The sequence below is a fragment of the Sceloporus occidentalis genome, unplaced genomic scaffold, assembly GCF_023333645.1.
Source record: "Sceloporus occidentalis isolate IW3139 unplaced genomic scaffold, rSceOcc1.0.p SCAF_8, whole genome shotgun sequence".
Lineage (NCBI taxonomy): Eukaryota > Metazoa > Chordata > Lepidosauria > Squamata > Phrynosomatidae > Sceloporus > Sceloporus occidentalis.
The window spans coordinates 42,759,576-42,879,171 of record NW_028316988.1 but is presented as its reverse complement, the minus strand read 5'-3'; the positions used below and the strand labels follow the sequence as shown (position 1 = coordinate 42,879,171).

The 119,596-nt window shown below is 44.2% G+C and overlaps 1 protein-coding gene across 2 annotated transcripts; it reads left to right on the top strand.

Moving 5' to 3' along the window:
* Positions 1-14,415: 14,415 nt before the first annotated feature.
* On the top strand, positions 14,416-108,292 carry LOC149308773 (vascular endothelial growth factor receptor kdr-like). Of its 2 annotated transcripts, none has more exons than XM_089536437.1 (30): positions 14,416-14,974; positions 36,766-36,862; positions 37,624-37,844; positions 43,746-43,873; positions 46,937-47,099; positions 48,111-48,247; positions 48,992-49,157; positions 49,473-49,590; positions 50,632-50,804; positions 60,132-60,282; positions 64,903-65,023; positions 69,587-69,695; positions 71,614-71,907; positions 74,942-75,088; positions 77,198-77,323; positions 78,244-78,350; positions 81,068-81,203; positions 82,634-82,738; positions 85,092-85,205; positions 85,362-85,450; positions 86,109-86,274; positions 87,075-87,172; positions 87,997-88,119; positions 88,779-88,890; positions 92,705-92,804; positions 93,844-93,949; positions 96,169-96,293; positions 97,205-97,283; positions 100,091-100,191; positions 103,475-108,292. In XM_089536437.1, exons 1-30 carry the CDS (start codon positions 14,908-14,910, stop codon positions 103,674-103,676), a joined length of 3,981 nt encoding a protein of 1,326 aa, XP_089392563.1. In that variant the 5' UTR covers positions 14,416-14,907; the 3' UTR covers positions 103,677-108,292. The 2 variants fall into 2 exon arrangements, with proteins under 2 accessions (XP_089392563.1, XP_089392562.1); XM_089536436.1 differs by having other exon boundaries at positions 85,089-85,205.
* The last annotated feature ends 11,304 nt before the right edge of the window (positions 108,293-119,596 follow it).

The following is a 119,596-nucleotide window of genomic DNA, read 5'->3' as shown; positions in this document are numbered from 1 at the left end:
AGCGGTCCCCCAAAGTCCCATCTGTTGTTGTTGTTGTTTTGTGCCTTCAAGTCATTTCTGACTTATGGCAACCCTAAGGCCATAATATCAATGATGATGCTGATGCTGGAAACCCCAAGCATAGGATTGTTGTTGTTGTTGTTATGTGCCTTCAAGCTTTTTCCAGCTTATGGCAACCCTAAGGCGAACCCATCATACGGTTTTCTTGGAAAATTTATTTGGAGGGGTCTTTGCCATTGCCATCCTCTGAGGCTGAGAGAGTGTGACTTATGGCCCAAGGCCACACAGTGGCGTTTCCATGGCCGAGCCGGGATTCGAATCCTGGTTTCTAGAGTCCAATGCTCAAACCACTACGCAAGATTGCCAACTAGATGGCAGGTAAGAACAACAAAGCTGTGCAGTTTGCTTTATTTTTACATCACACCTCCCATGATGTGGCTGGGAAATCCCATTCCGAATTTCCAAGAAGACCCATCCCTTCCTTTTTGCTCTCTCTCTCTCTCTCTCTCTCTCTCTCTCTCTCTCTCTCTCTCTCTCTCTCCTATGCTCATCTATCATTCATAATTATACGCCGGGGCTGAGTCTTCTTCCATCCTTTTTATCCTTTTGTGTTGCGGGATGAACGATGAGTAATTCAAGCCTGCAAGTTAAGGGAAATACAGGTTTCAATCCCTGCCTTAGGGCTTGGTTTTTCCGTTCTCTTTCTTACCTGCGCTGCATGCGTTGCCAACTTCCTTGTCAAAGGACTGCTGCGTTTTGAGAAATGGGCAAAGTTCTAGCAAGCCATTGTCATCCAATTTGATGGAAACAGAAGGCGGGGGGGGGGGGGAATAACAAAGGATGAGATAAACAATGGAGAGCCAGAGATATATAGATTTGATGTTCTGATATCTTTTGTTCCCCCCCGTCTTCACTGTGCTTCCAAACTTTGATTCCCATAATCCCTTTTAAATGCCCCGAAGGCACCAGATCCTGGTTAGTACTTGGATGGGGGACCACCAACGAAGGCCAGGTGCTCTAGAAGTATTTTAAAGAAAGGATCCTGCAAAACCACCTCTGAGGATACCATTATTATTATTATTATTATTATTATTATTATTATTATTATTATTATCATCATGCTCCCAGTGTCACCCACGAAATGACAATGCCACTCAACAACCTTGATTCCCGGTTGATGTCCTTTAGTCGCATCTCTGTGGAAGGCACCTAACAATGCCAAGGCAATCTCTGAACTCCATGTATTTCCAACCAAGTTCCTCAGTGGAGATAACAACAAATAAAAATAGATGCCAATGTAAATACCTGCCCTTCCTGCCAAGAGGGACACAAGAGTCGCTTATTTCTTTGAATGCGAGGAGCACCGGTCAATGACGTTTCCTGGCCTTAACCCTCTCCAAAGGCAAGTCGCCCTTCCGGCTAGAGCTTTTCCATGGGATGAAAAGGCCTTTATCTTCTCCTTGAAGCAACTTTCTGGGAAGCATTTCAGATTCTACAGAGAGAGAGAGAGAGAGAGAGAGAGAGTGAGAGACACATAGGACCTTATCATATGAGGCACTTACTGCTGCCCAAATGTTGCCTAAACATTGCAAAAGCACAAAGATGTGATTGTCTGTCGCGCTTCTGAAACGTCACTGAAGTGGACAAATCGTTCACGGAGAAGCCATTTTTGTAATAATGGGATATTCTGTTATTCAAAAAATGGCTTCCCTTGGCTTCCCCACGAACACTTCATCGGCGGAAGGAAAGTGGGAAGGCTCTATTACGTTTCAGAAGTGCGACGGACGATTACACCTCCGTGCTTCTGCAACATTTGGGCAACGTTTGGGCCACGCTAAGTGCCTCGTGTGATAATCCCTATATACATATGACACACACACAGAGAGAATGACACTTCTCTCAAGTTTGTCCTGGATCCCAGAAAGATGCAGTTAATCACAATATATATGTGAGAGGCATCATGGTTTGACCATTGGACGTCATCCCTGGAGACCAGGATTTTGAATCTGTGCTTGGATATGGAAACTCAACTCGGGTTTCACCTAACAAGTGAATCATTTCTTGTGGGTGGCAAAGGATGCCATCCAGGCTGAGTTCTGCAGAAGCAAACCAACATACAAAAGGGTGAGATGCTGGAATATTACCAGTAAACATGTCTTTCTTTGGCCTCCACCTACTAGGAGCAAACTAGTCCTTATTAGTCTCCGACCAGTTCCTCCCTCGGTTATTTTGGATTCATACTTTGCACAATTAATCCTTCCTTTGAAAAAGGTTTGCTGCCAACAAGGAAGGATTACATTCAGAGGCAAAATAATAATATAATAACCCCATGTTGCTTTGCAATAGCATTGCTTTAGGATATGTCTTTTGCACGGTTTTTTGGAGATCTGATGCTCGGATCAGGAGAAGCCTTCAGAAGCCCGGAGTAACGTGTTACAACAGGTTGAGCCTATTTTTACACCTTGCCCTGGGCATAAGGCATAATGTAACACTATTTTTCATTAATGTTAACACAATTAATGATATTGCTCTCTGTGTCAAAGGACTATTTCCCAGCAAAATAATAGCCATAGAGAGGATGAACTGGGAAGACTGGGGGAGAGAAGAGGCTTTACCGCTTTCCATGCCAGGTATCTTTTGCAATAGGAACCATTAAAATGCTACCGTTCATCAATCTTGAGTGTTTACAGCACAAAAATAAATCAGACAGGTCTCCCTTCTTTGAGGAAAAGGAAAACACAAACATCCCTGGCATAGATTAAACTTCCTATGCGTATTTTCTGTTTATTTAGCTCTCTAACAGGATGCTCCATCCTCCAGGATGCGCCGTCTTGTCTCCCATGGCGCATACCAACAGAGGATGGCTGGATGAGCTCAAAAAGTCAAGGTTCGAGTTGTCTTGCAACCTGGAGAGTTGACTCATCGCTGCAAGAGAGGTGAATAAACCGTGCATTGTTGATAACCGTGCATGAAGACAATGGCCCTGCCCTGTTCCCATTAATAAATCACGGCAACCTGCGAGGATTTTGCAACAAGGCCCTAAAAACTCAGACAAGGCTGATGAGGAGGAATTTTGCATTCCTGCTGAAACTACTAAAGACTCCTTTGAGCAAAAGCTAGCATTGCAAAAGAGATTTCTGCTTGAAAGTCTCCTGCACTTTTTGAAGTGCAGAAGCCCTTGGTTACCATTTCAATGTGCATGAAATACATGCACAGTTTGCATAGGAAACAAAGAAACTGTGTTTCCTCTCCACTTAACAACGGGACCACCAACAAAAATAATATAATAGCTAGCATGTAGAGGTTTGATGTTGGAGGATGACTCCAAATCCCTGCTCAGCTATGGAAACCCGCTGGGTGACTTCGGGCAAGTCACACTCTCTCAGCTTCAGAGGAAGGCAATAGCAACCCCTCTTTAAAGAAATCCTGCTAAGACAACCCCACAACAGATTCAGCTCAGGGTGACCATAAGCCAGAAACGTCTTGAAGGCACCAAACAATAATGGATTGTAATAGTCCTATTCAAAGTAGTCATATTGGTTTCCATGGGTCTGCGCTAAGTACAAAGGAGTCCTTGACCATTAGCTGCAGGTCTTGGTAAGTTTCTAGGAAAGCAAGCAAACACTGGAGTCAATGAACACAATGTGGCACCAGTCCCTGTCACTCTGGATTTCATTCTAAGCGGGATGGCTGCTTTCTCAATGATGTAACCCAAAATGGCTTTCAGTGCTGGTTAGCCCCTTCCCATTTAAAATGACTTGCATGTCAGTATGTGCATCATGTGCAGGTGCAAGTCCAGTTCCTCACTTGCCATGCATGCCATCCAAAAAAACCCCGTACTTGTCAAGTTCCAAGATCCATATTTGGTGCGGAAAGAAAGAAGAATGGAGGTGATTCAGACCATGAAGATCAAGCTGTCCTGGGCTTCTGGGGGCAGAAAATGGCTCTCCATTTGGGAGTACATGCCAACTTCTTTCTCCCATGTTTGAACCGAGACCAGCCACTTCTCCATGGTCTGCATGGCCTTCCCATTTGGGGCATCAGAGCCTCCAGGTGGTAGGAGGATGTGGGATTGTATGCACAGGATTATGCGCCAATATAGTTTCTTAGTCAGCATCCCTCACAGATTTTAAAGCAACACAGTCACACATGTGCAAAAATCTCCCACCGACTCGCATTGCAGGGAGGGGAAAAAAATGTAGGAACTTTGTCATCTCTGTGCGCCAGAGTGAAAGCAGCAAAGATTTCCATCTTTGGGCAGCACATGCTTTCGCATTGAGATGCCCGTCACGTCGCACGGTGCCAAATGTTCAGGAGAACATTTGCACATCAATACAATGCCACATGATTATAATCATCCTGCAGCCTTATGCCAGGTTTCTTCAGGACTGCTTCCCTGCTGTACCTCAGTGATGCAGCGGGAAGAAGAGGGCAAATGAACCCGGGGAACTGGGAAGGGGGAAATGCACCATGCTGTGTTTGCGTCGGCCACAGAATTAATTTGAGAAACGCTCCCCATTATAACCAAGCGGGATTCAGTCATCCAGTTGACGTTTTCCAGTCTGCATGGTGCAGATTCAACACAGAGGTAACATAGTGAGCAGTTTTAACAGAGAGAAGAATAGGGAATGGGAGCATGCTATTGTTACAAAATCATTGAATTAGAGTCGGGGAAGGTACACCAAGGAGAGCTAGTTCAACCCTTGGCCAGCATCGGAAGCCACAGCAAAAGCATCCCTGAGATGTGGCCCATCTAACCTCTGCCAAAGGATATTCCACCAGATCTATTCCACACCTCTTACCACCAAGAAGTTCTTCCTAATGTTTAACCAGCATCTACTTGGTTGTAATTTGGATCCATTGGTTGGGAGCCTATCCTCTGGATCAGCAGAAAATAAATGCACTCATATGTAGGAAATGGCAATGGCAAACCCCCTCTGAAGACATTTTGCCAAAAAAACCCAACACCCCATTATATGTTCGCCTTAGGGTCACTGTAAGTCTTGAAAGTGCACAATAACAGCAACAACCAAAGCTATTTAAAACAGGCCTGTTTAAAAAGCTTAACCCCGTTTAAAGCACAACAATGCAAAGAGAAGTCCCAGCAACCTGCTATAAAAGACTCTTCTGAATCTGAAACAACCAGTCGAACTGTGATTTTAATAAAAAGGATTTTGTTTGCTGGTGAGAGTTATTATATATTATTATATATTTTATTATTATATTTATTTCAAAGATTTACATCCCACCTTTCTGCCACAATGAGTTGCGGAATTAGTCCATACAGCTTGGCTCTGCATGTTTCCCCACTTCTGTAGCATCTCCAAGGCAGAGCATACCTGCATCCAAATACCTCTCTGCAGTTAAATCAGGTTCTCGGCATTATTTAAACCTCATTGCAACCCATTTCTTGTCTCCCTGGAGAATCTTCCAGCCCCGGCTGAGTTCAATGCGCCTCCTGTTAGGAGAAATGATGGATCTGTCACTCAGAGACAGCCTGCTTTGGAAGAAACTAATCAGCCACATGCCACTTAATTCCTCCATCGTGGGTCATCCATGCACAGCAGCGTTGGGCGAGGTTAATCGGATGCTTTGTTTAACAGGCGCTAACCGGGGTGTCCAAGGTGAAGCCAAAGACAAGTGCGGTGTCCCACATGAATCAAGCAAAAATACATCGGGTTTGCACAGAGGAGCAAGGGCCTGCGAGGAACTGCTCACCCAAAGCCTTGCAAAAATGGTGGAGGAAAGGCGGAAAGCCCAAATCAGAATCGAAGGGTGCAATCTGATATCGCATAAAAGAGGGAAAACCTCCACCAAGTTGTTGTTGTGTTGTTAACTGCTCTCAAGTTGACCCCAACCCATGGCGACCCTGTGGATGAGACATTCCCAAGACTCCCTGTCCTCCATTGATTTTTTTTTTTTTTTTTAGGTCTTGCAAACTCATATTGTGATCTCCTTTATAGAGTCCATTCATCTAGCATGCAGCCTTCCTTCCTTTCTGCTTCCTTCCACCTTTCTAACATTATTGCTTTCCCCAGTGATTCATTCCTTCTCGTGATGTGTCCAAAGTACAGCAGCCTCAGTTTCATAATCTTGGCTTCCAGGGAGATCTCTGGCTTGATCTGCTCTGGGACCCACTTCTTTGTCTTTTTGGCTGTCCATGGCATCCTCAGCACTCTTCTCCAGCAACACATTTGTCTGGATTCTCCATGGTCATTATTTTTGTTTGCTTTATGTTCAACAGCAGGCCACCAAGTCTACATCTCTCCATATATGCACAGTGCACTGGGTATCTGTCAGATAATACCCATGGACCCATGGGGCATTTAGTCAGTGTTTCTGCATCTGGATACTCTCCTGATGCTCCTGAAGTCTGTCGATTTATTTTTGCTTTGTCTCAATTGCTTACCCAGAAGTGAAGACCTCATGCACATACCTCTATGGTGACCAAGGTTGCATCTACACTGCAGAATTAATGGAGTTTGACACCACTTTACCTGCCATAGTTCAGTAGGCTATGGATGCCTGGGATTTGTCGTTTCATGAGCTATATTCAGCCTTCTCTAGAGGAACATTCTGGTGCCACAGTAAACTACAAATGCCAGGATTCCATAGGATAGAGTCATAATGGTTAAAGAGGTGTCAAATTACATTAATTCTGCAATTTAGGAATCCAAAAGACATTTTGTATGACTTTGGTTCAATTTCAGCTTTCCAGACTAGGACATTGATGGTAAAAACAGATCTCAGATCGAGTCGTTTTCATTTTGGAATGGGATCCAAATGTCGAAATGTGAGATTCTGTTCTTTTGCATTTATCCGGTTGCAAGAACGAACTCATATCCTAAACTTCTTTTATCCTACAACTAGCCTGCTGTCAAATGCTATGAACTCATCTTGACTGCTACCTGCACCTCGGCTGTCAGATGATTTCAGATGTTGATCTCTGTATTCTGATAGCTGCCAAACGTTGATATCTGCTTCATGGCAGCTGTCAGATCCAATCAGTTGCTCCTGCAGATATATCTTTGCATGTCAAATGCCAATCCGCGATGCTGACCACCAGGAAGGAGAAAATAGGCTGCTGATAACTGGCACCGCAAAGCCAGGAAAGGTTTTGGAGAGGTCTTTTTAAAATTGTATATTTTAACATTATTGTATTGGTCTTCATTTGTACACCACTAGCCTTACCTGGAGAACCATAAGGCAACTAGGGCCGCATCTGCACTGCAGAAACAATGCAGTTTGTCACTGCTTTGACCGCCATGGCTCAATGCTATAAAATTCTGGGATTTGTAGTTTCATGAGGTGTTCAGCCATCTCTGTCGGAGAGCTCAGGTGCCACAGCAAACTACGGTTCCCAGGATTTCATAGGATGGAGCCATGGCAGTTAAAGCGGTGCCAAACTGCATTATTTCTGCAGTGCGGATGCAGACGTAAGAGCCAGCATGGTGCAATGGTAATTCATAAATTGGCTGTTGAGCATTTGGGGTGTGAACTAGATGATTTAATGTTCATTTAATGTGCATTTTTGTAAGTACTTCTCAGGGAGCAAGCTTCACTGAACTTACTTCCAACTAGACAAGCATAGGATTACATTACAATTATAATTCAAATTACAGAAGGTGCAACAGATTTGTTGGGGATTGAAGTGTATTTATAAAACATTCATGTATTGGTTTGTGATATGATGACATTTTCGAAAAAGGTCAGCTTTTGGTATGGTATGATGATGATGGTGAAGATGATGATGGTGATGATGATGATATTTAGATCCTGTCCCCCCCCCCCCCCCAAAATGGGACACAAAGTGGCTTACAGATTTAAAAAAATACAATTAAATCTGTCATGAGTGAGACGCCTATTTTTACACACACACACACACACACACACACACACACTCTTCTGTCCCTCCGCTTCCTTTTCCCTTGTTTCCTTTCTCCCAGAGGACCGAAACTCATCAACATCCAGGTGCATCTGCATTGTAGAAATAATGCAGTTTGACGCCACTTTAAGTGCCATGGCTCCATCCTACAGAATGATGGGATTTGCAGTTTGGTGAGGGACCGGCACGTTTTGGCAGAGAAAGCCAAAGACCTTATAAAACGGCTTCCCCAGATTGGCATAGCATTGAGCCATGGCAGTTGTAGCGGTGTCAAACTAGATTAATATCCAATAACCAGATTTTTCACCACCTGCCAGCCGAATTGTCCTAATACTGAAACCTCTGCGTGGGCGAAGTTTCGAGAGCACTGGGGGAATCTGGAAGCAAGAGATGAATCACTCTTTCCATCGACTCAAGGCGACACCAGTGTCTTTTCGCCTAAGGCCCTGCGTTGTTGTGGGTTGTGTTTTCCCCCTATAGTACCCTTCCAATGGTCAATGATGAGCATCTCAAGTTGCCTTCCTCCTTCCTTCCCATACCTGTGTTCTTCACTTTCCAGAAACAAGTGGGATATGGGAAACATTTTTGCAGGGAACGCTCCATCCATCCCCTTTTTATCTCCCTTCAAACCACAGAAGACCATATGGATGCACTGGAGGTAAAATATGTGCAGCTTTGGCTTCCTGCCCTCCTTTTATTTCCAGCTGTTTAAAAGGAACTAAAATTCTGCTAAATTATTCCCTGGCGGAGTATCTCTCATTAAGCAATTATTGGTGCTTCCTTACAAACCTGGTTTGGCCAGAGATTGGAAAGTTACTTTGGAAAAGCTCTTTGTCAAAGCCGCCAAGGCAATGCATCGGTGAAGCCGTTCCGTCTGCCAAGGCGCCAAACCGGTTTTCTTGGGTCAGATTGCAGCACCTCAGACAACGCCTTTAAAGTTTGGATCAAAATCCAAAGCGGATTAGCTTTCTTGGGCTGCATCCACACTGCAGAAATAATGCAGCTTTAACCGCCGTGGCTCAGTGCTATGGAATCTTGGGATTTGTAGTCTGTGGTGGCATTGGAGCTCTCCGACAACAGGAGGCTAAATGTCTCACCAAACTACAAATCTCCAGAATCCCATTGCATTGAGCCATGGCAGTTGAAGTGGGGTCAAACTGGATTGTTTCTGCCGTGCGGAAGCAGCCGTGGTCTCAATGATAAAGACTAAGATTTCAGTTGCAATACACTAGGATTTTTGGACGTACCCTTGTACCTCTGGATTTATTCATGCAGATCCTGGGATTTGCATTTGGCATTAAATTTCTCTGCCTCTGATTTTCACACATGAATTACTTTGCGGTGATGCTTAAATCCTCCATCTCCTTGAATTAGATTTTGCTTCTTCACATGAGGATAGTCGATCCAGGAGTCAAGTTTTAGGGTACCTCTAGAAAGACTGCTAGAAAGACCAATAAATGGAACCTAGAGAAAACCAAAGCTGAAGCCTTCCTGGAAGCCAAGGTGACTTGAGGCCTGTCATGAGAAGACATGAATCACTACAAGAGACAGTAATGATTAGCGAAGTAGAAGGCTTTGGAAAAAGAAGACCCCATTCCAGATGGATAGACTAAATCGAAGCCATGGGCCTGAGTTTGCAAGACCTGAGCATGACAATGTGACCCAGAGGTCTCTCATTCCTTGGGTTGCCATAAGTCAAAGTCAACTGGATGGGCGTCAACAACAAACAACAAAGTCCAAGAGGTAAACAACGCATTTTCTACAATATTGTACAATATTGGCTGTCTCGCATTCATCTCCTCTCCTTCAGAGTCAGGATGTCCTTCGGCCTCGAGTATTTAGCTTACAAGCCTATCATGTGCGTACCGAGTGCTCACTGTTTATGCACCGCGTCCTTAGTAATTGTCAACAGGAATACGGAAAGGCATTTCCCCCCAAATACGTCGACATTCGGTGGGCGTGCTTCCCAGTAAAATGTCACTGGAACAATATTGATGAAACTATGAATAGCATGGAACGTTAAAATCAGCCTTATAGTAAGCCAGTAAGTCTAAGTCGGAAAGGGCTTTCCTACCTGGAGAAGTGGGGAATTGAAACTTATATATGAGGTTGAGTTATAGTTGAGTATCTATGGTGAGCAGAGAAGTGGAGGACTGGGATGAGTCTTGGAGATGTCTCCTCCATAGGGTCACCATGAGTTGAGGCCCACTCAAAGGCACCTAACACCAACAAATCCATAGGTCTGGGGTTTCGTTCCTGAAAATTCAATCTTTGACATAGTCCTGAATTGACATCCGTAGCCTTCTATCCTGTAGCCAAATGCCTCAAAAAAGAAAAAGACTGTAAGCTTTCAATGAAATATTTTGCTTGTAAAAACATCCTGGGGCTATGGATTGCTGATTTCCAAAACAAGGTTTATTAGATTGAATTATGCATGTGCGCGCATGCAAACAACCCAACGTTGTTCTCTTGGCTGGAAACGGTATTAAAATGGTTTCTGCCCCCCATTTTAATTCGGGTGTCTACTAAATCATGGTTTTTGGAAAGAAAGAAAAAACGCTGTGATCTTGGCTGCTGCAGTTTCAGCAACGCAGAGGCTCTGTTTGTTTTGTTGACTTTGAGAAACATGATGGTAAATTTGGGATTTGTCCTGCTGAGACGTGAAACGCGGACATGCGAAATTTAGCAGAAAGATGGGACATTTCTGAGAGCGATATGAGCCAAAGATATGATTTTTTTTAGCCTCTTCCATGGTTAATACAAATGACTTGAAATACTACTATACAAATGTAGTAACAAATACACAACTACGTAGTGTCTCCCGACCCAACTCCCCAAACCTAACTCAACAGACAGAAATGTATTTGTTCAACCTATACGCAAAAAGCATCAGATCCAAAACCGGTTGGATTGGATGGCCTTTGGGGGTCTCTTCCAACTCCATGATTCTATGGAATCCCAGCAGCCTTCGCCAGTATAGTCAAACCAGTGGATGCTGGGATTTGTAATCCAATAGCATCTAGTGTGCTGCAGTTGCCCACTCTTACTGTCTGCAAAACATGTTATGCGATTAAATCCAAGAGAAATCAATTGCATGACACAAATGCAGCTTTGGATGGCATTCACAATTGCTGTTATGAATGAGTGCCTTCCTGCATGGCAGAATGGGGTTGGATTACTGGATATACTCATGTACAAGTCTAGAAATTTTAGTCAAAAATTGGCCCAAAACACCTGGGTCGACTTATCCACGGCTCAATGTAAATACTGTACTTTAACTCATATATGGAACCATCCCTTTTCTCTGAACAGAGTGACAAAATAGAGCTTAATCCATCCTGGGAGCACCAAAAAGATGCATGGATCCCTCTACTCTCTCATCCATCCAGCCTTTAGGATGGGCACAAACAATTATGCAGCCAGAATATTCTACGTTCTTTGGCATCACTTTCCTTGGAATCATCCTTTACATCCTTTGTTACGTGTCCCTAGGTTTTACCTTCGACTTATCCATGGGTCATATCAAAATCCATAACTTTGGCCACAAAACCTGCCCTCAACTTATACATGGGATCGACTTCGGTCTGCTCCGCTTGATTCAGTCGCTTTGGGATACTCTCCATTTCCGGTGACGTGCCAAAGCATTACTCCTGGCACTGAACTGTCCTTTTCAGGCTTCCTGGAGTCATGACTAAAGGCTAGAGTTCCCACAAAGAGAGTCCCAAGGGAAGAAAATGAAAACCCCACCCGGGTTTCTCTAACTTGAGAAGCAGTTGCATGCACTGAAATCCACAACGACGCCGAAAAGAAAAACCAAAACCACACCACCTTTCTGTGTCTGTTCCATATCCATTCGTTTACCTGTCTCCATCTGGAAACTTCCTTTAGCATGGTTTTGTGTGCATGCATGCATTTATAAGTTTCATTGCACTTATTATTATTAATTCATTTATAACCCGCCTTCCTCCCCGAAGTGACCCAAGGCGGCTTACAGATAAAATCAGTAAAATTATTACAAAATATAACAACAATTAAAACGACTCTATATAAAATCACATTAAAAAGTCATATTGTTGCTCTGGGGCACAATTTGGGCTGCGCCCACGGCTTCAATGGGAGCCATGCAGGAAATCCACCCTCGAAATAAGAGAATGCTAGGAAGCGAAGGCACTATTAAGAGCTGGGCTTGCAAAAAGAAAAAAAGATTTACAAAACTGATTTGGAAGGAAACGCAAGAGACTGTGACCATGGTTTCCAGTAAGCCAAGTCGCATGTTACGATAGACAAGTTTTAAAGCGCAGACACCCACGCGCCCGATACAGAAGTGGCTGGATCTAGCAATCTGGTTTTTCCACTAGAAACGCCACCCAGATACCGGTGTGGTTTAACCTCAGAATTGCAATGCCTGGAAGAAGCTGGTCTGGCGGAGTCATGCTTCCCAGATTCTCCTGGATTTGGATAATCTGGCGTTTCAACTTTTCTTGCCATGTCCCCAAATCAGGTGCCTCACTAGGAGGGTGCTGGGGGTTCATACACACCAAAGCAGGGTGGCACCACTGCTCTGCAAACATGTGCCCTTTGGCATTCCCCTGCGTCCCTTTAAAACACTAAAGAGATGGTGTGACTTGTTGTTATCCAAAAGTCAGTGTATCAGTGCAACGGTGAATCCATTCTGGGTTTTAGTCCAAACTGTAAAGGAGGCACCCAAGGTGCTTCCTGGATGTCTGACCTCAGCAAGTCAGTGGATAGTAATGGATGGATGTGGAACATGAGGCTCCTTGGGTAGCTGGTAGGCTTCACCAACCCACCGCATCCCACATCATGATGAGATGTGTGTTTGCCAGTTGTCAGTTCATAATGCGGACAGCCCAGCCTACCTCAAAGGGTTGTGGGGAGGATTAAATGGGAAGGGAGAAAACAAGGAATGCCAGGCTAGGGATTTGTAAAGAGATAGGACTACTAACCAAACCGATTAGCAAGTATAAGCAAAACTGGCATCGCCTTGGTTAATTTCAAATCCTTTGCATGTGAACAATGTCTTCCAACAGGAAGAGCAGTTATGTTCTGAAAACGCCCTGAGAACTCAGCCTGCCATTAAAACCATATATCCTCCCTGGTTGTTTCTTGTTTGGTTAAATACACCCGCACCCAAACACAAACACACATAGGCACTTCAGTGCTCCAGATTCTGAACTGGAGAATCGATGGCTTATACAATGGGCCCTTGGTATTTTCTGGGGTTTGGCTCCAGGAACCCTTGCAGATACCAAAAATTATGGATTCTAAAGCCTGATGACATACAGTGGCATCGTAAAATGGGGTCCCTTATATAAAATGGGAAAATCAAGGTTTGCTTTTTGGAAAATATATATATATATATATATATATATATATATGAATGAATGTTTTCAAGCCGTGGGTAAAGCATCTGTGGATACAGAGTGCTGACTGTACCTAAAAATATCTTATTCTCTCTGTATAGCAAGCACAGAAACAGTGAAAGCTGCCTTGTCCCATGCAAGACCTTCAGTCCATCTATCAGAGCTTATCAAAGTTTGGAGGGAGAGTTGGCTTGCAACTCCCAGAATCCTTCAGCCAGTGGCCATACTAATGGGAAAAGTCACAGGGTTGCAGGTCAGTCAAATAACTTTGCCAAGCTCAGTACAACCTGAACCAGCTTTCTCCAATTGTGTTAGACTACAACTCCCATTGGACATCCTGCCACCTGGGGATGATGGGGGTTGCAATCCAACCCTTCTGGAAAATGCCAGCTCAGGGGAAGGCTGGCAAAGGGTGATCTCCAGGGTTCCCAGCTAAGAACATTCTTGGAAAGGTTGGTTCAGAGGAGGTTTGCCCTTGCTTTTGCCTGAGGCTGAGAGCGCTTGACTTGACCAAAGTCACCCACTGGGATTTCACAGCCGAACTGGGGTCTGAACCTTGGTGTCCTAGTTTAATGCTCAACCATTGCACCATGCTGGCTCTGCATCATCATCATCATCATCACCACCACCACCACCATCAAATTTTCCAGTCTTTGGCCCCAGTTCTCAAATGTCCCCAGCTCTGACCACTACCCCATACTCCCCCTGCTCTTTGCCCCCCCCCATTAGTCCCATTTCTCTGACCAACCAACTTCCATTCCCAGAATTTCACTGCACGTGGTATTTAAAGCGGTGACAAACCAGATTATTTCTGCAGTGTGGATGCAGCCACACTTTCTCTCTTTCTGCTGAAGTCTCTCCTTCCTCCCTTTCCTTTGCATATAAAGAATTCCAAACTTGCATCCAACATCCCAGCAAAAAAGAGAGAGAAGCAACTCCGCCTAAGAAGGGAGGAGAAAAGGAGAGACAGGGAGGGGAGAGAAAATAGGCTTTCCTGGACCATTTGACAAGTTTGCAAAGTCTCAGCAGAGCTGGATGGGAACCTCTTGTGCTGGTGGCTATCCCATCATCCTGAGAGAGCCTCCCAGGGAAGGTGGATCCAAGGCATTTCTTCTATCCTCTCCACAACTTTGGCCCAATTGAGAAGTGTGGTCCCTGACATCCCTGGAGCTCCTTTCCCAGCATCAGGAGAAGCAGCTGCTTCAAAAGAAGAAGGAGTGGGCTGCCAAAGGGACAGCCAACTTTTCTTTTTGTTAAAATATTCCTTTGGCAAATTATTCTCTCTCCTTTTTTCTCTTGCATATCCTTGCCCTTGGCTTGGATCTGCCTCCCCAAACGTTCCCCTGCCAGAGAGAAGATTTTATAGGACTCCCAAAGAGGACAACATTTGCATCAAACAAGGAAACCAGAGCAAGGGGGAAAAGGTTCTTTTGCAACCTCAGAAGAAGAAGAAGAAGGGAGAGAAAGGAGAAGGGAGGAAAAAACTTTGGACTTCTTCTCTCTTTCTTTCTGTCTCTCCAGCAGCCTGGCCAGTTGGCAAGGGGCAAGCCAGGGCATCCTTTGGGAGGACTTTTCTTCTTCCTCCTTCTCCTCCTTTTCCTTGGAAGGCTGCTCTGGGATCTACCTGGGCTGCAGGTGAACATGATCCCCAAACTCAGGACACCTCTGGCTGGGTTCCTCCTGTTGCAAGGATTGCTGGGGTTGCAAGGTAAGCACAGATGATGATGATGATGATGATGATGATGATGATGATGATGATGATGATGATATTTCTTCCTCTCTGAGTTGAAGAGCCAGACGCCTGTTTTTACCTCTTCCTCTTCGTTCTCTTTTTTCTTCCTCCTCTGCTTCTTTCACACACTGAGATTGCTTCAAATGGAAAATGCCACAAACGATGAGACACAATTGTTGTTGGTTTGTAAGAACAGGTTTGAAGAGGATATTTTCATTGAACATTTAAACATTAATGCTTATCCAAAAACAAAAGTAACAACTCACATCAGACAAGCCAAAGCAAATCCACAGGCGTACCTCTACATATCCATATTTACAGACCGGTATGGATAGCCCAGCACATCCTCATCCCAAATATCCATTGGCATACTTTCACCTCCATCCAATTTTGTTTTATAAGCCCCATTCTCAAAACTCCCTATCAATCTCCTTATCCATCCAACCATCAGTCATCTTCCATACGAGGAAACATCCCTTCTTTTTCTTGACTATCCTTTCCTACATCTTCTAATCCTTCTGTTGCTTATTCTAACGTTCTTCGAAACCTGCTTAAACCTGTCCATAAAACACACACGTTCTCCATGCCGCTTCCCCATCGGTACCGACTTGGTTCTTGTTATGTTGCGACTTTCTTTTAAGACCCTAAATATTGATGCTCAGTCTTCGTTTTAGAACAAGTTTCTTTTTGCTCAAATGTCTTATATGTTTGTAAGGACAGTTTGGAGAGGACTGGAAGCTTCCCAGAGGTAAATGGTTGACCCAAGTGTGAAACAGGATAATGGACTTGTGTGGATCCAACAGGACTTGATACACACACACACACACACACACACACATATAAAACAATCCTATGCTCACTTTATTTATATGAAAAAGCAACCTTGGTTCTTTACCTGCCAGTAACTGATGGTAAATCTGTCCCACATCTGCATATTTCATGCACAACAAACCATGATCAAAAAGTCCCAGGCCACTATTATAGTACATCCACTACATAGTCCAGTGTACTGTTGGCCCTACATATCCACAGATTCTTTATCCATAGATTCAACCATCCACAGCTTGAAAATGTTTTTAAAAATATCAGTTCCAAAATGCAAACCTTGGTTTTGCGGACAGGACACCATTTTACTCTGTCATTGTATTTAATCTTCGTTCGCGAAGTAAAGCCAGAGAGTATTTAATGGGACTTGAGCATCCATGGATTTTGGTACCCGCAGGGAGTCCTGGAACCAAACCCCAATGGATACTAAGTGTCCACCATAGTTGAATACTAAAGCTAAGATTGTCCATTTGTGTGTGTGTGTGTGTGTGTGTGTGTATGAAAGCTGGACGGTGATGAGAGCATATAAGAAGAAAAGCCACTCAGTGGAAATATGGGGCTGGAGAAGAGTTATAGGGATGCCTGTTAGACAAACAAATAAATGGCAGGGTCAAGCCAGGACATCAGAGAGATGTTGTTGTTGTGCGCCTTTAAGTAGTTTCCAACTCATGGTGGCCCTAAGGCAAACCTATCATGGGGATTTGCGGCAAGATGTGTTTGGAGCAGGATGAGCAGGAATTCGAACCCTGGTCTCCAGAGTCCTAGCCCAGTGTGCAAACCGCTATACCACACTGTCTCCAGAGTTATAGCACAGGTGTCCAAATGTCTCCGTCTATTTTTGTTTTAATACCTGATGGCCAATATTCTATACCATCTCCTAAGAATACTAAGTAGCTGATAGAAAATACTGGCTGTAATGTATAAAAAAGAAGATGGAGCCATTTGGGCATCTATAATATCAATACTTACTTACTTTACTATCCATTGTACTTAACGGGACTTGAATACCCATGAATTTTGGTATCTGCGGGGGGTCCTGGACCCAAACCCCAGTGGATACTAAGGGCCCACTATATGTATGTGTGTGTATATATATATCCCAATATCCTCTAACTGGTGGGGCATTCCAGAGTCTCAGCTCCACCAGTTAGAAGATACTGGGACAAATGGGCAAATCTATCTGAAACTGGTTTGACCATTTGCTTGTTGTTGTGTGCTTTCAAGTCAGCTTTGACTCGAACCATCTCATGCAGCTTTCTTGGCAAGCTTTCTTTGGAGGAGGTTTGCCATCGCCTTCCTCTAAAGTGGAGAGAATAGGATTTTCACTAATGGATTTCCATGGCTGAGCTGAGATGACGGATTGGAGGACCTCTGCAGTGTCCATTTATTTCTTATCATAGGAGGAGGAACGCCGTAGTAAGAGGGTATTCTCTGGGTTGGACCAAAAATGGACATTTTCTGAACTTGTCTGAAGTGAAGACAGGGGTGGATCGGGGAGGGAAACGGCAAGATAATTCATCCTAACGTTGAAACATTGCCGAGTTCACTTTGGTTTTCTTTATAGACACAACTATTTCAGCAATGCTGTCAGCTTAATGGGCCGGGATGTCCTTAGATATGGTTCCAATTACGAGGCTCAATCTGCCACACTTTGAAGCCAACTAGAATCGAAGGGAGGAACAGACATGTCCATCTCGCTAGATGGCGGTACGTTCCAAAAACGGCCTCTCTATTTTCCCCCTGCAAAACATAGGAAGATGCTCAGACCCAGCCAAACTAGGGCTGCATTGGCACACCTAATGCTAAAGTTGAAGTTGCTGCAATGCTAGAAATTTGGGGACTGATGGAAAGTTTCATTGGGGGCCAGAATTTATACAGGGAGACGATGCTCCAACGCCAACAACACCCCATAGCTACATAGTCACTGCTGTTGCGTAGATTTGCAAGTGTGCGTCTTTTTTATTCATCAGATCTTGGAGAGATCCAACCTTTTGCAGAGATCCAAAGGTTGGATAGGTTGCAATTTCCATCTTAACCTCCTTTCTTATCCTCTGTGGCTGGATGGAGCAGCAAAAGCAGTCCATCGCTGTTTCTCTCCCTGCAGAATACCAATGTTGTGCCCCCGATCGAACCCAGTGATAAAGAATAACTGGAGGAAATAGCTGAGGTCTGTGATATAGGCGAGACAGAAGTAAATGGAGAAGCCTCAGGGTGAGAAAACAGACTGTCGCTGCAGTCCTAGGCCTGTATTATTCAGCCGCAAGTCCCACACAGATGGTTCGGTCAGACTTGGCACCACAGCCAAAATCTATTAAATGGTGCAAGGAGTTCAATGGAAAGATTTTCCCCAACTGCATGGCCCTAGTCTCTATACACTTGAAAGTTGGGCAGTGTAGAAAATGGTTAGGAAGAAAACCAGCTCATTCAAAATATGGTGCTGGAGGAGAGTGCTGAGGATGCTGCGGACAACCCAAAAGACCACTAAATGGCTATTGGACCAAAACAAGCCTGAACTCTCCCTGGAAGCCAAGATGACTAAACTGAGGCTGTTGTACTTTGGTCATATCATGAGAAGGCATGACCCACTAGCTCAGTGCGATGGGATTCTGGGATTTGTAGTTCTGCAAGGTATTTAGTCTTCTCCGTCAAAGAGCTCTGGGGCCACAGCAAACTACAAATCCCAGAGTCCCATAGCATTGAGCCATGGTGGTTAATGTAATGTTAATGTCATATTTTAGCAACCTTGCATTTTAATCATTCAAAAACTGCCCAAACTACTTCTGCCTTGTATTTTTAATAATTGCTTTAATAACTGATTAATAATTTAATTGTATTTTATTGTGGATGTGAGGGTTAGGGAAAGCTTGAACCACTAAACCAAGCTGGCTTTCCTTCATTGTGATTGAAGCCAGCTTTAGTGGCTTCTGTAACCAAGTTTCGGGACTCTGTGCTATCTTGGAAATTGATTTTCCAAAGCAACAAAACATAAGGGTTTCCTTCGCTTTTCACCTTACAATGAGCATCCAGAGAGTTGCTCCTATCTTAAAGCCATAAACACGCAGCACTTGCTTGCTGTAACCTGCTATCCATTAGCACAAATCTCAAATATTCTTCGTTTTGCATCATCTCAAAGCTCAGGAAAGAAGAGGCAATTGGTTTTGCAGCCAGAAGAAGATAATTGACCACAGAATGTTAAGCTGTCCCTTTGAGCCCTTTTCCTAACTTCTTTGGCTCTGGGCAAAGAAACTTGGCAAAGTCCGGATCCTCTTCCCAAGTTGGCATCATGTTGGCATACGAAGGCCGTCTTCTCCTACAGCTAAATACTCCTTGTTCACTGGCTGGAGAGATCATTTTGCCCCGGCTTGATTTATTTTCCTGCCAAGCAAACAGGAAAGAAAGTGTGAGGTCTGCCAAAACCAGCCAGTCCAGATTGCTATCTGGAGATGCCACTTCAAATAATCACATTTTAAGCAAGGGAGCAGTTCTTGCTGCTGGCTCCAGCTAGCAAGGCATAAGGCAATATCTGGGTGAGAACCATATGGAGACTTACTTATTTGTTCCAGGTGGAAATGTTAAAAGCTCATCCCAGGCCTGTATCTACCGCAGGGACAAGGTGGCCGAAAGAACTGCATTCAGGGTCCAGCCACTTTAATTGATTTCTTCTTTATTTAAAGCATGTTTTGGTTCACTCTCCATAGAACCCTAGAATATGGAAGCCTCTGGGTGACTTTGGGCAAGTCACACTCTCTCAGCCTCAGGGGAAGGCCATGGCAAATCTCCTCTGAGCAAATCTTGCCAAGAAAACCCCAGGATAAGTTTGCCTTTGGGTCACCATAAGTCAGAAACGACTCGAAGGCACACAACAACCACAAAAGCACAATAGAGGATCATGACTCCAAAATTCCTCAATAATGTTAGGATGCGGAAAGGCAATGTGGCATTTTAGTTTTGCAAAACCACCTCCTATGTTCTTCTGCCAAGGGCCATGCATCATGCATTGAACTTGACAAGGCATGGATTTCTGGAAGTCCCCAAATGCAAAGGGATTCACAGTTGTCTGCTAGGTGGGCACAGAGAAGGTGCCAAAAGGTTTTTGCTGGGCGTCTGACGCAGCAAAGCTTTTAGCACCACAAAGGAGTTTTGAAAGCCTCGACCGAGGGAGAAAGAAAACAGGGATGTCTAAGTGCTCAGCCGATAACAGAACCGGCCCAGTTGCGTTTCCTTTGGAGACGTATAGAGAATGGGGAAAGCATATGGCCCCAGAGATTTTGCACAAACACTGACTCCAGCAGCAGCATGTAAAGGAAATGTAGGGGCTCCCGTTCTATTTTCGGAGCCTGCGCCTTTTGTCTTGTGGGCCTCCACAGCGCTTTCCTCAGATCTTCCGGTGTTTTTCTTAAGTGTGGGAACAATCTTGCGGAGGAAGCGGAGAGAGGGGTTTGCAAGAGGGCCGGGATTGTTCTGGGTTTGAAGGTCAAGGAAATCTGACCCGCCATTACCTGTTCCCTGGGTTTGTTTGGCCTCAAAGACCTGCTGCACCTCTTCCACCTTCAACCCACAGTTATGGCGAAAATATCGTTGTTCCTTGGAGTTTTGGGGAAAGGACCTCAGCATTGTTTGTGCATGAACCATGCAGCTTGGGAAAGTTACTTTGGAGGGCTGCGACTTTGGGGGTTTATTTTGAGTAGCGGTTTGAGCATTGGACTTTGACTCTGGAGACCAAGGTTTGATTCCTGCTCAGCCATGAAACCCAGTTGGGTGATCTTGAGCAAAACCCATGCTCTCAGCCTCAGGGGAAGGCAATGGCAAACCTCCTCTGAACAAATCTTGCTAAGAAAAGCCCATGATAGGTTTGCCTTAGGGTTGCCATAAATCTTGGCCGAGTCACACTCTCTCAGCCTCAGGGGAAGGCAATGCAAACCTCCTCTGAACAAATCATGCCAAGAACACTCCATGATAAGTTTGCCTTAAGGTCACTGTAAATCAGAAACAACATGAAGGCACACAACGCAACACACATTTTTGTACACTGAGACATATTTATCATCCATTGCATTTATGATCCAGAGGGGAATAAATGGAGTTCTCACTCCATCTCTTCCCATTAGGGCCCAGAGATCTGCTTTAGCTTCAGCAATGCAACTACATCAAAATCTCTCAGGCAGCTCTCAAATAACTGAACAGACCTCCTTGTTTTAGCGGAGAGGAATTTGCTAAACCTACTTCTTCTGACTGGGATCCTCCAGGGCAATATTGCCACAAACACCAAAAATAAACTAGCAAAATGGAAGGGAACAGAAGACACTTCCAACAGAATTCAGGCCATAAAAACATCTTCAGGGGGCCACATGCAGCCACAGGTTGCACTTTGGGGGACTCAGCTCCAGGGAAAAGTAATGGGCTGCATGCAAACCTGAACTAGGAGAGAATCAGTTTGCAACAATTTGAAAGGACTAATTGATTTGCAAAGACTCACCACCACAAACATTTGAGGTGCCAGGACTCACCTTCCAATCTCCATCGCCTGCCTAGAAGCAAGTAGGCTGGATGAACCACTCCTTATCCTTATCCTCCCTAAAGTAAGTCAGAAGAAATAATTCCCCTCATTTCACTTTAATCTGTTAACGGCGCCTTTAGCTCAAGATTCCTGCCTTAATATGCAGGAGGGAAAATATGTTCTCTGTGTGCATTTGTTTGAATGACAGGTTGTGAGCAATCATGGTTGGTATTTAATGCATCACACTTAAGGATATCACCTAGATCTCAGGATTTGGGATGATCCTAAACTGGCAACCCTAGTTGCAATCTGCGAATTGGCCCCAAATCCTATTAATATGGAGCCAGAGAGTTAAAGCCTTAAGATAGTTTCTTTGGACCACACCAATCCTATATATCTCTCTCCCTGATATTTTTTTTTGGGGGGGGATTTCTGGGGTGGACTTTAGTGGGTTTATCTGGGCATGACATTAGTTGGGAAAAAAGAGGTTTTGGCTGGGATAAAGAAATGTTCTGCAATTACGAGCAGAAGGCATTTGAGCGAACATAAACAGTGATGTCACTTCGCAATCCATTTCAATCGCATTTTTTGAGCCAGTTCATGAAAAGAATCCAAGGGACTCGTCTCACCTTTTAGCCTTTGGAATAGTTTTCCTTTCTAAGCAGATGGGTCTATTTTGAGTGCAGTATTTTGGTACACTGAGACATATTTGTGTGTTGCATCCATGGCCCACCCTTCTTCCAGTTTGCTCCAGAGTAAAAAACATGGGATTCTTATAGTCCGTTTTTTCCCAGAGATTCGCTCAGCTTTGGCAATGCAACTATGAGTGCATCCACATTGCAGAATTAAAACAGTTTGACTCCACTTTGGTCTCATTCCCACTTACAGCCGTCCGAAGGGCAAATTTGAATCGATTCCGATCCACTTGTGGTTCACACTTGTGCAGAATCGATTTGGTGAAAAAGACGTGGAAAAACCAGCATCAAAAAGACGTGGATTAAATGGGTCTGGCGCATGGCCTCCCTCACCGTATCACTTTAGCAAATCGATTTAAGTGGGAACCAGGGTCATTTGAACTGGTTCAAACCGAATTGTGATCCGGTTTAAAAGGTAATGGGAATGAGGCCTTTAACTCCTGTGACTCTATCCTAAACAATCCTGAGATTTGTAATTTGGAGACGCACCAGGGCTCTCTGAAAGAACAGATGGAAACCCTCCCCAAACTACAAATCCCAGGATACTTGGTGTTAGCATCCTCAGAATGGGAAGTCTACCTAGCAACCTGACTTGGCTTCACAGCAGGCAAATGCCTTTTTTAAAATGTTCATATGCTTTTCAAAATTGCGTACTTTTTCAAAGGAATGCATCTCCTGCTTTGTTTGGATTCCTTTCTCTTATTCCATAATTGCTTTTGCATCTTCTTTTATCAGCTGTCCTGGGAATATGGCTATTAATAGATGGATAAACTTCATCAGCAGGCTGGGGATCTGGAGGAGAAAAAGAAAAATACAACAGCAATCCAGCCATGCCGCTATTAGAAATAGCTGCCATGGAGTTTAGCGGCTCCTACTTCCAGGAAAAGCTAAGCGTAGAAATGCAGATTTATACGATATGTTTTGTTTTTTTCTGGGAATAGGCCTATTAGCTGAAGTGAATACAATCCGAAGGGAAGGTTGGAAAAAACCATAACCTCAGGAGTTATGATCTTCTGGACCGAACACACTTTCACCGCCCCCAAAAAGTCCTGGTTTCAGAAAACCACCTTCTTTGCATCTCAGGAAGACAGATTGCTATCAGGAGTCTCTACTGGAAACCCTCCTCATTCTGTCCTTTGAGCCAAATTGGGATGGGTTGGCCTTTTTCTTTCTTTGGTTAGCCTTATAGTCCTTTTCTTTTTCCTATAAGCTTTGGAGGGGAAAGGTGGAAAAGAAACAAAGCTGGAGAGGAGGGTAATAATAAAAAAGAATAACAAGAAAGAATAATAAGAAAGAATAAAAACATAAGAAAGGCATCCCAGCCCTTTTATAATTATGCCCCAGATAACTTTCTGTGCAGCAAATGCCCTTCCAAATTACTCCATTCTTTGCTTTCCTGGATGTCTGCAAAACACAGATTAATTGTGGTGCCATTTGTTCTCCTTGTGTCTGTCCTTGAATACAATCCTCCATGGTCTTTGCTCACAAACGCAATGCTGTGTCCTAATTTCCTTGCTGGACAATGAATATTGTGCATGGAACAGCAAATGCAAGCAAAGCAGAAGGGCAGCGGAACAATCCCTTCAGATCCAGACTTCGTGCCAAAAGCCTCTGAAATTACAGTTAACAAAGTGGGCATCTTCCTGGACATCACTGGGACTCAAGATAGAAATAACGGAAAGAATAAGGAGCTTAATTCCATTTTAAGTGTCACATCTGTACACTTAATTACCGTAAGTACTGTACACACTGTACCTTAAGCCGCTTTGGGTCCCAATTTTGGGAGAAAAGCGGGATACAGATTAATGCAATAATTAATTGTTTCCTGCACCACAAAACAGAAGAACAGCTCAATAGGCTCCAGCAAACTTTGCATTCGCACAGCTAAAAGTGCTCTTGTGTGAAATGTCACAACTAGGGGTGCCTCTGCACTGTAGAGACAACGCAATGCGACTCCACTTTAACTGCCTTCCCTTGAGGCTGAGAGTGTGCAATTTGCCCTAAGTCACCCAGTGGGTTTCCATGGCTGTGCCAGGATTCGAACCCTGGTCTCCAGAGTCCTAGTCCGACACTCAAACCATTACAGCATGCCAGCTCTCCACAAATTGCATTGTGTTAAAATAATATTTTAATAATAGTGAGTAATAACCCTCAATCTTTCTTTGTTTCTTTCCCCAAAAAAAAGTGCATTCGATTAGACAAAAGGGAAAAAATAAAGCCCTTCTCGAACTCATGGCCATCGGATTTATCACAGAGGAATAATTATCTGGCTGATGCATTTCCCTTATAAAGATAAGAGGTCAAATTTACTATGAAGGGCCAAGACCCGTGATTCATTTTTCCTCCTTCTTGATTGTTACCGTTTTCACCTTGAACGCCCAAAGACCCAAAAGGGGGGAAGGAGTGGGTGGGCGAATGGGGATTGTTCTTCAATCCTGCCCAGGCAAAGCTATTAAATAATAATAGTAGTAGTAATAGTAATAATGCGTCTTTATTTGTGAGTGCTGCCGTCTCAACCAAAGGGGGAAAGGGGGCCTTTGTGTATCCTTAGGAGACGGGAAAAGGCCTGCGAGCCAACAGTAGTCACAGATAGAGGAATTCCGGCTATTATTCCCTGCGATTGGGGACTTCCTTCGCCAAGCAGTAAATAGACTCCAGGCTGTTATGCAAAAGATGGCGGAGGGGGAAACTGGAAGATGGAGCCTAACCCCTGTTGAAAGACAAGCCAAAGAAGGGGAGGAAAGAAAGAACGTCCTCAAACCTCTTCTTCATCCCAGCTAGAGTAGGGCCGTTGGATCAACTGGATTTACCCATTCCCCATGCAGCAGTTTTTCCAATGGGTCTGCTTGAGTTGGCAGTAACCGACAGGATTCCAACCAATGGTTAAGGACATATGCATTTATAAGCCATGCTATGCATATGGAGTAGAAAGTCACCGTTGCGCAATGGATGGAGGACAGCAGGATGTATGCACAGACCGCATGTTCCTCAATGCCTTGCCTTTGCACTTTGAAATGGCGCGCCGCATGGGCAAGTCACATACTCTCAGACCCAGAAAACCTCATGACAGATTTGCCTTAGGGTCACCATAAGATGAAAACAACTTGAAGACACAGAACCAGAACTAGAACTACAACGCTGCAGTCGCTCATTGTGCATTGCAATGGTGCATTGTATACTGTGCACTGCGGTTGCACATCCTATATTGTTCCATTGTGGTTGTGGTAATTACGCGATTTTACCGGCATATGCATGGGAGAAACGCCCAATCTCCTTTGTGTGATAACTTCCTATCTAGTGGTAGGGCCGGCCCTCAGCTGTTGAGTTTGGAGCTGAGTTGTTGTTGTTGTTTGAAAGCCTAGTCCAGATGGATATCTGGCCAAATTTGAATGTTTGTTCCAGCCGGAAATCCCAATGAAAACAGCCAATGAAGACACAGAGTACAGACAAATGATTATCTTGAGTCACAATCTGGCCAATGGGTTGCAACCTTTCAATAGGCAGCTCATACAAAGGGGATTTGCATGTGTTTGTTTGTGTGTGTGACACCCATAAGGCTTCCTCTAGTGCATTTGTGAATGATGCCCTTTCCCCCTTTATCTGAGCCAAGATGCTTTTTGCTTGCTTCAGGCACTTTGTGTTCTAATCACCTTGCTTTTTGAACAACAGCAATGACAAAGTACACTAGGAAAGACCTTAAGCTCATCTGCATTAGAAAAGTGATCAAGAGAAAGAACTGGAGCTTTAACATAAAGAAATGAAAACAAATGCCAAAGCAGTGCCATGGCCATTATATATATAGGCAAGGACCAATGGAGACTGGTGGCTCCAGTGGCATTAATGGTGATATATCTGTTTAAGGAACTAAGAAGCCTATCTCCATCAGCATCATGGAAGGGTCCTTCATTGAAGTGGCCATTCTTCTCTGCCTGAGACCTGGCTTTTTGGGGATCCCCAAGGTGGTCCACAGTATGCTTGCCATTTGCAAAGCATTGAATTATTGCTTTTTGTGGGGGTTTTCAGGCTGTGTGGCCATGTTCTAGAAGAGTTTATTCCTGACATTTCGCCAGCATTTGTAGCTGGCATCTTCAGAGATGAGGCATTCCCTGAAGATGCCAGCCACAGCTGCTGGCGAAACATCAGGAATAAACTCTTCTAGAACATGGCCACACAGCCCAGAAAAACCACAAACAACTATGGATGTTGGCCATGAAAGCCTTCAACTTCCCATTGACGTCTTAGTCCATGTGGAGAGGACACCCAGATAGGCCATGGGGTGCACCCCATGTGTAGCTCCTGAATCCCCACACTCTTTGAAAACCTAGCACAGAAGGCACATCATCACCAACTTGGCAGCTTTTGTGCCTCTTAAAGCTGCCCACCCCTCTGTGAAGACTTGGGAAACACTTGTTGTGTGCCTTCAAGTCGACTCCGACTTATGGCAACCTTAATCTTGGCAAGATTTGTCCAGAGGAGGTGTGCCATTGCCTTCCCTGAGGCTGAGAGAGTGTGGCTTGCCCAGGGTCACCTAGTGAGTTTCATGGCTGAGCTGGGAATCGAACCCAGGTCTCCAGAGTCCTAGTCCAACATTCAAACCACTACATCGCAGTGGATTCAACAGTCAGGGGAAAAATAATAACAGTATTTAGGCCACTGTTTCCTAGGTTTGATACAACCAACAAAGAGGTGTTTGTTTTTCCCCCTCCTCAAGACAACAATGGAACCTGCCTTTCATTCTGACCAAACAGAGGCGTTTCAGGTTTGCAAGGGCAGCCTATAACATGTTTCCACTGAACCTGGCCTTTGAATTTGACACTTCATTCCAATCGACAAACTCCGCTCTTCCCTGCCTTTCCTGAACCACTTGATCTCCAGTTACCTCTGCCCTGACCTTAGACTGACAGCTCCATTCACACCCAACTCGCCTTTGACACTTGAGTTGGACCTGCAGTGTTTGCCTTTGATTATCAAAAAATCAGCATCGTGTTTGCTTTTCTCTTGGCTCAGATCGCAAAAGCATTGTGTGCCAGGCTTTTTAAAACACCCTTGTATTAGGGATATGTGTTGGCTAAGGAGAAATGGGACTTTTACTAGAATCACAACCCATGGTAATACCCCATGGCTTGCCAAGCAGTTTGTTCTTTGCAGAGCTGGCCTCAAATCTGGCATTTGTTATCAGGACTGGGACTTCAAAATAACATTTCCAAGCTCTCCAAGAGGGAATGTACTGTATAAGGATGGATGGAGGTGGCATGGATGCCGGATAAAGGATGAGCAACCATCCTCAAGTCAAAGTGCCATGGCCCATAATGTCAGCAGCTAGTGCCTGTCTAAGGGAGACTGCTCTAACCCAACTGAAGTTGGAGAAGTTGCTTCTTTCAGTACTTGGAAAAGTTACTTTTTTTCACTCACAACTCTCAGAATCCTCCCTACTAGCTGGCTTGCAAATTTGGGGAGTTCTAGTCTCAAAAACGGTAACGTCTCCATACTTTGCAGGACATTTCGGGGGAGTCTGTGGTTAAAACCAACACATCTGCAGCCGCTTCTCGTCTGACTCGGTTCTTTTGCAGGCAAAGAAAAATCACCTAAAAATCCCAAAATTAAGAGAAGCTTTAGGGTCACCAGAAAGGTTTCGGGGATGAAAAAGTGGGGCCCATGGACCACACTTTGCCCAACCTTGGCTTCAAGTGTAGGGTTTAAAGAGAACATAATGTTTTGCACTCATAAACAGAGAGAGGCTTCCATCACAGACATGGGCATGCAGGGGGGAAAGCAAATGTTTTTGGCCAGGGGACTTGCTGGTGCAAAATGGATCCAGGACTGTGCATGCCTCCATTTCGTCCCATTCAAGAAAGTGAAATACCTGCAGAAGCTTGGAACAAATAACCCAGGGCCATGCATTCCTTTCCCTATTGACCTCCTGCAGACTATCAGATAGGGATATCATTCTTTGCTAAGTCTCTTCTCAAAGGTAGCAGTGAGTCATTTCAGCCATTTTCAGTGCAGAAAATTTAGGTTTTCGTGTCAAAAACCACATGTATGTTTCTGCGGAACAATTCTTCCAGAACACTTTGGGGATGTGAATATGGAGAGGGGGAATATTCCAGAAGAATAATCTTTTTTCTACCAGAGCAGAGAGAAAATGGCAGTCAATATTCACCCCTGCATGCAAGGATGAAATAATTGCCGAATTTGATCCCTATTAGGCAACTGGTTGACAGCAGCAATGAGGAAACACAAAGGAGGAAAGGGATGGTTTGCTGCACATGGATTATTTATCGCTTGATAAATCACTTCGGCGCACAGCTAATGCAAAGCAAATTTCCTCTCCTCGCATTGCCACAAGCAGAATTCCTCCCGAGCCTGTCATTGAAAACATTATGTCACAGCGACGGAGGAGCCGAACAAACAGGGGAGCATTTTTGGGGTCATATAAGGAGACGGCAAAGGGGTCGGCTTGGTTGGAGGAAGGAATTTGCCACTGAATCCTATTTCCAACAAGTATTTGCTGTGTGTTTTTGTACAGTGGGTGCATCTGAGTGCAGTTTTGCTGAAGTCTCCTGGGAGGAATTCCAGGAAACAAGAATCACAGAGAAAGCGACTGCATTTTGAAAGAAGCCGAACCAAAGCCCCAAATGTTTGCTTTTCTTTGCCATGATAGGTTTACCTTAGGGTCACCATAAGTTGGAAACAACTTGAAGGCACATAACACCAACAACCAAAGAAGGGCTTAGGTTCAAAATTATTTAATTCTAAATTCATGTGCAGATTATTTGATGTAATTTGGGGTTCCTAGTAGAAAGAGAAACAAAGCAGATCCTACAAGCCTGTTGCAAGAGGCCACTATTTTGGACTGCAGTCCTTACCATTTTGGTCCTGCTGGCTGGGGCTGATGGGACATCTAGTTCCAACCATCTGTACAGTTTCATGTCAGGGGAGGTTAGTAATTTGTCAGTTTGCTTTCATCAGAAAACACTTGTTAGTTTGGAATGCGTTTGAACCCATACCATTCTAGGAAAGGCGCCTAAATTCAGCGAAGGAAGTTAATTGTGCTGAGCTCCGAACCAGTTGGTTTATTAACTTCTCTTTCTTTTTTGCTAACAACTCCAAGGAGTATCATTACAACCAAGTTCCAAAGCTAATTGTGGGCACATCTGGGCCATAACAGAGTTCAGGAATGTAATTTGATTTCCAGCTTCCTCCGGCTTTTGGTCGCGGCAGTGTAGGTTTTCCAAGCCAAAGCCCGTCATTGGAAAGCGAACCCAGGGACGAAGCCCAAGGAGATGGTCTTGGCTTCAGCCAATCTGTTGAATCAAAGAGCGGCAGCCAACCCTGCGGGCGGATCCATTCTCTCTCCTAAAGGCCACATGCAGAGAAACTCAAAACCCTTCTCTCTGTTTCAATCTGGGGTCAATGAAGAATGAAGCTAGGACATCTGTGATGCAGGGGCCCTGTGGAGGTGTCTGTGAACTCTGTGATTCTATGTGTCAGAAGCTACTAGGAATATATACTAATGTCAGGTCTAATTCAAAGATATAGCTGTGTCAGTCTGTAGAATCAGTTTAGAGAGAGATCTTGTAGCAGCATGAGCTTTCCTTGAGTCTGCTTCCTCATCTCCAAAAGCATCTGAGAAAGTAGACTTAAGTCAACAAAAGCTCATGTTGCCAACTTGTTTCTTTCATTTAGTTTCAAAGGTGCTACAAGCTCTCTCTACATATTGATTTTACAGACTAACATGGCTATATCTTTGATATTATTATTATTATTATTATTATTATTATTATTATTGTCTAGGAAAGCTCATGCTGCCAACTTCTCTCTTTCACTGAGTCTCAAAGGTGCTACAAGATCTCTCTACATACTAATGTCTCTATGTATATATGTCCGGACTAGAAATGGATAGAATATTGGATTAGTGATAGCACAAGTAGTAATCATAATCATTTACTCTTGTTGAAACAGACAGTCGGATTTAGCACCATGGTCACAATCGGCCACTTAGCTGTAGACTAGCCTTTCCTAAAGCAGTGCTTCCTCCAGATAGTTTGGACTATAAATCCCATCGTTCTTGACCATCCATGTTGCTAGATGGAAATGATGGAGGATTTAGATGCCTAAAATATGTGCAAGGTGCCACGTCAGAGCCAATGTAGCGCAGTGGTTTGGGCATGAGACTTTGACTCTGGAGACAGGATTCGAATCCTGGCCTGGACACGAAAACCCACTGGGTGACCTTAGGCAAGTCACATACACTCGGCCTCAGAGAGAGGCAATAGCAAACCTCCCTCTGAAGAAACTTGCCAAGGAACCCCCATGAGAGCTTTGCCTTAGCATCGCCATAAGTGGGAAATGTCTAGAGAATTCAAACCATTAAAGATTGTGAACAGAGAGAATAACTGCAAAAAAAGGCAGGATTATTATGGGATAATTATTATGCGCTCCTCTGGCTGCCGCCGCCACCTTTTTCTGTAGAAGTACTTCTTACCTGTCAGCTTGAAGCCCAGGGCTGCATTTTGGGTGAAAAGGCCATTTTAAAGAAACAATGATGATGATAATAATAAGGGAACCGACGGGTAAGAAATGGCGTTGCTGGCAGTTGAGGAGGTGTTGCTCCTCTTGGCTGGAAGAGAGGCCTCCGCTTGGCACATCATGATGGACTGGGATAATAAGAAGCGGTTCTTTCCATAAGTGCTAACAGGTCAGAGAAAGATCCTTGGACCAGAGTCAGGGCAAGGATTGCTTTCGTTCATCTGCAGCTGTGCAAAACAAATAGGGTTGGAACGAGAAGCAGAGGAAGGGATGCCAAGTTTAATCCACCTGAAGTGGAAGCATACATAGGGTTTTACGTCCCCCAGTTTCTCCAGCTGAGTATATTTTCCTCCTACTAGATTTACAACTCCATCTTTTGATAAACCAGGGAGTGTAAAGGTTTTGTGAGACAGCCATCATAGTGGTTTGAGTGTTGGACTAGAACTCCGGAGACAGGGTTCGATTCTCCGCTTGACCATGGAAACCCATTGGGTGACTTTGAGTGAGTCACATGCTCTCAGCCCCAATAAATCCCCCCCAAAACCTGAGGCTGCACCTGCACTGCCGATATCATGCACTTTGACCGTGGCTCACTGCTGTGGAATTCTGGGATTTGTACCTTGTGGCCCCAGAGCTCTCCAAGAGAGAAGGCTAAACACCTTGCAAAGCTACAAATCCTAGAATTCCATTGCACTGAGCCTGGCAGTAAAAGCAGTGTCAAACTGGATTATTTCTGCAGTGCAGAGGCAGGCTTAGGAACACCATAAGTCAGAAAATACTTGAAGGCACACCACCACCACCACCACCACCACCACAACAACAACGTGTTTGTGATAAGATGATAGCTCAACCCAGGCTTCCCAGGGTTAGACAATCCCCATAATCTCATCCAGTAAACTGGTGGGGATAATGGGGCTTGTATTCCACCCTGTTTGGAGGGTGTCATGTTGTGAAAATGCAGATTGGTTTAATCTGGGGGGGCTTTTTTTTCCTTTTTAAAAGATAGAGCAAGAGACCCTCCCTTTCCAATAGCTTTGTCCAGAACAAAGATGCACCAAATCCAAAAATGATCTCTTGCAGAGGAGTCCTTATTAGATTATAACAGGAGACGAACAAAGAAGGAGCCGCTGGCCAACCCCAAAGCCTCTGCATATGGTTCGGATTTGACAGTTGTCTGCACCCGTATAATAAGAGCGTCAAGATGATCAACCTTGGAACCGTTGTTTCCGTGAACAAATGTACCGTATATACGCGACTATATGTCAATCTCATGTATAAGTTGAGGACATGTTTTGAGGCCAAAATTATAGATTTGGATACGACCCATGGATAAATTAAGGGTAAAATGTAGGGGCATGCAATGAAGGATGTAAAGGGTGAAGCAAAGGGACAAAATGCCAAAGAACTTACACATTGTTTTTGTAATGATTATATCAGAGGGACCGAGGGAGAAAGATTAAGAATGGCTGCATCTGCACTGCAGAAATAATCCATTTTGACACCGCGTTAACTGCCAGGGCTGGATGCTGTGGGATTCTGGGAACTGTAGTTGGGTGAGACATTCAGCCTTCCCTGCCAGAGAGCTCAGTGCCACAGCAAACTACAAATCCCAGGATTTCGTAGCATTGAAATTGGGTTATTTCTGCAGCCGATGAGAAGAGAAAGACACTGAGCTTGAAAAATGCTGATTTAAAAAATGGTCTTTTAAAAAATCATTTGAAAATAACATGAAACGATCATTTATGATGCCAATATATTAACTTAACTCTTACTCTTGTAAGTGTTAAACCCAATTGCTTTCCATGGCTAAGCAGGGAACCGAACCCTGATCTCAAGTCATAGTCCAATGCTCAAACAGCTACCATCATAGAGAGTTAATACTAGAGGGAAATCCTTGACCCCAGATAGTCCATAAATCTGCCACGGATCGGGTGAAACCATGAGAGCGGCCCCGAACCAGGAAAGCCATTGGCGTCGCTAGTCTGGGGACCATCTCTTGGACTTAGGTCGGCATGTTAAAAAAGCAAGCCAGCTGGTAGCCTTTTTGTCTTTGGAAAGCGTTGAAGGAGCCCCTGCAATTAAGAAAGTGTTTCCGAAAAAGCAAGCAAAAGCGATGGAGTGACCCCATAAAAAAGACAACGAAACAACTGCTGCTGATTGTAGGAGGAAGCCAACATGACCCTTTGGTGGTCCAACAGGAAAAGCCTATTCTTTTAAGGGGAAGGGTTCGGAGCAGGAATTCAAGATACAGCCCTGCTTCCTTTGGGATCTGAGCCCCTTATCATGAATCTCAGGCCCTTTCGAACTTTGTTGGCGTTGTGATGGGATTGGTGGCCTGGGATGAAGGGGATTTGATATCCATCACGATCTTCGGGGTGTTCATGCCCAAGCTCACAGATGCGCCAAGATCCTGCTCTTGTTTCTTCTCATTTCCAACAGAATTATTAGTTATCTTTTTACGGCCGAGTCTTGAGAGCCAACGGTAGCAATTCTGGCCAGACCTCGCATCGGAAACTGTCATTGCATTTCCCATAACGGCACCTTCGTAAGCAGTTTAGGGGAACAAAAACTGGCATCTATTCCACCTTGCGCCTTTAAAAGTCCTCACCTCAATTAAATCAGGGCAATTGGGTAGGTTGGAATTGTTATCACTTTGCAAAGTGGGATGGAAATCCCCCGCCATGAAGCAATTATTGGGAAAGGAAATGTTTAAAGAACAGGCGTTTTGCAGCTTTAACTACAGGCAGCTCCGCTTGACAAGCCTGATGGACGATTGTAGATCTGACCTGCAAGATATTAGCATCGCTGTGTGGATACGCTGCATGGGCGTCTGCGCATTTTTATGCCAGAGTCCCTTGCATATTTCCTGGGAAGCCAATCCCATTGAGTTCAGTTCAAAATAAAGCTGCTTTGAGTCACTTTGGAGGTATGTTGTTTAAATGATGCATGCATCCTAAGAGGCCAGAAGCTGCACCAAAGCTGCATTCCAGTTCTTAGGACTGGAGCATGGCTTTGGCGCGGCTTCTGGCCTCTTAGGACGCAGGCATCATCCAAAGAGCATACCTCCAATGTGACCCGAAGCAGCTTTATTTTGGCCTGTCTGTATGGGCCCATATATTACAGAGGGAATCCTATTGGTGTAAGGTCTATTTCACAAGTGGTTATACTTTTTTGGCTATGTGCAATGGACATGTTCAGGTCATAGTAGCATTAGTCATGTTCCAGACTATTCACAGGGACCTCAGTCATTTTCTTGGTCCCAACATTAGGAGAGAGACTGAATCATTGGGTTTAGCTACCTTTTAACTTATTATTGACTTCAATGGGTCTTCTTCAGCTTGTATATTGTTAGATGATGAATATTTACTCACCAATGCCTACCATGCACAATGAAATTATAACCAGGGAAAGTGGCAAATCATATCAATGGTGACATCCATCAGAAAAGAGGTGTATCATGATGGCCATGTAGTTCTATGGCTGTAGATGTATAGTTCACAAAGATGCCAGCTTTTATATTTATGTACTTATTTTAACTCTTTCTGTGCTGTCCTGTTGCCAAAAACTGAATGCACAGGTATAGGACAGGTGATACCTGGCTTGACCGTAGTGCATGCAAAAGGGATCTAGAGATCTTAATGGACCACAAGCTGAACATGAGCCTACAGTGCAACATGGCAGCTAGAAAAAGAAGTGCTCTCCTAGGCTGCATCATTAGGAGTATAGTAGATCATGGGAAGCATTCTGCTATTCTGCTTGAATACTGTGACCAGTTTTGGGTGTTGCAGTGAGGAATGTCTTAGGGATCTGGGGATGTTTAGCCTGGAAGAAAGAAGGTTAAGAGGTGATATGATAGTCCTGTTTAAATATTTGAAGGGATGTCATATTGAGGAGGGAGCCAGCTTGTTTTCTGTTGCTCCAGAGAATAGAAGACAATGGAGCATTGGATGCAAGCTCCACGAAAAGAGATTCCAGCTCAACATTAGGAAAAACGTCTTGATGGTAAGCGCTGTTTGACAGTGAAAGACACTTGGAGGGCGGTGAAGTCTCCTTCTTTGGAGATTTCTAAACAGAGGCTGGATAGCCATATGTCACGGGGATGCTCTGATGTTGTCTTCTTGAATGGCAGAAGGGGGTTGGACTGCATGCTCCTTGGGATCCCTTCCAACTCTGTGGTTCTATGAGTCTATGCAAAAGGCTCTATGGCCCATTTTTTGGTCACTTTGGCAGTCTGTTGGTATCCATAGGATTTTCCTTCAATTGATTCTCTTTTAGTCAACTTTGTTCCTTGTCTAGCTTTCACAATCATACATAGAAATTGGAAATGCAATGGCATGGCAATCCTGACTCTGGGGTGCATGCGTGTGCCTTCAAGTCACCTGTCGATCTATGCCAATCCCATGACGTTCATAGGGTTTTCTTAGGCAAGGAACAGTCTGAGGTAGTTTGCCATCGCCTTTCTCTGAAACGTAGCCTGCAGCACCTGAGACCCAGCCACGTATTATCAGACCTAACCATTTTTAGCATTCAAGATCCGATGGGATCTGGTGCCTTCAGGGTATTTAGGCCAGGGGTTCAATAAGGTATCATTACACTTGAGAGATCGTATCTAACTCTTTCACCTTTCACTCTTTCCAAATCCTAATCTTCATCTGATTTATTTTTTTTACTGCAAACTCTATTTTATTTTATGACAGAGCCAAGGAATGGAAAGTCTTGGACTATTTCAATGTCTGCATCATCCACTTTAAAGTTACGGAAATCCTCTGTGGCCATTATTTTAGCTTAATGTTCAACAGTAAGGGTCTTTTGCCACTCATTGTCTATTGTTTAGAGATGTGTGGATCTGAGGTTCTTTTTGCAGGTTAAAAATGGTCTGGATGTCGCACAGGGCGAAACTCAAGATGGCTCTTTGGCAAGGGGAGGTTTCATGCAAAAGGGATGATTCAAATCTCTCCCGTTCTTCAGCACTACAGCTCAGTTTATCCAGAAGCAGATCTTTGAAGCCTGACATTTGCTCAACCTTTGCTCAGAGGACATGCCTCTGCTTGGACAAAGCACTTGAAAAGTTTCCAGGAGAGCGACACGTTTGGAGGGTGCCGTGCCACATTCCTTCGGGGAAGATGGCCTCCTCCTTGGCATCTCCTTCTTACTGTCATTAAACACTTCAACTTGGCCTCCCCTTCTGTGTCACGCTTTGATTTTCTTTTCCGCTTGCTCTGCTGCGTCAATCGGACGCGGGGATCCTTGACTCAGATGTCACAGTGACATTTTCTGGCACAACGTAGAAGAGATGCATACCTTTGACCGACACAGCAATGTGCGTGAATTGTGTGTTCCCTTTCCATCCAGTTCGTTCCGCTTGTAAAGCGCAATCCTGTGGTGTGCTGCATATTTGGAAATTATCAAGGTTTGGGGCGGGGAGGGGGGAATAATAATCCAGATTTCAAAGATGGCCTCCTACCTGCCTTCCAAATTACCTTCTTGTTGAAAGTGGAATTGAACTCGCCTCCACGTCTTTCTCCTTGCTCTTCTGTGCCCAGTTTGTTCTCTTTTCACCGCATAAGCCTGCTGAGTTTTCAGTATGGCCAAGGAATGTTAAGAAGGTAAAAAACCCTTTTAACATGCTTGCTAGGATGCTAAAATGCAGCCTCCCAGTATCCATGTTCCTTGGAAACATCTTACAGCCTTGGTGCTGGGTGTTTGGTGGCGGTTATTTAAACAAAGGAGCCATAGAAGCGGAAGGAGATCGGGGGGGACCTGGACCCCTCAATCTTTATGTCCCTTGGTTTTCTAGATGATGCAGCCCATGATGCAGACTAGATAGATCGATAGATAGACTGGCCATGGGTGTATCAACATTGCAAAAATTAAGCAGCTTGACACCACTTTAACTGCCATGACTCTATCCTACAGAATCCTGGGATTTGTAGTTTAGTGAGGCATTGGAGCTCTCTGACAGAACAGGCAGAATACCTCACCAAACTACAAATCTCAGAACGGATGCAGTCAAAATGGTGTCCGACTGTTTTATTCCTGCAGCATGGAAGAGCAGCTAGACCAACAGATCTGTCGTCTGTGTCTTTCAGATGCAAACTGTTGGGCTTTGGAAGCTAATAATAATAATAATAATAATAATAATAATAATAATAATAATTTAATTTAATGAGTTTTCACCTACTATATTATGTTTCTTTTCTTTGGGGTTTTGTTTGGTTCAGGACTTGCCAAGGAAGATGGGCCATTGAAACCAGAACTGGGCTTTGACGGAGACACGATGGTAGTCAATGCCGGGGATACCTTCACCATCACTTGCAGGTGAGATCCAGGGAATCTAGAGTTCGAAGGTATTGTATTATATACTCGACTATAAGTCGAAACATTTATGCCCCAAAAGATACTCTAATATCCTGGGTCGACTTGTATACGGGTCAATACAGTAATAATTTGATTCCTTTTTAATGTACATTTTTTAAAAATGTTTTTAATTGTACTGTTTTTAATGCTATCAAGTCCCTCTGCGTCCCAGTCCTGGGAAAAGAGCGGGATACAAATACATATAATAATAATAATAATAATAATAATAATAATAATAATGCTTTAGAAAGGTCCTCAAAGAAGCGTGCCTTCAACAATAGAGAAAAAAATTAAAGTCCTGGGGTTGTATATTGTTTTAAAGTATATAATATTTTAAGTGATTTTTATCTTTTTAAAATTGTATGCTATTTTTATACAAATGCTCTTCTTAATAGTGTAATAATTTAGTACCATTTTAAATGTCAATTTTGTAGGTTTTTACTTGCACTGCGTTTTTTAGACTGTTAGCTGCTTTGGGTCCCAGTCTCTAGAAATATATATAAGATGATGACAACAATGATGATGATGATGATGCCCAAAATGTGGGCCCTAGACATATGTAGGATTCCCACAAATACAACTGTGCCAATGAGAAAATCATCTTTTCCAAGCTCCATAGCTATGTGGGGTGAACGACTTTTTGTCCTGATCCTAGCATCCTTTGTAGCTACACAAGGATCAGGTAGGATCTCACCTCATATTTCCCCATTTTCTGTTTGCAGGGGGGCGCAGGGTTTGATGTGGTTCTGGAGAAATGACCACTTCACTGACGGCAAGCGGTGGCACGTGAACGTCCACAAGTGTCCAAACAGACCATCACAGACCTGCAGCAGGCTTGTGGTCAACCAAGCCGTTGCCAACGACACCGGCTACTTCACCTGCTTTTACAGCCACCTCCCTTCCAACGAAGAACTCAAGACCAAGTTATATGTCTTCGTCAAAGGTAAACATTTGGACCGGTTTGTCTCCCTTCCCCTTGAATGACCCACGATTCTGTGTAAAAGACAGGAATGGGTGGGAAACTTTGCAATCTGCATCAGGGAAAAGAACAGGAAAATGCATATGAGAAACTTGGGCACTTCCTGAGCTTGAATGCTGCATAGTAGTTGTAGCAGCAGTGGTAGTAGTATTTATATTTCACCCTCTCCCCAAAACTAGGACCCAGAGCATCTTACAAGATTTAAAAGACAGTGCAATTAAAAGCAACATTATGTATGGCTGGTAACTGGAACGACTGGACCTTCAAAACAACTAAGCAGGGGATAAAATGCTTTATGTGGCTGGTAACCAGAACCTCCATTTAAGGAACCTGACCTCAAAGAAATGACTGCAAAGGAGAAAGCTAGAAGGGATGGTAGCAGAACTTGCTTTGCTTATAATTTTTGCTGGCCATGGCTGATGGTTTCCAAGTCAGTGGGATGATGGACCTACTCCAGGTTTCAGCACAGACTGATAGCTCTTCCGCACTGCCGAAATGAAGTGTTTTGACACCCCTTTAACTGTCATGGCTTCATCATGGGATTTATAGTCCGGTGGGGTGTTTAACCTGGTCTATCAGAGAGCTTCGATGCACTTCCGATACACATTAGACATTGGGTGCACTTACTAACCAGTGTCCAGATGCACACTGAGAGATGCTCCAAGGCATATTGGTGTTGATTGCGCATCCGGCCATGGTGCTTCAATTACTCTGCCATTCCACAATGGATGTGGTAGCATCGTGGCAGCCCCTATGGAAATAGGCCATTGCAAAATGATTCAAAGTAATTTTACACAATGTAAGGCCATTTACAAAGACCCAAGTAGAATGCCAGCCTGGATCGCCATCGCCATCCTTACCCTTAAAAGGCCACCCATCCACTTTAAGGTAATAGCCCTAACCTTCCTTGGCAGTCCCAGGCTTTATATCTGTCAGTAAACAGCCTACAGGAGCATACATTAAATGGCTTGTTTTCTTTGTCCTCCTATACAATCGCGGACGTCTTCCTCTTTCCAACACAATACCCTTGGTGTCCTTATCAGTCCAGTTCCAGTCCTGAGCCGTTTCCTTTTCCCATTACGGCCTTCTCTTCTGATTGCCGGTATCTTGCCCTCCTGACCCACCTCTGCATCTGCGCCGCAAGACGAAACGGGGGGCTAAAAATCCAATTCCCTGATTGAACGCAATGCCCTTGGTGAAGCAGAGGCCAGCGTGACCTGGAGTCCTTTGGTTTCGCTCAACGTGAGCTTTCAAAAAACTCACCTGGGGCTACCTGAGAGTTTCGCCTTTTTATAATACGCAGTTTGGCGTTCTGAAAATCCTCCCTGCTGCGGTCAGAGATGGAACCCTGATTGAATCAAGAAAATGCCTCCCGTGGTCATCTGTCTCTCCAGCTGAGAAATCAACCTTGCATTTCAAGGAACATGAGAAATATACAGTGAAAAAGCTGTTTTCTGTGCACAACAACCACATGCAAAGTTTGCACAGAATTAGTCCCAAATCGCGAATGGACTTCAAAGACGGCATGGTTTTTGAAGACTCTCTCTCTCTCTTTCTTGCAGTGGGAAGGAAATGGCTGATATTTCCCATGTTCATAAATCTACTTGGAATAAATATTACCAAGGAAATGAGCCAGTGCAACATAGACGTTTAAAGCCATGATAAATTAGCCCTCGTATGAAAAGGTGCTGGATTAGGATTCCAGGAGACCAGGGCCGGCCATGGAGGCCCACTTGGTAACATTAGACAAGTCACACACTCTCAGCCTCAGGGAAGAAGGCAATGGCAAATCTTGGAAGAAATCTTGCCTAAGGAAAGGTCTCTATAAGACTCAACTTGAAGGCACACAACAAGGGATGGTGTCTGAGTGTTGGTCTAGGACTCTGAGAGACCAGGGTTCAAATCTCCGCTTGGCCATGTAAACCCACCGAGTGTCAATGGGCAAGTGGCTCTGTCTCAGCCTCAGCAATGGCAAATCTCGCCTGAAGAAACCATGCCAAGAAAACCTTCACAAATCAGACTCAACCTGAAGGCGCATAACAACAAGAAATGTTGTTAGCAGGGAGCTGTGCATCCAAGCGCTGTATGTGGGTCAAGGTTTGGAAGGAGGAGGTTGAACAAGCAGTGCCATTATTTATGGGTCACAGGCAGGTGGGGTGAGAAAAAACAACACAGAGATAGGAAGAAATAGTGCTTCCTTTGAGAGCACCGGAGGGTGAGAAGAAGAATAGTATTTTTCTCTCCTCGCTGCTGGCTTGGAGCTGCAATCCCTCGGTGGCATCCAAACGGAAGCCTTGCTCCTCTGCTACCGTTTCCTGGCCTTGCTTTTGTTTTGACAGCCTCCCTTTACAGAGTTTTGAAGGGATGCAAGAACCTCGGCCTGGAGGAGATACCCTTGGCAGTTGGATAAAAATCTCACTTTTATATATATCTCTGTTAGATTGCCCAGGCTCACAAATAATCCTGAGATGAAAAACAGGACGCTCTGTTCTGTCTAAGAGGTCTCAGATCGCGGGTGATTATTTCTGTGGCTTGACCTTTTAAAGTCTTGGATCTCTGGCTGAAAAAGACTGCATTTACAGAGATATAGAAGAAAGAAATAATGCACCTGTTTGGATACAGAGAGCCAGCGTAGTAGTTTGAGCATTGGTCTATGACTCCAGAGACCAGGATTTGATTCCCGCTTGGCCATGAAAACCGAGTGGATGATCTTGGGCAAGTCACACGCTCTCAGCCTCAGACGACGGCAACGGCAAACCTCCCCTGAACAAATCTTGCCAAGAAAACCCCATGATAGGTTCACCTTAGTTGGAAAGAACATGAAGACACACAACACATACTCATGCCCACGTTTTGCCCTTCCTTTTAGCTATGCTGAATACCCCCATTTGCTTTCTGCCTAATTGATGAATGCGACTTCCTTTCTCCAGCTGATCTTGTTCTCTGCAGACCCCTCATTTCTTGCTTCTTTCTCTGGGGCGGACAGGATCCTTGACCTGCGTTGGGTTCCCAATGCGAAAGCCCCACCCGGCCAGCTTTCCTGCAAACTCCTGGTGACCTGCGGAGTCAGACAGCCTGTCTGCAGGAGCTACAGAAAAAAGGGCTATTTCCACCTCCTTGGACTTCCCTGACAGCTGATAAGACCACTAACACTCTGCAGCCTCTGGCCTGAGACGTGCATAGCGGCGCATGGCCATTTTCTTTCATTTTTCTTCCTTGTTAGCTTGGAGGGGAAAGAGAGAGGTTTGGATGGGAGGGAAAGGAGCTGCCTTTTGCAGCACTTACATTCATTCCTGCCGTGGCAATCATTGCTTGCAGATACTGGGGTGCTGGAATTGCTTCACAAAGGAATCAAATGAGAAGTCGAGGGCTTTCACGGCTGGCATCCATCTTTTTAGTGGGTTTTTCGGACTATGTGTCCATGTTCTACAAGAGTTTATTCCTGATGTTTTGCCAGCATCTGTGGCTGGCATCTTCAGATATGGTGAAACATCAGGAATAAACTCTTCTAGAACATGGCCACATAGCCTGAAAAACCCACAAAAAAACCTATGAATCAAGTGAATTTTGCTGAAATGCTGTTTATTTACTCATTCATTTAAACCAGTGCTTCCCAAACTTTGATCCTCCAGTTGCTTTGGAGTTCAGCTCCCAGAATTCCTGGTTGTTGGCCAAGCTGGCTAGGGCTTCTGGGAGTCAAAGTCCAAAACATCTGGAGGACCAAAATTGGGGGACCACTGATTTAAACCATTAAGGAGACATAGCTTTGGACCGATGAAAATCCCTCTGTGAAGTCGGGTCTGAATCCTATTCCTGGTTCTAGCTAGAGTAGACTCATTCAATCAAGAGGGTTTATGGAAAGGTTGACTTACCAAGTTAGTGTTGATTCGCTAGGAGTGCCTCTACACAGGAGAGAGATGGGTCTTTTCTTGTCTTCCTGACCATGCCCAAGGGCAACTGGAGAAAACGTTCACGTCTCCCAGCAACTCATTAAGGCCTAGCATTCTCATCTGCCAAGGGCACTTGCTGGCTAGACAAAGGCAGTTATGGGTTTCCAAGCCATCATTTTGCAGGGAAGGCTTATGAGATTCGAACTCGAGAGCTGATTTCATCCTGGCCCCTGGCTAGACAGTTGCCTACAATTTGCATTCAGGTGAAACTCCCTTTTGTTAAAAGGAACAGTTAGATGTCGGCTCACAATTAATCACGGGGACCAGTTTGGAGTCATTCAGTAGTTTGTGGTTTTGTCTGTTTCTGCAATATATATACATATTTATAGATAGATAGATAGCTATAGTATTAAAACCAAGGCTGAGGTGTCTGTGAGCAAATGAAAAGAAGCTTCACAGTGAAATCAGAGTGACTTCATTTAAAAAGAAAGTCAACCAAGGTAAGACAAGTGGCCAAACATTTCATGGAGTCTGAAACTCCAAGAATGGCCTCCAGCGCCTGCAATAAACAGTTATACCAGTTTGATACCAACTTAAAGGTCTGGGTTGCAGGAACTGCAATCTCTCCTTTCCTCTCCCTTTCCCCAGCTCTCATGCTAAGAGAATCACAAACTCTGGACAGGGCTGAGCAAAGAAGGGCAACATTTGGCTATGATAAATTCGCCCTATCTGCCCTCATGTGGTGGCAATTGGCATTTCGTTTACTATGATGGATCAGACTCCAAGACTGCCTTCTCTTCAACCTCTTTTGTAAGCAAAGCTCAGATAATGTAACAAGGTACGGCAAAGCCAAAGCATGCCACTCACAGAGGGGTTTCATACCATGCGTCTAGAATCTGAGACATAAGGAAAAACGCATAATGGCCCAGAGTTATTGGATCGCCCGGCGACCAGGCGCAAGATTTGTGCCTCGCTGCCATTCTGCTTAAAGCCAGAGAGATCATTCTCTGCAACAGACAGAACACAAGGCAGCTGTGTTTGGAGTTTTGTATCGGGGAACTGTCCAGCAAAATGGCTCCTGAAACTATTATGGAGCAGCTTCAAGTCAGAATGGTGCAAAGCAGATAGCAAGGGATCAAAAATCAAAGCTAGGAGGCCATGGATAGCTCTGCAAAGTGCATTCCTTGGCATTGCTGGCAGTTACTCCAGTGTAACCAATGTGCTGAAATAACACTCTAACCACTGCGAAGTCGAAGGCTTTCATGGCCGGCATCCATAGTTTTTTGTGGGTTTTTCAGGCGATGAGGGTATGTTCTAGAAGAGTTTATTCCTGACGTTTCGCCAGCATCTGTGGCTGGCATCTTCATGGGTTCTATGAAGATGTTAGCCACAGATGGTGGCGAAATGTCAGGAATAAACTCTTCTAGAACATGGCAGCCCAAAAAAACCTCTAGCCACTGTTTCATGTTCCCAGACAACTGATATATAAAGGTGGGTGACCAACTTTATATATCAGTTGATGCTGGAAGGGATGAATAAACCAGAGAGCTTTGCTGTAAGTGGTTGTATTTGTGAATTTCCCAGCATGGGATGCATCTATGCTGTTTTCAATGACTTTAAGTGAGAATAAAATTACTAAAATTATCCCATTGCTTCCATCAAATATGAAATTAGCAAAGAATTACATCTTTGGATAATCTTAAATCTGAGCACTCTCAAAGTTGTGCCAGAATTATTCTCCCCAAAATCAGTGCTGTCCAGATGTTTTGGATGCCAACCCTCAGGATGTCCACTATCTCTCATCCTAACCTACTTTACAGGATTGTGACGGAACATAGTTAGGTTATGTGCATGGTTTTATGTTTTACAAGAATGAATAAGGCACTGTGGAAGTAAATACCTTCAGAGCAAGCTGAATGAACTTCTGACAGTGAAACAACCCTGCCTAGTCACATTCTCTTTCTGTGTTTTGCAGATCCCACAAGGCTGTTTGTGGAGCCGCACTTATATTACCCTGATGTGATCTATATAACTAACCCGACGGATGTGATCACTGTGCCTTGCCGCGTCACCTCACCAGACATCAAGCCGACTTTGCGGCTGGTAAGTGCATTTTGGCCAAGGGTGCATCCATGTGCCGCTTTAACTCGCCACAAGTCAGTACAATGGAATTCTGGTTCCTGCAGTTTTGAGAGCTATTTGGCCTTCCTAGTGAGAGAGCTCTGGTGCCCCACCAAACTACAAATCCCGGAATTCCTTTGCATTGAGCCATGGAGGTTAAAGTGGGATCAAATGCAAGTCTTATCCAAGAGAAGTAGCCTTAAACTGAATCTGATCCAAGAGGCCACTGCTCAAAGCAGTGGAACAAGGCTGTTAACTAGTGAGATGAGATCTCTTTTCAAACTACAAGAAAAGAGGTTCCACCTCAGCGTTAGGAAGGTCTTCCTGAAAGTAAGAGCTGTTTGACAATGGAATACATTGTGAAGTCCAAGGCTTTCATGGCTGGCATCCGTAGTTTTTTGTGGGTTTTTCAGGCTATGTGGGCATGTTCTGGAAGAGTTTGTTTCTGAAGTTTCAGCAGCATCTGTGGCTGGCATCTTCAGAGAACGCTGTCATGGAAGTGAGTGAGGAATACATAGTTTTGGAGAGTGATGAAGTCTCCTTCTTGGAAGGTTTTTAAACAGAGACTGGCTAGCCATCTGTTGGGAGTGCTTTGATTGAGAGTTCCTGCATGGCAGAATGGGGTTGGACTAGATGGTCCTGGAGGTCTCTTCCAACTCAATGATTCTGTGGAAAATGCATGTAATTCCCAATATACGGATGTGCACAGGTTGCAATCCCATTAGTGGCACATACAAGGGTTAAGTCTGCCTTATATTGGCATACGTACATATATGTGTGTGTGTTTGTGTGTGTGTGTCTCTTTGTAGAGGTTGGCATTCCCTTCCACCATCTGCAGTGACCAAATCTTTCCCCAAATCTTTCTCCAAAGTCCTGTTCCAACACCACTACACCGCACTGTCTGGCTGTTGGAACAAGTCTTTGGGATAAAGATTTGGGGAAAGATTTGGTTTAAAAGGTTTAAAATTGATCTACGCCAGTCTTCCAAAGCTTATTGCTCTTCAGAGATGTTGGACTTAAAAGCCTCATCATCCCCAGCCTCTAGGTACCTGTAGCATCCCATGCCTGCCTTTGAACCGTGAACTTTGTTTTTAGCAGCTTATTTTTAGAGCGGTGACTTTTTCCCTCCTACCTGACATTTGTGCCAAACTGTGCGCCGGTCATTTCTCGGTAGTGAAGGCTCTTTTAGTAGGCCTTGGGGCGGACGAACGGATGTTTCCATTTTGGGCGGCTAAGAAATCTGGGCCAAAGAGTCCTCTTTTGGAAAGGAGACAGATGGGGTGGGGTTCGAGTTCCTATCCGAAAAAGGAAGGTGCTTCTTGGAGAGCCAAGGAGAGACGTCTCCAAGAAAGAGGACGGATCTCTTTGCGAAGGTGCGTGTTTACCTTGGGTTTGCCATTTAAGGCACGGACGTCGCTTGTTTTACCCTCGATGGGAAATATTACGCGGAGACATGCTGGCTGCTTCCTGTCCTCCGAGGAAGTTGGAAAGGAAGGGAAGGAAGGAGTCAAAGGATCAGACAAATTTAGAACATCCTCCTCCAAAGTTAATAAATTCAGGACAAAGGAAAAAATAACTTTAAAAATTTCAACTGGTTGGAAAGATTATTCTCCCTTCTCTCCTGCTCTTGATTAACTTTTAATACGTTCAACACACGCATGCATGTCCACGCACATGGGCGCGCATGTAATATTTATTCCGTCCCGCTTTCCCAACCGTCGGGGGATACTCCGCCGTAGAGTCCTCCTCTCCAACTTCATGCCGTTTTATTATTCCTATAGCAATGTACTTTCCCCCCCCCCCCTCATAAATTACACTTCTTATGTTTCCATTATACTTTGAGATGACTGCACTCCATTGGCTTTAAATATTTATCGGAAAGCGCATGGGCCGCTAATACTAAAAAAGATTGTAACTCAACGTGTCTGTTGAAATCGGATTACGGTTCCGAGGGCTGGGCTTGAAATTCAAGCCTGCGACAAATGTTCCCTCGAATGTAACATTAATATTGGGTGGATCATAAGTCTCCATAAAGGCAGAGTTATTTCCCCAAAAAAGAAAATGGTATGAGGGTAACCAAGAGGTCAAAAGATTATTTGCCCTGACCATATAGCAGCATTGCGTTCTGCTAAAATAATTCATGGTTAATACAGAAGAGTAAAGGATGAGTTGGGCTGCATCTACACTGCAGAATTAATAATAATAATAATAATAATAATAATAATAATAATTTAATAATTTGTTTTATTTATATACCGCTATTCCAAAGATCATAGCGGTGAACAGCAAGTAAGCTAATTAGTAATGCTTTAACTGTCATGGAAGCCTGGGATTTGCAGTTTGTTGGGGCACCAGAACTCTCTGCAAAGATAGTTAACTCTCTCACAAAGCTACAAAGCCCAGAACATGTCAAACTGCATTAATTCTAAAGATGCAGCCTCAGACGATGAGCATGTACTTTGTTTATCCTTGGCATAAAGGAGTGGTGGAACAGTCCTTGTTTCCCCCTGATGCCAATGGAAAGAGGTAGAATCATAGCATCATAGAGTTGGAAGGGACCTCAAGGACCATCTAGTTCAAGTCTCTGCCATGCAAAAGTACCCAACTCAAGCACACCTGAGAGATAGCCATCCAACATCTGCTTAAAGACCTCCAAAGAAGAAGGGTCCAACACTTGCCAAGGCAATCTGTTCCACTGTCACAGAGGAAACGGGAAATATTCCTGCAGTGTGTTTTGGACCTAAGAGACACAATTCTGCTGTGCCATTGTATATAATGGGACTTGAGCATCCATGGATTCTGGCATCCATGGGGGGGGGGGGTGTCTTGGAACTAAACCCCAGCAGATATCCACTGTAAACTGTGAAACATGGTGCAGATTCTTTTAAGAGGGAGGAAAAATGGTTAAATCATTTGTTCTTCTGCATGAGAGTGAAATTTATGAAGGTTCATGTTCCTAACAAACACGGTTGCCTGTACTTGGGTTATGTCTTGACTTAAAGGAGGGAACATCATAATCTCTCTCCCTCTCTCTTCTGCTTTCAGCACTCTTTCCCCAAGACATTCACCTATGAGAAGATGGAGTGGGATCCCAAGAGAGGATTCCTCGTCACTTCACCTTCCTTCGAGTTCTTCAGCACCATGCTCCAGTGTGTGGCAACGCTCAATGGCAACACGCACATCTCCTACTACATCCCCCAGAAAGTGGGTGAGTGGCTTTCTCCATCCATGGTACATGGAACAAAAACTCTGTACTAGAATTGTTCTCTCCCAAATAAAATGTTCCTCTCCAGTTGCAAAGATTTCTAGCATGGAGACACTGAATATTGTCTCTTCTGTTTGCTCTTTCTGCATTTCCTCCATCCCTTTGCCTTCCCCTTTTCTTTGGAAACTATATTTCTAAAAGCTCAACTTAAATTTTAAGTGCTGTTTTTGACCTTTAAAGACCTACATGGCTTGAGTCCAGAGTATCTGAAAGACTCCGGCTGCTGCGGCACGGCAGGATTAATGCAGTTTGGCACCACTGACGCTTTGCTGGTTATTGGCCAGACATTTGGTGTCTTCCTTTCTGTATCTTATTTTGCTGTTTGGAACAAGAATGAAACTTCAAGTAGCTTCCTGCATTTTGCAGTTTCATTTCTTTCATTAAGAACTCAGTTGAGCCTCTCAATAGCCATTCTATTGAAAGCCAGCATGGTGCAGTGGTTTGAGCATTGGACTAAGACACTGGGAGACCAGGGTTCAAATCCTGGCTCAGGCATGTAAACCCAATAGGTAACCCTGGGCAAGTCACTCTCTCTCAGCCTCAGACGAAGGCAATGGCAAACCCCCTCTGAACAAATCTTGCCAAGAAAACCCCATGACAGGTTCCCCTTAAAGTTGCCATAAGTTGGAAATGACTTGAAGATACACAACAACTACTATTGAATACTGCAGGGTTGGGTACAGAATTTATGGATCCATAAACTGGAATTATACATCCATAACCAACTTTTATTCACATGCTCTATGTAGTCACGATAGTGGCACCATTGTAACTGTCTCCCAACCTTCCCTATTTCATGCATCTGAGGAAGTAGACCAAGGCTACAGATATATATTTATATTGCATAGTTAATCTCAAGATCCCTTTGTATATTGATACTCCAGACTAACATGGCTACGTCTCTGAATTCTTGTCCAATCTTGACAGTCAACACCTGGTTTCTATGTCTTTCAGAGAAAAATGTCTGGAACCTGACTCTAACCGCAGCTCCTGAAAAGCTAATGATAGGAGAGACCCTCCACTTGGAATGCAAAGGGAAGACGACATACAACGGCCGGGTTCCTGTTGTGTGGAAAGGCCCTGGAAGGACTGTGAGTAACTCAGTCGCTCTTTAGTCCCTTGTCTACCACTTAAAGCAATAGATAGATAGATAGATAGATAGATAGATAGATAGATAGATAGATAGATAGTGGCCCTACTTCTTCAAGCATCCTCTGAGTCAGGTTCATGCTGTGATGGCCACAATTTTTGGAGCTATCTTTCAGATGTTCAGGTTGGACCTAAGAGTTTTAAATATCACTACATGTCAGCTGTTATGGGTCCCATGGGTGCCTTGTGGACTGAGCATGATAGCGCTTCATGGCCAACACCCCAGTTTGACCAACTTCCAGCTCGAAGTGAGACTGGAAGTAACTTTCAGCTTCCATTTTCAACTAAGTTTTGGCCGATCTTTTTAAGGTGGTGGCTTTAGGGAGCTGGGGGCTTTCTAAGGTTTTGGACAAACCTGGAGCATGTCCAGGGGAGGATGCCCAAAATGGTGAAAGGTCTGGAAACCACCAAGCCCTATGAGGAGCGATGTAGGGATCTGGGTATGTTTAGCCTGGAGAAGAGAAGATTAAGAGGTTATATGAAAGCCCTGTTTAAATGTTTGAAGGGGTGCCATTGTGAGGATGGTGCAAGCTTGTTTTCTGCTGCTCCAGAGAATAGGACTTGGAACAATGGATTCAAGCTATAGGAAAATGAGATTCCACCTCAACATTGGAAGAACTTCCTGATGGTAAGAGCTGTTCAACAGCGGAAGATTGCTTCTTGTCTCTGCCTTCTCCCCCTTTTAGAACTACAGTGCTTCCAAATATCTGGACCGGAGTCAGAGCGTGTACATCAGCTCGAGCAACATAACCATCAGGAACGTAACCATGGAGAACAAGGGGCTGTACATCTGCAAAGTGTTCAACACAACCCAAGGGGAACTGAAGGCCAGCGTCACCGTGACAGTCTACAGTAAGGCTGGCTTCTCGACGGAGTGACTAGATTTTCTAATATGAACCGTATATAAAATAGCAAAGCGTCGCAAAGATGGGGTGCAAATCTTTGCACACATGGGAGAATGAATCATTTGCAAAAGCGCTCTTCCTGCTGGGAATATGAGAGGGTTTTCCTGCCTTTTTCATGCAAACCCCTGCCATTATATTATATTCTGTCCTTCTCTTATGCTAGTTTTGGGACTAAGAGGATTTTTATCATCTGTACCTTTGTTACTGTTTTGCAAAACAAACTTGAGGTTAACTCTTGGCGTTCTATTTCTCTCTATTTAAGAGAAAGCTTTCCTCCGGGTTTCGTATAAGAAGAAGCAGTATTACGAGGTTGTGGAAGGGCATAAGATGCTGAAACTGGCTTGGAAGGTGGATGCCTTTCCATACCCCAGTGTGACCTGGTAAGGATCAAGGAGTTACTTTGGACTGACAATGAAAATGGAAACTCTGGGATAAGGGAGAGATGTTACAACTGAGCAGCAATTCGGCACATGTCTACATGGAAGACCATCCTATTGCATTCATTGAGACCTTGCCTGCAGTGAAAATCATGTAACCTTCTAGATGCTGTTGGACTTCAACTCCCAGCATTCTTCACCCTTATCTATACTGGCTAGGAATGCTGGAGATTGCAGTCCAACAATATCAAATGGGCTCCATAATCCCCATCCCTGGTCTAGTCTACAAAATCTGTACCTCAATAAGAAAGTTAGGATTATAGTTGCTACTTTATGTTCTCTGCTGCAGACTAATTCCAGTGGCTAATCCCAACTAGCATAGGTCTGTGCAAAATCAGTCACACAAAACCGCCATTAAAGTGGTCACAAAGAAGCATTAACGTGCATCTTTTTGCTTTCGGGGTTTCAGCGGCAATGCGTTTCCGACATCACTGTTTGCACAATTGCGCAAATGTGATCATTCGCACATTTACTTGCCATTTTCGCTTTATTTGCAGGATGCTTTAAATGTGCTTTAATGTCTCTTTAATGCCAAAATTAGCCCCAGTGTGATAAACTCCTAAAACAGCTACTCTTGAATTAGCCATGAGCACATTGGTGCAGGTCAGTGCGTTTCTTGGGTCCAATCCCAAAGGTATTGACAGAGTTACAGGTTGCTGACATGGAGAAGGGTAAACTCTTGTGTGTGTGTGTTGCGATGCTCATCTCAGTGACTTTTATACAATTCCTGGATGAATTTGGAGACCACATGGGCTTCATTTCCTTCATAAAACGATTGCCCCCCAGACATGTAGGACTACATCTAGTTTGTGCTAGATGTTGGAGCAAACAAGTGGTAAATGCATGGTACATTTAGATCAGCTTCATTATAATTTATCGCAACTCAACTTTAATGACTGTGAGCAATCCAACTAATCCAAAAAGTTTCCCTCTGTTTCCTCTCTCAACCATCTTTAATTCCCTTTTTCTCATGGGTCCAAACAGGTACAAGGATGGCAAGCCACTTCCCGCAAACACCTGCTATGAACCCGATTCGGTGAAGTACAAGCTGGTCATCAGGGATGTGAGAGGAAAGCACACTGGGAACTATACCTTAATTCTGAACAACATGAAGTACGGCCTCGCTAAAAACCTCACCATCGAGCTGTTTGTGTTAGGTAAGCATTGGAGACATCTTATTTCTCTGCTTCCAAGATCATGCAAGAATGACAGCCCAAGATGCACTAGATACTCAAGGGCCTCATAGAACACTCAAGATAACATCTTCATAGATAGCCAAGGATGCAATACGCTACGATGTAGTAGAGGCTTCAAGATGTAGTAGATACTCAAGGAAATGATAGATATCCAAGGATGGATACTCAAGGATGTTCATATACAGGCATACAATGGATACTCAAGAATCCTACTGCTGTTACTTCTACTCCAGAAAGGTGTGTGTTGGTGAATCTGGATGTCAGTGTGCAAGATAAGGGAGGAAATGTTGAAATTCAGAGCTTGGGGATGTTATGCAGCTCCCAGAATTTTAGGTCAGAGATATTGGTTTGGGGCTCCTGGGAGATGCTCAGAGTTGCCATCTAAAACAAGAACTCAGTTCTGCTGAAATGTCATCAAATGGGGCAGGGTTAAGTCCAATACTAACTCCTGAAGAGGCTAGAGGTATCTACCGAGATGGAGGCATTATTGTAATGGTTGGTGAATCCTATATATTCAATGGGCCTACTCTAGTTGGGACTAACAATAGGATTCAGGCTGTTGTTTCCTTCCCTTACTTCCTTTTGGGGTGTGCAATATTCACTAATATGGCACTGCTCTAGACTTTACCTCCAGGTTTCCTAGATCTATGGAGATGGGATTTTGCAATCAACATGCATGCATCATCATTCTTTCAGCCTTTATCATAGAAACATGAGCCTAATTTCTATTGCTAGACCCAACCAGATTAGACCCATTAATGGAAGCTACAGAAGTATTGACACATCATTCAATAACTGCCTTGATGGGTCTACTCTAGTTGGGTGCAACCAACAGGATTCAGGCCATGAGAAGCTGCCTTATACAAGGTGAGACCTTGGGTCCATCTCATCCAATGCTGCTAACTCTGATCCAAAGCAAGTGACTCTCTCCTGGGTTTCAGGTGAAGTTCTTTCTTAGCCTGGCCTAATGCTCCTTGGTGGTCCCTCACCAAGAATGAACCGGGTCCAAAAGCTGAGCTTCCAAAATGAGATGTGTTCAAGGAGGAATGGTGGTCTACCATGACTTTCTTGGCTAGGTGATGAATCTTCTCCCGCATCACACCCCTCAGATTCAGAGAAGAGTGTGTTCCTCTTCGTGAATTACTCCACTGCAGGCTTATTGTTGCGTTTTTGTTTTTTAAAGGGAAAGACAGATAGAGATCTAAATTGCACTGAATAATCCCTGCCTCTCAGACGGTGCAAAGAAAGGCCTCGTTGTGTCCCTGCGGATGCTCCGTCTCCCTCGCTGCGTCTCTAATCCGTTTATTTAGCCGGTGAAGAGAGAGAATGGATCAATCCAATTTTAAGTTCCAAATTTCCACCAGCGTTTTATAAAGAAATGCTGCTTTCTCCTATGATTTGTTCTGCAAGTAAAAAACAAAAAAACCCGGGGAGAAAGTTGCTCTTCTGTGCCATTTTCCCCCTTGCCATTGTGCATTTCAGCTTTACTTGGGTGTAAAGGGGAATAACTAGAAAAGCAACTCATTCCTGGATGATATCCCATTGGTATCTTATGTATGTATAAGTTGCTTTGCATAAGGAGGTGAGCATTTTTGGCCAATGCATAAGTCACTTTTATTTGATGGTTCTGAAAGCAGAGTTACACAAGTGGTGCCACTTTGCATCATCCTGCATTGTGCATTGATGGTGTGATTGTGAATAGGCATGCATTGCACATAAGTCTCTCTCAGGTCCCCCATTTGGACCACATCCACCCAACATAGCAAACTCAAATACCTCCATGTCCCTTTGCAGTCCCTCTCAAAATGGCAACAGGAGGGGCCATTTTGAGAAGGACTGCAGAGGGAAATAGGAATTTGGGGGTATAATACAGAGTACTTGGGGTGGTATTTATGTGTGCTTTCACACATTTGAAGGGGCTTTCTGCTGTCCCCATCCCTATTGCAGAATCATCTCTGTTGGGTCAGTTTAGGTGTTTTGCATATAACCCTTGTTCATTTTCTTTTCATTGTGAAAGGTGAACAGTTTTTCAGGGCAAGGTTCATGGGCGAGGAATTGCATTTGACTTTGACATACCCTCAGTTTTTCACAGGGCATTGTTAGTGTCGGTTGGTTGGATGGCACACGGCTAATGGGTTTCCTCGTATGCCCACGAATGTCCTTGTGCGGATGAAGGAATGCATGAAAAGGATAGTCTGTCCCTACTGTAAACAAAAAAGCCAGTTGGCACAAAACTGGAGGGCAGCTAACAAATGGAGTTGTTGCGCTCTGGATTCAAGCCATCCCCACTAATGGGTACTATTTTATTCTTATTTTTTGCAAGCTTTTCATCCCCGTAGTTGTGTACAATTTCACGCCCAAGCGCTCTCCGTCGGTCTTTTGTCGCGGATCAGCGTGGCGGCGTGAATTAATCGGGAGCCATTACTGCAATTACTGCAAATACATGGCTGATTGCAAGAATGCCAACTCAAGGAAAGAGGACCACTTGTTTACACAGTATAGAAGTGTTGCTCCATAGACAGAGCAGGAAAGACGATAAAGCAAGGAATGTTTCATCTTTGGAAACAGACTACTTTCCAATCCCACCCCCGAAAAATACTATGCCAAGATCTTGCAGGGAGAGGGGCATCCCTTCACCCTAGAGCTGACTGACCTCACTAAAGTTAAGGACCTGACTGCTGTTGTTAATCCTAAGTAGAGTAGACCCATTCAGTTAATAGGATTGACCTGTGTATTGCCTCACCATTCAGCAATTGCTCCAAATGGGACTTCTCCTTCTCCTTCTAATCTTTATTTGGGACTCAAGATTTTTCGAGTCCTCTTGGAAGATCCAGAGCAAAATGTGACATTTTAAAAGATATTTTAAGGTGGGTATATGGCAGATTCAGTGCTGAACCGTCCAGAGATCATCCAGACAGTTCTCACCAGGACCAGGGATTGGGTCTTGGGTTGTTTGGACTCATTGCCATGACATTGTATTTGACCCATGCAAACAGAGCCCATGATAAAAATGAAGTTTCCAGTCTTGCAATGAATCTGAATAATATAACCCTGCCCACAACTGAACCAGCTTTGCCAGGGTACTCTAATGATGTTGCTGAACACACACGTCTCCCTATAAACCCATCTTCTCCAATCTGGGAGTAGCTAGGAGTGATGGGAATTGTAATCCAAAGCATTAGACACTCAGCCTTTTCAGTCCAGGCCACCCATATGGCTGCCACACGCTGGGCAAAGCTGTTCAGCCAAACTCAGTGTCTGCTAATGGCTTCCAGGTTGGGATAAAGAAAATCTAGCATAGCCTGTTTGCTTCTAAGTGGAAGGTGGATGCAGAGAAAATGGAGAGTGAACCTTGTTGCAAGTACAACCGAGAGGAAAGGAGGAAGTTAAGTAAATGCATTGACTCTCTTGGAATGCCTTTGCAAGTTGCAACTGCAATTGAGAGGAAAGGAATAAGTTATGTCAATGCATTGACTCCCTTGAAAAGTCTTTGCAAGTTGCAGAAACAAATTGTACCAAGCTACTGAGCTTCTAGCTGAGCTTTGCCCCCAGCCCTTTCCTCTTGCCAGGAACTAAGCACACCAAAATTGGAGAATTTGCATCCTTGTCTCCCATCTGGAGATGTCCAGGAAAACTGAAGACTAAAGGTTAGGCCCTGAGATCTGGCAACTCGAAGTGTGGGCCACCCATGCTCCCAATCCACCCCATAGAGAGATGGAACTTATTCTGACAAGAGGAACACAACTTGTTGCTGGCTTTGCATGTAGGACTCTGGCGTCTCCAGGAGGTGGCTGAGCGCTTTCTAAAAACGCCGTTCCCCCTTGACATATTTGTACATCAAGGGCTGTCCAAGAAGCCGGTGGGTTGCTGTGTTTTTTTGTTGTTGCCGGATTATGTTTTTGTCTTGAGCCAAAGTTTTGAGAAGCAAAACGTCTTGAAGTATTTGAGCTGGGTGGGGAAAGAGCAAAGGGCGATCTTAGCAAACAGCTGGCGACTACACATCCTGGCGAGCCAAGAATGGGAAACGTGGGAGAAAATAGTTATTGCAGGCTGGAGTACAAAGCCAGGAGCTGAGGGAGGGCAGGGAGGATTAAAAACTACTTACAGTCAAGTAACGGGTATTTTTCATTCTCACCCTAGAACAAATAAACTGAATTCGTGAGGCCTTTGCGGAGGCTTTTGATGCAAGGGCAAGTTTTCCATTGAAGGTGGCTGGAGAATGAAATTGAACTGTTCTATGAAATGGAACAGGACAGCCACAACCGTTTCCTAGTATTGTCCCTTGAGCCAAACTGGGCTCCAAAAATATTGTAAAGCCAGGATTTATCATTATGTGATAGCTGTCACAAAGTAGCAGTATCACTAGGTTTGGTGTCAACCAATGTCTCTGGATGTTCTGGGATGGGGAGGGAGGTCTCAACCCAGGTAACCCAGCATCCTGTTCACACCATCACCCCAAGTCATGGCAGCAAATATAGGATGCTCCCCTGAGCAAGAACAGTGTTATACAGTGCGCCATTTGGTAACTTTTGGACTAGCTTCGTGCACAAGTTAAGAAAAATTGCTTTGAACAGATGCAAAAATGAAAACAGAGCCCACCTCGCAATTCTAGATTTATACAGTGGGTCCCTCCCTTAAATGGGGGATCCATTCTGGATCACCCGCGTAAGTGGATTTCTGCATATGCTCGTGCCCCATTGGAAACAATGAGGGTACGTGCTCATGGTACAGGGTTGCATATGTGCCACAGGCACACACACCATTTGCCCAATTGCCACACAGCTTCAGCATAAGCTTGAAGCCGTGTATGATGCAGGCGCACTGTATAAATGAATAAATACTTTTCTAAACAGTCATGGCTGAAATCCTAAATCAGCCATTTAGTTAAGCTAGCTTAGTTAGTTAGCATCTCCTAGCCTGACTCCCCCAATTTTGCCCTACTGGGCAGCAGCTGGTGTGAGCAATGGAGGTCTTTTCTCCCATCTATAGGGCACAGCATATTGATGCTTCCACCTCTCCAGTGATCTCCAGTGTGACAATCAGAAGCAGGATCTCTGTTGCGATTGGCAAGTTGTTGTTGTGTGTCTTCATGTCATATCTGACTTATGGTGACCCTTCAGGAGGAGAGTGGAAAGATCAGTCAGCTGTGCCCGGATCTAGATAACAAACAGATCAAGATAATCCATTTCATCCAAGAATCCCGGAGGATGTTTGGGGGGCGACATTTGTCTTGCTCCGATCACTTTGCAAAGGTATAGCACTCGGGGGGAACTCCCTTGACTGCACTCTGCAGCCCAGCAGTGAAGAAAGGCTTTTAATATTCAGGTCAGGTCTCACACCAGCAATTGCATTTGTCAGAGCCCAGTCTGAGGTCCTTTCATAGTTTACCAAGAGTGGAGGGAATGACTCGCCCTTGCATTTTTAAGTATGTTTGGACAGTGTGCATTGGAAAGGTGATTCAGATGGACAAGCTCAGGTTGGCTTTCCCTCTGACTGTAGCAAGCAGCTCAGAAGGGAAGGATTTCTAGGGAGCAGAGGCAACAGGACTGCTAACTGACTATAGGAGAGAAAACTATGGGAGTCTGTGCTTGTGTCTTTAGGGACTTTTCTAGCCAACTTCTTTTGCCTATCCCCTCTTCTACCCCAAGATGGATTCCCTGAAACAAGAAACACAGGTTTTCTTTTTTCACCTTACAAGAGAATCAAGGAATTACTCCTGTTTCTATCACAAGCTCATACCTGCTGCATTCTGCTTAATATAGATAGCAAATGTTCCTGAGCATCTTACTCCTTATGCTATAGACATACTATGAGGACTGTAGAAAGGAAACTCCAGGTTTCGCACAGCCCTAGATTTGGAAAAAATAAACAGGTTATTGGGTGGCAATGTGTTATTTGCCAGGGGAAAGTTGCATGCCTGTTCATTTCACATCAGTTCTTTGCAAGTGTATCGCTTTCATGAGCTCTGAATTCACACCAGTTGGCAGTGTGTGTGTGTGTGTGTGTGTGTGTGTGTGTGTGTGTGTTAGGAACTTCCTTCTTGTAGAAACAGCTTTGCTTCACAGTCCTTGTCTCATTAAATTTGTGTTTGAGATGCATGATTTAAAGCGTGACTCGGGCTATATTTAGAGCCTGGCATTTGTTAAAAACGGGCCCTTGCTACACATTTCAGTCCTGTCACATGTACATGAACACGGAGCTGTTCAGAGATTCATTTGCTTCTGTACACAAAACGGATGAAGGAAAGAAAAGACATAACCGATGGCACAATCCTAGGCATGTACAGTACATGCGGAAGTAAGGCGCACTGTTTTCAAGGAGGCTTCCTCTTAGGGAAATATATATCCAGTTGCAGCCTTAATTGCAGGAAAAGGATGAAATCTTTGCATCCTTCTTATAACGGACGTGTGTTTGACGGTAGTGCCAACTTTTACATGAGTCGTTGCCCAGCAGATTTTTACGTTACGGAAAGCTATTGCATAAATTGTCCTGATTTGGATTGGGGCCATGACATATTGGCGTTGAGGAGTCCAACCCTGAGGGTGCAGCTACACTGCAGAAATAATGCAGTTTGGCACCATGTTAACTGCCCTGGGCTCCATCCTACAAAACCCTGAGATTTGTCTTCTTTTGATCTCAGGGGAAGGCAATAGCAAGCCTCTTCGGAACAAATCTTGCCAAGAAAACCCTGCAATAGGACTGCCATAGGGTCCCTATAAGTCAGAAACTACTTGACGGCACACAACAGCATCAACAACAGCAGCATCCAGAGGACTGTGTAACTCTTATTCTTGGCGTACAGGCTTAGTTCTTCCACCTGTATGCCCCCATAACCTTACAGGGCATTTGAGGGTATTGGAGCATAAAAACTTTATTTCTTTTTGCAGAAAGGTGTTTTTTTTTATGCTTGGGAGACCTTGGGGGCAACATGAACAGCCTCCAGGGCCAACATATGGCCCACAAGCTTCCCTCTCTCCATCTCTAGAAGAAGAGTTCTGGCCTTGGCCCATAGCATGGCAACAAGCATTTGCGTTCACATTCTTCCCACCAACCCCTGCTTTCTGTAACAGTAAGAGAAGTTAAATGGAGATCTCATCTAGCTGGGCCATCTTCCATAGCTTCCAAAGGTTCAGCAAGGTGAAGCAAAACCTTAGAGTACCGCAGGTGGATCCTTTACTCCAAGAAAGTGTGATGAAGTTCTCCACTTTGGCCCTTTCAGTTCCTCTGGACCAAACTTGACTCGTCCCTTTCACATGCTCCATCCCTTTCCCTCAAAGGAGGTCGCCTTAAAGGGACAGTCTTGCAACTCCAGATTGAGGTAGGATGTGTTAAGTCAGATCCAGGACTAGGCTTAAGTTCTGATTTGGAAACAGTGGGCTTCTGGACCATTAGTTTTGGAAAGAGAAAGCTCTTGCATAAGACTCTCCAGCTTTGATGGTTCCAAGACTTCACATTCTCTAGTGGCACTTGGACCTGCAACGCACAGCAGAACTTGACACTCCTGGTTCTTTACGGTTGGCCCCATGGGTTGACAGCCTCCTTTCCCAGGATTTCAACCTTCTGTCCAGGAGGGATTCCAAAATGTCCTCCATTCTGAGTACAACTGAGAAGCATGGATTTACATTTATGAGTGGTGTTAGCTTTTATTTGGCAATGCCCTCCATTTTTCTTGGCTATCCTACTCTTTGGAGTGTCTTGTCCTCCTTTGTGATTAGGACATCTGGTCACCCTGGTCGACAGCCTTTGGGACCTCTGGACCTCTGGAACTGAGGCAGCACCTCCTATCCTTCCAAGAGCTCTGGAAATCCCAAAGTGGGTCACCAACGCCAACCAAAAGCTCCCTGGGAGATGGAGGTGTACTAAATTTTGAATTGTGGGCCCATTCCTTTAAGGCTATCTCCTTTGATGGAAGGGGCAGAGTGCGGAAGGAACCAGTTTTGTCCCAGAGGTACTGTATTAAAAGGCCCCGGTGGAGAGATTTTGGGGCTGTATTGATGTGTCCTTCTCCACCTCGAGGAGCAGAACATCTGGAGTCCATCCTGGAGGAAAGTTTTGCAGAAGACCCTGTGGATTTAGAAAGCTTTGGATGCCGCAAGAGTAACATGAATGTTCTGGAATGTTCTAGATCCTAGAAAGTGCTAGATGCTTGGAATTACAGGGTCTGAAGAGACATGAGGCCACCACTTCCTGATGCAGCCACGTTTCTTGCATAGGATTTTGCTCTATGGGGATGGGAAATCAAGTTGTTATGGTAACCTCTTAGGATTTTTTTTTATTCCCTTCTGTAGAGCCGGCAACAAAACAGAATTAGATATTAATCAGCTCAGGAGAACAACCTTTAATTATTGGTCCTCGCAAGGTTATCAGTCGCATGCACCAGCAAATTGCAATTGTTATATGTCTTGGTATGCGTGCACGTCTTTCCAAAAAACGTTACACGGTTTGCAAAGGATCGGTCTTTCAATTTCAAGTAAATGATTGCTCTGTTGTTCCTTTTGGCAATTACTGCTTTGTTCAGTGACTCATTCTGGGTTTCAAATAATATTTAATAATGCCATGCGGTTTAAAAAGTTATTGTGGTGTTAGATGCACATTGGTCTCTCCTGGAAGGCATCACTGTAATCAAACGCAAGGCGGAAAAGCACTTATTAAAATAAGATAATTCAGATATGATGGTGTTTAGTCCCCTGATGGAAGATTATCTTCATTTGCGTGGATATTGTTTACTTGCTTCAGTCAAAGCAATCGAGACCTAAAACATCTCCAAAACAGATTGGACAATTACCTTTTTAAAAACAAAACAAAAAGCAATGTAACTTGTTGCAGGTCTCCAAAAGTTAGTTCATGGACATTGCATTCCTTCTTCCTTTTGCATTATTTTCTAGTTGTTGTTTTGGAACAAAAATCCAGCTGTGAAGTAGAAAAATAGCCTAAAATTGTGGGGTGGAGATTGTCTTGAAATGCTGACTGTCAATTTATGGTGGGACCCCATGAATTTCGTAGGGTTTTCTTAGGGCAAGAATTCTCAAAGGTGGTTTTGCCAGTTCCTTCCTCTGATTCAAGAGCAAGTAACCACAAATACAAGGTGGATCTTTAAGATATTATTGAGTTCTCATGTTGTTTTGTTACTCCTTGATGCTCTTCGGCATCTCGCTTCATTGAAAAGCATGGACAGATCATGGTTCTTGAAGAGCTGCTCCAGTCCTAAGTTTTGCCCCCTACACCTTTCGAGAAAGAGCAATTATTTGCCATCTGGGTTCTGATCTTTGTTACCTCTTTCCTTTCCAGAGAGACCCAAAATTTATGAAAAGGAGACAGATTTTTACAAGACGGACTTGGTCACCAAAGGAGGAGAGCATAGCCTCCAGTGCACCGCAAGTGGGACACCGCTTCCCAGCATCCACTGGGAATGGGAACCCTGCAGCCATGCGGACAACCAGTAAGTGTCTTCTTTGCAGCATGCGCTCCTGAGTATATCACAGTTTGTTGATGTTCCACATTATTAGAAGCACATGGCTCTGAAGATGGTGAAAGACTGCAGTATAAGAAGCATAGTTTGCTAAAATCCTGGGAAAGGAGATGGAAGTTGCTTGAGGTAAACCAGGTGCAGGTTGCCAAGCAAAAGCATATAGAATGTTATTTGACTACAGAGTACCTTCAAACCTTGAGTGGTGGGAAAAGATGCTCAAGACAAAGTTTGGGTAAGAAGCCAAAGAACGGGAGGAACTCTGCTGGATTGCACCCAAGGTCCATCTCATCTGCCAGCCAGCTTCCAAGCATGACCTGCTGGGTATTTCTAGGTAGAGATGAAGAAAGAGTATAGATTTGTAGACCTGGAAGGGGCCTCGTAGGTCATTCAGTCCAAGCCCTTACTCTATGCAGGATTTCCAGCTAGAGATTCCAAAACCTTGACCTTCCAGGTGTTTTGGACTTCAGATCCCAGAATTCCCAGACCATTGGTTAACATGGTTGAGGCTTCTGGGAGCTGTAGTCCAAAACACCTGGAAGGCCAGAGTTTGGGTATCACTGATACAGCATTGCTAGCAGGGAGCTGCCCAACCTCTTTTCTGAAGACCTCCAGAGAAGAAGACCCCAGGAATTAGTCCCATTGCTGACCTGCTCTTGCTATCAAGAAGTCTCTTCTCATGTGGAATTTTATGCAAACCTGTCCCAACATAAGGAAAATCCTGCTGCAGTTGCCCATGTTTCTCAATATATTGCAGAGGACAAGAAAAAGCATACGAGTATTTTTTGCATCTATCTAGACCAGTGGTTCTCAACCTCCCTTTAATACAGTTCCTCATGTTGTGGTGACCCCCCAAGCGGTGCCTCAGTTCCTAAGACCATCAGACATAAGTGTTTCCAATGGTCTTAGGTGACCCCTGTGAAAGGGTCATTCGACCCCCCCCCCCCAAAAAAAAAGGTCGTGATCCACAGGTTGAGAATCGCTGATCTAGACCTTGACCAGTGTCTTTGTGAGGGCACTGGATTGTGTTGCTCTTTTAAAGAGAAATCATCAGCCTTGGTGATTTTAGAATTTTAGAAGGTACAAACATCTCTTTTTAAAGAGGGAACTGGGGTATTTTGAGGGTGGAGAAGACAGCAAGGAGTACTCTGGCATGTTTCATCATTGCAACTTGCAGGATTCCACCTACATGCCATTTTGCGGTTGCATGGCAACCTGTGCCAATAGCCCAGAGCGTATTTTTAGAGACAGAAGTGTACGGCGTGTGTGAGATGATGCGCCCGCAGAAACTCCTCTGAGTCGTCCCTTGCATGCACAGCTTTGCTTAATGTAACCATGGCTGGTCTGACCTTTTGCTGCCTGAGATCAAAATCAAGAGGTGCCATCATTTAATGCCACATTTGACTACTGCGCTACTACTAGCCACCACCACCTCCCCTTCTTTTCTTCTTCTTCTTCCATCCTTCTCCTCCTTCTTCCCTCCACCTCTTTATCATTTTCCTCTTATTTCTTCTCCTTCTTCTTTTATTCTCCTTCTTTTTCTCCTCTCCTCCTCTTCATTTTTTCCTCCTCCTCCTCTTCTTCCAACCTTCTCCTCTCTTCCTCTTCTTCATCATTTCCCTCTTCTTCTTTCTTCTCCCTCCTCCTCCTCCTCTTTCTTCTTCCTCCCATCCTTCTACTTCGTCTCCCTTCTTCTTTCTCATCATTTTCCTTTTCTTCTTTCTTCTCCCTCCTTCTCCTCTTTCTTCTTCCTCCCATCCTTCTACTCCTTCTTCTCCCCTCCTCATCTTCATTATTTTCCTCTCTTTCTTTCTTCTTCTCCCTCCTCCTCCTCTTTCTTCTTCCTCCCATCCTTCTACTCCTTCTTCTCCCCTCCTCATCTTCATTATTTTCCTTTCTTCTTCCTCCTCCTCTTCTTCTTGCAAGGTTCAATATCAGGTGATGGAAAGTTCTGCCTTCATCTGGTGTACCACCAGACTCCACACCTTGAACCTCTGGGTCTAGCATCTCCAACCTTTTGAGACCAGAAAGCCAAAGGCTGCATGCCGACTCCAGATGTCCTTTTGAAGCTGGCTTGCCATTTGCCAGTTGGACTCCAAAGGGTTAAAAGACTTCCTCAGAATCAACAGCTACCAAAAAACATCTGCACCCCACTGGGATGTTTTGAAGTTTTCAAACCTTCCAACTGAAACAGCTGCTCAGAAGCAAATAAACAGCCCCTTGAAGAATGTATATCGCAGCGCATTTGGGCCGGAACAGAGACCGAGCCGGCTTTGTTGGTTCTGACTCTCCAAGAGGAGAAGTCAAGGGAAAAGTGACAAACATCCCAAACAGCAGAAGTCAAGAGGGCATTTTGAGCACTCATTTGAACCGAGGCAATGAATGGGTCTTAACAAGCATATAAAAAGGGGACTGGAAGGAGAAAAGGAGGACAACAGCCATGATGACGATGACGATGACAAGGAGAAATTAATTCGTTAGATAATTGGGGGGATGTTTTTCTCTCTACCAAATAAGCCTGTGTGAATTTTGCATTGAATAACTCCTGAACTGCAAAAAATGTTCATCAGTCAGGATTCTACTTCTTCGACATTGAAGAAACACATTTTTTGCACATATATTTTAGCATCCCTAGTACCTCAAAATACAAACAGGGATATACAAGTGTAAGAAATCCTTGGCTTTTGGGGTTTGGAAGAGGAAAAGGGTTCTGAAAGCCCAGATTAACCAAACAGGATTCAAGCAACGTTGACTATAGGGTGCTGTTTCGCACAGTGTCTTTAGACAAACAGACACTTTCCTTTGTTCCTGTTGAAATGTTGGCGGAGGGACCTCTGGGGAGAGGGCTTGGCGGAGACCCGAACACAGAGCACTTCCCTCGGTGAGGACCAGCAGGGAAGTCGAGGAGCCAAAGCCAACAACGGCTCCTCCTGCACTTTCACCCATCTCTCTGCAGCAAGGAAGCTGGAGTCAGGTTTTCCACCCGTAAAAAGGGACAGATGTGGGAACACCGAGAGCCAAAGGGGCTGCTTTGCTTCCCTCTCTGTTGTTTCCTAAATATTTTTGTTCTCCAGTGTGGACCTACTGCGTTTGGAAGGACATTTGTAGAATATGTTTGAACCGGTGAAGGCAGCTTTATTTCTTCTCCAAGGTCATGGAAGTTGCAGGGAGGTCAGTTTTTGGATGAGCATCCAGGAAGATCTTCGCCTTCAAAGCCTCCAAAAGATGGAGGAATCTGTTCCAGAGAGGGAATATTTTCACCCTGAATGTGTGCTTAGGTATCCTGGAAAAGAAGGCTGAGACGAAAAAGTGGGGAGCATTTTTCATGAAGGAGGGAAGGAAGGAAGGAAGGAAGGAAGGAAGGAAGGAAGGACAGAAGGTTAAATGCACTGTAGCCCCAGCAATGAGAATTTGGTTTGGAGAAATACACATCACGATTGCTCACCAACATCTCAATCCTCACTTATGGTTTTCAGAACCCTGTTTTCTAAACCAGTATGTGGCTATTAGAAAGTAAATGGATATGTTGTTTAATTATGTTTTTTTAAATTATACTAATAGTTTTTAGCTGTACTTTGTTTTTTAACTTGTCCTGGGCCACCTTGAATCGGGTGCTCATGGAAAGGCAAGATAATGAATTATTTCATTAATTAAAGGCCGAGATTTCCGCCTGCGAAATGCTGGAAGGCTGTGGACAGCTTTCTTTGGAAAAGGTACTTTCCTGGACAACAGCTCTCAGTCTCCCCTACATACCCTGGGAATAGTAGTCTCCCACAAGAGCCTCCCCAAGCTCTGTCTGTGCTTCCATCTCCATGCGGCTGGCTTAGTCAGTGTGCCTCTCTTCCCTTTCCGCCATGTAGGTGTTGGTTCGATTTCTGCACCTGCAGAGAGACACTCGCAGGCAACAGCCCTCTCTGTTGTTCTGCCAAAGCCCTGCGGAGGGCAAAGAAAGCTTTGGGAGGTGATCTCTAAAGGTTTTGCTGGCTGCCTAGCCTGGCTTTTTCTGGCCTTTCCTCGCACATCGTTCCCTCTTCCTACACCAGGGCCTTAGATTCATTGCAGAAGAAAAATCCTTTCTTATACCACTCCTTCCAGTGAAGGGGCCAAGTTAAGTCTTCTGCAACCAAAAAAGGGGAAATGTTTTTGCTGTATCCAAAGTTTCTTAGAGGCTATGTGCCCTCCTAGTCTCTGGCCAGCATGGTGTAGTAGTTTGATCGTTGGACTATGGATCTGGAGAACAGGGTTCAAATCCCAGCTCCGCCATGAAACCCACTGGTGATTTGGGGCAAGCCACACTCTCTCAGCCTCAGGGGAAGGCAATGGCAAACCCTCTCTGAAGAAACTTCTCCCCAAAAAGCTGGGATAGGTTCACCTTCGGGTCACCATAAGTCAGAAACTACTCGAAGGACACAACAGCTACTACAAAGTCTCTGGCCGTTGCCTGGCACTGCTCCACAAGTACCAAAACATTGAGGAGAGAGTCCTAAGGCTTGTATAATTCTCTTCCACACATTTCTCAAGTTCCCAGCCATTTCTCAGGTTGCATACTCAACGTTGTGAGATCTGGGCATCTCAATGTCTGTTTCTTTGCAGATGCAAGCAGCGCGGAAAGAAAACCAAGGTGGAAGAAACCATCAGCTGCGAAGCCACATACCCAGCCAACAAAATCAAGAGCATTGAGACGCGGACCATAACGCACGACAATAAGTTAAAGGTAAAAGCGCCACGGCTCTTGATCTCCCGCCATTTCCCCAGCTTCCCTCCCAATGTGCTTCTCTCTCTTTTCTCAGGCACTGGTTTCCTTTCGGCACCTAATCGTCTTCGACATACTTAGGATTTTTTCACCCTGGGATCCCTTTGCAATCTCCTCTGTTTATCTGAAGGCTTGACTCCGGTAATAATGATGTCACCCCAGTGCCTTTTATTTTTGAAAGAAAACAAACTAAAAGGAAACAGCTCTCCAAAAAGGCATGACTCTGGGGGGCGTTTTTTACATGCATTTTTAGTCTCAAGCCTGAGAAAGTGCAAGGAGCGACTGTGAGCCATGAGAATTCTCGCAAAGGGCATTTGGCTAATGAGTCGCTTATCTCATCCGAATGCTCAGCTGTCTTCGTCCCTTCACTCGCACTGTCCATCCCTCCCACACTTGCTATTCCTGGAGTGGCTCAGTCCCCAAATGGTGCAGAGATCCAGGCTCTGTACAAAAGACATTTATTCACACACAACCTACAAAAACGTCCCCAGTTTGGAGCAATTTGGTGCTAGTGTGAAATGCAAAGAACGCCCTGATTTTTCAGGGTCTGGTGGTGTGATCTATCAGGAAAGAGTAGCTGAGTCAGTATCATCACAAGTGTTTCCAAGGCTCCAAGGTTGACTCAGCCTTCCATCCTTTCATAAGTCAATAAAATGAGTACCCAGTTTGTTGGAGGCAATTGGCAAACACATTGTAAACCGCATAGAGAGTATATAAATATGTAAAGTGCTATTGCTATCCAAGGGCTCTGTTTGAATAGGGACTTTTTGTCTGGGAGACCAGTCATGCAGAGGAAGTATATTATGTTAACTCTCTTTGGCTTCAAAGATTGTGCTGGAATGATAGCTATCAGGTCATCCTCATTCATTTCTAGTAGAGCATCAATAGAGCTTTCATCCAGACATCTCCCAGCAAAATAATAATAAATAAAATTTCATTTCTATCCCACCTCTTCAATACAATCGAGGCGGCTTAGAACAGTAAAAACATGTAACATAATAAAATATATCCCATTATCCCCTCCCTCCTTACTTACTTACTCCTTACATGAGGGGATTTAGTGGCTAATAAATGAACCAGTGGGCCAGCCAAGTCTTTGATAGGGCACAGCATGTTCTTAAGACCATCCAATCTAGAAGCAGTGTCTTTCTGGTTTGCATTAATGGTTAAGTCACTTAGGCCGGTAAGCCACTTCTACAATGTTTGAAGTTTTGGCTGGCCTAGAACACAGCATGGTCTTGCTAGAAGTTTCTTTGGAAATTAGCAAACAGGTGTTCCTTTCTACTAAGCTTAGTGCTCCCAAAGTCATAACCCAACACTAAAACCATTCCATCACACTGGATCTCCAGCTAGAATAGGCCCATTGAATTAAAGGGTAGTGCATGGCTTGAGTGTTGGAATATGACTCTGGAGATCAGGGTTCAAATCTTCATTCAGCCATGGAAAGCCACCGTTGGCAAGTCACACTCTCTCTGCCTCCGAGGAAGGCAATGGCAAATCTCCTTTGAACAAACCTTGCCAAGGAAACCACGTGATAGGGTTGCCTTAGGGTTGCCATAAGTCGGAAAGAACTTGGAGGCACACAACAACAACAGTGCAAATGTTGTTTTACCAAGTTAATATTGATTCAGTGAGTCAACTCCATCTGGGAGGGCAATAGGATTTAGGTCAGTGGCACAAATTGCGTGGCCCTCCTGTCCTTTCCCCTTAACTCTTCCCGAAGGTGCCTAGTCCTTGCAGGCTGAGTCTTCTTTCAATAAAGCGCTGTTGAAAATTTGTATGCAGATTGTCCCATTTACAACTTCAGCTTTCATCTCATTCCTAACCCTGCCGGCTTTAAAGGCTCCTTTTGGATAACTAGTATCTCTCAATTAAGATTAATAAAGCTCTCCTTGCTGAGTCCCATTTGGGGTAGGATGGACATTTCTACCGCAAACGCTCTAATGAAGTCCGTGGGTGTCTTCATTAAGCAAAGCTTTTAGATAATCGGGTATAATTTTATAAACATCACGCAGATAAAAATCTCATAGCCTCCGGTGCTCATTCCAGCCAGAAATAGAAGCTTCGGGAAACAAATCTGTCCATTTCCCACCAAAGCTGGGCAAGTCTCTTTATTGGCATTTGGCTAGTTGGGTAAAACAATAAAAGAAGGAAAGTCAGAGGCTCAGGCCGGCTGGCTTTAATTGTCTGCATTAAGTCCCTGGCGTTGGCTCAGACGGGATTATCTTTCCTGGATGCCTTGAGATTCCTTGTGCCTTAGCAGATCCTGAAGTTCTGCAGGATTGCTAGTTCTTTCATCATTGCATTCTAAAAAGGGGCCATTTGTTCGGTTGCTTTCCCTTCCTCTTCATCTAAAAAGTCTCTACTGCAAATTGCTGCCAGGAGAATCCAACCACGGTGCCAGATCTCAAGCTTTCCATGTGAGCCTGCAATTCTGGATGCTTGCCCTGGCCATCGCGAGCACTTCTCCCTTTCTCTGATCGATCGTTTCTTTATTGATCCTCATTATCCTGTGGGTCAATTGCAAGACGTGTGAAAAATCCAGACAGCTTGCATTTGATTTAAACCGCTCTTTGCCGTCCAAAGCACCTCGGGGTATTGATGTATAGATGGATCCCTTCCTCTAGCCAATGATGATTTCATTCAGCTAAGGAAGGCACACTTCTCAGTTCAATTTGCAGATGATTTCCTAACAACAGTCTGATGCCTTCCCAACACGTTAGACACCAACTCCCATCATCCCTGACCGGTATGTTCCCCAGCATGATGGGAGCTGTAGTCCAACCAGTTGGAGGGGTACAAGATTGTGGAGGCCACTATAGAGAATCAAATCCTTTTTATTTAGATGAGGACAATCAGCTGCCAATGGATAGTTTTAACAGACAGGATTCGGGTGCACCCCTCCAGCTGTCATGGAAATGCATTTCCCAGCATTACTCACTATGATGGTTAGGGCTGATGGGAATTGCAGTCAGTGATGCTTGGTGCTTCCCATGTCAGTGGGCTGGTTAAATCGGTTCCAGATTTTTATCTTGAAGCAATTCAAAGTGCTGGATGTAATAAGAGGGGAACTGCTTGAAAATGGCATGCCAGGCTGGTTCTCAGTAAGGATACAGCAATAGATAAATTGAATTTGCTCCTCTGGTGCAAAGAAAGAGAAAGTGAGGAGAGGGAAGCCTGCATGTTTCCTGTTGCAAAGACAAAAAGTGTTGCACAAGATGTGAACTTTTGAAGCCTGGTTCCCTTTCAGGCTGGGAAGGCAGAAGCTCAGCTGGTTGCAGGTAGACCTCCAGACAAGCGCAGCTGAGCTTGTACTACAAATGGGTTTGCTGTGAATGTTTTATGAAAAGGGAAAAGGGATGCCTCCTGTGCATTTAAGGGAGGATATTAAAGACAATATCCCGGAAGATGCTTTCTGACGCATCAAAGCATGTCTGGAAGAGTAGGGCTGGCTGGAGGAGGGAGGCTCTAAAAGTCTAAGTCGTCACATTCAAATTCCCATGAGCAAAAAAAAGGGGGATATTTGTTGCAGAGATGGGTGTCTGGAGAACCACAGGCAAAAGAGAGCCCAGAATTGATCAAGCAAAGATTGACGGTTTTGAGAAAGAAGATTTCCCCTGTTTTCAGCAATCATATTTTGCTAACAGTGTCCTCTAAAGCAAAGGTGAGCAACTGCAGTCAATTTGCACATTCTGGGAGCATGAACCAAAAGTGACCAGAAGCTCACTTTGGATCATTGCAAATGATTCCATTTTAAATGCCATGGACAACCACCTATGAAATCCTGGAGGTTGTAGTTTGGTGAGACACTGGTCATTTTTATTAAAGGCCTTCTCCCCGCAACCAATTTAAAGGATGAATTTTCACTCTCAAAGACTTACAGGAAAGGCAGTTTGCTCCTTTTATAGGAAGGATAATGTAAGGAAAGTCTGGAACTCTGGAGGAACACACAAAAAGTGTGTTTGGAGATTGATTTGTAGTTACAGCTTCCTTCACTAATGGATCGACCCAATTGTTGGTGCGATAAAGGTGCAAAACCAAAGTGCCAAGAGACCTGGAGGGACATGTGTAAGGAGGCAGGACTGGCAAGCAACGATCCCAAATCTCAGGCCTTAAAGAAAAGAAAAGAAAAGAAGTTCCTCTTACAAGTAGGAAACGTCTGGAAATGTTCCCCTTTGCCATTTCCTTAACCCAAGGCATATCAATGTTCGACCGACTTGTAGCTGTCCTGTATAGAGAACATCTGGAGATCTTCAAAGGCTTTATTTGAAGAGGAGATTTGCTTTCTGTGGTCCAAACTCTCCTTTGCTTCCTCTCCTTAATCTGCTTGCTCTGTGTTCCCCAAAAAGTGATGCATTTGCCCCCCAAAGCCCTCTCCTTCTCTTGGAAATGTAGCAGTTTCTTGCAGGACACAGAGAATATCTTCATACTTTCTTTCTTTTTTACATTAAGAGTCATGTAATTATAAGGAAAGCTAAAGCAACTGAGTTCTTATTCTCTTTCATATTCTTATTCACTGGGCAGATTGTAAGCATCCTGACAACCACGTCTAGCAACGTCTCGGGGATCTATTTCTGTGTGGCTTCCAACAAGGCTGGCACAGAAGAAAGAAGCACTGAATTTTACGTCTCAGGTAAGACATCTCCATGGGCCTCGGGCCTCTTCCCTATTTTTACATTCAGCATGTCACTACAACAGCATCATCGCCTGTCTATTCTCCCATGTGCTCATGTACAAACCATGCTCATTATAACTAGTGTTGTGTCGATAGGAGTCCTCCGGTTGACTCCAACTTATGGCAACCCTATCATGGGACTTTTCCATGCAATATTCAGAGGAGGTGGGACATTGCCTTACTCTAAGACTGAGAGAGAATGCTTTGTCTAAGGTCACTTGGTGGCTGAGCCAGAAGTCCTAATCCAACATTCAAACCACTGCACCATGCTGGCTCATGAAATCAGTTGAATCAATGGAATTCAACTATGCATTGACTCAACAAGGACAGTTCAGTGGATCTGCACTAGTTAAGACGAACCCATAAGATCTGGCCAGAAAGTCCTCACCTCTGCTTGAATTGGTTGCAACTATTAATATTTGTTCATACATAACAATGAAATAAATCCAGATATTATCTGAAGGAGCGTAATCTCCCATTATAAGTGTTCCTGGATTTTGAGATCTTCAGGGCAGGCCCATCTCTCAGTCCTGCTGCCCTTAAAGGCACATCCTCTGAGAACATCGGAGAGAGGCTTCTCGGTGGTTGAACACAAACTAGATTAGACCCCTTCATGGTGTCCTTCTGGTGAAGCTTTTTCATTTCAACAGGCCTCTGAGAGCTGCTTAAAGCAGTGATCCCCAAAATATGTCCTCAAGAGGTTTTGGACTTTAGCTCCCAGAAGCTTTAGCCATCTTGGTGAACGGTCTGGGATTCTGGAAACCGAAGTCCAAAACATCAGGACAAACCTGGAAAGGCCAGAGTTTGGGAATCATTGGCTTCAGTAGTGTTGCATCTCTTACTTTTCAGTTAAAGTGCTTTGAACTTGATTTATTGTTTGATGGTATTTTAGTGGTTGTATGTCTTTACTGATGTGAGCATTTATCTTTATCAGCTTCATTCCCCATACTTCTAGGTCTGGGGAAAAGGCAGGATATAGCTAAATACAATCATCATCATTATCACCATCATAATCATCAATCTCCTCTACCTTTTGGAAGACCTTCCTTAGGAATGATCCAGTAGGGAAATTTCTTAAGCAACCCTTATGGGAATGAAAATATTAGGACTGATTCATTTTAGTAGAACTTGCACAGATGACTGTATGTTTGGAAGTACTTGAAAGCCCTACTCAATTGAGATAAGACTGGTGGCTGGATTCTCAGATTTGGACGGCTAACAAGAGTTGCCCCAGGGCAGTTTGTCAATTCCAGACATATTTATGGGAGACGTAAGAAGGCTTTCATTCTTTCAGACTGTCTCTCTCTGGTTCGACTGTGAGCAATCCAGTCGCTCTTTGCAAAGACAGGCGTGGAACTCACAAGAGTGCAGGCGGTTTAAATTATGCAGGTTATTGTGCAAAGGCCAGGAAATTGAAAGCCTGTTAATTCCTTGTCAATACAGATGGAACCAGACTTTTCATTGCAATGGATGCTCACACTTTACCGCTCCTCAGCATCTCATTTAGCCGCTGGTGCTCAGAAATCCCAGACGCATTACAGTGATTAAATTGTAATTACTACTTGGTAGGGTTGGTAGTAATGGCAACAAGCCGGTTGCTCAATATCACCACCAAAATGGAAAACAGGTGCCTTATGGTTTCTGCAGCAGCAGCTCAGTAGGATGAATCCAATCTGAATTGTACTATGAACTTTACAAAAAAGCTGTTCAAGGTACTAAAGCTATTCAGCATCTTGAATTTCCCCCAAAATAGAGGGCATACTAAATTATATTCATTCATGGCTGGTAACATGCCTTGCCATGTTGGTGATTATGGTGATGATGATGAATGATGATACAATATTGCACATTCCTTTTGTTGTCGTTGTTGCTGCAGATGTACCATCAACTCTACAGACCGACCCCCAAATCACGGCCATAGTGGCCAGCAACGTCCAGCTGACCTGCAAGTCCTCCAAATACATCTACAGCCATCTCTCATGGTATGACCCCACCTTGCAGAAAATCCCCGACGACTTGACCCAGAAGAAAGTAGACAACTATTCCATCTCCTTGACGCTGGGCATCCAGAACGTCTCACAGGACCAGGCTGGGCTGTACATGTGCCGGGCTCGGTCTCACGCCAACAGCACCGAGGGGCTGGAGAAGAGTACCATGCTCAACATTAAAGGTGAGTCTGGGAGCATCTTAGACTTATCATGGAAGTCTGTGGAGCAGTTCCATATCTGGACTGGACTATGCAACTTGGAGCTACAATTCATGGCTAGAATCATGTTGGTTGCCAAGTTGTTGCTGTTGTGTGCCTTCAAGTCATTTCCAACCCATAAGCAAACCTGTCATGGGGTTTCTTGGCAATATTTGTCCAGAGCAGGTTTGCCCTTGCTTTTGTCTTAGGCTGAGAGAGTAGAACATGCCCAAAATTCACCCACTGGGTTTCCATAACTGAGCAAGGATTGAAACCCTGATCCCCCAGAGTCCTAGTCCGACACTCAGACCACTATACCATGCTGTCTTTCTTCTTCAGCAAAAGCAAATGGGAAATCCAAGTCCAGCTTTTTCATCCAATATTGAGCAGCTGGCTTGTCCTCATTGTCAGAATATTATTATCCGTAGAAAGGTTCGAAAATGGAAATTATGTTGGTGGTTCTTCATTTCCTGGCTGAGAAAAGGGCTTTCCTAGCACTCCAAAAAGCCTGTCAGGAAAAAAATAACACCAGACATCATGGCAGTTCTCTCCTGGGATTTTGCACATGTCGAAGTGTTCCAGAAAATTATTCTGCACGGTTATACATGTGGGAGTTTTTTCCGCCTCTGAGCCATGTTTTCTGTGCCAAGGAAAGGGCTTTGCACATGCAAACCACCAGGATTTCTGCGCAGAAGACTTTTCCAGATTGGGGTGTGTGAATCCGGAGAGAACGCTGCCTGAAAATGTCTTGTTTCTCTCCTGCGGCAGGTAGAAAACAATGGAAATAATTCATCCTTGCTCTGCAGATGAAATACATGAATGTTTATGGATGAGAAGTGGAAATGTCTTCACTCCAGAAAGATGGCCATATATATTTACAAGCACATCTATATGAGTACGACAAGAGAAACAGGCAACAAAGGATTGTCGATCTATTTATCTATCTGGGTGCAAATGTGGTGTAGTGGTTTCATTGTTGGACCAGGGCTCTGAGAAGCCAACATTTAAATCCCCATTCAGTCATGGAAACCCATTGGGTCACTTTGTCCAAGCCACACTCTCCCCTGAATATATCCTGCAAGGAAAACCCTATGATAGGGACACGTTGGACATGACTGGAAGCATGGTTTCAAGTTGATGTCAAGTTGAAGGCACACAAAAGCATCAGGGAAGAGAAGAGCAGAACAAAGCCAATGTGATGTAGTGATTTCAATGTAGGACTTTTATTCCAGGAGACCAGGGTTCAAATCCCTGCTCAGCCATAGACACCCACTGGGCAATTCACATTATTATTATTATTATTATTATTATTATTATTATTATTATATCCCGCCTTTCTCCCAACATATGGACTCATTCTTTCAGCAGCCTCAGGGAAGGCACTGGTAAACCTCTTATTTCCTTATTTGAGCCATTGTGGCATAGTGGCTTGAGCGCTGGACTCCAGGAGGCCAGGGTTCGAGTCCTCAAACAGCCAATGAAACCCATTGGGCGGTCTTGGTCCAGTCACATACTCTCAGCTTTAGCGGAAGGCCATGGCAGACCTCTCCTCAATAAATCATGCCATGAACACACTTTGAGCCAACATAGTGTCAAAGTTTCAGGGTTGGAAAAATTCTTGGAGACCAGAGTTCAAGTTCAGCCATGCAAACTCACTGTGTGACTTTAGATAAGTCAGGAAAACAATGCAAACTTGCCCTGGAAATAAAAAATCTGGCATAGAAAACCCTGTAATAAATTGGAATTAAAGGCAGCTAACAACTCTCTCTGTGTCTTTCTCTCTGGATAGAAGGCCTCACAGTCTGCCTGGTACGAAATTAAATGATTTTAGCACTACAGAGAGGTATAGTATCAGCAGAAATAATGCTATGTCCTTGGCCCACTGTCTGGCGTGGAAAGGAAAAAGAAAAGAACAGAGAAGCACAGGGAAAACTTTGAAGTGCCCACTGCTTTCTTCAGGAGAGAATACAATGGTCAAAGAAATCAGACGGAAAAAAGTCTAGACGGTGCCAGGTTCTGTGGATTTATTAGAATTTCAGAAGACAAAGGGAACAAAAGAGATTTCTTTGAGGAGGAAGTCAACGGAGAAAAGGCTCCTAGCTACTGGAAACTCATGCCGGTTCTCCACGCACAAATGCAAGGAAAGCCTGTTAGCAAATTGGACAGATGTGCATTCTGACACTGGCAAAAGTATGCTCCATGGGGTATTCCTCTTGCACATAGGGTGCTCCTGTTGTGCGCCAGTATTTCCTAGCCCATGTCCTTATATAGCTCAGGGAGTGTCTCAGTGTACATTAGGGAGTGTGCATGGGACATGCTCATTGAGCATTGGTGCATCAGTCACTCCACTGGCTCCCACTATGCAACAGGTGCCCTTACATTGTAATGCCACAGCAGCCTCTACATGACTCAGGATGTTGAAAAACTACTCAATTGAATTTTGGACACATCTAAGGCCATTTACAAAGCTATATCCCCTTACATCTAAAGACAGCAGATCCCACCTGATCTTGGAAGCTAAGCAGGGTAAGTGGCTTACGCAGAGCTGAGTAGGATATACATCTGTGTAACTTGCTAACTACAGAGCCAATGTGATAGAGCGGATTGAATATTGGCATAGGACTCTGCAGGCCAGGGTTCGGATGCCCACTTGGACACAGAAGCTCACTGGGTGACTTGGGCAAGGCACACTCTCTCAGCCTCAGATGGAAGCAAGACCAAACCCCCTCTGAAGAAATCATGCCAAGAAAACCCTCTGATAGGTTCACCTTAGGAACGCTGTGAGTCAGAAATGACTTAAGACAAAAAACATTTGGCTACCAGGATGCCATTTACTTATGTTATCAATAAATGTAGTTTAGTTTAACGGCAACTCGGGTTATTTCAGCTCAGCAACCCATAAAGCCTCCGTAACTGCCTGGAATGCAAGGAAGTTTATATGCATGGAGGTCAACATTCAGGGATAAAGGTGGATTCATGATCTTCAAAGGGTTTTCTTTTCTTTCCCATTTGTTTGCAGTTAAGACGGTGCCGCACATCATGGAGAACTTCACAGACCTGGAGGTGAACATCAGCGGGAAGATAGTCCTGGAGTGCAAAGCCAATGGGACGCCCCAACCTGTGATCGCCTGGCTGAAAAATGGCTACCCAATTGCCCCGGCTTCAGGTGAGCCAGTGGTGCCCAAACATTTGACGTTGTGGTACTCTTGTTCTTATTTTGTCATGGCTAGACTAGTGGTTTGAGTATTGGACTAGGACTCTGGAGATCAGGGTACGATTCCCTCCCTCGATCCATAGGAGAAGCAGGATATTGGGTGACTTTGGACAAGTCACACACTCTCAGCCCCAGAGGATGGCAGTGGCAAACCCCACCTGAAGAAACATGCCAAGAAAACCCTATGTCAGCTTTGCTTTAGGGTCACCATAAGTCAAATATGACTTGGAGGCACACAACAACAACAGAAGGAATGACATACCTGGGCAAGACCTGAACTCAGAGCTCAGGGCTCACCAATAGGATTCCAACCCATACATTTGTTGCATGTTTTTCCCTCCCAATCTATCTCTTGGCCTTCATCGTAAAATCCCAGGTTGGCCTAAGAAGCGGCGTGAAAGTAGACTTAAAAGTCACAACACTAGCATCCATCGCAATTGATAAAACGCAATGAAAACAACAACAAAAGCTAATAAAACACTCTTGCTCTGGAAGCCTTTAAAAGCAAATATGCTTTTAGCGGATGCCTGTCAAGCGTCTCTGTAAAGAAGGCATATGTTTCTCCATCCTTTGTGTTAGCAAAACAATATGTTTTGGCGCAACTCTGGGAGATGTGTGTATATGTGTCATGTAAATAATAGCAGCCCAATAGGCATTCATTGCAGCTGTAATGGAGTCAGAGAGAAAGAGAGGTGGGGAAAAACAGCATATTCCCAAGATCATGCGCTCACCCCAGGACTGGAAAAAGCACATGTGTGGTTTTAAAAGCAGCGAATACATAATAAAACAGCCTCCGCTGATCTTAAAATGCCACACTGTCGTCATCCATCAAAGATGTTTGCCACCCCTGGATCAGAGTAATCTGAGTAATGACATGTTTAAAAGATGCACATCTTCCGTTTTCTCTCCTCCAAAAGCAATTTCCTTGCAGCCCTCTGAAAGGGCCGTCCCTGTCCCTGTATCTTTCATTTTCCCTCTTTGAGTTCGGCAGAGAGAGGATCCATCTATAATTCAGATCAGGCTGTTCTAGGGAAGAAACTCTTTGCAACGCCTGAAGTTTCATAAATAATTCCAGAGGGACAAGCGTGTAACCCAAGCAGCCAATGGAAGCATAAATAAAATATCTGGAGGGAAAGCAAAAAGAAACACCTCGGGGTAAATTTTGCAGCGCTCGGCACGGGAAACTTGCACACGGGGCTTATGTTAACAACAGCGGTGTTATTCGCAGGCAAGACACGTTGCAAAAAATAATAATACTTACATCTATCCCTCTTCAAATGCCTTTCCTAGTGGGTCCTACCTTCTCTGTGATGACAACTACTTAGCAAAACAGCTTAGAAAATGTCTCCTAAGGATGGAAGGGAAGAGTGAGTCAGATTGCAAAGGGGTCTCTCTGTGCAGGCAGAATAGACTTTTTGTAATGTGCTTCGGCTGCATCTGCATTGCAGAATTAATGCAGTTTGACACTGCTTTAAGTGCCATGGCTCCATGCTATGGAATTCTGGGATGTGTAGTTTTGTTTAACCTTCTATGTCAGAGAACGCTGATACCACAACTAGCGTACAAATCCCAGCATTCCACACAGTTCGTCTCAAAAGTGCAACAAGATCCCTTTGCGTGCATCTTTGGTGACCTCTCTGACCACACTGAAATAGCCATGTTTTGGGGGATACCTCACTTGAAAGATGGGTTTTTGGGGAGAGCTTTGCAAGACAAGGCTATGGAGATGCAGCTACGTGCCATATGTATGTCTCCAGATTCAGGATTACAGCCCTCCCTTTTTGAACATGACATTTTTGGATTGTATGCAGACAATTCCTAGTTCATGCCCCCAAATCTCAAGTTAAATGGGTCCCAGAGAGCTGCATGAGAACCGAAAGGTAACTCTTTCCATGCCAAGGATCCAGTCCCAGAGAAAGCATGCCCCAAATAGGCTCATATTCTCTTCTGCTTTCGCTCTGTGATGTTGCCCGTGATTCTCAGGTGCCAATTCCATTTTGCAAAGGCTTCCTAGAAAGCCACGTAGCATACGTTGCAAGAACTTTTTGGTTCTTCTCACAGGGATCTCCATGGAAAACAACACGCTGGTGATCGAGCGAGTGAAAAAGGATGACGAGGGTCACTACGAGTGCAAAGCGGTCAACGAAATGGGCCAAGACAGCACCCAGGCCTTTATTAAAATAGAAGGTGAGGTTGCAAGATGAAAAAGACGGGGGACCTGCGCTATCCAATATCTCAGCAAATTATAGCAGCTGCGGGGAACTTGGAATCCTCCAGATGTTGTTGGGTTACAGCAGTGGTCCCCAAACTGTACCCTTTAAGAGATTTTGGACAACAGCTCCCAGAAGCCTCAGCCATGTTGGCCAATAGTCTGGGATTTGGGGAGCTGAAGTCCAAAATTCCTTAAAGAGCACAGTTTGGAGACAGCAGTGGGTTTCCATCATTTGGTCCTCTAGATGTTTTGGACTTCAGTTCCCATAATTTCTGACTGTTGGCCAATTGGGCTGGGGCTTCTGGGATCTGAAGTCCAAAACAAATGGAGGACCAAAGGTTGGGAACCACTGAGCTATAACTATCACCAACCCTAGCCAGGATAAACATTGTTGAAGGATGATGGAACTTGGAGTCCTAAGAAAGGTTCAGACTGGGAAACACTTGGCTTTGGTTACTTGCCCCCTGAAAAAGTCAATCTCACAATTGAAATACAACTGTAACATACAACAGCTCCATCTAGGCTCAGCCACCAAAGTCAATGATGAGATTTTGAGTCTAAAACATCTAGAAAACATCAGGATAGAGTAGAAGAAACCATGCTTTATAATTTTCGGTGCAGAAAATACTGTTTCTTATGTTAAAAAATGCTGTTTTCTATGCAAAGCGACCACATGCAAATTTTGTGCAAAAATGGGTCCCCAATTGCAAATAGGCTTTGAAACTGTGTGATGATTTTCAAATCCCCATGATTCTTGCAGTGCAAATTTGTTGGATCCTTCCCAATGAAGCGTTGACAACTGACTCCTGGTTGCCTGTGTGATTTATATGAAATGTGGTGCATAATATAATGGGGAGCACTGTGCTGAAATGTGTGTCATATGCTTCCCTTTCAGGTTCGGATGAAAAGTCCAACATTGAAGTTATCATTTTGGTTTGCACAGGCTTGGCAGCAACACTTTTCTGGCTTCTTCTGACCCTCTTCATACGGAAACTCAGAAAAGTAAGATAATGCCCAGCCTTTTAAGGGGTTAGGAATGGCTCTCCTTTGGAGCTCACTAAGTTCCTTTAGGATTGCCATCTTCTTTAACATCAGGGAGGTAGTCTATTTGACAAATAATGGTCTGGGCATTTTGCAATGATGGTTTGTGCCTTAATAGTTTATCTTTCTAATGCTCCAGGCTTAGAAATGGGCTCGCAATTTAAGCCATACGTTGGAAAGTTGTGCCCCATGCGGCACATTTGACCCATTTGACCCACTGAATCTACTGCTATGACTCTTGAAGCCCCTCTCAGTGCACCAGAGACTCAACCCCTCATGTTTGTGTGTGTGTTTGTCTGCATCTGTGCATGTGATTACAATATTGGGGCATTTATTTGCCTGAAAAATATGCAAAGAGCCCCCCAAATGCTCCACGCATGATGTTCCCAGAGTTTCCAGCACCAACAAATACCTCTATTTCCACCAGTCCTTCTCAAAATGGTGGCACCAAGTGATACAAGTGTCTCTTCTGGTTGCCATTTTGGAAAGGAGCAAAATGAAGCTAGAGGGAATAGAGCCAATGGAGCATGGCAACATGGGGGAAAATGGCCCCTGGATCCCATGCAGTTGCCCAAATCAATACCATCTAGCAGCCCAAGCCTCAAACTTAGAAAGTAGGTCTCCTTAAACATAGTATTGCCCACAAATAAATATTTGCAGATGATATGTAATGTCCAAGCAAGGTTGATAACATGAATGCGTGCAAACATGAACATATTCCAGGTAGGGCTTCCTAGATAATTGTTCCAAATAATTTGGGTAGGGCTTCTAAATAAAATTGTTTGGGGCATATGCTGAGTCCAGAGCCACATGAGACCACATGTGTTGTGTGTGTTGGGGCATTTTAAAACTACCATGGTGTCAAACTGCATTATTTCTGCAGTGCAGATGCAGCCTGGGACATTCTTTTAAAGCGATGGGAGTAAATTGTCAATGAGTTTCGGCATATCTGAGCTCAGGAGGGGCTTTGTAGTACTAAACAGATGAACATAAATCTAGGTAATCCTGGCCAGGATCCTGCCCGACTTACTTGGGAGTGAGCTCAATGGATCTATGGTGGAACTTTGGGCTCTCATGTGTAGAAGGTTCCAGGTTCAACACTCACTATCTTACAGGTAGAGCCAAAGAGAGGCATTGCAGACCAACGCAGACAAGGCTAGGGATAAGGCAGCTTCTGCATTTATCTCTGGATAGATGCAGTTTTGCTCCATCAGCTGATCACATCTGCAGAGCAGCTGAGAAAATGTTTCAGGTGATCTCCAGGTCCAACTGATTGTCTTTTTGCCATTGGGAAAGATGGGTTACTTATATGAGTTACTTGTCTGCACATGATAAAGAAGAAAATGCATTGCATTGGGGAAAGATTGAAAGGTTCAGTGCCTGGGAAAAGTCCTCTTCAATCTCTTTTGAGCGATCCATTTGCTGACATTCCAAGAAAAGCCTGGCTTGTCCCACATTCTTGAAGCCTCTGTCGATATTCTTGCAATCCTGGCTGAGGCTGCAAAGTTCGTCTCGTTTCCACGACTCCTTTGCATCTTGGCTCCTCTGCAAAGATCCCAAAGGCTCCTCGAATTCCTTGGAAAAATCTAAAAACGATGACAGGAGAAAGGAGCATTTTTGTTCTGGACCCAACCCAAAATGCAGTTCCATCAATGGCCCTTAATTATTCACACAGTTCTTCCCATGTTTGAAAGTGCCAAAAGGAAAGCTTAGACCAGAGTATGCCTTATTTGTCCCTAAGAGATTGGAAACCACTATTAATCTAGGACATTTATTATTATGATGATATGAATGTCCATGCAAGACTTGGGGCCAGAAGTCTTTCACTCGGACTTGTTCCAGCTCACACTCCGAGAGGCACTTTTTATGATAACAGGTTGCAAAGAGCAACCTGTTATTTCAGCTTCTATTGTCTTTCACTGACTGGACCCTAAAACCCGATACAATGCAGTTGCCATAATTTTTAGTTACATACTGTTATTAGGGCCACTCTGGCACCTACTGCCAATCCTTCGCTTAGCAGAATAAAGTACGTTGATCCCACTCTGCAAAGGAGTCCCTAAAAGTTACTAACACAGCATAAACTTGTCCTGAGTTGTCTGCTCACGCATGTCTGCGTTGATCATTTGTGGCATATCAATGGCTTACAAGGAGGGGAAGTAAACCCAGTATCTTCCAATTAACACATGTGTCTCCGCTGCTTATGAGCACTTGACAGCCCCATAGGTGCTCAATGCTGCCAAGATGCAAAAAGCATCGTGCTGAGAACTCGCCATTTCCCCATCCGTTGCTTAGTGGCATGATAAAATCTGGCATGCGCTGCCGATGGAGACGCTTGCTTTGCCAAATTAGGGGTGGAGCGGGGCATCAGGACACTGACACATTTCTGGAAGTCTGTTTTTTCCAGCTAAAACATGTGGGAAAGTGGCTGGAAAAGTCTAAATCAGTTGATGAATGGTGAGTCAACTCACTGGTAAATCCCATTGATTCAGTGGGTATATTTTAGCAAGCACTAGGGTTTAGGACATGAAATTCTTCAGTGGTTGTGCAACAGTTAATTTCCATGGCATGCAACCAACTGCACATGCATATCTCCATGCACAACCAAGAATGTGTACTTGCATGTGCAACGGGTTCACTCATTCGTTAAGTGAGGACTTTCCCCCCATCCATTGCAGCCGGATGCCACAGACATTAAAACAGGGTACTTGTCCATCATAATGGATCCCGAAGAGATGCCACTCGATGAACAATGCGAACGTCTCCCATATGACAGCAGCAAATGGGAATTCCCAAGAGACAGGCTGAGGCTGGGTAAGTGATCCCTTTGCTTTCATTTTCATGCAGCCGATAGATCTAGGTCTGGTGGAAGAACTGACATTATGCCCCTGAACATCTCTGGCACAGATACAGTTTTATGAAGAAGGTTGGGACAAGGTGGACAAGTTATATTTTAAGGAAATGTGTTCTCACAGCTGGTCCTTGCCTTGGGGAATCTCAAGAAACACAATTTCCTTGGAAACCATTATTCAGGCAGTCATATTTTACATTGCAGTCTCTCCCAAGTGGAGTCTGTCATCTTTGGGGGCAATGGATGGCTTCGTAATAGAAGAGGAGACACAGGCCACTATGAAATCACCCATAAAGTCCATAAATGGGATGAAATGCCGGTGGAGTAGCAGCCGTAGAGAATCATTACTCCCTTCATTCCGGGAAATCATTATAAAGCCCACCTTATTAGGTTCGCAACTCATCAAGTTAATGTCAGTGTTTGACTTAATGTATTTGCCTAGAGAGCGTTCAAGCCAAATTGGTTCGGCGAATGGGAAAAGCTGCAGCATGCAACACTTTTAAGCTAGCACCACGTTTGCAAGGTCTTGTGAATGCAATCTGAGTTCTGGGTCCCCTGCGTTGTGCTGTTCCCTCTGGTGTGACTGTATCATCCCATATGTCCATAAATCCTTGCTGGTTTATACATATGTGTCGGCGTGTGATACAGGCCTTTCACAGACTTCCAGTCTCTGCTGCATGCGACGGAGGCTCCAATGTTTTGCACAGCAAACAACGCACGTTCTTTTATATCTCCAGGGCTGTGTGTACGTGGCGGTTTGGTACAGAAAGGCACAAAACATTCTGCTTGGGAGAAGCAGGTTTTCAAATGGCCCTTAGGGTTAGAATTGAGCACTTCCAAAATGTCTGAATCCAGTACACTGGGCCCTTGGTATCTGCTGGGGTTTGGTTCCAGGACCCCCTTGGATACCAAAAACGTTTTGAGATGTGCAGATGTTGGGCAAATGTTGAACAATATTCCCCCCACTCCTATTATTTGTCCCAACTTTTGGGAAGCCAATTTTTCTGCCAGGAAATAATGGCAAATATTCTTGCCATCCCAAGGATAAGGATCTCTATCCAGCAATCCTAACAATCAAACCTGATCATTACCAGAAACAGAGTAACATCTGCTAAATGAAGGAAGAAAGGAATAAATGGGGCATAAAGGAATAAATTGCTCCTATCTGATGCAAAAGAAGGATTATTCTCTTTTTTAAAAATCCAGAATGTATTCATTCTCAGTGCAACGTATTTTGTTGCAGAATTTGATTGACTGCAATTCAGATTTCAAACAATAGTAACCATGGCCTGTGCCTGTATTAAACGTGCCCATGATCAACACAGCCCTGCTCCTATCTGTTGCAAACTGTGGTCGGTTCTGTCTGGCTCACTCTTTCCTCTTGCTTCTCTAGGTAAAACTCTGGGTCATGGTGCTTTTGGGAAAGTGGTGGAGGCGTCTGCTTTTGGCATAGATAAATCTTCAACCTGCAAAACAGTGGCAGTTAAAATGCTTAAAGGTACACTTCTCGGAGACTCTCAAAAGCCTGCGGTCCTCCAATTCTCCAGCATGGAGGGAGGGAGAGGTTGACTTGATGGTGCATGGCCAGAAACACAGGGCTGCTGCTCAAAATGGAAGCTCTGTGTCAATGATTTCCTTCCCTTGTCCTCCCTTACACTTGCCCTGCCACACTGCAATGTATGTCTCCTTGCACTTCTCTGTCAATGATTGGAATGTGGGTAGGAAAATGCACTGCACTGATGTCCAAATTAAGTGTCAGACCTGACTTGAGTGCACACCATCCTTAGTTCCCAATGAACTCTTAACACCACCATGCCTTCCTAAATTTCACAGGACACATGTATCTGAGCAACATTTGAGTATGCTTAAGATGGCTAAAGTATTAATGAGGAAGAACACACAAGCTAGAAGAGGGTGCTGCAGTTTGCTTTTGCCTGAGTCTGCAGGGAAGGGCGAGACTGTGCTCCCTCCTCTCTTCCCTCCGGATCGTTTGCAAACTACTTTTGCACTATAAATTCAGTTTGCAGCAAATGGAGTAAGCTGAGGATGAAGTGAGAAAGTAGTAGGAGGAGAGAAACTGGGACATTTTAAAAGCTGCTGAAAAGGGGGGATAGCAGAGGATTGCCGTATATGCTCTACTGTAAGTCGACCTCATGTATAAGTCAGGGGCAGATTTTGGAGCCAAAATCATGGATTTTGATATGACCCATGGATAAGCCGGTTCAGGGTTTTGTTTTGTTTTGGCGGAGGTTCAATTTTTTACTATCCTTTTTATATTTATGCATGAGTATATGCAGTAATCGGGACTGTCCTTGCCAAATCAGGGCTGCTGGAAGGATGCACACACTTTCTGCAGGGTCTCGGAACAATGTACCCCTTGCACCTCCAATGACTCCCCTTCTTTCTCGATGTAGAGTTTTTTGTGCCATCTGGTAATTGTGGGCACAAAAGTCACATTTTGTCACATTTCGGGCTGCTTTGGTGTGGGAAGGGGTTTGTCGAAACTAAAAGTGACTTGAAATCACCTCTAGTTTTTTGGGGGGTGGAAGGCTTTGGGGTCTAAAACTTCTCAGAATGATGAAATTAGCCCCTTCAGCCACTCCAGGGCTCAAGAGGTCTTACTACGTCAATAAAGGGAAAATACTGGGAGATGCAGGAGGGGTGCATGGCATTTCTTATAGATCCCATTAGGAACTATAGACGTCTGTCAGTGCCGGCTGTGTGGGCTTGCCAGACATATGAGAGCAATTAGTTAAGAGCAATTAGTCAGCTAAACAAGGCTTATCGACAGGTCAGGAATCATATGGGGGCTCCATATTCCACCCTTGATTCAGAATCAGGTCCTAATGGAGATCAAGCCATAGGTTAGGAGGGAAGGAGATCGTGCCGCATAATGCAATTTGATAATCTAAAATGGGATACGAACCTTGGCTCCTGTCCCTTCAAGGCAGCCAGGAGTGATGTCGAAGGAGCAAATTGAAGGCAACAGGCTTGTCATGACTAAAATGAAGGAAATCTTTTACTTTTATTATTCTTTCCAAGGTGGAGGGAGACCTGGGCCTTGCAGTACCTCCTCCTAACCTTTACATACCAGGCCTATGCAGAGGAGTCAGCGCATTTGTCTGGCATGTCAGCTGTCTGGAGTTACTGTACTGTAATTTTGTTTTTTCATTTTGATTTTAATTTTGGTACGAAGGATTTGTCAAACTCCGCAAAGTGACAGTGCTGATTTATTCGTTTGATTCCCAATCCTCTGTGGCTAAGTCTCGTTGCTGGGCAAGTTCAGTTCTATTTTGGCTTGACACACTGGACGTTTTGGACACAATGTGCCCTATAGGTAACATGTGGCCCCTGGGTCCCACTTTTATGGCCCTCACTGGTCTCCAAAAGCTGGTGTAGTGGTTTGAGCATAGGACTTAGAGACCAGGGTTCAATTCCTTATTTGGCCATGGAAACCCACTGGGTGACGTTGGACCAGTCACACTTTCTCAGCTCCAGAAAGGTTTGCCTTACGACTGCCATAAGTCAGAAACAATTGGACATAGCTGATCCATACAGCCTCATAGACCTCTAGAGAAAAAGAGTTTTGGTAAGAGAATTCATGTCACTGCTAGGAAGAAAGATCTTAAAGTCCAGATCTTAAGGTCAGGGCAGGAAGCCATTCCTTGTCTGATAAGAAGATTCCTGCACCAAGATACCAAAGGGACCTTGGATGGACTTTGGTCTTTCCCTTCCAGCCAGGTTCACAATGTCATTTTATTTCCTTTTTGAGTATAAACAGGATTTTCAGTCCTGCCACCGACAATATCCTGTTGTGTAAAGACGGCTTTGTCCCGTTTTTCCTCAAGCAGAGTGTGCAACCACCAACGAGTGCAAGGCTCTGATGTCCGAACTGAAGATCCTCATCCATATCGGCCATCACTTGAACGTCGTCAACCTGTTGGGAGCTTGCACCAAACCAGGAGGTGAGCCGCTGCTTGTTCCTCAGTGTTCATGCTTTTACAGGGGAAAAAGAGAGAGGACTGATCCATGCTTTTATAAATGATGAATGTAAATATATTGGGAGAGGGTCCTTGTTCCACCCTGAAATCAATCCACAGAGCTTTGATCATGTCTTGCAGGTCCTTTGATGGTCATAGTAGAATACTGCAAATATGGAAATCTGTCTAATTACCTGCGAGGGAAACGCGGAGACTTCATTGCAAGCAAGGCAAGACGTTTCACTGCTCGCATGGGCCTACCTGGGATGGCATCCTGATGGTGACCTACACTGGCGTAAATTGCTTGATTCCTGCAGATCACACTTTTGGACCAGAAGCAGAGTTCTGGGTTTAGGGTTGCAGTGTGCATTGTGGTGCATAGTGTGCCCTTTGCACACCATGCATGGATGTACATTGCACACTGTGCATCATGCACATCAATCTGCATAGTTGTTGCACAACTGCTTGTTTATGGTTGTTGCAGTAATTCATGAAGGACATGGTGTTGCAGAAATGCCATGTAACTCCACAAGCACAAAGTTATGCTCCATCTCTTCGATGTGGGATCACGGTCACTTTTCTCATGCTCACAAGTTTTCATTTGTAGATTTTTTTTTATGGATCAAAAAAACATATTCCCATTATATTTTATTCTAAAAGCAGACTTTTTTTATTTTATACCATTTGATACTTTCTAAAGCCAAGGATTCCCTACCATTGTTGGAGTCCAAAGGTTAACCTCAGTCTGATTTGTGCATTAATCCAGGAGCGGGGGATCAACCCTGTTCACTTTGAAATGCAGATGGGATAAAACCCACATCCATCCTTATACCCCATTCACACAGAGTGAGTAGTAGATACTTTTTAAATGGATTTTTGCCCTTCCAGCCACAGGAAAACTTGGACCCGGCTGAGAAAGGGCTGGAGGAGTCCATCAGTGATTTAACCGAACTGATCAAGAGGCGCCTTGAAAGTGTGGCCAGCACCGGAAGCTCCGCTAGCTCAGGATTCATTGAAGACAAGAGTTACACAGACTCCGAAGAGGAAGAGGAAGGTAACTAAACAACCATTGTTTTAATTTTTACACAGCTTTGGAGACTAGCTTTCTTCCTTGCATGAAGGACAGGGGGATTGTAAAGCCCTCTCCAGCTTGGTTTCAGGCTGTGTGAAATATCTCCTAATGTGAATCTGCCCAAGGTGGCTTGATGTCCTTTCTGCGAAAGAGGGCAAGGCACCACAAAATGCGGGACATTCCAGAAAAATGTAGGAGGTTACAAAATAAAAGCTAAAAACACTACTATAAATGTAAATCCATGCTTCTTAGCCATGCTCAAAATGAAAGGCATTTCGGGATTCCTCCTAGACAGAAGGTTGAAATGTAGGACATGTCCTGGAAAAGGAGAATGCGTCTAGTCAGCCTAAATATGCCTGAGTTGTCAGCTCCCCACTTTCACAGACACATTTGATGGAAAGAAGGGAGAAGGCCCTTTTAGTAGTTGCTTCCAGATGCTGGAATTCCCTCCCTAGGGATGCTGAGATGGCTGTTTCCTTGTTTACGGACCATAACTCCATCTATGAACCTGCCAAAATTTTGAGATCTTTTGAGGAGCAGCCATCAAGAAGACCTTCTCTCTGTATCACCACCATTACAGATACATCTCTTGGATGGAAAAGGACAAGGCTTTCTTGTTGGCTGCTCCCAGGCTCTGGAAATCTCCCTGTAGGGAGGCCATGATGAGTTCCTCCTTGGTGTCTTCTTTCTACACCAAAAGACTTTTCAGAATTGGCACTTTATGGTGTGCCGTTTTGTTGCTGTTGTTTTATTGTATTGCATTGCTGCTTGTTTTCTTCTAGATGCTGAAGACCTCTATAAGCGTCCCTTAACCCTGGAGGACCTGATCTGCTACAGCTTCCAGGTGGCCAAAGGCATGGAGTTCTTGGCCTCAAGAAAAGTAAGTCTTTCTGTAACCTTTGCAAGTTCTGGGTGCAATAAATGGGTGGAAAGGTGGCACATGGGCTACCATGCAACAAGGAGAGATTAGGCACATTGTAATAAAACAGTCAAGAACATACCTTAAAAACTGTAGTATCTAGAACACACCTAAAAACTAGGATGATGATGATGATGATGCTCACAAACCTGGTCCTTTCCAGGAATAGCACTGTCATGAGTTAACAGAAATGAATTATTTTTCAAAAGCAACTTTCCAGATCCAGGGGTGTTTCCAATCTTGCTCCACTCCCCACTTTCGGCCCCATCAGGGCTTCAGCAGCAATGGATGGATGTCCCCTGCAGCAAAACCCTATTGATCCTGACAAGAAAAATCAATGTTAAGATGAATGAGCCCAGTAAGACATGCCTGGGATTGGTTCAATGACGTTTTGGGGTTTGCCGGCCGGGGATGAGAATCGGAAAAACTCAGAAAAGTTTCACTGGTCGAACTGAGGACTCAAGGGCTATTCCCACTGAAGAGTATTTAGAAATTCAAATATTCTCATTTCGAATTAAGTTATTTATTTACGTTTATTGTTTAATATATGGCACATTATTATTGTTGTTTTGAATTCTTCTAGTTCTAAATGTTAAACAGGTCAACCCACTAGGTGACACTGGGCAAGTCAGTTCCTTCAAAGAAGGTGATGATAAACCTCCCCTCAATAAATGTTGCCCAGAAAATCTCATAATAGGTTCACTTTAGGGTCACCATAACTCAGAAATGACTTGAAGGCACACAACAACAATCATTTGTCCGTATCTATTGTCGTCTCCCTCCAGTGCATCCACAGAGATCTGGCAGCCAGGAACATCCTTCTCTCCGAAAACAATGTGGTGAAGATCTGCGACTTTGGGTTGGCCAGGGATATCTACAAAGACCCCGACTATGTGCGGAAAGGCGATGTGAGTGGAACGGTTGCGTTGGCTTCCTTGGGTTGTGGACATGAACTCCACTTGGGGCTATTCTTGATCCTTGTGGCGGCTGAATGGCACCCATGTCATTAGGTTGGTGAAGGTGCTTTAGATATGTGACCAGGGTGGGCAACTGCACAGGGGCCAGAGGTTATTTTGTCATCCACGCATTGGGTCACACCAGTACATTTCAGTGTGGCCAAAGCAATGCAACACTGTAAATTGGCCTGACATTTTTAAAGGGGGGCGTCTGAGGGCTTTGGAAGACTTTGGGGGACTTCCATAGCCATATTTAGGGGTCCCAAGGGCCACATGTAGCCCATGGACCACACTTTACCCACACTGCTTAAGACCAAATCATAAAGGTGCTATAGAAGTTGCTGAACTTCATCCCCATATTAGCACTGTAAGTTCTTTTAAACCAGTTGTCGCCAAAGTTTGGGGACCTCCAAAGAAGGAGTGTCCATCATATTCCAAGGCAGTCTATCCCACTGTTGAACAGATCTAAGAGTAAAGGAGGTCTTTCTAACATTTAGGTGGAATCTTGCCATTTGGATCCATTACGGCATCCTCTAGTCTCTGGAACTGGATATATCCATCATGAATCATTATTAACATGAATAATGGGTGTTGCTTTCTTCGTTTCATAGGCAAGGCTTCCACTGAAATGGATGGCTCCAGAAGCTATCTTTGACAAAATCTACACGACCCAAAGTGACGTCTGGTCTTTTGGTGTGTTGCTGTGGGAGATATTTTCTTTAGGTAAGCTTGCATTTTACTTGCATTTACTATTGCATATAAATCAGGAGGGACTCTGCTTCAGCCAGCGGTTGCTCTCTGACAGACGCCGAAAACAGCCGATGGACATTTTGGCCTAAAATGCATGTTTGCAAAGCTGCAGTTGACGTTTTACGATGATTGAAGCTGAAAGACGTTGCGGAAAACTCTAACCTTGTCTTCTCTGGATTAAAGCTGTTTTGACGGAGCAGAAAATCTCCCTGTCAAACGATCATTCCCCATCGGCTGAGGAGGTTCAGTGCAGAGGCTGCCCGGCTCATGAAATTGCTTGTTTCAGATCCCAACGCTGATGCCTTCAATGTCTGACATTAGGGGGGGAAATCATACCCTCCAGCATTTCATGGATGGAAACTGTACATTGGGTCAAGCAGCATCAGAGGATGGTCAAGATGGCAAAAGTTATTAATGAGGAAGGACTAACAAATGAGGAGAGGTTGCAGCAGTTTGCTTTTGCCTGCGCCTGTTGGGAAGGGCAAGTTTCTGCTCCTTCCTCTCCTTTGCACTTTGGATTCAGGACAAAGGCGTTGAATAGGACATTTTAAAAGCAGCTGAAAAAGTGGGACAAAATATTAATCAGGACTATCCCTGCCAGATGAAGATAGCTTGTTATGGTGGGGGGAAAAACCTTTATAACAGATGGGAAATAAAAGATTTCAGCCAATATGTTCACATTTGCAGCATCCCCTCCTTGCTCTTCAAGAAGTCCTTCTGCTATGATGACTCTAAAAATGAATCACTCACAAGATTCCATGTTGAAATGCACAAAGCGAGGCCAGATTTTGCATATTCTTTTGGCAGGACAAAAGCAGAAAGAAGGGCTTGTGCAAGCCACAGATTCTTTGAGACTGAGATATCCATCCTTTGCTCAGGTCGATATCCAATTCAGAGAGGCAAGCCCTTCTAAGAAGGTGGAATTGTTTGGCGCAGTGATTTCCAAAGTTCATCCCTCCAGCTGTTTTGGGCTTCAACTCCCAGAAGCCTTGGCCAACTTGGCCAACAGTCAGGAATTTGGGGAGCTGGAGTCTAAAACATTTGGAGGACCAACGTTTGGGAGTCAATGTTGGTCCTTTTGGTGGCCTATGTCAGTGTAAGCAACCTTTCCCCAGCCGTTCCACGTTTTAGGAAATTGCACCAGGGTTTTATCCTTATAAATAATATAATAAATAAGAAATGTTATTTATATGCCGCCTCTCCCGCAGGATCGAGGCGGCTTACAACCTCGAGTAAAACACAGTATAGAATACAACACACAGTTAAAATACATCCCATTAATTCCCTCCCCCATCCATACTACAATAAAATATTAAACAATCAAAATTATTATGCACACGAAAGCCCCTAAAAACACATAAATGAGATTTAAATTGATCATAGACAACTGTTGGAAAGAAACATGTAGGCGGATCCTATTGATTCAATGAGTCTAGTCAGACTAACAACACAATTCTGGCCTAGACCTCTATCCTTTTTGTAAAGAGGTTTTAATAGGACATGGGTGGTGAGAGATTTCTTCATACAAATACTGATATTCCCAGAGGGTTTTATATTGTTATTTTTAACTTGCAAGAATTTGGTTTCATTTTGAGAAAATTTCCTCTCCAAACCCAAACGGCTGGGTTGTTCTTTCAGCGGAGGAATGTGCTGGATCGCACCTTGTCCTGGCTCCAGCGCAACTTCCAATACTCTCCTTGTGAGCCCTGCTTTCCTCTCCGTGGGTTCGAAAAAGCAAAAGTTGTCCTTCCAAAGAGATGGGAGGATCATCCAGGCATGTCCTGGGCTTGGCTCCCTCTCCTTTGCAGCTCACAGTTATTGATTTAATGGGGGAACTGGAGCAGCAAGGGAACCCGCTTCATACAAAACTTGTGTAGATCATTAAAGAACCAGAAGGCAAAGGCAAAGGCTGGCCTTTGTTTTGGGGTAAACAGGGGCTTCTTTCCATAATTGCTGTTTTATGGAGCTATGCCAGTTCACGGACTTTGCAAAAGAAGAAAAAAATTCCACCCATTGAAAGCAAGCAAGCAAGCAAGCAAGCAAGAAAGAAAGAAAAGCACTTTTTATGACTGAAAAAAGGAAAATGCTAAAATAAATGAAGCAGATAGTTGCACATCCCTGCTTTTTGTGCCGTCAAGTTGACTCTGATTTATGACCACTCTATCCAAAGGGATTCTTGGCAAGGTTAATGCCAAGGAGGTGCCTCTGAGGCTGAGAGAGTGTGGCTCGCCCAAGGTTTCCTAATGGGTTTTTGTGGCTGAGTGAGGATTTGAACCCTAGCCTCCTGAGTTTGCTGCGTTTACCCTGCTTTGAAGGATCAGAATCAGATCAAAACCAACTTCGATGAACATTTAACCCGATCTGCAATTTGAAGCAAATTGTAGTGGGAATGAGCCCTTATTTTCACCATCTGAATAACCCCAAGTTTTTTTGTATCTCATGCCGACAAGGACCAGGTTGTTGTTGTTGTCCTTCTTCTTCATTCATATGTTGCCTTCCTCCCAGCAATGGGACTCAAGGCGGCTGACAACAAGCCTAAAACAAAACAGGTTGAAAATTCTACAAATCATCTGGAAACGTATCCATGCCATTTCAAGAAACCGTTCTCCTTCGCCTGTCTTCCCATTTGCTCTTCTTTCTCTTGGTTTCTTGGTTTCCTCCCAAGCATCCTGGGGAAGCTGGCATGCCAAAGCGGGATGAAAACAGGAAACCAAGCAAGACGTAAAAGCGTACAGGGATTCCTCGGCGCCTGACCTTGGATGCAGATTCCATTCAATCTCCCAAATTAAAACCGGATTATGTGTCCTTCCAAATGATTCCTCGGGATTCAGGGAGGCCAGATTAGGAGAGGAAAAGAGCTTACTTGCAATCCCTTTGGAGAACGAAGGAGCCTGAAAAGCGCTTGGGAGGGGTGTTCATACTTCTGCAGTTCTGAAACAGAAGAAGTGGTTCTTTCAGTGTTTACTGGAGAGGGTTAGACTTTTCTCTGCCCTGACAGTCCTATTAGTCCGGTTGGTTTATCTGTGTGCTTTTTAGCTTCCTTGTCATATTAATGCATCTGTCATTCCCAGCAGCGAGTTGCCTATAAGGTCTCTAAAAAGATGGAGGTGTTCAGGTGTCGCATCTTCCCATTCATTTTCTATCCAGTCCCTTTTGCTTCTCTGTTCATGTCAGGAAACGCTTCGGGAAGCTGGACCATAGGCCTCTGTTGCCTTGGATTTGCTCCCCAGGGAACATTTTGGGGAGATGTACTGACACACTCATTTTCCTTTATGTGTCTCCTGATATTCTGTGTGCCAAATGTCATCAAACAGGCATCTTCCAAAATTCTGGGATTCATTGCCACCAGAGAGGACTGTGGCTGCTAGCTCATAGCCTCCAACTGCCCCAGTTTGCCAAGGAACAGTCCTCTCTCGCTTTTTGGCATCTCACTTTTTCAGCATAGGTTTTGGGTTTTTTAACAAGATTTGTTCAAAACCCTTTGCCTTCTTCTGAGGCTGAGAGAGTATGACTTGCCCAAGGTCACCCAATGGGTTTCTATGACCAAGCAAGGATTCAAACCCTGGTCTCCAAAGTCTTAGTCCAACACTAAAACCACTACAATATGCTGGCCTTTATATACATGTGTTTATCTTACAGCAAATGTTTGTGGATGGATGGGAAGCCTAATTGCTCAACTGCTGACCCATCTCCTGCAACACAACTCACTAGACCTTGCAATATGGACATAACTTGAGGCACTGTGTGATCCTTGTTATATCTGTGTTGTGTCCTTGTGTGCCTGCAGGAGCCTCTCCGTACCCAGGGGTCCAGATTGATGAGGACTTCTGCCGACGTCTCAAAGAAGGAACCCGGATGAGATCCCCAGAATATTCAACTCCAGAAATGTAGGTGTCCCACCCATAGATACTGAAATGCTTAGATCTGCTTCTCCTTCTCCTGAAACGTTGCACTGATGCCAGGATCTGTTCCCTTGTTCCTGTCCTTCCTGGTATCTTTATAGACCTCCCCTGATTTTTCTGACCAGAAAACTGTTGGTGTCTTACACAGTGTACGGCCCTCAATGGAAGTGGATGGACTTTTTTCCTTTATGATGAATGTCCGCATCCAGTCTGAAAACAGTTTGAGCCATTTTGGAAAGTAAACAGGACAGAGCCAGTGTTCACCGAAAGCTCCCCTTCCTCACCATCTCATAAGGAGCAAGGGTAGAATGGCTTGGTCTAAATGCCAGAATAGATCTGTCAAATCCACTGGATTTATCCATGTCTTGACTCCTTCTTTATTTGCAAGGCTGAATGTCGTACACCCCTCAAATGTGACTCAGGGCAGATATTTACAGACCCCATTTTTTAATCGAATGTGCCATTGTGCTCAAGATCCTGTTGGTCTCCATCATATCGTATTGTTTTTCTCCATCGTATATAATTCCTAGGGAGAAACTGTTAAGGAGGTTATTGAATACCTGTCTGGATGGGTTATCAATGGAATATTTATTGCAAGATCGAAACCCGCATATTACCAGGCTAATGGCCAATTTTTTGGTGGAGGCAACAAGCTTATGGCTTAAATTTCATAATAACGATTTTGGGGGTTTTTGGTATATGTATGTTGTTGTATGCCTAATAAAATTTGAATGAATGAATGAATGACTCAGCATTCAGCAAGTGATTATATGGGTCTACTCTAGTCAGGACCAACGAACAGGATTCCAGTTATGGTTTTAATGTTTTAATGTTGACTGTTTTGGGCAACCCTGATGTTGGGTCTCAGCCCAAATATTTATTTATTTCATTTCTTCATCTGCTTGTCGGTTATTAATTTTACTCAGATATCCACATTAGCATCAGAGCAAGTAATGGAAATGAATGCTTGCCATTCTGCTTTAAAACACATATCTTTCTTTGCTGTTTCTTGCTGCACCGACAGTTACCAGACCATGTTGGATTGCTGGCACAGCGTACCGACAGAGAGACCCAACTTCACGGAGCTTGTGGAGCGTTTAGGAGACCTGCTGCAGGCCAATGTCCAACAGGTAGAGTTCAGAAGAGATATGAGAAGCTATGGCCCACAATGCATTTCGTCCTCAGGCCTCACTTTGTGGCCCCTGAAGATCTAACCCACCCTTTCCAATGTATACACATCCTATTTCTTCCCAAACTTTAGCATGGTTTTGGGCCATAGTTTTGGGCCAGCTAGGTGATCACAGATATATTTCCTCTTTCTGTCTCAGAGGAAGGCAATGGCAAAACACCACGCACAAAAATCCTGCAAGAAACCCCCATAATAGTTTCACATTAGGGCCACCCTAAGTTGGGAATGACATGAAGGCATGCAACAACTGCAACTAGCCTTAGAATCATAGGAAGAGACTGCAAGGGCCATCCAGTCCAACCCCATGCAGGAAATCTAAATCAAAGTATCCCTGACAGATGTCCATCCAGACTCTGTTTAAAGACCTCTAAGGAAGGAGACTCCACAGATATTTTAGACCAGAGGTTGCAAACTTGGAGCCTTCTAGAAGTTGTTGGGCTGTATAACATCCATCATCTCTGGCCAGTAAAACATCTGGAAAAGAGGCATGAGAGTTGTAGCCCAACAACATCCGGAGGGCTACAGGTTGCCCACCTCCTACGCTCAACCAGGAGTCAGAAGAAGGTAAATCTGGAGTGATCTGCAGCGGAGGTGGCAAGGATTTCTGGAACCTATTGTTCCACAAAGAAGCATCTGAAGGACTCTCAATGACAAGAAGAGCATTTCAGTATGCTTTTGCTTGAGAGTCCATTTGTTAATTGAAAGTTCATTTCATTGAAAGTTATATCATAGCAAAGCAATACAAAGGGGTGGGTACTGCATATGTTTTCCGGAACGAGGATCTAATTTCACGAACCCAATTGTATCCATCCATAACAAGTGGGAAAGTCAAGTTTAATGATTCCTGAAAGCTTCATTTGCCCTCTGGGGGAAGAATGGGCTTTTTATCATACAAATAGTTTTAATTAGTTTTCAACATCCGGAAAGGGAGTATCAGGTTTTCTTTTACCCTTACCCTGAACACGTACATGCGCCGAGCCGTCAAAACCCATCATCGCTTTGAGAAGTTTCCTTAAACATAAAAGGCTTTTGTGCGCCGCAGAAAAAGAAAAAGGGCCATTATATAATTGCCTGTTCCATGACAGCTTAATCAACGTTTTCCTCTTTGCTTTTGCAACAGGGCAGTTATATAATCTTCACTCTCCAGGTTCATCCTCTTGTCCCTTTGCACTCAGCAACACAAAGGAAACTCAGTGGAGCTCGAGTTTAAGGAGACCTATAGTTGGAATCCCTGCAATGGCCAGCGGGAACAAGAAAGCATGATGATAAGCGATAGGACCATTAATTCAAGGCCTGGGGAGGGGTGGGATTTTCAAGTGGCTTGAAAGGATGAAACCAAGTCTGATTTCTACTCACTCTTAGCATTCGCTCCTGGGAATCCAAAGCTTTGGAAGAGAGGTAATGGATTTGGAAGGGAGGTCATGGATTCTGCAGCACTTGTGGTCTTGTTAGGTGCCTTCAAGCTGACTTTGACGTAAACCTGTCATAAAGTTTTCTCAGCAAAATTTGTTCAGAGGAACTTTGCCATTGCCTTCTCTGAAGCCGAGAGAGTGTGACTCACCCAAGATCACTTAATGGGTTCTCATGGCTCAGCAGGGATTTGAACCCTGGTCCTCAGAAGACTTAGGGCCCGAAGAGACAGGCCAAAATAAAGCTGCTTCGGGTCACTTTGGAGGTATGCTGTTTAAATGACACACACATCCAAAGAGGCCAGAAGTTGTGCCAAAGCTGTGCTCCAGTCCTTAGGACTAGAGCAAGGCTTTGGCATGTCTTCTGGACTCTTAGGACGCATGCAGCATTTAAACAGCATACCTCCAAAGTGACCCGAAGCAGCTTTATTTTGGCCTGTCTCTTCCCTCTTGGTGGGATTGCTTAAGAAAGGACTTTGCCCTTCTAAGAGGAGTGTGCCCTTCCTCTAAGGATGAGAAAGTGTGACTTGCCCAAGGTTACCCAGTGGGTTTCCATGGCTGAGCAGAGATCTGAACCCTGGTCTCTTAGGGTCCCGGTCCAACTGTGAGACCTCTATACTGGGTCTAAGACACAGACTGCAAAAGTTTCATTTAGGGCTTCTTCCAAACACATTGGGTAAATGACAGTCATGGACGGCTTAAGCTGAATAAAAGGAATGAGTCTTAGTTCCCCATCTTTTCTTGCCTGTAGGATGGGAAAGATTATATCCCCCTGAACATCACATTGTGCCCAGATGGAGAGTCCAACCCCAAGATCTGCATCTCCGAAGAGAATGTGAGCGACTGCGTCCAGCGCTGGAGCACCGTGGAAGCCAAGTAAGGAAGCCTCCTCCATCAAAACATTCATTTATTTTCATTTCCGGGTTCTGCTTTGGAAGAAGATTCCAGCTGGGTCTTGGTTTCCTCTCACGGGAGGCTAAAGGCAAGGTTTGCGTGCTGTTTTGTTGTGGGAAAGTGTCACTCAAGTCTACAGGACTGCAAAAAGTCAAAACCCAGGATTGCAAGGAAGTGGAATGCATAACTTTCTGATAGGCAGGACGTTCTTCAAAACTTGTACGGTTTTATTGGGCAGGGAGCTCTTAGAAGCTGCTGGACATGGGTTTTAGGACCACTACCATCCCACCAAAAGAATACCAAAACCCATGGATTCTCACCTCCCATTATATACAGTGGCATAGTAAAATGGTGTCCCTTTTTATATAATATATACTATGCCACTGTATATAATGATAAAACTAAGATTTGTTTTGAGGGTTTTAAAAATATTTTCAAGCCGTGGATGATGAAATCTGAGAATGCAGAATTCATGGATGAGGACCTCAGTATTGGGCCCTTCCTTATCCAAAGCGTTCCAAAGCCTGGCAATGGGATTGTAGTGCTGTGATTCCAGTTTAACTGCCATGGCTGCATCCTGGGGGATCCTAAGGTTTGTACTTTGGTGAGACGTTAGAGCTTTCTCACTGTGGATTCCAAATACCTCTCCCTAGACTGCAAATCCCAGGATGCCAATGGATGGAACCATGGCAGTTAAAGAGGAATCATGGTGCTATATTTTTCAAAGTGTGGGAGAGTTTGCACATCTGGATCCAGTTTTTATGCGTGCTATTATGAAGAGGGACATGAGAAGCACTGGAGACCACACTTTCAACATCCCACCATGCCAGGTAGTTAAGAACTCAAGTCCATGCCTGATCAGTGGGCAAACCTTTTCTCCTTCTCATTTGTAGCATTAACACTAAGAATCGGCCGCTCAGTGTGAAGACCTTTGACGAAGTGCCAGTGGAGAAGGAGAAAGTGATGCATGAGGTAAGCCTGGGTTGAATCCTTCCTTTGCTGCCCTCTGCTTCCATTGACATACTGAGAAAGCTTCCTTGGAGAGCTTTGAACTCCATAGGACAATTTGGCCCTGGACCTAATCTGAAGAAAAATTCAAAAAGGAGAGGAATCTTGCAATTGGAAGGGGCCACAAGAGCCATTAGTCCACCACCCTGCCATAAAAGAATATACAACTAAAACGCTGCTGAGAGTTGGCCATCCAAACCTCAGTTTAAAGACCTCCAATGAAGTCCTCCTCTTATCCATCATCTTCACTTAGAGTCAAGATGTTCTTCCCACTGTTTAGGTGCAGTCTCTTTGGGTTCCTGTTCTAGTCTCTGGATCAGGAGAAAACAAGCTGGCTCCATCTTGCTTGGCATCCCTTTCGATATTTAAAGATAGCTGTCTTATCCCTTCTCACTCTTCTCTTTTCCCAGATAAACATGCCCATCTCCCCAAGTCATTCCTTTAGTTTCCAGACTTTTGGCATAGATGTGGGACAGACAAAAGGAAATACGTCTTCAGATCATTAGCATGATATGGAATTCATTGCCATAAATCTGATAAATTCTCAGAAGTGAGGAAGATGATCTCCTTGACACTTGAATACAACAACCAGGTTTAGAGATGAGTTGCAAGGTGTTCTTCTCTGAAGAAATCTTGCCAACAAAACCCTATGATAATGTTGCCATAGATCAGTGTTGCCTTGAAGACACATCACAACAGAAACTCTGAATTGCTGAGAAACAGAGCCACCCATTTGATGTCATAGAATCGTAGAGTTGGAAGAGACCCCAAGAATGGCCATCCAGTCCAACCGCATTCTGCCATGCAGGAACTCTCAGTCAAAGCATCCCTGACAGATGGCCATCCAGCCTCTGCTTAAAGACCTCCAAGGAGGGAGACTCCACTACACTCCGAGGAAGGAGTGTGTTCCACTGAGGACCGATATCTGTGCCAAATAACTCAGTGGCCTGAATGCTATGGTCAGTCCTTCCTAGAGTAGACTCACTGAATCAATGGGATTTACTCACATGTTCATTCGACATGCAAACAGTTGGTTTAATTGGTCTAGACCAAATGGAACAAACCAATAAGAATGAGGCCATATAAAACGTTCATAAAACTCTTCAAATGCTAAAACTCCACCTCTTCAAGCAAAGTTTGTCATCTTGCTATGGAGCACATCCAAAAATTAAAATGCAGGGAAAGCTTTAAAAAGAAGAGGGAAAGGATGGAGTCGTATTCGCGGCTCATGCACTTAGACCATCTGTGTGTGCATTAATTTTATATGGGTTTTTAAACCTTCCCTCTTTTTTCTTTTTCCCCTTTCCTCTCCCTTTAAAGTGTTATCTTCATAAAACTAACAGAGGAAATAATTTACAAGCTAAATGCGGACCAACAGCGTTAAATGAGTCGGCAGCCAGCTGCAAGCCAGGTGGCAAAGCCTTGGAGGGCTGGTCCGTTGCGCTGCCAAAAATATGCTTGCATTTCAAGTAGAGAACGGGGAGGATTTTCAGAAGATTGGAGCCACCAGAATCCTTCCAGAGCATGACGATCCTGAAGATGTATTTTCTCCATTCAGGGCAGAGATTGACCCCAGAGCAGATCCACTGCCCCACTGACATGGGAAAATGCACAAAAAGAAAGGGATATAAAACCTAACTCCCTGAAATGATGATAAACAAAGAGACAGAGTCAGGATATAAATATATGTATGAAAGCCCTATCCGTATCTGCAGAGGATATGTTCCCGGACGTACTGTGGAAATGCAAAACCATGGATAATAGCAAACCGTATTGAAATGAATGACTTCTTATGGAAGTTGACCATAGAGTCATGCTGGAGGACTTAGAAATGTCCTCCATTCAGTTCTGGGTGACTCATTTTAAGTTTAAATAATAAGTTAGACCAGGTTCAGAGAAGGGCAACAAGGATGATAAGAAGAATGGAGAACAAAACCTATGAGGAAAGGTTGAAGGATCTGGGCATGTTCATCTCGGAGAGAAGACTGTGGGGGTGACATGTTGGTCCTCTTTCAATATCTCAAGGGCTGCTGTAGAGAGGAGAGGAGAGGAGAGGTTTGTTCTCTGATGCCCCAGAAGGTAGGACCAGGTCTAATGTGTGAAGTTACAAGAGAGTGGATTTTGATGGAACATTAGAAGGACCTTCTTGATGGTAAGAATGGCTTGACCATGGAACCGTTTGCCTAGATGGATTCCCCTTCTTTGGACATCTTCAGAAAGAATCTGGACAGCTCCCTGCTGGGGATACTTTTGCTGGAGACCCTGCTTTGAGCAGGAGGTTGGACTTCATGGCCTTTAGGGGCTTCTTCCAACTCTATGATTCTATGACTCTGTTCCAAGACAGTTATCATCAGCGTTCAATGAAATTCTTGTTTTCTAGTTCTTTCCTCCAGACAAAAACCAACACATCAGTGTACATTCTGACAAAATAAAAATGCCTCTTCTCAGCCATTGCAAATCGTCCACGTTTAAAACTTCTCTGTTTGCTGCATTCTCATTCCCTAGTTCACCTTTACCTGCCCCCTTCCCTTTGGATGATGGAAACCTATTTCTAAAAGCTCAGCTGATGTTTTAAAGTATGCAGTGGGGAAAATTTGGATACTGAAGGAACAGTTCATTGAGGGAGGCAGGATCCTTATTTGCAAGGGCAAAGCCCTCCTTTTGACTTCCATGACGTTCGCTTCTAAGCTTGAAGGAGCTGCAAAGCTCCTTTAATAAGAAGGCTGCTTTGAAGGAAGCTTTTTCAGTCTCTCTGCCCTTCTTTCTTTCAGGAATGTGAATCAGACAGCGGGATGGTGCTGGCTCTGGATGAAATCAAAAGCCGAAAGAGGCTGGAAATCCGTTCCTGGCCTTATGGGATCATGGCTCTGGCGTAAGTAACCCAAATGGGTCCATATTGGTTGATATTGACCTTGGATTAAGAAATAGGTGGAAGAATGGATTTGGAATGAAGCACAAGGTGCATTCATACATTACTTATATATTTGGAAATCCCATGCCCTCCAACATTTCACACCAGGAGACATCAGAATGTAGTCAAGATAGCAAAGGTTTTTAATGAGGATGAGCACAGAAACTAGGAGACGCTGCAGCAGTTTGCTTTTGCCTGATCCTCCTGGGAAGCTTTGGAAATCACCTAGAATTCTTCATCAGGATTTCATAGTATAAAAATCAGAGGATTGCAGATTCTCCCATAAAACTTAGAAGGAACTTTTGGATGATTAAGGTTGTCAACTCAGGATTGTTTCTGTGGTTTCTGTGCCAAAAGGGGAGAGGACCTTTTATCCTTTTAGAAGGTTAAATGCAGTTTCTAGAAGATGTAGTGCAAATAAAGCTTTGTATCTACCCACAAATGTGGAAACAACAACACAAGGCGATCAACCCAGCTCTCCTCCAAGAGACCTTGCTGAGACTAGCAAGGATGGAAAATGTCATCCTTGTTCACGAGAGCTCTCTCGTTATCCAAAACATTTATTCTGGACCCATTACAAACAGGACTTCTTCCTTTATACAAAAGCTTGGGAAGGCTTTGCATGTTTTCCAAAGCAAGCTTGATGAATCCTTTCACTCCTCCCACACATCCATATTGACACACATCCCAGATCCAGCTGTTTATTGGTCTTGCCCTGGCTTTCTTCCTCGAGTTAAAAGAGAGATGCAGGGGGTAGGAAACTGAGAACATTCAGGCTCTGAACGCTTGTGTCAAGAGTTTAGAGAAGACAAACACTAAGCTTCTGAGGCTGGGAATCTTGTTGGACATGTTGCAGCGTTTTGCTGTGTCAGGTGTTAAGCGCCAAGGACCGAAAGAGAGGACAGCTGCAACAGAATGCAGCAATGCCAACTTTGGGTCTTGTTTGCTAGCAAGGAGATGCCACCTTTAAAATTTGCTGCTCTTGTCAAAATGTTGTTGTTGTTGTTGTTGTGTGTCTGCAAGTTGTTTCCGACTTATGGCAACCTTAAGGCGAAGCTATCATGGGGTTCTCTTGGCAAGATTGCTTCAGGGGAGGTTTGCCATTGCCTTCCTCTGAGACTGAGAGAGTGTGACTTGATCTTTAAAAAGCCTTTGACGGTGACTAGAATGTAATTGGAAGCTGTTACCCATTGCACCAATAAAGTAACATCAAAGCTGTTTTTGCATTGACGATTTGTTAAGAGTAACACACTATAGATATAATTCAGTTTGAGGCTGCTTTAACTGCCCTGGCTCAGTGCTAGGGAATCCTGGGAACTGTGGTTTATTGCAGCACCAGAGCTCTCTGAAAGAGGAGGCTACACAAAACTACAGTTCCCAGAATTCCTTGAAGCAGGGCAGTTAAAGCAGTCTCAAACTGGATTATTTCTGCAGTGTGGTTTGGACCTATATTACTTGCAATTATTAATTTTGGCAAGGAATGTTTCATCCTAACCCTTCCTGTAGCTTAAAACCAATGCAAAATGCAGTAGTTTTGCTCCGACAGTAATTGCCATGCCCCCCCCCCCAAACATACATTTAAATCAGCCCAAATTGCTGGTAAATCCAGAAAATGAAAGCCATGCAACTCTTTTAATTTCAGGGTGTGTATTGCAGATAAAAGTAGGTATTTTCAGGGAAAGCAGTTGGGTTTCAAACCCGCTGCCAGGGAGGGTTAATCACGGCACTTGCTTCTGAGCAAACTTTTCAAGCCTCTGACTTGGGAGCAAATATTAAATGTCATCCTTTCCGAGGCGCTCATGAAATGTTGGCTGACAAGAGGCCGTCGTTCTCAGATGCGACGTGGTCGGGGCTGCGATGGGACAGATCCGCAAGCCTCCCTCTGCTCTCTCAAGGCTGACAAAGCTCCAGGGGTCTCTCTGTGTGGCCAACATTAAACCTTCAAACCCATTATTTTTATCTGGCACCACAAGACAGACCCAGGCAGAGAGCCAAGCTACACAGATCGGTCCGTCTTCCTGGCCCTCTCTGTTGACCAGTTTAATGCCTACAAAATTAAGAAGCCAGCAGAGCTGTGGAGTCTTCTGGGGACCAGGAATACTTGGGGACTGGGGATAAATGAAGGAAAGAGGAACGATACGAAAAGTAGGGGTGGGAATCGTGTAGCCCTCCGTAGAGGACATTGATCCTTGCAATATTGTGACACGTGGTTCGTGAGCCAAATATTGCAATCACAGAGTCGTATCTTGGAGTTTGGAAGGACCCCTAACCCAACCCCCTCTGGCATGCAGGAAGGCACAACGCACCTTGGATAGCTCCATTAACATTAGACTAATTCCAGAGCAGATTCAGTACTCCCACTGACATGGAAGCGGCTGGCTACCACTGCATTTTTGCATTCATCTTCTCTTTTAAAAACTCACACCAGTCAGGGGCTCCAGAGCTGAGAGTCCCCTTCAGTCTCCCCAAAAACCCAGAGATTTCCTTTCTTTCCGATTCTCTGATTCTTCCTTCCTGATACAGCCCAGCAGTGACAACTGACAGAATCGTAGAAGGAACCATATAGGAATACACAGTGGAAGCATTGCTGAAAGATGTCTCCAAAGGTGGAGATTCCACCAAACTACATTTGTAGGAGATAGAACTTGGCAGCTTTGCAATGTCCAGATTCAGGAAAGGACTACCATGGTGTTACTAGCCAGCAAAGTGACCACTGTGCATCGGGGCTGATGTGCGTTGTGTGGTGATCCACATTGGCCACTCGTGATATGCATCAGGACACTGGCTAAGAAATTGTGATATGCATCAGTAGAGCCCAACACACAACTAGAGAATGCCAATGCATAGCATCTCCTCAATGTAGCTAAGCATGCATATTAATATGTAAAGAGATCTTGTAGCCCCTTTGAGACAAACTGGAAGAAAGAAGTTGACAGCATGAGCATCAGAGGAAGTAAACTTAAGACTGTAAATAAAATGATGATGATGATGATGATGATGATGATGATGATGTAGATTTAAGTCTACAAAAGCTCATGCTGCCAACTGCTTTCTTTCAGTTAGTCTTCAAGATGCTACAAAGATCTCTTTACATGCTGATTTTACAGACTGACGTGGCCATATTTTTGAATTACCTATCCTCCTAATGCAAAGTAGACCACGATGTAGAATCATGGTCTCTGATAACAACAGCAACCAGGAGCTGTTAACAGTAGATTTATTTCTCTTCCTTTTCCCACTGCAGGAGGAAAGCCATGGTCAACAAGAGCAAAGAGTCCGTGTTTTCCGAAGCCGGGCGTGAGCCAGTGAAATACCGGTCGGCCGTTCAGATGGAGGAGGACGCCCTGGAAGAGTCCGTTTTGCTTCCGATGGATCCCAACCTGGAATGCCACAGCCCTCCTCCTGACTACAACTCCGTGATCCAATACTCTGCTCCTCCGGTGTAACTGGGCCTGGAGGGGGGGACCCCTTGCTTCTTCATCTGTGACCAAGCAGTATTTGCATCCACCTTCTCATTCCTAATGCCTACTTCAAGGACTTAGTAGCGTTAAGAAGAGAAGGCCAACCGCCCATGTGCCCTGATTTGCCTATTCTTGGCATATCCAATCCTCAGTGCCAATGGAAACCCTCTTAAGGAGAACTCTCTTAGGGGTATATTGCAGATAGTCTGGCATTGTTGTTGTTTTTCCCTTTAACTTTCTTCTACTATGTTTGCTACAATTGCAAAACAGTGGCGGCATTTTCCATCTCTCTTGTTGTTTCTCTTGGGGACGTACCAGATTTCTCCCTATTTGTTCCTCAAGGCCAGTGCTATTTGTTCCTCTTCAATCCAGTTCTAAGGATAGAGGTGTCTTCATCAGGAATTATGGCCCTAGCAGTTTCAGGTATAAAGGAGTCTGTCCATTTGCTTGCTTGCGTCTGGGCATCTTGCCTTGCTCTTCCTCCATGGAGAAAACCAAATTGATTGCAGGATTGCATTTGCATTTGCCGCACGTGCCGAACGCGGAGTGGATGGCAATTTATGCTTAGCCACAGTTGACTTGCTAAGCGAGGATGGGGTTGAATGCGCATTCGACAATCGATACACTTTTGTGCCTTGCTTGTGAAAGCTCTGAAGAGAATGGCTTGGAGGATTCTTTCTTTTCAGAGCAATCCTTCCCTCTCTTCCCCTTTCCATCAGCTGAAGAGCTGATCTTTAAGATCTGTCTACAATATAAACAGAATCGATTTTAATTGTCAGGGCTCCTAACACCAGCGCAAACGTCATATTTGAGAGAAGGGTTGTATCTGAGAGAAGGATGCTACGAATTCTCCATTGAGCACCTCATCCTCTGTCTTTCTCACATACTATAGTTCCCAGGTTCCCTTGAGATGAGAGTATAGCCCTTAGACCAATATTAAACCAAGAATGGGAAAGCCATTGCCCTTTGGATGTTGTTGGATTGGAACACATATCATGGGTTAGGACTGATGGGAGCATACATAGTCTACCATTACTGTAGAACTACCCTGACCTCTTTCCTTGAAAGATTGAGAGTTCCTGCATGGCAGGAGGTTGGACTGGATGGCCCTTGTGGTCTCTTCCAACTCTATGATTCTATGAAAAGAAAGATATTGCCTTGAAACGTAGTGGTTAGTTGCAAGTAGAGTAGATTCATGAAATCAGCTGTTGAATCCCTTAGATTCAATGGGTCTACTACAGTCGGAACTAACAAGATCATTCTTCTTGCAGACTATCATTTGTTGTAAGAGTGTAGAAAGGGTTTTTCTACATAATGGTAGTTCAGGGGGAATGTCTCAGGAGGTGTTGTCTGGACTAACAGTTATAGCACTATGATTCCGCTTTAACTACCATGGCAGCCTGCTGTGAAATCCTGGGATTTGTAGTTTGGTGACACACTGGAGCTCTTTGGCTGAGATTTCTAAACTCCCCTCCTTCAACTTCAGATCCCAGAATTTTCATAGGGCTTTGCGATGGCAGTTAAAGTGGAATCGCAGCAGCACCATCACGGCATCCGGTCTGAGTTGGAAGGCAAATCCATGAATCTGAGACCTGAAAGCCCTCTTTAAAGAAGATTGGAAAGGATGGCCATTCTGATTCTCTTAGGGCCTCTCCTGTAACAGCAAAGAAAAATGAATATTCCGTCTTAATGAGCAGCAAGAAAATGTCTTGAAATATCCTGCGAGTATCCATTAACTGTGTAGAAGTGTCTGTCTGTATGCGTTGCTCTTTAGATAAGCCATAGAGACCAAGCAGGTCGACTGCAAAAGCACTTAACCCACTAACGCACTCTCAGTTTTTGTGTCCTGAGACTGTTGGGTGGTGAATTCATTTCGATTCTGTGCCTTATTTGTCCACTTGAAAAAATGCATGAGCCTGAACAAACCCCTCCCCAAAACCAGGGAAGGCTCTCGGAAAAAGGGCTGGGCAGAAGGTATGAACACCCACAGATCTGCTCACATAAAAGTGAAATAGTTCTACAATTCTCATTTGCTTGGAAACATAAATAATTGTGGCTTAAAGGATGAGGGATTGCTATACACTGGAGACTTGTAACACTTTGTTCGGCAAAAATCATTGATCAGTGGCCTGGATCCTATTGGGAGTCTCAGCCAGAGCAGATCGATAGGAATTGCCTCTGGGTTGACTCAGCAGTCAACCATTGATTCAATGCGCCTAGTTGGATTAACTAACCGGATTTCAACCAATATCTGATCATGGACAGATGACGTCTTCCATACCTTCCCTTAAACCCGGGAATGGTCAAAAAGTTGAGTGTTTATTCTGTTACGCACCTGAGTATCCCTATTGAAATGGTTCTAGCTTTGGTTTCATGGAAGGATCTCTTTTTGGTTTTTGGTTTTGTTTCACGAACGCCTTTATGAGTGCATTTAAACCAGCAGAATCACTGCCTGAAAAATCAAGCTGTATTCCTTATATCTTATCCACTAATATTCTTTGTCTACATACCGACTACCCTTAATTTAATGTTTGTGTTATTGGTGTTGTTTTCCAATTAATGTTCATATATACATATCTATATATATCGAAATAGCCGAAATCTAGCCAAAGTGATGCTCTTTTGGTAGCAGTGCTACACATGCACTTATCTGGGACTCACACCCATTGAGCTCAATGGGTCTTCGGAGTGTCTAGGATCATACTTTTCTGCTCTGATGGATTCTGCATAACCTGCTGTAGGGGATTTCCAGTTTGCCTCACTTTGACGGGATCACGTTGATAGTAACACTGTTTTCTCCATTGATGTAGTCAGCATAGGCATCCATTTATGTGATACTGTGTATATTGCTTTTATTTAAGAGCAGGAAATTTCCCTGACATAAGAGGGTTCGGTCTCATCACTGAAGATGTTCCTCCAAGCTTGCAGGCCAGGCTCTAATGTAGAATAACCTCTTAAATTCTATATTTACTGGGTGGCTTTCTGCAGGGTGAGTAGCTAAATGTCCACCGCCGGTGCTCCTCAAGCATCTGAGGACTTCCATTTACTTATTGGTTTGTTTAAAAGGGACGCTGCCATGTTTCCTTGAATCAGGTCAGGTCAGTCTTCAGGGGAGAGAAAGACAGGAATCCCAGGAAAGGTAGGGTTAAAGGTCTAAGGGCCTCAACAGATTGGTGATAAATGCCAGCGTGGGGGTAGAGTGGGGGTGTGGTGTCCACGTGACGCACGCCCTGAAGCCGCCAGCATGTCATGTGCCCAACCACATGGCAGGCGGCATCACAGCGCTCCTCTGGCGCTGCGTGCAGATGATGCTGTGCCAAAGGAGCACTGAAAAGCCGTGGTGCCGGCGGCTATGGGACCCTTTTGTAGCGCAAAAAGGATCCGATTTTTCAGATCCTTTTTGTGCCACAGAAAGGCCAGGGGCATGTAGTTGCCATGGCCCCAATCCGGCAAAGAAAGAGGTGGCTGCAAGCCACCCCTTCAGGATGGTCTGTTTGGTCTGTAAGAGATGCTGCATCCACACTGCAGAATTAATGCAGTTTGACACCATTTTCACTATTATGGCTCCATCCTGTGGAGTCTTGGAATTTCCAGTTAGTTGCGGCACCAGAGCTCTTAAATAGCCCACAAAACTACAAACCCCAGAAACTCATAGCACTGAGCCGCAGCAGTTAAAGCAGTGCAAAACTGCATTAATTCTGAGCGTAGATGCATGCACAGAGCTGGTCTCGATGGGCAATCACAAAAAAGGCATCTGTGGCCCAAAGAAGTATATTTCTACCACAACTCAGGGAATTCTTTGTGGCTTCAGAGGGCGGACTGCGGACTGCCTTTGTTTGATCAGATGGATCAGCATTGATCTATTTGTTTCAAATAGCTTTGCCACATCAAGGCTAGCTCAGGCCCTGAGATTTCACTGCCCAAACCTAAGACCTGTGGTATCATGAGCTGGTGTTAGATACCCTCCAACTATCCCCATTTGGCATGGAGAGTCCCAATTACATCCTTTGCCATCCCCAGTTCCTTCCTATGAAATACAACCTGCAGCATCTGCTATTCATTGGCCGTCTCCCATCCAAGTACTAACCACACAAACTCCCTGAGCTGAGTCATAATTTAATCTTCTTGAAAGCTTTCAATCCATGGGGGATCAAAACTGGAGTGTGCCAAGGACCTAGCCATCGCATAGCAGACATAGTGAGGTCGGAGGTCTCTTGGAAGCCCAGTCTAGTTGGATGGCAGCTGATAAGAGAAGACTATCAAGCCTTGGCTATGGAAAGGCTGCCTGGAGAATGGTCTGTGCAGAAGACCGTACGGTCTTTGGATAAGTCATCCTATTTTACTGTGCTTTTGTTTGTCTTTCTTTCTCCTGGTGACCTTAAGGAAAGTCTGTAAGGAAGCCCAGTTGATGGCTGGACAGAACCTCAATAACCCAATGACTTGTTCTATTCAAAATATATAATGCAATCTGTGGTGAGACTTGCTCCTTGTCTGTCTGACGAATGTATGCACTGTAAAGCCTGCTCTTTTTATGTAGCCAACAATGTATTGTAATTATTAACCAAAAAATATAAATTAAAAAGGATTCTATATTTATACAGTCCGAGCCTCCTTTGCACCATCTGTTCTATTTTGTGCCGAACCGCAGCCACCGGAAAAGAAAGCCCCAAAATGATATGGTTGTGTGCCTCCAAGTTGATTCCCGCTTAATGGAGACCCAAAGGTAAATGTATCATGGGGTTTGCTTGGCAAAATATATTCACAGGGGTTTGCCTTTGCCTCCCTCTGAGGCTGAGAGAGTGTGACTTGCCCAAGCTCGCCCAATGGGTTTTCATGACTGAGTGGGGGATTTGAACCTTGGTCTCTAGAGTCACAACCCAATGCTCAAACCACTACACCACATTGGTTCTTTCATTTTAATGGTCCCAGTCCAATATCCCCTCAACATAACGTAAATGTCTGCATGTGGACTTACACTACACTTTGCCATATATCCTCCCGCTGAAGAGGCCCTGCATGTCCATTCCATATTATGTGCCAAGCAGGCAGACTTGGAAAAGCATCTGGCTATGTCCCCATATCCAGCCATGAAATGATCATAGCAGCATTGAAATCCCCAAAGGACACCAGAGAATCTCAGTATAAATGTCCTTTTGCATCTGACTATGGAGAAAATCTGCATGCATTAGGAACACTTGCATGTGTGTACGTTGTTAGCAGAATCCCAGCTATAGTATCCATCTTGTGAATCCCATTGATTCTCTGGGTCTAATCTAGGTAGATCTAGCAACAAGACTTAGACCTTTCTTTGTTTCAAGGTTCCCTTAAACACAGTCTTAATTCAGGCATTAAAAGCAGAGCAGTGTGTGAGCTCAGTCCTTTAAAAACCGTACTGGAATTGAGACCGTCACACGGCTCGCCACTGCTATCGATCCTACACAAATGATTTTGCTCCAAGCAAAGGTCCAAAGGAAGACAGAGACGGGGAAGAGGGAAGGAAAGCGCAAAAGCGTTTGAAAATGAAGGAGAAGAAAATCAAAGGAACGCTCGAGAGAGAGAGTCTCTGGTGCAACCGACAGAACCCAATCGATGGCAGAAGCCTGAAAGGGATTATTGATCGGTCAGCCAGAGCAACCGGAAACACAGCAAAGAGACGCGGGCATCAATCACAGGTGGAACAAATGTGGACCCCTGGGCTATGTTTGTGGCCAACCAGAGCCCCAGAGGGATAAGGATAAAGATTGCCCGCAAATATGCTCTAGGGGGGCATGGGCACATTTCTTATTTACCTCCTATTGTTTTTAAAAAGGCCTCTCCGGGGCCTAAAAATATGGCAAAATAGCCCCTGTGCCATCCTAGGGAGCATTTGAGGTCAAAATATTTCATATATACATACATACATACATACATATTGCAGGGGGTGAGAAAATGCAGCCCTCCAAGATCTCCTGGGGGTTAATGTGACCTTCCACTATTGAACATCTCACATCTATATCATGTTGTCAGTCCTGAATGGAATACAACCAACGCACCATATCCACGGATTCTTTATCCATGGATTGAAGCACCCATGGCTTGAAAATATGCGCTATATATATATATATATATATATATATATATATATCCGAAAACAAACCTTGATTTTGCCATTTTGGCATTTAACCATGCCATTGTATACAATAGGACTTGCCTGTGGCCTTCTTGCCTCTGGCTCTCCAAGGGCCGAGCAGCGAAGTGACCCCAGCGTCACTTGCGTCCGCTGGAACAGTCAAAGAGGTGCCCTGGAGAAGCGTCTTTGGATACGTTGGTAAGGCTGCAGCCTCTTTGTTTCCAGGCTGAACTTTTGTCAGAATGAATTCGTCAAGTCCCGAAAGGTTAATTTGCTTTTTTCCATAAATGATACTTTTTTGGAGGGGAAATAATAATCATAATAAGCTGAGTTAATTCCTCACCCCTCTAGAGGAGTTTTGACCTTTTATTCATGTATATTTTTCAACGCCAGCCTTTGCTGTTGATGCCGGAAGCGAGGATGTCACAAACCGTCCTTACAAATAGTGCATCTAAAGAATGAAAAGCAGGGGAAGGCAAGGAGAGCGGGTGGCGGAGGAGAAAAACTAGCAAGTGGTTCGCTGAAGGTAACAACGCCTTGCCTGGCCTTAGCGGTGGTAAGTCTTGGCTTCCGCACATTATGGCCTCAATCCAAAATCCCTTGAGCAGAGTATTAATACTCACATGCAGATATATGCCACTGCATTACTTCACAATCCCTATGTGCAATAGCAACACTTCACAACACATATTAATGAATGGGTACCATTGCACAATGCACGATGCACGACCACAATGCAAAAATATAGGATGTGCAACCACAATGTACAATCTCAACGCGAAGAATAAGGTACACAATATGATCTAAAGTATAGGATACACAACCTCATTGTGAAATCACAATGCAAAGAATAGGAAATGCAACATGATCTGAAGTACAGAATGCACAGCTGCAGTGCACAATCACAATGCAAGGAATAGGATGAACAACCACGATCGAAAGCATAGGCTGCACAACTGCATTGCAAAATCACACTGCAAAGAATAAAATACACAACCACAATTCAAAGTATAGAATGCAAAACCACAATGGAAAATATAGGGTGCACAGCATCCTGGGGTTATCCTTAAGTCTTAAGTTTTGGTGCTGAAATCTCAGAGCCTTGAGTAGTCTTGACTTAGCAAGTGTTACAGAGAGGAGCTGGAATTAAAGCCCAGTTATAGTGCTATGATTCCACTTTAACATGAATGGGGGAAAACCCATAAAACTTATTCCTCAGCAAACATTTTCAAAGCAGCTCCTGCTGAAAGCAGCCCAAGCCGAAGCCACAGAAATAAAAACCCTCTTTCAAAAGCCTGGACTGAACACCTTTCGACAGAGGTAGATTTTTGTTAAATTTTATTACCCGGCGAGTTCATAAACCACAAAAAAGAGAGGGGACGGAAGAGGGGAAATCATATTTAGGCTGAAATGGAAGAGCGGTGTTGAGTTAGATATAGGTAGGTATATATGCCGAGACCATAAACGATCATTTTATCTCTCAGTGGCAGTAAATGGAGCCTATAGGAGTAGCGGTTATTAGCTAATAAGACACCAAGGAAAATGAGTTCTCTATTAAATTCTAAGTATCCCTCCCAGGTACACTTCCGTTAACAGCCACAAAAAGCACTTGGTCCTATCAAAAGGCCTGAGTATAGTATTGGTGGCTAAGAGCGGAGTATCTTGGGAACGCTCTAACAGGAATGCAACTTGGAATTTGGATGCAAAAGTTGGGAGTGCAACAAAACGTTGCAACCAAATGTTGCACTCTTGACCACACTGTGACATTACTTGGCCACATTTGTCCTGAAATGTTGAAGGGTATGGTAGAGCGTAGGTGCATTCCTGTTGTGCATATGTTAATGTTGCAAAAGGCTTAATGTTGAGGAAGAGGCATTGGAATATGCTTCTGATCTGAACCAGGGCCCCACTGCAACTGCTGTTTATTGCAAATATTGCAAATAGCAGCCAAGGTGGGATGCATTTGCATCAGGAAATTACAGAAGGTGAGCCAGATGTAGAGCAAATTTTGCACCGGGGCATTGCAACCAAACCACGCTTCTTGTGAATCTGCAGCTTGTCCCCAAGTTGGAAACAGATGTCCATCGTGTGAATTCCTATCAGAAAAGCAGAATTCATGGAAGAAAACCGAGCCTCCTTGGACAAACATTTCGCGGCATGACCCTTTCTCTCGACGACTTCCCACACGGACCACCGAAAGTTATTCTGAACTGACTTTTGGGCAGCAAACCTGAAAGCAAGTCTGATTGACAAATGAAGGGCTTCCTGATAATTCTTCTGAAGTCTGAATGCCAAACACAGCAGTTTCCTTGAATCCATGCTATTTTTATCCTTCTGAGCATTTCTCATGCCCTCCTCCCGGTGCACATTTTAAGCCCGTTTTAAAGTGAAATGCATTTGCACCCCTGCTGAGCTATCAGGTTCCAGGGCTAATAAAATTATGTTAACCTCCTGTGCAAGTTCCCTTATCCCTTATTTGAACTCAACAAACCCAAGAGATGCAGCAGGGCACCGGTCAGAAATGGCATCCAGGGTTGGCACCAGGGATTTTGCATTGCTGCATGCCAGCTTGCATGAATAACCCCTCCATACTACCTGAACTGAGGACAATAATAGCAGAATGCAAACTAACATCTTCATTTTTTCTCTCCTTCCTGTGTGGTTTTTAACACCTTGCCTGATGAAGAAGCCAGCAGAGCTTCGAAAGCTTGCAACATGTATATTGTGCATTTTGGTTGGCCCCGTAAAGGTATCACTGGATTTTTGATGTTATTGGATTGGGTCCTGCTGTCATTCATCCAGGCAAGGTGACATCCGCTCAAGTAGTTCTCAACAAGTCGGTCGCCTGCAGAGCCACTTGGATACTTGCGACGGCTCAGAGAGGCAGCTGGAAACTTTCCTCCCACGCGCCAGAGCTGACTTCCAACATCAAGATGTTGAAAGGGGGAAAGAGGTTTTCGCTGCAGGCCCTTTGCTCTCTAAGCTCCTGGGGCAAGCAAAGGCATTTTGCAAGAAAGGAAGCGCCCTGGATTTATCTTATTAAAGGTGACTGTTGGAAAGCGCAAGGGCAACAGAGATGTGCTTTTCACACATTTTGGAAAGAGATTCTGTTCTCACATTTTAATCGCAGCGCAAAAGGGCTGTGCATCAAGACTTAGGCAAACAGGTTCTTAATGCAAAGAATGATAAACAGGATTGGTCTTGTAAGGCATTGAGGTGTCTTCTTGTCTTGCCTTGTTCCATCTCTCCTGTTTTGTTTTTGCTGCAGAATCAACACTCGGATGTGTCTCCTTTGGCTCCAAATTCCTTATTGTCAACAAACTGTATGCCCATTAAAATAAGTTTCGTCCAAATGTCAGCTGGTTCTGTTTGCTGGATGGTTCTTCGTAGGCAAACATGATACATTTACTGCCTCTGGTAGATCCCACGCCAGTCGGGCAGCAAACACACTCTCAGTTTTAACCTGAACTTTGCAGTTTACAGACTGAAATTTATTTATGGGACAGAGTTCGGCACCTTGGATAGTTCATTTAAAGACTCTGGGATGGAATATCTGCCCCATTGACATGGAAGGCACTCACAACCAGGAAAGCCTTCGTCCCAGTTCCCTCTTAGTAATCCAGCATCACAACAACCTCCTCCCAACCCTTTGCTTCCAGCCACCATTTTCAGCCTGTTTTCGGCCTGAGAAAAATCTCTGGGTGAGCAGAAGAAGGAGGCAAATCAAGATCAGGTGCTGGAACATAATTCTTATTGCTGTCATCAGGTCATTTCCAATTTACGGTGACCCTAAGACAAACCTATCATGGAGTTTTCTGGGGCTGAGAGTGTGTGACCCACCCAAGTGGGCTTCCGTGGCCAAAGAGGGAATCGAACCCTCATCTCCAGAGCTGCAATCCAATGTTCAGACCACTGCATCATGCTGGCTCTCATCCTTAACCAATATGTCTTTGGAGACAGCTGTCTAACGTGATGGACACGGGGAAGAGAGGCTCCTTTGCGTATGTGTGTAAGCTATTTTTGCAATGGAGTGAGAAGATGGGTGTCTATTTTTCCCTTTCCAAAGGCAACTTGTTGAAAGGGTTTCCTGACTTTCAATGAGGGCTGCAATGAGTAAAGACTTCCATTATAGTTCCTCGGATCCTAGCCTTGGTTTCCCATCCCTTGAAGACATATAGCAACTCTTAAGGCAGGAGCTGAGAATTCATGCAATGAAAAATGGTACTGACTAAGGTTATGTAAGAGGACTTGGGATGTCAGGATCTGTCAAGATTTGTGTCTTTCACAGCATAGCCACTACTTAGAGATTGGGTATATAAACATGGAGTAACAGCACTTTCAAAAAAAGTATTAGTAGGGCTACGTGAGGTTGCTCTAAAATGCCTGAGGCATGCTGCTTTTCTTCCATTCAACAGACTTGCTCCTTTGTTTGAGAAACTGTACAATCTCCTACTCTCCTTTCTACATCATTCACATTGTCCATCTCCATGTCTATCAGCTTGTTTCTATTCTGGACATCTCATGAGACAAAAGAAGTCCTTGGAGAAGACAAGAATGCTTGCTTGGTAAAGTGGAAAGCAGCAGGAAAAGAGGAAGAGCGCATTACAAATGGATGGACTCAGTCAAGGAAGCCAGAGATGCCCTGAGCTGACAAGGCCACCCCAATGGTTCTCACATCCCTCCCAAATCGGGAAGGATCTTTGATGCCTCCAAATAATAAATAGCACATCCACCCCCCAAGATTATATCAAAGAAAAACAAGAAACGGAGCTCTGGATCATTTGTCAGCATCCCAACACGAACTGGAGAAATCAGGGATGCTGACGATTGTATTCTGGCCAGAATGAACCATGGCAGAGGAAAACACAGATGATGGGACGATGCACATGGATTTCCCTACATCCTTTCTGTTATCCTGCCAAACTAGCCATTTAAAAGGAAAGAAAGGAGCAACCAACATCAGTACAAGCAAACATTGACACAAAGTTCCTCTTCCCTTCTGGGCTTCTCAGGAGGTGTCCACTTGATCACAGATATGGCAGGGAGATGTAATTGAGTTTGATACCTGGGCAGGTAACAAGGTCTTTTGGTGCCTAGAGGACCAAGGAAGAAAGAGGAAAAGGTTGGCATCTCTTTGGGAAGGTGAAATCTGTGTTCCACGATGCAAAGCGTGGGGGATAAACATGAGAAAGCGCAATGGAAATTCCCAGACTGTGGTCCCATGTAGGTGGATGGGTGGAAATGTTGTTCTATTACTGGCGGTTTGTGGTTCCCATGTCTCAAATCCCTTCTGGGTTTTTGCCTATACTTTAAAGACATTATCCCAGGTGGAGAGCTAGGATGGAGCCCCTCAAAGTCCTCCTTATAGTTTGGACACTATTAAAATTTACTCGCCTTCACTTGCAAGTAAGCCTCCACCCCACAATTTCCTCCATCGCCCCATCATTTTTGCCAGTGACAATTCAATATTTTACTATTGTTATGTTGATTTTGTTAGCTTGTATATGTAAGGAAAGAGGGAACTGTGGGATTTATATATATGGTATGTTTTTATTGAGGTTGTAAGCTGCCTCGATCCTGTTGGAGAGGTGGGGTAAAAATAAATTATTACTATTACTATTATTATTATTATTATTATTATTATTATTATTAAGGTGGGGTCCATCTCTATGCATCTGAGGAAGTAGACTGAAGTCTAGGAAAGCTCCGGCTGCCAACTTCTTTATTTCAGTTCGTCTCAAAAGGTTTGCCATACTTTTATCCTCATTGTTATATTTTAAGAGGTTTTAACGGTTTTAAATTAGCCCTGTGTTTTTAGTAAGATCATTTATTTATCTCCCGCTTATGTCCTTGCTACAAAATCAACAGCTTATGTTGTTTGGTGCCAAAGTCAACATCAATATCAGTAACAAGGTTCATGGCCGAAGTCTGCATCAGATGTGTAGCCATGCAGCCATGGCTATGCTCCGTCTCCCCAAATGCACCTTAAAATCCATCTGTGTCTCTAGATGACGCAAACCTCTGAACAAATCTTGCCCAGAAAACCCCACTGGCCTTAGGGTTGCCATAACTTGGAAACAACTTGAAACCATACGACACACACATCTGGTGCATTCATTCCTTAATAATAATAATGTCTTGTTTGGGTCTTTTTTAGCAAATAAAAAGCCTTAATAAACTCTTGCTGCAAAGGAACAACCCCAGACATTTTGGCCTGGATGCTCTCGTTTCCAGAAAGACCCAAATTGTCATGTTCGGGAGGCATGTTATGTCTGCCTCTTTGACCTGCCGCACATCACCGGACAACGGATAAGGCAGACAGAGGCTTCACAGACAGTGAGCTAAGCCCATCACAATGTTATTGGGACTTGGGTGGAGAATGTGGGTGGATGTACCAGGAACCAGATGTGTCGGGTGTTTAGATCTGCAATCTCCAAAAAGCTTTCCTCATCCCAGCCCAGTTAGTTCAGAAGTTCGCTCTAGTCTGTCTTAGGATCTGGTGTTACATCCTGTTATTTCTTCCTTGAAATGGACAATAATTGAAAACAGAGGCATTTGGATTTGCTGTGGGTCAGTTGGGTCACCCCTTCATACGGCGATTTGAGTACTGGACAGGAATCCAGGAGACCTGGGTTCAAATCCTGGCCCAACCATGGAAACCCGCTGGGCAACTCACAATCTTTCAACCCTAGAGGTTCATGGCAAACCTTCTTTGAAGAAAGGTGGACCCAAAAGATCTTGGTTAGGGTTGTCCTATGACAGCCAGCACTGTGTAGTGGTTTGAGTGTTGGACTCTGGAGACCAAGGTTCGAATCCCAACTCAGCCATGAAAACCCACTGGGTGGATCTTGGGCAAGTCACACGCTCCAAGCCTCCGAGGATGGCAATGGCAAACCCTTGCAAGAAAACCCTGTGATAGATTTGCCTTAGGGTCGCCATAAGTTGGAAATGACTTGAAGACACACAACAAGAACAAGGGTCATCCTAAGCTGAAATGGACCTGAAGGCACCGAACAAGAACAACAGATCAGTATCAATACTCCCAAATTACTGCAAAAGAATGCATGGACCTGGTATGATTACGGACGGAGGAAATACATACAGAAGCTCTCTTTATTATGGAACAGAGCATCTTTAATACATCTCTGCCTTCGTCATCCGTTTGGGAATCTGGAGTGCAGAAAATCTCTCCTTACAATGCCTCATCAGAGCCCCTACAGCTTTTAAAATGAACAAGTTCAAATCCCATCAGGAACAGGGGAGGACCAGATTAACATGGCGTCTCGACATTGATTTCAATGAAGCACTTTCAGCTTGGGTCGCCTGTGTTTTGTCTTGCTAGAACTGTAACTGAAGCCACCATCCGAATTACAAATTTGTATACTTTGGGGGCCCCACTGGAATGCAAAAGTCCTCTGAAACACTTCCATTTTTCATCCGATTTGGCCCAGGCAAAAGCGAGTTGGGAGGGGTGGTGGAAACCACTAGCGTTTCCCTCAAAAACGTTCTGGCGAAAGACTGGAATAAACTAATTCTGGCACACCAATGGCCTCAGTGGGTTGTTACATCTGGATCACTTTCACAATCTGGTCCAAATTCCAAAACTGCGGTCGAAAAAGGTACTTGTGCATGCGCATTTTAGTCCAGCCCATCCGAGAGTATAACCCCTGATCTAGCACATATTCCCCTCAATGGGCAGCATTAGAGTTTTCTAGCAGAGTCTTCTGTAGGATGCAGCATCAACAGCTAAAGTGGAATCAAACTGCTATAATTGTGCAGTGCAAATAAACAGTTTGTGTTGTTTGCAAGTCACCTTGGAAGAACTTCTACTCTGAAAGGCAGGATAGAAATAACAGTCTTAAATAAATACATTATTTTTTGTTCTTTTTTGCATGATGCGATGGCACGCCGTTCCCCGTGGGCCACCTCCTAATGTTGCCTTTCAAGCTTATAATCCTGCTCTATTGAAATCAGTGATATCTAGCAGATAGAAGCCTTCGACACAAGGAACTCATTTCAGGTTGAAAGACGGGTTTGCTGCCTACTTGGGGAGCATTTTCTCTGCTGCCCACACAGTTCTATTTTTAAACAAGCATTGCGCTGTGTGCTGCTGGAGCAGCGTACCCAAAACTGCAGCTGTGCATTGACAAACCACCTCCTACGCAAGAGAACCTCACGGCTTTTCTCTGGCCAACACTGGGGTCTTCCTTGACTCCTTTCACTGATGCCTTTTGTTGGAATGAGATGAATTACAGGGACAGGGGGTTGCTTTGGATGTGGCAGAGTAGCCAGCTTGGAGCTGACTTGGCTGCAATGCAACAAAACCTCTGCTCCTCCTCAATAAAGATGAATAGCAGCCAGTGGTCTTCATGTCACCGACCCATACATTGGATCCTAAGAGCCACCTTAGATGGATCCACAGTAGACCATTGGGATCTGATGGGGTTTGATTCCAGGACCTCCCATGGAGACCAAAATCCATGGATGCTCAGGTCCCATTAAGTACAATGAATAGTAAAATGGCGACCTTCCTATTGAATGTGAAAATCAAGGTTTGCTTGATTATATATGTATAGATATATGTATATGTATAGATTTATATATGTATATGTATAGATATGTATACTGTATATACAAGTGTGTATGTATGAAGGCATTGCCTTCCCAAATAAGAATCCAGTCCCTCCATTAATTTTTCTTTCAGGTCCCAAAAAAAAAAAAAAAGTACTGCAGAGAAGGAAACAGTGAAAATCATTCCCACTTAGAAGTCTTCTGTTTGCTGTGTTTGGATTAACCTATGGTGCATGAAAGCCAGCATGAAATAGCAGTTTGAGCATTGGACTATGGCTATGGAGACCAGGGTTTGATTCCCAGCTCGGCCATGGAAACCCATTGGATGACATTGGGCAAGAAGTCACACTCTCTCAGCTTCGGGGGAAGGCAAGGGCAAACCTCCTCCGAACAACTCTTGCCAAGAAAATCCCATGATAGGTTCCCCTTAGGGTTGTTGTAAGTCAGAAACGACTTGAAGGCTCACAACTACAACAAAAATATAGGATCTCAGCTGTAGATTCTGGAGAACTAGACTGGGTTTCATGGGGGAAAGGTAGCCATTGGTATCAAGAGAGCCAATAATGGAGGAGCTGAACTTGAGTGCCTTCATTTGCTGGGAGTTATGGCAAAGTCAAGTGAGCATGATCTCACTATATCGATTTTCTTTCCCTCTTCTCTTTAGCAACAGCGGTTCACATTGATAGGCTATGAAATGCAATGGTCTGCTGCATCTGTCGATCGATCAATCACCGCATTGGAAAAGCCCTAAAGAAATGAATATTTTAAAACGACATTTTGTTAACGCAGAAGAAAGAATAACCACCGTCTTTGGGCGCGTGCTTTGGACAACTTGTACTTCCATGCAGTCATGGTTTGTCAGTAAGTCATGTTGAGAGCTGGAAAGAACAGGGAAAGCTGCTGGAAATGAGTTAAATTGAACTCTGTTTTGATTATTTGCTGAATATAATTAGCTCCACACAAAGACCAGTAATTTGTGGGTGTAATAAGAAAGGAAAGAAGGGAGAAGTCTTCCTTTCATGTATGAAAAGTGCCATCTAGTGGGGAATGCCATTTTAAGAAAGTGTTTGTCAATTGCTTCTTTATTGGAATTGATTGCCTTGCAGGGCAGTGGACTCAATCAATGATTGATTGATTGATCGACCACTGGATATCATACCCTACTGACTGTGGTTCTTATATTGAGCACATTGTGTCTGGCATCCTGTGCAATGTGACATATGGA

Excerpts from the sequence above, each read along its gene's own strand:
- LOC149308773 (XM_089536436.1), top strand. The coding sequence starts at position 14,908 with ATGATCCCCAAACTCAGGACACCTCTGGCTGGGTTCCTCCTGTTGCAA. Across the intron at positions 49,591-50,631 it reads CCATACCCCAGTGTGACCTG|GTACAAGGATGGCAAGCCAC; the intron begins GTAAGGATCAAG and ends GGGTCCAAACAG. Across the intron at positions 81,204-82,633 it reads AAGAGACAGGCTGAGGCTGG|GTAAAACTCTGGGTCATGGT; the intron begins GTAAGTGATCCC and ends TTGCTTCTCTAG.